This window comes from Narcine bancroftii, chromosome 9, assembly GCF_036971445.1.
Source record: "Narcine bancroftii isolate sNarBan1 chromosome 9, sNarBan1.hap1, whole genome shotgun sequence".
NCBI classification, from domain to species: domain Eukaryota; kingdom Metazoa; phylum Chordata; class Chondrichthyes; order Torpediniformes; family Narcinidae; genus Narcine; species Narcine bancroftii.
Window position 1 is genome coordinate 57,228,563 of NC_091477.1, and position 144,179 is coordinate 57,372,741.

At 44.2% G+C, this 144,179-nt stretch overlaps 2 protein-coding genes across 3 annotated transcripts; one reads left to right on the plus strand and one right to left on the minus strand.

Moving 5' to 3' along the window:
- Window positions 1-5,530: 5,530 nt before the first annotated feature.
- Window positions 5,531-47,710, minus strand: rmnd5b (required for meiotic nuclear division 5 homolog B). 2 transcript variants are annotated; one of them, XM_069899251.1, is made up of 9 exons: window positions 46,859-47,710; window positions 34,179-34,324; window positions 32,347-32,484; window positions 20,844-20,944; window positions 16,527-16,693; window positions 14,913-15,078; window positions 10,401-10,503; window positions 10,082-10,236; window positions 5,531-8,746 (listed from the first exon to the last, which is right to left on the minus strand). In XM_069899251.1, exons 1-9 carry the CDS (start codon window positions 46,995-46,997, stop codon window positions 8,683-8,685), a joined length of 1,179 nt encoding a protein of 392 aa, XP_069755352.1. In that variant the 5' UTR covers window positions 46,998-47,710; the 3' UTR covers window positions 5,531-8,682. The 2 variants fall into 2 exon arrangements, with proteins under 2 accessions (XP_069755352.1, XP_069755353.1); XM_069899252.1 differs by lacking the exon at window positions 32,347-32,484.
- Window positions 47,711-85,807: 38,097 nt separating this feature from the next.
- LOC138743552 (homeobox protein Hox-B2-like) lies at window positions 85,808-87,675 on the plus strand. The gene is made up of 4 exons (XM_069899048.1): window positions 85,808-85,811; window positions 86,080-86,411; window positions 86,959-87,153; window positions 87,298-87,675. The coding sequence occupies exons 1-4, from the start codon at window positions 85,808-85,810 to the stop codon at window positions 87,487-87,489; spliced, it is 723 nt and encodes a 240-aa protein (XP_069755149.1). The 3' UTR covers window positions 87,490-87,675.
- Window positions 87,676-144,179: the final 56,504 nt, after the last annotated feature.

Consider the following 144,179-nt stretch of genomic DNA (forward strand, 5'->3'; position numbering starts at 1 on the left):
AAAGCATGCTTCCATGTAAGTTTATTTAATGCTACCCGTGGTAGTTTACCTTTTCATAAAAATTCTCTCGTAACTTTATTTAAATCCTGAAAGGAACAATTTGAAAGAGAACACGGTATTGATTGAAATAAATATTGAATATGAGGAAAAATATTCATCTAAATACAATTAATTATCAATTAAAGTTAACAGAAGATCTTTCCACTTAATTAAATCTTCTTTAATCTTTTTTAATAATGGAACATAATTTAACTTGTATAAAGATTGATACTCAGAATTTACAATTATTCCTAAATATATAATTTTATCAGACCATTTCAATTTTATATTTTTATACTCTGAATAATCTCCTTCTCCAACTAGTAAAATTTCACTCTTATCCCAGTTAACTTTATATCCAGATAATGTTCCATATTGTAATAAACATTCTCATAAATGTGGCAATGATTGTTCTGGGTTTGTTAAATATATCAAAACATCTGCAAACAAATTAATCTTATACTCTTCATCCATAACTCTCATCCCTCTTATCTGTTCATTCTGCTTTATTGTTTGAGCTTATGGTTTAATAGCCAATGCAAACAGAGCTGGTGACAATGGACAGCCTTTTCGAGTTGAACGCGTCAATGTAAATGATGATGAAACTTGACCATTTGTCACCACCCTAGCAGTCGGGTTTGTATATAAAGCTTTAACCCAACCAATAAAAAAAGGGTCAAATTTATACTTCTCCAATACTTTAAATAAAAAATCCCATTCGACCCTATCAAAGGCTTTTCCTGCATCAAGCGAAACCATGTGTGGTTGGGTTGCTGCTGTCGATATGCATTGACCAAAATAATCAATCGAAGAATATTATCTGAAGCATTTCTATTTTTACTAAAACCTGTTTGATCAACATGTAGCAATTTAGGTAAATACTTAGAAGTCGATTTGCTAACATTTTTGCTATTATTTTATAATCAACATTCAATAAAAAAAAAAGGTCTATACGAAGACACTTTCAATGGGTCTCTATCTTTTTTGGGATTACAGTAATTAAAGCACTAGAGCAAGATTCTGGTAACTCATACTGTTCAGACACTTGTTGTAATACCTCCCCAAACACCAAAGATAAATCTTCATAAAAGGTTATATAAAATTCCACCGAAAACCCATCATCGCGTGGTGATTTCCCATTGGGAATTTCCAACATAGCCGCCTTAATCTCTAATTCTGTAAACGGAGCTTCCAAATCTATAACATCCTCCTCTTCTAATGCTGATAACAATAACTTAGATACATAAAAATCAATAGAACCATTATCCTATTTCCCCTCAGAAGTATATATTTTTTTATAAAATGAATAAAACTGGTCATTAATTTCCTGAGGTTTATAGGTAACTGTTGAATTATTTTTTTACAGAATTAATAATCCATGAAACCTATTCCTTCTTTAACTGCGATGAAAGTACCTTATGTGCCCTCTCACCCAACTCATAATAATGCTGCTTAGATCGATTAATTAAACATTCAATTGATAAGTCTGTAACGTATTATAACACAATTTCAATTTAGTCAAAGCTACTTTTTTTTAATCTTCTGTCACTTCCTTCTGAAATTCCTTCTCCAATTCATCAATTTGCTTTTCTAATTCAAAGCTTTCAGCCATATACTGTTTCTTAACTTTAGTGATATAACTAATAATCTGTCCTCTTAAATAAGCTTTTAACGCATCCCATAACACAAAATGACTTTTTACTGAATTAGCATTTTCAGACAAAAAAAAGTAATCTGCCCTTTAATAAAAATAACAAACTCTGGTTTTTTCAACAACATTGTATTAAATCTCCATCTATAAGATGAACGTACCATTTCTGAAATTACATAAGAAAAAAAAAGAATGATTTGATATAACCCTACTTTTATATTCTGCCTGTGATACCCTTCCTTGTAAATGTGCCAATACTAAAAAAAAATCTATTCTAGAAAATGAATCATGTCAAGACGAATAACAAGAAAAATCCTTCTCTGTAGGATTAACCCTTCTCCAAATATCCATCAAATTTAAATCCTTCATCAAGGCCCGAATTTGTATCGCCATCTTTGATTTCTTTATACTTTTTGGGGGTCTATCCAACAAAGGATCCAAGACACAATTAAAATCTCCCCCAACTAAAATATTTTCATTAGCTTGATTTAATAACAAAAAAGCATCTGAAATAAAACACTCATCATCCACGTTAGGTGCATAAATATTAAGCAAAGTCCAAGATTCAGTAAAAATTTTACAATTCACCTTTAAAACCCTTCCAGCATTCCCTTTCACAGTTTGCAACTCAAAAGATAAATTCTTATGAATTAGAATTGCTACACGCCTTGCCTTAGACTTAAATTTAAAAAAAAATCACATGCCCAACCCAATTTCTCTTCAAATTCAAATGTTCTTTTTCAGTCAAATGTGTTTCTTGTAAAAAGGCAATGTCAATTTTCAGTTTCTTGATATAAGCCAAAACTCACTTTTGCTGAATTGGATTATTTAACCCCTGAACATTAAAAGTTGCTAATTTCAAATTAGACATCTCTACAAACTAACAATATAATCATTTACTACAAAATATTGCTCCCCCTTCTAATAAATGAAAACCACTCTCCCTCCCCTAAATATTTTTTTTAATGAAAATGTATATAAGAAAAATTTTAATTATTCCCCCCCCAAAAAAAAACTACCCAAAAGTAGTAACGCCCTAAAAAACTGGGTGTGGTAAACCCCACTAGTGGCAGATGACTATCAAAGATTTCAGTGCTATCCACCACCCCCCCACCAGAAATACATCATTCACATTAATACAATTCAATACTGTAAATATATTCAACCCAATGACTCCATTCCCAATGATTGTTCCAGATCTTCAATGTCAATAAGACTTTGTGTTAAAACCTCTTTCTTTCCATTTTTCCCATTCTGCCCATTTCCATTTGCCCTCTTTTTGGGCAACAACAATGAAACTCTTCCATGTCCTCGTAAATCCGGTAATGAATTAGCAAAAACTAATGCATCATGATCATTCTCAAAAAATTGAGATTGAAAGTTACCATAAAAGACCTTTAACACAGCAGGATATCGAAAAGCAAATTTATAACCCTTTTGCCATAATACTTCTTTAGCCGAATTAAATTCCCATCATCACCTAATAATTTCTTGACTCAAATCTGCTGACTTTGTCGTGTTTTTTGTCCCGCCCACCGTAATATAATTTGTCTGTCTTGATAGTTCAGGCACGGAACTAAGACCGCTCGTGGTGGTTGTCCCGGTAACGATTTCTTTCGTAACGCTCTATGTGCCCTCTCCAATAATAAACCTCTCGAGAAAAACTCTTTGCCCAACACCTCAGGAATCCAACTCTTGAAAAATTTTATTGGTTCAGACCCTTCAATGTCTTCTGGAAGACCCACAATTTTCACATTGTTTCTCCGACTTTGAATTTCCAATGAATCAATTTTTTTTCAGTAAGTCTTTCTTTTGGATTCCCCAATCCACAAACGAATCTTCCTCTTTCTCTATTTTTTCCTTATTACGTACAACTTGAATTTTACATTCTGAAAAAGCTGTTTCAATTTTTAAAAAATTTCTTGCACTGTATCCACTGATTTAATACATTTACTGACATCCCTCTTAAGTGTAGATATATCTTCAGACATATTAGATATTTTAGTTGACACATCCAAAAATCCTTGTCATTTTGTTTAGACATATTGTCCATATGATAGGCAATCCCTTCCAAAACTGTACAAACAGACTCCATTCCAGGTTCCAGTTCCAGATCTTGAGGCCTACCTTCTCTAGACTCCACCTCCTGTGAATTGCTCATTAAAAGTAAGTCTTCTTCCAATGTTGTCGGGCCCTTCCCGGTGTGCTAATAGTTCATGACACTATAGACACAGGCCTTTTGGCCCTTCCATTCAGTGCAGACTGTAATTCTGCCCAGTCCCACTGACCTGCATCCAATTAATATCCCTCCATACCTCTCCCATCCATGCACCTGTCCAAATTTTTCTTAAACGTTAAAATTGAAACCGCATTCACCACTTCAGCTGGCAACTCGTTCCACACCCCCACCACACTGGCTTATTATTATTGACTAAATTGATCACAACCTAAGGAAACAACAAGACGTTTGTGCTTGAAGTGGGTTTTTTTGTAAGCAGTACCAGACCACCATTGGTCATGAGCAAAGCTATCACAGAAATGAAGTGCGGCCACAAAACTTCATAGGTGGAGTTTTCTATCATTGCGTTTGAGGTCGAATAGACAGATTTTGGCAAAAAACTAAAGATATATCAATCTGTCAAATAAAAATGTAAAGAGAACTTCCCTTCACTTCTATAATAATGTACTTAGTCTAAGGCAAGTATGACCAGTTGCTATTTGATGCAAAATACATACTCATTTTAAATCCTTGGTGTTCCAGTGATATGTTAAGAATTTGTCTATCTACTCATTAAAACCTCAAGTCAGTGTTCATTTAGTTGAGGGACAAAGGAGAGAGGGAGGGGAGAGAAAAAAATGGTCACATGGGCTGGGTGGCCTTGCTCATGAACAGTTTCTTTTTAATTCTTGTTTCCAAGGTACCTGTTCAGCTGCAGCAAATGATCATTTCAGTGCATACGTACTTTGGTCAGATCTGTGATCAGGACACTACATTGGGCTCATTGCTGCAGATGTGCTGCAGGCGGAGAGTGGAGAGTGCGAACACATTGCTCATTGTGGCAGGCCAGACTGATGCAGCTTGCCCACTGGATGTAGCCTGTGTTGGACACTACAGTTGAGAAGCCAGGAAAGGCATAAATGTTTGGAAAAAGCAATTGGACTCATTGAAGCCTTTAGTTTGGTCATAATGGAGCAAATCTCTGGTCAGAACACAAAAGAGTGACCCCAAATTTGTTCCCACTGCCAGTTAAACTCGGTTCAACATTTGTCACTCCCTGCAACAGTCAGCATCATTGTATGAGAGAATATCATTATTTTGTAGACCAAGACCATGCTCTATGTTTTATACCTTTTCTGACAATTCCTCTTGGCAATGCTCAGATGTGCTGGAGAAACTCAGCAGGTCAATGTTTTGCCAGACGAAGGGTCCAGGCCCAAAATGTTAGTGACCCTTGACTTCCTAAGGATGCTGCATGACCTGCTGAGTTTCTCCAGCACATTTATGCATTGCACTCAACCCCAGCGTGGGCAGATTTTCCATTTTAATTCCTCCAGGCATATAACTGGACACTGAGGTTTTGTTTCACCTCAAGCTGAGGCAGCATAATAAATGCCATCACAAGGGTGTCCCAAGAAGAATCATGCAGCTGTCCCATAAAACAAGACGCCAGGACCATTGTCTCATTTGATATCGTGAATTGCCTGGAAGGAGTGCGTTGTGAAAAGATCATGACAAACCTCGAGTGTCCCACAACATAGTGAGAAACTAAAATGTTCCTGCCAATCCAACCTACTTAACCACGTTTTTCCAATGTTTATGCCATGAATAAAAAAAATAAATTATTCAAGCACTTCAACATATTTATTAAACATTTGTTATACATCATAAATTATATTATGGGTAACAAAATTAAAAGTCACATAATGGTCTAAAATTATCAGGGCACGATGCTCCCCAAACTGCTCATTGCAGGGTATTCCATCACCTTTTCTTTGTATCCTTCCAGTTTCGTGGGACGACTTGTGACAAGGGCATTAAAAGGGACAGCTTGCAAATGGCGCTTTACTTCCAGGCTATTTCCTATCTACAAACCATCCAAACTATCAAAAACAAAGTAAGAATGTATGGTGAAGGTTTGTCAGAAATGCATCAGGAAAATTGACCCAGTTAGAGCATGGTTTAAGAACCACATTCCCCACACCTTTTAGGCACATTCACCTTAAATTATTTGTTTATTAAAGTCATCTTACAAACTCTGCATACGATGAATCAATTCTCATCCTCCCCTGCTTAAGGACACTATGATGCTCACTGTAGCCCTGGTTATAAACAGGAGCACATCTAAAATTTGGGGTTTACTGCAGAGTTTGACCAATATGTTCACGAGGAGATTCAGATCAAAAATTTCCATTTCAAATTAATTGCAATGGCTCAACTCCATCACATGTTACATTCTGATGATGAAAACAACAGGAATGGAGAGACAAAGACTGGGTTGCAAATCATGATCATTCACAACTGACTTTGATAACCAAAAGTAACAGTTTTGTAGGGTTTAATTACCTTACATTCACGTTACATTTCAGACCTTGTTCCCTGGAACTTCCCATCTAACACCATTTGTTCTAGTCTCGTCATTCATTTCCATCTCTGCTTTCCATCTTTATAGTATCTCTATTGTAGGGTTGGGAGCAGATGCCACTTTATTGAGAGGGATTGTCATTGCAAGGAAGGAAGCCTTCTGGAACTGATATTTGTCTTAATTTATGGGTGTTTATGACAGTTGTATCACACAGGGTGCAAGGGATCAAAATCTTGACAAAGAATAATGCCAGCCAATTAGAAAGTTAACATCTGATAAAAATATTCAGAGGACAAAAAAAATGCAGAAGATTCCTTCAGATTCTTATGAGACTGGTTAGAGGGTCAAAGGTTTTTGTCCAGCAGAATTAAGCAGGAATGGGGATGGAGCGGAGTGCAACCTTTACTTGATCCTTTTAGTCAAATTGATTGTCTTCACTGTCGTTCCAGGAAACTGCCAATCAAACTAATCCATGGTGATCAATTAACTGGGATTTAATGTATGGATCATGAAGACCTGTGTAATATACAAATGTGCTGGAGAAACTCAGCAGGTCATACAGCATCCATACAAAGTAAAGGGTAACCAACCTTTCAGGCCTGTGCACTTTGTCAAGGGCTCATACCTTGACGAAGGCCTCAAGCCCGAAACATTGGTTACCTGTTAGTTCCTATGGAAGCTGCGTGACCTGCTGAGTTTCTCCAGCACATTTGTGTATTACACTGGACCCCAGCATTTCTTGTTTAACGCATGAAGAACAGTTAGTATGGTGGTTTATGGATAATTTGGTAATAATTGTCTAGTAACTTGATTTTACAAATGATTTTTAAAAATGTATCACTTTTCTTCCCCTTTAATTATCAGCAAATGTTCTTAGATGCACAATATTGTGGGTACCATGCATTCAAAACCAGTGCAAGTGACAGTTGTGGTGATAGGTCATGGAAAACCAGCATCTGTAATGGAACAGTTAATAGGGTCATACAACAACTAAATCAGGAATAGTTATTTTTTATAAAGTAGTAATATAAATAAAACATTAATTTTCGAATTCGGAGAATCATTGAATAGCCATCTCAACTAAAGCCACTCCCCATTCTCCACCGTACCTTACCCTTCTCTCTCCTTGGGGAGATTCACACCCAGCATCAATACAATTACAATGCACTCACCCCTCTGAGCCAGGATGTCATTGACAGATCTCACGCATGTGTATAAACTGCTTGTCTGCTACAGACATTAAGTAACTCAATGGACAAAGTGAATAACTAGAACAAGGGTTGCAGACATTCTCAGACGACGTCCTGGCCAACAGGCACATCTCAAGGTGGATAAAAAATGAGAATACCAGCAACATCCCCCAGCTCAAGGCTACCAGAGTGCTCCTGTGCTCCCATTTTAGCCTTGGTTATAAACAGGAAAACATCCAAAACTGCAGAGTTTGACTAATATGTTCAGTCCAATGCAGTCAGAGATTCAGAGCAAAATATTCCATTTTGAATTAATTCTACGGACTCGTGAGGAAAGTAACCGACGTGGGAGGGAAACCACTTTTCCCCCAAGATTTAGGATTGAGAATCTCCTGCAGGAGATGCCATCACCCAATCCCATAGAGAGCTGGGAAGGAACTAGATTGGTGGACTCAATCTCGCTTGCATAGGTTGAGCTCATTTCTGCGCATGTAAGAGCTGGATCAGAGGTCATTCTCAGTTCCTGCTCCATTACCTGGCCAAAACACTCCTAAATATCAAAGATCTGCATAAGACTTCCCCATTGTACAAGCTTGTAATACTCATTACCTTTTAATAGTACTATAATACCAACCTCCCAAAATCAGGGCAAGTGAGAGAGGAGATGGGGAAAAGGGGGTGAAGGGAAGACAAAGAATTCTGTGATCAACGTTCCCAAACTGAGCAAAATGGAATGAGGGGAACCAAAAATGTGCATACCTTTCAACTTTCAAAGAGTGAACAGGGTCAATGCATGTACAGTGGTTAATTAACTAATTGGAGTGCCTCTGACAGGGAACTAGTCCACCATAAACTATTTATTGTAGATGCTGCCAATATCAGATGGCAACAGAGGAGTACTGTAATGGTACTTCAGCTACCTGATGGTTGCCAAGCTTTTGCAAGTGGGACAAAAGAAAAGTTTGATGGGACTTGATGGCTAATCCTGGTTCTATACTAGTGCAAATGAAGTGGAGGTCCCTTCATCAGCTGGGTGAGAGGGAACCATCAAAAACATCTGCTGCAGTCCCTTTAGTTTGATCCAGGGCCAATTACATCCACCATCCTCAGCTGGTCACCATTCCACAGACACACCCCAGTAATAGCTCTTCTCCAACAAGATAAGGTAAGGTGGGGTGGTGGGAGGGGGGATGCAACGTCCAGAGCTCAAACCTGCTCTTCAGAAATAAATCTGCTTAGCGTCAGAAGGAGCTTGCTCCATTGGACAATAGGGGCACTTCAATCTGTACAAAAAGAAACGCACAGGGAATGATATAGACACCAATCACACTGCTCGAAATAAAGACTTTTTAAATCTAAGTTTCCTGTGCCATCAGGCAAACATCATACTATCAGCATGGTTCTCATGCGAAGCACAATCTACACTTTTTCATGATCAATCATTTATGAGACATTTTTCCTGCTACTTTGTTGAATATCTCCTCTCGTTACCCTGCTCAGACACTGCCTGCATTATTCCACAGTTATCTTTTCTCCTGCCCTAGGATCCCTGGGAATATTCATTATCTTTTGTATTTAAAATTCAGCTCACGATGTTGTACCAACTTATGGAGACATGAAATGACCCATCAATGTTTAGGGTTGGGAGCCTTCATTGAGACAAGATGATACTACATATATGAAGGGAGAGGGGCTGAGAGATGACAGGGGATAGGACAGAATGTGCAAGAGGTAGAGGAGAGACTAATAGAAGGTTGTGGGGCAGGGGGAGGGGTTAGAGAGAAAATAAAGTACTGGAGTAGGCAAAGAGTAGTTGGAAATAGTGGAATAAGACCTGGGTTTCAGCACCTATGTTTTGCAGAAAGGTTAAACAAGTTAGGTCTTTATTCCCTGGTTCCCTGTAGCATAGAGGCTGGGGGGGGGGGGGGGGGGGGGGGTAGATTTGATAGAGTCTTTAAAATTTTGAGGGGGATACATAGAGTATATGTGGATAGACTTTTTCCACCGAGGATAGGGGAGATTCAAACTAAGGACACAAGCTGAGAGAGGGGGAAAAAGTTTAGGGGCACCATAAGGGGAAGCTTCTTTACTCAGAGAGTGGGGTCTGTGTGGAACGAGCTTCCGGAGGAGGGGGTGGAGGCAGGTACAATGTTGTCTTTAAGAAACGTTTGGATAGGTATATGGATGTAAAAGGTATTGGGAGAATGCAGGTCAGTGGGACTAGGAGAGTACAAGTATTTTTGGCACGGATGGGGGGGGTTACTTAGAAAATATTTGCTGTACGTGCTATTAGGTTTAAGGCTGTCAAGGAGGAATGCGATGCATTGTTCCACAAGTTTATGAATAGCCTGACAATGGAGGAGGCTGAGGTCAGACATATCTGTGTGGGAAATCATTGGGGGAGTTGAAATGGGTGGCTACAGGAAGATCGAGCTCAGACCCACAAATAGTAGGTGCTTGATGTTATACATTTTTTAAAAATTGTTTCTCTTCATCTCCTTCAAAATCATCTTCAGCCACGCTTTGAAACTCTCTACCCCTACTACCCGCACATGCAACAGGCAGCAATCAGCTAATGCAAGATGTCGCACTGAATGTTCTTCCACAGGGGTACTTACTTCCCACCGTTTATTAGTTTGTTCAATGCATCTCTGGAGATAACGTGACCACAGATCAGTTTCATTGGAGGGTTGGACTGAGTAGCTTGCTGTCGGAGGATGGGGCAGGCAAATACAGAGTGGTACCAGCATTTCTTCCCCAACTCAATCTCAATCTGAAAGAAAGACAAGGACAGTTTTAGATTTGTATTTTCGATTGGTTCTGTTATAACAGTAAATCTGCACGCAATGCAAGTGGCTGGTTCAATACAAGATGGCGGAACAGTATTTTGCTTGATTGTGCTGATGCACCATTAATGGCCAAGCAGTCAACACTCACCGGGAGCTCGTCCTTTTGGCTCCATATCCCTGTGCACTGTCGCTGTTCAATTACGGCTTTAATATTCAACAGAACTGGTAATGCCAAACATCCAGCAGAAAAACTGCAGTGGAAAAAAGACATGGTGAACAAGCGAGGCTGGGAGAGATACACGTCTTCAGACAAGGATTATGATCAGTTGAGGACTGGAAACATACTCTTGTTCAACAGAAAACCAGTAGTCAAGTAGTGACTTCAACTGAAATATATTTTTTAAATTCTCTGTAGGCCAGGGAGGGTAAAAATTCCGAGGAACTACTGGCAGGCGAAGAGATAAGACCAGTTGTTTTGGTTTCAGTGTGTGTCACGCTGCTGTTAAGTGGTTAGGTTTTCGCCCCAGGCCATTTTCCTTGTCATACTAATGGCATTCAGGGGTTACAAAACAAGATTTATATTTCTTTTGGACCAAATTTTGACTTCACTCAGAGGTTCCCACCTGCTTCAAAAAGACATCAATTATCCCACTGTCCTAGAAGAGCAAAGTGAGCAACGTCAACGCCTATTGCCCAGGGGCGCTCACATCTACTGGCTGGTCATGGCCAGAATTAACACGAACCTCAGCAAATGTCTGGACCCACTGCAATTCACCTATCGTCACAATTGCTCCACGACAGACGCAATATCACTGGCTCTCCACTCGGCTCTGGATCACCTCAAAAGGAGCAAACAGGAAGGGCTCATGAGAAGAACACGGCAGCCAGGAAGGATCTTAAGAAAGGACTTAGAAGAGCTCAAAGGTGGCATGAGAAGGCCTTGGCATGTAGGATTAAGGAGAACCCATGGGGCTCTATGCGCATGTGAAGAACAGAAGGATGATGAGACTGAAGGTGGGGCCACTAAAGGAGGCAACATGTGCCTAAAGGTGGATGAGGTTGGGGAGGTCCTAAATAAATACTTGGCGTCAGTATTCACAAGAGAAAAGGACCTTGATCAGGGTGAGGTGAAAATTGAACAGGCCTGTGCGCTGGACAATGCTGAGATTGGGGTAGAGGAAGTGTTGGATCTTCTTAAATATATCAAGATTGAAAAGTTCCCGGGGCCAGACGCGATATACCCCAGGCTGCTGTGGGAAGCAAGAGGAGAGAGAGCTGGGGCAGTAGCTATGATCTTTGAATCCTCTTTGGCCGCAGGGGAGGTGCCAGAGAATTAGACAATGGCAAATGTAGGCCCTGTGGCGGCGCACATCTCTCGTGGCGAACCGGCCCCACTTGTATCACCATGCTGGCAGGGCAGCCGCGGGAAGATGGCGCCATTGGGGGAATCTCAGTGCCTTGTGGCAATCTCAGTGCCTTGTGGCTCAGGCCAAAGCGCGCGCCTCAGGCGAACATGATGACATCACCACCAGCACAGGGTGGAGCTCACGCCACCCTTAAAGGGCACACACGAATTTTGAATAAACAGTTCAACTGAAACCCCCTCAGCATCCTGCGGTGTGTTTCAGAATTAGTAGCTGCCACTACAGCCCCTTGTTTAAAAAAGGTAATAGGGAGAATCATGGAAATTATAGACTGGTGAGTCTTACGTCATGTAGCACGTCGAATGACTCAAAGACTTGTTGACTCAAACCAAGGCTTTTATTAGCAAAAGACATCGAGGTCGACCAGTCCAGACTGACCTGGGTCTGGTTAGGAGCAACACTTTATGACCTGCCAGTAGGCGTGGCTACGGCTCTCAGCCAATCACAACTACTATATGTAAATATATACAAATATATTTATTGGTGATAGAATCCTGTACTATCACACGTCAGTGGTGTGCAAACTAATGGAGGGGAATCGCAAGGATAGGTTCTATGAGCATTTGGAGAAGTGCAGTCCACATGGTTTTGTGAAGGGAAGGTCGTGCCTCACAAATCTAATTTTTTTTGAGGTGGTAACAAAAGAAATTGATGAGGGTAGGGCATTAGATGTGGTCTACATAGATTTTAGCAAGGCATTTGACAAGGTCTCTCACGAGACACTTTCGGAAGGTCACGAGGCATGAAATCTGAAACCTTGGCTGTGTGGATAGAAAATTGGCTTGTAGGAAGAAAGCAGAGAGTAGTAGTGAAAGGAAACTTTTCTGCCTGGAGGTCGGTGACTAGTGGATCTGTTCTGGGACCTCTTCTCTGTGATTTTTATAAATGACCTGGATGAAGAGGTGGAAGGATGGGTCAGTAAGTTTGTGGATGACACAAAGGTTGGAGGAGTAGTGGATGGAGCTGAAGGTTGTCGAGAGGATCTTGACAGGATCCAGAGTTGGGCAGAAAAGTGTCAGACAGAGTTCAATCCGGATAAGTGTGAGGTGGTGCATTTTGGAAGTACAAACCAGAGGCTCAATACAGAGTTAATGGTCGGTTACAAGAGTGTAGATGAACCAAGGGACCTTGGGGTGCAAATCCATACATCCCTCAAGGTCACTGCACAGGTTGATAGGATGGTTAAGAAGGCCCATGTGATGCTGGTCTACATTAATAAGGGGATTGAGTTCAAGCGTAGCGAGGTCATGTTGCAACTCTACAAATCTCTGGTGAGACCACACTTTTGTCTTCAGTTCTAGTCACTTCATTATAGGAAGGATGTGGAAGCCATGGAGAGGGTGCAGAGGAGATTTACCAGAATGTTGCCTGGATTGGGAAATCAGTCTTATGAGGCAAAGTTATCAGAGCTGGGACTTCTTTTTCTTTGAAGCGTAGAAGGATGAAAGGAGACTTAATAGAGGTCTACAAGATTATGAGAGGGTGGACAGCCAGCACCGGTTTCCCAGGGCAAGGATATCAAACACCAAGAATATGTGTACAAAGTGAAGGGAGGGGAGACATTAGGGGTAAGTTGTCTTTTTTTCCCCTTCACAGAGAGTTGTGGGTGCCTGAAAAGCCTTGCAATGGATGGTGGTGGGGGCTGAAACATTAGGGGCATTTAAAAGACTCTTAAGACAGGGACATGGATGGAGGAAAAGTGGAGAGTTACAGGGTAGGGAGGGTTTAGTACCTTTTTTTTTTAAAAAAGGAATATATGGGACAGCACAACATCGAGGGCCGAAGAGCCTGTATGGTAGTGCTCTATGTTCTGATCTGTAAATGTGGCCCTGAACTGTCACTCTCAAGCTCCATTCCATTCCCACTCTGACCTCTCTGCCTTTGTCTTCTGACAATGATCCAATGGAGCCAAAGGCAATCTTGAGAAACAACTTCCTTTCATACATTTAAGCAAGCTATTGCCCTTGGTTTCAGAAAACCATCCTGTCCCAACACAACAGTCTCTGTCCCAACAAATCACTTCCTGGGAGTGCTCAGCCCGTTCAGTAACATCTCTTGGCCTGGGAAGTGGGAGGTAAGAGAATAATGAGCATTTTCACCTCAAAGGGAGCTAGAGCGACCACCAACCTGGGCTGTTCCTGCCTCTACAGATGCTGTCTGGCCTATTGATGATTTCCAGCATTTTGTATTTTGGCTTCAGTTTCCATCCAATAGAGATGTTTGCTTTCAATCCCTGGTTAGTTTTGTGTAACCCAGAGTTTGCTCTCATCACAGATTTGATTTGGCCCGCTGGGCTTTTGCTGAACGTTCCTTTTATTTTCAGATTTCTGGCCACAGCTGTGCTCAGAGAGTGAAGGTAAATAAAAAAAAAGCAATGATGCAACTTTGGTCTCCCTCTACTTGCACCCCCTCCAGATAGATTAGCTGCCATTAACAAGCCTTCACTGCCCTATCTGTTGACACCAATCTGAGTTGTCCGTTAGTATCCACTTAATCACAGACGATTTCCCCAAACCCATCTCTGCAATATGAAATGTGGCCGGGTGCTGTCGTTTCTCCATTCTGATGCAAGGCCATTGACTAAAATATCAACTGTTTCCTCTCTCTCCACACCAGTATATCCAGCATCTTCTGTTTTCATTTCAGGTGCGCTATAATTAAAGTTTATTTTTTTTATTTGCTTCATTGAGATAATTAAATCAATCCAATGAATCCTTGTTCTGCAATTTAAACATTTCATTCCATAGGGAAATTAACTCAAGATCATCAATCCCAAAGATAGTAATTGTGAAACTGCCTGACATCTTCAGATGGAAGTCAATCTCTCTCTACATTTAAACAATAAACTGATCCACCACATGATGCTCAGGATTTCTGTGAATGAAACAGCAAATTGCATCGACTCCAAGAGGAATTACTACACGCAGTATTCTCATTGGCTGATCCCCAACATGGTAATGTGCTCTCATTGGCCAAGGGAACGTAAACCAATTGGTTACATTTGATAAGCTGTTCATTTAAGAATTTTTTTTTGTTTTCAAGTTTTTTTAAATTCAGTGAAATTATTTTTCCTCTACACCATATGTACCATCAGCACTGCTTGGGATAGTGGTAAACGGGGTACTGTGATAAATTAGGCAAAATAACTGATTTATAAAAGGTTGATACAATGCCAAAAACTGTATCAATTAGACTATTAAAAAACAAGCAACTCAACTTTGTAACACTAATCTTACCTGACACTGAGAGGGGACTCGACTGAAAGACCAAGGAGGGCACAGGCATCCCTGGTGAAGATGTCACATATGTCTGCCCACTGATTTGAATCCAGCAGATGAAGGTAAGGAGAGTTTGCAATGCCATGCCGCAGGTAAACCAAGCTTCCCATCAACACTTGGATATCTGGAACAACACATGCATCATCAGTGAGGAGAAATCTGTGGCCATGGGAATTTGTCCAAGGAGGCTTCTGTCAGTGCAGCTTTGCACAGCAACCAAGCCTCAGGCCTCATGCTAGGCTGCTGGCGACCCACATCTGGAACCGGGTCATGGATTCGTAAATGTGCGATGACGAGGGGGCTTTCTGAGATGTCTTGGGTGCCAGTGGCTTTCTAACACTTTGGGGACAGAACCAGGAGTGGAGGAGGTGCAATGTGGATACAGGGCCTTGAATTCGGGTTCACCACTGAACAACGGGGCATGTGGCTACTCTTTCTTGTTTTAACAACCCCACTGGATTAGTTGCCATTAGGTGCCTTTCTCTCTTTCTTTGGCTTGGCTTCGTGGACGAAGATTTATGGAGGGGGTAAAAGTCCACGTCAGCTGCAGGCTCGTTTGTGGCTGACAAGTCCGATGCGGGACAGGCAGACACGGTTGCAGCGGCTGCAGGGGAAAAATGGTTGGTCGGGGTTGGGTTTTGGGTTTTTCCTCCTTTGCCTTTTGTCAGTGAGGTGGGCTCTGCGGTCTTCTTCAAAGGAGGTTGCTGCCCACAGAACTGTGAGGCGCCAAGATGCACGGTTTGAGGCGATATCAGCCCACTGGCGGTGGTCAATGTGGCAGGCACCAAGAGATTTCTTTAGGCAGTCCTTGATGTTGGTGCACCTCTGTCACGATGGCCAGTGGAGAGCTCGTCATATAACACGATCTTGGGAAGGCGATGTGCCTTTACAGCACACACAATGGAAATATTTTTGTGTACACAATAAATTGGATCTTAAATTTGAAGCAAAAAGGTTTTGCCACCAGAACTGGGGTTTACCAGCCCCCATCTACCTCCTCTCCATTCCATCCACTGGCCGTCAGTGGATTTGTTATAGGTGGGCTGTGGTAAGCAAAGGAATATGCAAGATGGTCTATGGATGATAAAAGGTTGTGAATTGGTGATCTAATTTACTTTTATTATGCTTTCCTACATTGGGTTAAAGGCCATCGTTTACGTTAGTGACATTTAAGGCACCAAGAAGCCTTTAAGCATATGGGTGCTGGATACTCCTGAACCTTCTGGAAGTCTCGCCAGGGGATGCTCAAGGCAAACAGACAGATCCACAGGCAGGATACAAGGACCCATTCCAGAGAATTATCTGTGCACAACCAAGGGTAGGAGACCTTGTTCTGCTCCATTATTGGATCTCAGTCAAGTACATCCAAAAGCCTGCATTTTCTTTAAACTGCTAAAAAGCCCATAATAGTAGTGCTCTGGGAGAGAAGGAGACAGGAGGTATAGAAAGGAAACAGAATTACCAAAAAGCATTGAGTTACTGTTTGACTGCCTTCTTTATGCAAATATAACCACTGAAAGTTTGCTACCTAAGTAGCTCCCATTTTGTCCATTAAATAACCATTTGGCTGACCTCTTTGATGTTGGTGTGCAAAGGGCTGAAAGTTCTTGGCATATTCCAGGGCCTCGATTTGGTTGATGACACCTCCAGTCAGCAGACTGATGAAATATAACCTGTGCAGTTTGAACTCCAATGTGCTGTTCAAAGCCAACAGCCTCTCCCGCTTTGCCATTGCCCATCTGAACAAGAAAAACAGAGCATTAAAACCAGGTTCAAACAGCCCATTAAATTAACTACTGTTCACAAGCATGCCAAAGAAATTGGAATTAAGGGCCAACATATGGGTTGAGAAAGGGACAAGTCCCCAGGGTCTGGTGGGAAAGAGGCAAGAAATGACATCATTAGGGCCTTAATGACGATCTTTGGGTCCTCATGAGCAACAGACGAAGTCCCAGAGGACTGGAGTGGAGCGGATATTCTTTTGTTTGAATTAGTTGCCAGCTAAAATGATGAATGTAGGCTTCATTTACATATTTAACCATATAACAATTACAGCACAAAAACAGGCCAGTTCGACCCTTCTAGTCCATGCCAAACACCTTCTTCTCCCACCTAGTCCCATTGACCTGCACCTAGCCAACAACCTTCCACACCTCTCTTGTCTATGTACCTATTCAACTTTTCCTTAAATATTAAAATCGAGCCCACATCTACCACTTTGGACGGAAACTGATTCCACACTCCCATCGCCCTCTGAGTGAAGAAATTCCTTCTCATGTTTCCCCTATACTTTCCCCCCTTCAATCTCAATCCATGCCCTCTTGTTTGAATCTCCCCCACTCTCAATGGAAAAAGCCTATCCACATTGACTCTATCTGAACCCCTCATAATTATAAATACCTCTATCAAATAACACCTTTATCTTCTACACTCCAGGGAATAAAGTCCCAGCTTGCTCAACCTTTCCCTGTAACTCAAACCCTGAATCCCCCAGCAACAAAATTCCAAATTTGGCCTTATACAACTTCAACAAGACATCCCAACTCCTGTACTCAATACTCTGATTTATGAAGGCCAACATAACGAAAGCTTTCTTTATCACCCTATCTACATGTGACTCCACTTTCAAGGAATTACGTACCAGAATTCCTAAATCCCTTTGTTCTACTGCACTCCTCAATTGTCTACCATTTAACATGCATGAGCTTTGTTGATTATTTCTACCAAAATGTAGCACCTCACATTTATCAGTATTAAACTCCATCTGCCATCTTTCAGCCCGCTCTTCTAACCGTCCTATATCCCACTGCAAGCTTTGAAAACCTTCCACCACTAATCTTAGTATAATCTGCATATTTACTAATCCAATTTACCACCATATCATCTGATCATTAATATATATGACAAACAAACAAGGACCCAGTACTGATCCCTGAGGCACTCCACTAGTCACCAGCCTCCAATTTGACAAACAATTTTCCACCACTACTTTCTGGCATCTCCCATCCAACCATTGTTGAACCCATTTCACTACTTCAACATTAATACCTAATGCTTGAACCTTCCTAACTAACCTCTTATGCAGAACCTTGTCAAAGGCCTTACTGAAGTCCATATAGACAACATCCACAGCCTTCCCCTCATCAACCCTAGTAACCTCCTCGAAAAACTCTAAGATTTGTTAAACATGATCTACCACATTCAAAGTCATGTTGACGACTCCTAATCAATCCCTGTCTTAACAAATAATTGTATATTCCATCTCTAAAGAACATTCTCCATTAATTTACCAACCGACATCAGACTCACAGGCCTATAATAACCCGGTTTACTTTTAGAGCCTCATGATCCAAAGCATTAAGCTCCACTCCTTCACGAGGCCACTCACTCCCTGGGTGGGCCCCTCCTCTTTCTGAACCCAGCCAATTAACTCAATCACCAAATTAATCAACAGTCAATACAAATCAAAACTCACCTTAACCCTTTGACCTCCACGCCCTTTTTAAACTGTCCTCCATACACTTGTTATTCATTAAGCACTCGCAGCACCTCCAACTGCAAATGGCTGAGCATGAATTTGGATATGTACATGGGTGAGAGGGGTTATGGAGGGTTATACTCTGCAGGTCATTGGGACAAAGCAGAATGACTAGACCCTTTCAAACTGCCATGTAAAATGGGGTTAACTGGGCAATTTGCATGGTTAGCATCCCAGTTACATGGTGATTTGAAAGGGTCCAACTGGATCAACCCAGTCAGAACTCAACTGGGTCCCTGACCTACCTCAGAGGTGGTCAGGAAACCCTGTAAAACTTACCTGGACATCCTGATCCTGAGGTTTGAAAGGGGAAATGGCCAACCCAGTTACTCTGGTGATGTCAGCCCTTGCATGCGAGACAGGGAAACCCCTGGCTGAGGTGCTGCTGCTGCGATCAAGGGAAGAGAGGTCGCTGCCGTGGGGGAGGGGGGGAGGAAGAGAGAGGTCGCTGCCACAAGGGGTGGGGAAGGGGGGCCGCGATTGGGGGGGAGAGATCTCACTGCCACAGGGGGAGAGGGGGGGGGTGCCACGATGTTCCACTACTGCAAGCACCATTCCGGTTCGCGGCGATGGCTCAATGCGGGAGTGCAGGAGCAATGGCCGTCTTCTTAACCCATAATCCCCCATGCTGTTCAACTGCTTTGGTGGTGGCAGAACGTTTCCAGCGGTGAGGGAGATTATGGGTAAGGAAGACAGCCATTGCCAGAGCAGCACTCCATGGCAGCAACCACCCTCCCCCACCCCATTCGTGGCAGCGGCACGTCGCTGAGGAATGGGGTGGTGACTAAAGGCCAGTGGGGGGGACTGACAGCCGATAGATCCCATGTGTGCGTGATGCGTCACTTAACATGTCATCGCGGGGGTGGGATGGCCTTAAATCGCTGGGTTGGCGATTTAATGGGTCAATCCCTCTGCAATTTGAAAGATACTTCCAGCACCTTTTCCCTAGTAATTGCCCCCAGGTCCCAGGAGGGCTACCCGGGTGGTGCAAGTTGAAAGGGGCTACTGTTCAGCACACACTAGTGTTCTCTGGTTCTAAGGAGGGAAATAGGGATAAACAAGGTCCTCAGGTCGGTAATTGGGAAATTTTGGAGAAGGGACAGGATTTATGTACATTTGGAAAGTCTTGGTCAAATTAGAGACAGTCAGCTTGGCTTTTTCTGGGCGTGACCACAAATTACAAATTTAATGGAATGTTTTGAGGAGGTGGCAAAAGTTGTGATGAGGGTAGGGGTTTGACTACATGGACTTCAATAATGCATTTGACCAGGTCCCTCATGGCAGGCTGATCCAGAAGGTACAGATGCATGGGGTCCGCTGGGATTTGACAGTTTGGATTTGGAACCAATTTTCCCAGAGGGCAGTGATTAGTGGTGGAGGATGTTATATTGGTTGGAGGTCCATGATCAGTGGTGTTGCACAGGGATAAGTGTTGGGACCCTGGTTGTTTGAGAGACAACAAATTACTTGGATGCACAAAGGAGGCAGCCTGTGGTGCTCCAGTGCTGATGGAGGAGGAGATGTTCACTGATTGTGGTCTGGAGGTGAGGAAATCCAGGATCCAATTACACAGTGGGGTGTTGAGTCACAAGCCTTGGAGTTTGCTGATTAGTTTTGAGGGGATGATGGTGTTGAATACCGAACTGTAGTCGATAAAAAGCACCATGATGTACCTGTCTTTGCTGTCCAGGGGTTTGTGTAGAGTCAATGAGCAGTAATCATTTAGGATTCCCAGAACCCAGATTAAAATTATGTCAACATGTCAGCAATTACAGAGGTATATTCCCAAAAGAAAGGAATATCAAAGAGACCAATGGAGAATTGGGAATAAAACTGGCTTATCCACATCAAATCCAAACCCTTCTTTTCCTATTCTTCAGATGTATAGAAAACATTGTTAAATCAACCTCAAAGAACAGTTGCAAATAGATCCTGAACTAGCTCCATTTTACACAATCTGACAGGGAAACATACTTGATTCCTTGATCATTGCTGGGGCCACATCCTTATGATATTGTTCGAGAACACTTGCAATGAACGCTGAGGTTCCACCCTCATCCTCTGCGGTCAGGGAAAGGCATTACCTGCTGGTCTTGCCAGCACATCAATAAACAATCGTGCCAGTTATAGACATGCTTCTTAAAATCTCTGACACCAATAACTTATTTACTTGCAGGCTGCTGATCAGTTTTCACCTTGAAAGAAAAGGCCCCAGTAAACCTATTCTTCATTCAGCGCCCCAGTGTGGCTGCACCACACCTGGAGAGTTACAGATTCTCAGCAACTGGGAGGCCCACCTGAAATGGGCTCAGAAGTGGGAAGGGAAAGGGGAAATTTACATTGAGACTTACTCCAGTGCTGGCCTCAAATCTCGCACTCGCAGTGCCTCCAGAATTCTGTTCAACTCTAGAAAGGGTTCCTTCTGACAGAGGTCAATGCATATTCCAGATTCCTAGGAAAAGATGGTAAGTGGGATTTAGATCATAGAACATTTCAGCACAGTACAGTCCCTTCAGCCCATGATGTTGTGCTGACAAATGTAAACCTACACCACAATAATCTAATCCTTGCCTGCTTCACAATCATAGCCCTCTAATTATTTTTTAAAATTGATGTGCTTGTCTGAGTCTTTTGAATGTCCCTATTTTACCAGCCTCCACCACCATCCCCAGCAATGTATTCCAGGCACCTATCACTCTGTGTATATTAAAAAAAAATCTACCTCTGACATCTCCCGAAACTTTCCTCCACTTGCCTCAAACCAATGGTTTTCGAATTTCCCCCCCCAAATCACATTCCACCTTAAGTAATCCCTATGCCATAGGTGCTCTGTGATTTAAAAGGGATTGCTTAAGGTGGGAATTGAAGGTTGAGAATCATTGTTACTGAAATATTTTGCATGAGAAAACTTGTCATTGGCCCATTTCCTTTGAAGTTATGAAACCGTGCACATAACAAGTCAATTAGGTACAATTAAAACAGTGGTTTTCAAACTTTTTCTTTCATCTTGAAACAGAAGGCCCCAGTCCACATCCCTCCATACATGTCCCATCCACGAACCTGTCCAAATTCTTCTTAAATGCTAAAATTGAACCCACATTGACCACCTCAATTGGCAGCTCGTTCCACACTCCCACCAGTCTCTGTGTGAAAAAGTTCCCCCTTATGTTCCCCCTACATTTTTTCCCTTTCATTCTCAACCCATGTCCTCTGGTTTCTATCTCACCTACCCTCAGTGGAAAAAGCTCAACTACATTTACTGTCTTTAAGCTTTGAAAACTTTCTTTGTTGGCCACAATGCCTCCAATCTTAGTACCATCTGCAAACTTACTCATCCAATTTAACACATTATCATTCAGATCATTGATATAGATGTCAAACAACAATGATCTGAGCACTGATCCCTGAGGTACACTACTAGCCACAGGCCTCCAATCTGTGAAGCAATCATTCACCATTATTCTCTGCCTTCTTCCATCCAGTCACTGTCGAATCCAGTTCACTACTTCACGATGAATACCTAGCATCTGAACCTTCCTGACTAACCTCCCATCCAGGACTTTGTCAAAAGCTTTCCTAAAGTCCATGTAGACCAGTGGTTTACCTTTTTCTTTTCATTCACATACCACTTTAAGTATCCCCTATGCCACAGGTGCTCTGTGACTAGTAAGGGATTCCTTAAGGTGGTATGTGGGTGGAAAGAAAAAGTTTGAAAGCCACTGTTTCAATCGTCCCTAATTGACTCGTTATGTGCATGGTTTCATAACTCCAAGGGAAATGGGTCAATGACATTTTTTTAAAAATCAAGCAAAATATTTCAGTAACAATAGGGTCTAGTGGAGTGATTCTCAAACTTCCCTTCCCACTCACATCCCACCTTAAGCAATCCCTTACTAATCACAGAGCACTGATGGCATAGGGAATACTTAAAATGATAAGTGAGTGGAAAGTAAAAGGTTGAGAACCACTGACATAGAAAAATTCCACATCCTTTTCTTTTTCAACTTTCTTGGTAACCGCCTTGAAAATCTCTTTCTTTCTTCTTTGGCTTGGCTTCGCGGACGAAGATTTATGGAGGGGTATGTCCACATCTGCTGCAGGCTCGTTGGTGACTGACAAATCCGATGCGGGACAGGCAGGCACGGTTGCAGCGGTTGCAAGGGAAAATTGGTTGGTTGGGGTTGGGTGTTGGGTTTTCCCTCCTTTGTCTTTTGTCAGTGAGGTGGGCTCTGCAGTCTTCTTCAAAGGAGGTTGCTGCCTGTCGAACTGTGAGGCGCCAAGATGCACGGTTGGAGGCGATATCAGCCTACTGGCTGTGGTCAATGTGGCAGGCACCAAGAGATTTCTTGGTGGGCCAATGGGTCTCCAAAGGAAATGGGCCAATGACAAGTTTTCTTAACAAGACAATCTCTACAAGATTGGTTAAACACGACCTACCATGCACAAAGCCATGTTGACTATCCCTCATCAGTTTCTGGCTATCCAAATAATTATATATCTGTTCTCATAGAACACCTTCCAATAATTTACCTACTACTGACGTCAGGCTCACTGGCCTTTAATTTCTAGGGAAATTTTGGAGGCTTTTTTAAACAATGGAACAATATGAGCTAACCTCCAATCTTCCAACCCCACACCAGTGACTAAGGACATTTTAATTATTTCTGCCAGAGCTCCTGCAATTTCTACGCTGGCCTCCCTTAAGGTCCAAGGGAATATCTTGTCAGGCCCTGGGGATTTATCCACCCTTAGTTGCTTTAACATACCAGCATTTCCTCCTCTTTAATTTGTATCGGTTCCATGACCTCACTGCTTTTTTTCTTCCCACAATTCTGTGCCCATTTCCTGAGTATAGACTGACGAAAAGAAATTAAGACCTCCCCCATCTCTTTTGGCTTCATGCAGAGCTGACTATTCTGATCTTCAAAGGGACCAATTTTGTCCCTTACTGTCCTTTAGGTCTTAATACACCTGTAGTAACCCTCAGGTTTTTCCTTCACATTTTCTGCCAAAGCAACCTCATGTCTTCTTTTAGCCTTCCTGATTTCTCTCTTGAGGAATTTCTTGTATTTTTTATACTAAAGTACCTCATTTGCTCCAGGTTGCCTCTAACTGTTACACACCTCTCTCTTCTTCTGAATCAGATCCCTCAAAAACCAAGGTTCCCTTTGCCTGTTAACCTTGTCTTTAAATCCTGACAGGCACATACAAACTCTGTACTTTCAAAATTTCACTTTTGAGGGTTATCCACTTACTTCAAACATCCTTGCCCAAAACAACCTATTCCAATCCACACATTCTAGATCCTTTCTCTTTCTTTTTCAATCTTTTTATTATTATTATAATTTATAAACACATACAGTTCAAAGAGATATAAAAAAAATACATAGTAAGTAATGAATTAATACAGAGATATTAAACAATAATATTACAGGATAAAAATATATCATAAAAAAAAAATTTTGATCAGTTTAGGGTGTGAACTATCTCTAAAAAAAAGATATAATTAATAACAATATATGAAAAAAGAGAGAAAAAAAACCCCAAAAAAGAAGAAAAAACAAATCTGAATTAAAAAAACTTAAAAAAAAACCTACAGATATAGCTAAACCACGCCGATCACTCCGATCTCATCTTACAGCCCAATTATCATACATAATCATAGAAAGAAAACAGAGCCAGATCAACTCACCACAAATGAAAATATTGAATAAATGGTCGCCAGGTTAACTCAAACTTAGAAGGGGATTCATAGACAGAGTTTCTAATTTTCTCTAAATTTAAACATAGTATAGTTTGGGTAAACCATTGGAAAACAGTGGGAGGATTTACCTCTTTCCAATTTAATAGTATAGATCTTCTAGCCATTAGTGTAAGAAAAGCAATCATACGATCCGCAGGAAGAGATAAATAAGTCAAATCTATCATAGGTAATCCATGCTTTTCGGATTTATTCTTGGATAACTCTTTCATGTCATTTGAACAATTATCCATGAAATATGATTTACCTCGATCTCATTTCTTTCGATATTTGCAGATTAGGAGTTTCTTAGTTTCGACTTTACCCTCTTTTCCCAATCGGGAGACTACGACTGTTTTAGAGGATATACTATATTCAAAATTCCCTCCAAAAGGTGTGATATCTAAATTATATAATATAATTACAAAAATAAATTCTGGGACTTTTGAAAAGTTTAAAAATGATTGGGAAAGAGAACTCAACCTTCATATTTCTAATGAAAATTGGAATAAAATTCTGCGACTGGTAAACTCTTCTTCTCTATGTGCAAAACATTCACTAATACAGTTTAAAGTTGTTCATAGAGCTCATATGTCTAAAGATAAACTCCATCGCTTTTATTCTCATATCGATCCTATATGTGATAAATGTCAATTGGAAATAGCTTCCCTTACACATATGTTTTGGTCCTGTCCCTCTTTACAGAATTATTGGAAGGAAATTTTTTCCATTATATCTGTTTTGAATATTGATTTACAACCACATCCCATTACTGCAATTTTTGGATTACCTATGATAGATCCTTTCTCATTTCCTCAAAATTAGCCTTTCTCCAGTTTAGAATCTCAACCTGAGACCCAGAACTATCCTTTTCCATAATTAACTTGAAACTAATGGTATCATGATCACTGGACCCAAAATGTTCCCCTGGACATACTTCTGTCACCTGTCCTGTCTTGTTCCCCAATTGGAGATTCCGTATGGCATTCTCTCTAGTTGGTACCTCTATATATTGATTTAGAAAATGTCCTTGAACACATTTGACAAACTCCAAACCGACTATCCCTTTTATAGCCTGGGGGTTCCAGCCAATATGTGGAAAGTTAAAATCTCCTACTATCACAACCTTATGTTTCCTGCATCTACCTGCTGTCTCTCTACAGATTTGATCCTCCAATTCTTGCTGACTATTGGGTAGTTTATAATACAACCCCGAGTATGGTCATACCTTTTCCATTCCTCAGCTTCACTCACATGCCTCAGTAGACAAGGCCTCTGGTCTGTCCTGCCTGAACATAGCTGTGATATTTTCCCTGATGAACAATGCCACTCCTCCCACTTTCATCCCACCCCCGTTCTATTGCATCTAAAGCAACGGAAGTCCAGAACATTGAGCTGCCAGTTCTCCCCCTCCTGCAACCAAGTTTTACTAATGGCCCCAATGTTATAATTCCACTTGCCAATCCACCCTCTGAGCTGGTCTGCCTTTCCTATAATACTCCTTGCGTTGAAATAGATGCACCTGAGAACATTTCAACCATGTACAATCCGTTCACTTCTAATGATACATGCGATTTTCACATCATTTTTTCCCTCCTCCACTTCTCTGGTTCCCCTCGCCCTGCAAATCTAGTTTAAATTCATTGCAACAGTGCTAGCAAACCTTCCCGCAAGGATATTAGTCTCCCTTCCAGTTCAGATACAAACTAACCCATCGAAACATGTCCCACCTTCCCTGAAAGAGAGCCCATTGATCCAGAAACTTGAAGCCCTCCCTTCTGCACCATGTGGCATTATTTCTAACCTCACCAGCACGTGATACAGATAGCAATCCTAAGATCACTACCCTGGAGGTCTTGTCCTTCAACCTAGCACCTAACTCCCTGAACTTTCCTTGCAGGACCTCCTCACCCTTCCTACCCACATCATTGGTCCCTATATGAACCACGACATCTGGCTGCTTCTCCACCCCCCACCCCCACCCCCCCGAGAATGTTGTGAACTCAATCTGAGATCTCTTGGACCCTGGCACCAATTAGGCAACATACCATCTAGGATACTCGATCTTTTCTGCAGAACCTCTTATGTGTCCCCCTGACTATGGAATTCCCTATCACTACAGCTCATCTCTTCCTCTCTCTTCCCTTCTTAGCCACAGGACCAGACTCCCTCCGTGCCAGAGACCTGATCGCTGTGGCTTTTCCCTGGTAGGTCGTTCCCCCAACAATATCTAAAATCATATATGTTTTTAAGGGAAATGGCCACAAGGATGCTTTCACTGTCTGTTCCCTTTTTCCTCTCCTGACTGTCACCCATCTACCCTCCTCCTGCCTCCCAGGTGTGATGGCGTCCCTGTAACTCTGGTCTATTACCTATTTTGCCTCCTGAATGATCCGGAGTTCATCCAACTCCAGTTCCAATTACTTAACTCGGTTTGTCAAGAGCTGCAGCTGGATGCATTTCTCGCTGATGAAGTTGTGAGGGATACTGCTGGCTTCCCTGACAACCAACATTCTGGAGAATATAGTCAAACAATGTCCTTTATATAGCAAAGTTGAAAATACATAACCGATGTTTTGGGCTTGACCCCTTCATCAAAGTACAGAAAAATGTGGGCAGGCAACCAAACAAATGATAGGTGGAGGAGCACAGTCCTAAAGGCAGGAGATAATAGGTGGATATGGGAGGGATGACTCTGGGAATAGAGAGGGAAGGGGTGGAGAGCTAGGGGAATGAAGACAAAGGGAAAGGGAAGGGAGGGAGGATGGAGAGTCCGTTAGCAGAAACCAAAGATGTCGTTGTTAATGTTAATTGTTAATCGATATGTTAATCGACATGTTAATGTCGATGTTGGAGAGTGTCCAGATGAAAAATCAAGAGTTGTTCCTCCAATTTATGGGTGGTCTTGCTGGGATAGTACACTGGGACAGACATTGTGAGCTTGGGAGTGAGGTGCAGGATTCAAATGGTTGACCACTGGGAGATCCCTGTCATTGATGTAGATAGGGTAAAGGTTCTCAGTGATCTCCCAATCTATGCCCAGTCTCTCCAATGTAGAGATGGCCACAAAGGGAGCACCAGATGGAATAAATCAATCCTGCGGATACACGTGAAGTGTTGCTTCACTTGAAAGGTTGGTTTGGGGCCATGGACCGTGGTGAGGGAGGAGGTGTGGGCGCATGTGGCACTTTCTGTGGCCCCAGGGGAAGGTGCGGGGCAGTGGGATGGGGAGCTCGATTGGTGGGGAAGGATGAATGCACAAGGGAGTCATGGAGGGGAGAGGTCTCTACAGAAGGCAGAGAGGGGAGGAGAGGGGAAGATGTATCTGGTAGTGGGATCCTGTTGTAATTGGTGGAAATTCCAGAGGATAATGTGTTGGATGCAGAGGTAGGTGGGGGGTAGGTGCCCAAGATGAGGTCTTCCAGTCCAGATCTTCTGAAATGCCTGCCTTCTTCCACAAACATGGCTTCCCCATCACAATCATCAACTCAGCCCTCACCCGCATCTCCTCCATTTCCCATGCATCTGCTCTGGCCCCCTCTGTCCCCAGATGCAACAAACACAGGATTCCCCTCATCCTCACTTACCTCTCCACCAGCCACTGCATCCAACACATTATCCTCCGGAATTTCCTGCACACAATAGGATCCCACTAACAGATACATTTTCCCCTCTCCTCCCCCCTCTGTCTTTTGTGAGGACCGCTTCCTCCATGACTCCCTCGTGCACTCATCCCTCCCCACCAATCGCCCCATCAATCGCCCCCCCTCCCCCCTCCACCTTGCCCTGTGGCCACAGGAGGTGCCACACTTGCATCCACACCTCCCTCACCACAGACCGGGTCCCCTGCAATGGATCTGTGTTAATATTAATCCTTAGTTTAATATTAAAACTATATTTTATCTAGATATGGTTTAATATGTTAGTTTTGGGTGGACAAGGCCCATTTACATTCTACAGACACATGGTTCTTTGCAGCTGTTAGTTGGCTTCAGCACAGACAATACGATAGCATTTTAAACACACATGGTTCTTTGAGATGGAAGATAAAAGTCAGTTTGAGATGGAATAGCTGCTGATTGAAATTGAAGTCAAAAGATGAAAGGATTTATGATGGTTTTTGAGATACTAAAACAGATGTTATATCAGAAGCACCTGTGTAAACACACAGCCATTTTGTTAGTAAATTCCAGACCCAGAAACAGAAGAAACATAAAACAAAGTTAATGACTTTGATTCTATGAGTAAATGGATAGAGATGTTTCAGCACAAAAGTGTCAAGAGACGTTATGAACTTTAAAGACAGAAATTATGTCACATACCATGTGACATGAGAGATTTGCCAGAAATATATTATTGAAATCCAAGACAATGAAGTCAGTTGAAGAAAACCTGCCATTCTGTTAAGATGCCAATCTGACCAGCAGCAATATTTCCTGTGGTGGTGGGGGTGGGAGGGAAATAGGGGAACACAGAATAAGTGGCTTTGAAATAAGTAAATCCACTTCTAACTTTAAGATAAAGAAGGCAATTTCAATGTTTGGAGTCCAAAAGTCATTCAAGAGAAGTAAACAGACTCCAGAACTCTTAGGTAAGTTAAGAGGGAGTTTGTGAAATCACTCATATGAAGGAAATTCTCTCTAAAGGACAACTCATTGAAAGAATTGTGAGTTTAAAGAGGCTTGAAGATATGACGTTTAAAAGTGCTTTATAATTACTTCTGAACTGAAAATATAAGACCTGAAGCAAGACTAAAATTATGCTGAACTTTTAAAAATTGACTTTACAGAGTTTAGTACACCCACACCACACACCCACACCACACACCCACACCACACACCCACACCACACACCCACACCACACACCCACACCACACACCCACACCACACACCCACACCACACACCCACACCACACACCCACACCACACACCCACACCACACACCCACACCACACACCCACACCACACACCCACACCACACACCCACACCACACACCCACACCACACACCCACACCACACACCCACACCACACACCCACACCACACACCCACACCACACACCCACACCACACACCCACACCACACACCCACACCACACACCCACACCACACACCCACACCACACACCCACACCACACACCCACACCACACACCCACACCACACACCCACACCACACACCCACACCACACACCCACACCACACACCCACACCACACACCCACACCACACACCCACACCACACACCCACACCACACACCCACACCACACACCCACACCACACACCCACACCACACACCCACACCACACACCCACACCACACACCCACACCACACACCCACACCACACACCCACACCACACACCCACACCACACACCCACACCACACACCCACACCACACACCCACACCACACACCCACACCACACACCCACACCACACACCCACACCACACACCCACACCACACACCCACACCACACACACACACCACACACACACACACACACACACACACACACACACACACACACACACACACACACACACACACACACACACACACACACACACACACACACACACACACACACACACACACTTGCATATAGTGGGGTTAAATGTAGAGTTTAAATTACAGATAAGTAAGAAATGTCATGTTATTATAGTTTAATAAAAACTATTATTTTGAATTTACCATTGTCTGGCGAATTTTTGCCACTGCTGTTCCTTTGTTGATGCTAACAAATTCTCTTTAGTCCCTAACAAAATTAAGAGGGATGTTAGTTTGTGGCACCCCAAACAGGTCTTTCAAGTGAAGCAACACTTTACTTGTGTATCCGCATGACTGATTTACTACATTCAGTACTCTTTTTGTGGCCTTCTCTACATCAGAGACACAGGGCTCAGACTGGGAGATCACTTCGCTAAGCGCTTTCACTCTGTCCGCACCAGTGACAGAGACCTCCCAGTGGCCAACCATTTCAGATCTGTATCACATTCCCATAGTCACATGTCTGTCCATGTGGCTATCCCACCAAGACCACCCATAAGTTGGAGGAACAACATCTGATTTTCCATCTAGGCCCTCTCCAGCTGGATGGCATTAAATTCGACTTCTTCGGTTTCTACTAATCTACACTCCATACCACCTCCCTTCCCTTCCTCCTTCCAGCTCTCCACCCCTTCCCTCTCTATTCACCCAGCCATCCCTCCTCCCCTTGCTCGCTGGTGTACCCTCCTTCCCTTCTCCACCTATTACCTCCTGCCTTTGCAACCACCCCTCCCACCTAATCTTTTGTTCTGATGGCCGCTGACATTTTTCCATACGTGGATGAAACGTTGGATCTGTATCTTTATCTTTGCTGTATAAAGGACACTGTTTGACCTGCTGAGTTTCTCCAGCATCGTGGGGTTTTTTGGTAAATTTTATTTTTGAATTTCCAAAGACTCACGTAAATCCAATAAACAGAATTTTACATTCTCTTTCCACGTAATATGATTTACAGAGTCCTTATATTCCCCTCTGTACACCCTCCCCTCACTGCCCCTTAAGTTATACAAATACAAAAATAGAGACATCCAAAAACCACCTAAATACCAACAAAGACAACGATCCTCCTCAAGGCTGGAGGACCTCGGATATTAAATAAAAACAGGTTGAGGCAAAAACACATGTCGTCTGCACCACATTCCCCATTTCATACTCTTAATCCTTCGTCTGCTGGGATGGATTGTTTCTTATTTAGGGAGGGGGTGGGGTCTATAATCTCCTTTTGACAAAGGCATGATTTTGCTTTTACCCAGATTAACCTTATACCTGGAGACCCTCCCGTAATCTTTCACTGTGGCCCTCAGTCTGGCCAATGAACCCTTCCCAGGTTCTATCAAATACACTAACACATCGTCAGAAAACAGGTTGATTTTGTGTTCCACTTGGCCCACTTCACGTCTGGATCCCACCAAATGGTTTCCGCCAGCGGTTCAATAGCTAGTATGGACAGAGCTGGGGACAGTGGGCAGCCCTGCCTCCATCATTGCGTTTTTACTGTTGTTGTTGTTGAACTTGCTCTCCACTTCAGTGTGGTATTCAGTTCTGGGCTTGTCTGGGAAGGTGTTGTTAGTCTTACCCCAACTAAATACTCCCACCACCCCAGAGATCCAGTCAGCCTTATCCATAAAGTTTTCAGATAGTTATCTCACTGAAATTCTGATCACCTGGCCAGGCTTGTCCTCGTCATACAAGGTAGGACAACTTCCCTACAGTCATTGGCACATTTGCAGCAGGAATGTTACTTGCCACATGGCCCGAATGTTGTTCCACATGCTTGCACCACACAAGCTCACTCCAACGTTAGAAGATTCACTTCCCATCACTGCTCCTGAGAATGTAATGGCCTGACACATTTTATGAACAGTTCAAAATGGAACATTTCCCAATTACAATTTGCGAACCTCAGGCCTCCCAGAGAGTAGCTTCGAGATTTTGATTAGTTTCCCCAGCAGCGATATTTATTTAAAATAGCACAAAGGCTTTGTTGATTCTTCCTGCTACTATTACTTCAAAATATCAATTTATATGGGATGTGAGCAAGCTTGGCAAGTCTCTTGTAAATGCCCTCAAATCGTGTAGTATAGTATAGATACTGTCCAGCAGAATATGACTCAATCTATGTTCCAAAGAAAGAGGAGTAATTTGGAGATGATGACATTTTCAAGCACGTTGTTGTTGTCCTTGCTCTCTAGGGCAGTTCTGTTGGCCAGATGTGAGTCCTGCGAACAGTACACTCAGCACCTGTGTTCCACCAGTTTGAGGGAACAGATACACAAGAGGTGTTAAGTGCTCGAATATGTTATATACTTGCACTAAGAAACAAGCTGTTTTCCATCACCTTCCAGACTTGTGACTAATCCATGCTGAGGAAGTTTCAGTGCAGCGGGAGGTGCTTCACTTTCAACAGAATATTACCACTCACCTGAACCAACATTTAGAAGAAGACAAATCAAGGAAGGCGATGTTAGTGGGGCAGCCTCAGCTGGACTATGTTCTCCTGACACAGACCATCTGATCTCTGTACCTCTCTTCCCACGTGCTTCACCCACTGGTCAACCAGTCTCTTACCTGACACAGTTCTTCTGCAACGTTCTGCAACCCTTGTCTGTACAAGTGCTCCACCACAGCCTCGCTAAGGAACTGCTGCTTTTCGTGCAAATCCCAGACGCCTTCCACCCCAACTCCACTCACATCTGTGTCAAAATTCTGCACAAAAGAGTGAACAACTCAGGGAAGCGATTCCTTTGTTAAGGCATTCCCTGGCCAAACTATATGTGAAAGCCAGAGAGAGTGGACTAGCACAGATGGCAGAGCTTGCAATTTATGTTCTGCACTAGCAGAGGGTACAGTACAACTCAATATGAAAATGCAGCAACATTTTAGCTGTCATCAAAGTAAATCATTTACCGGCAGGGACATTGTGAAGAGTTTACTCTGGAGAATGAATGGCCTCCTCCATTTACTATTTTAAATGTATCCAGCACAGTCATGGGCTCCTTGGCTCACTGACCATCAGCCACCCTCTATTCCCACATTAGCCTTGTTATTTTTTAAAAATATTCTCATGGCTCCCCCTGAGATTCTACCACTCTCTTAGTAACTTACGCAACCAATTAACATACTAATTTTCACAATGTGGGGCTGAGAGAGAAAATCGGAATACACATAGGGAGAACATGCAAACTTCACACAGACAGTGGAGAAGGGAAGAATTGAACCCACATCTTTGGCATTGTGAGGCAGTGGCTTTGCTATCTTTGCCAGTGTGCCATCCCAACTTCTAAATCAGTAGTTTCTAATATTAATTCATTTGAACGTTGTTGTATCTGAACAATTGTTGCAGATTAATTCTCATTTCTCTCTCCCTCCACTTGCCGTCTCTACATGGTTTTACTGGTGAATCCTGTGCCCGAGTAAACGGTTTCTACTCAGGTGGTCAGAATACGCTAAGCAACAGCAGCCTGGGGTCCAATTTCATTTTAATCTGCATATTTGTATTTTGCCCGCTCCTTTCTTAGATTTTCCCCAAGAATTGGGAATTTCCCTGTGGAACCAGCCTACACAGTGCCAGGGGCTTCACCACACAGTAACGTGTAGGTTAGGGCTTGTTCAAATTTCCACTTGGAAGCCTCAGTTTCCAGCACTGGTGATCGTTTGAATGGCCTCACATGTGGCCAGCTGTTTTTTTATCATGGAATCCCACTGGGCAGTGTGGTCTTCCAGGGACATCCCAGCTTCTGGGCTGGAAAACCTAACCAAACCAGATCAAACCTGGTTCAAGCATAGGTAGTCTCCATTCAGATGAAAGGGAAATATTGGTTCCCAGGAGAAAGGAAGCCATACATCTTTATAATTTTTACTATTTTAATTTATTTTAACTTTTAAATGGGCTTTTTAAAATCTTTTTTAATGTAAATAAAAAGTTTTAAATTCTTTTAAAATTTTAAATAAAGATGATTTTGAAATGTTGCGAAGGTCAAAGATGGTCACAAATATTAAATGGCCTCACTATCAGCTTTAACAGTCTGTGAGTGCTCAGCACCAACTGGCAAAGCCATTGCCTGTCCTGCTTAGTGCAGAAGTGCTGGAGATTGTCTCCTCACAGTGGGCTGTGCCGGGTGGGGGAAACCATACCAGGTCAAATAGCCTGCCACAGGGGCTGGTACACAGCAATTCTGCAGTAAGGGAAGATTTGTCTCAAGGTTCTGAACTGGAAAAAGTGGTTTCCAATTCTTGACCTTGAAATAAAGGTGCTAATAACATAGGAATTCTGTCATGATTGGAATAAACAACCGGTAACTGTTTGTTACCTTTGGGAGGTCAGGAATAACTGACCATCAGGATCGAAGTGACAAGGAAGCACAATCTAAAATCAAAATCCCTTAAAACTTTGTACTTACCCTGTCGATGGCCTTTCCCACTTTGGAGACACTTCCATGAATATCTTTGTGATCCAGTGCAAGTTTCTGAACGGTATCCTTTATCTTCTTACAACATTGTGACATAACCAGCGACAGTGTTGCCGATAACTGCGAATCAAGGTGGCCTTCAAAACAACAGAAGCTAATGATCACATGCACTTGATTCAAATGTACGGTTATACAATGTTTTCTAGTAATGAAAACTACTGACATATTAACAGATCCTCTAATGGGAAAGCTCACAGATACTCAAGAGCAATGCTGTGAAATGAGTGGATAAAATTAATGAAAGTTACCTCCTCAAGGTCACTGTAGTTAAACAAGGGACCTGTCAATATATCTAAATGCTCAAAGTTAAAGCAAATTAAATTTCTGATTTTCTATCAGGGGCCCTCAGGAAGAAGCAATTTAACTTTTCAAAGGATTGCTTTACATCAGTATGAGGACTATTTTGAAGCTTAATAAAGGTGCTCCTTGAAATTTAGATGATAAACCATTATCATAGCAACAGGAGTATTGTAGCAAGCAGCAAACAATCCATTCATCCAGTTTAATGAGGCTGAGGTATGAGGTCATATTCACTTGCTGAAGTTATGCCTTTTGAGGGTTTGTGGAAAGATAAATTTTCAGTCCATACCAGAAAAACAATCTAATGGCTGGCTGTCTGTCCTGACACACATTTGCATTTTAATATTATGAATTGAGTTATGGCTTCTTGAACTTTTACTTTTATAGATACAGGTAGTTGTCGACTTCTGGCCTACGCGAGTTATGTCCCCCTGCACATACTTTTAAAAAAAATCTTTATTAAAACTAAAAGTACATATTTTGTATTAAAAGGCCCAAGGTCCCCTCTCCCCGCAGCAGCCCGAAGTGCCCATTCCAGGCCAAGGTCCCCACTCCCCGTGGCAGCTCAAAGTCCCCGCTACAGGCCAAGGTCCCCATTCCCCACGGCAGGCCAAGGTCTCCGCTCCCCAAGACAGCCCAAAGTCCCTATTAAAGGTTCATTTGAATGTTGCTTGACCTCGGGCATGTGCAGTGGAGTGAATCCGACTTACAACCAACCCGAGTTACAATCAATCCTTCGATCCCCATTACGGTTGTAAGTCAGGGACTACCTGTAGGTAGAAGGCATACGAGCAATGGTTGGAGATTTGCATTGAAATATTGTAAAGGCCAACCTTTGTTTACAATAAATACAAGAACGATATGGGACAACTGAAGTATTATGCATTATATTATAAGAACATAAGAAATAGGAGCAGGAGTCGGCCATCCAGCCTGTCGAGTCTGCTCTGCCATTCAATGAGATCATGGTTGATCCCATTTATGCGGGACTTTATCGAAGGCCTTTTGGAAGTCCAGGAACACCACACATCCGATGGGGGAGAGCCAGTGGATGTGGTGTACCTGGACTTCCAAAAGGCCTTCGATAAGGTCCCGCATAAACGACTGGCTTCCAAAATCAAGGCTCATGGGATTGGGGGGAAAGTATTGATGTGGATTGAGAACTGGCTGGCAGGTAGAAGACAGAGAGTTGGGATAAATGGCACGTTTTCTGAGTGGCAGGCGGTGACCAGTGGGGTGCCACAGGGATCTGTACTGGGACCCCAGCTGTTCACAATTTACATTAATGATCTGGATGAGGGGATTGGATGTAATATCTCCAAATTTGTAGATGACACTAAGCTGGGAGGGGTTGTGTGCACGGAAGAGGGGGTCAGGAAGCTCCAATGTGATTTGGATAAATTGAGGGACTGGGCAGATACACGGCAAATGCACTATAATGTGGATAAATGTGAGGTTATCCACTTTGGTAATACAAACCGGAGGGCAGATTACTATTTGAATGGCAATAGATTAAGAGATGGGGAAGTGCTGAGAGACCTAGGGGTACTTGTACATCAGTCTCTGAAGGCGAGCATGCAGGTACAGCAGGCGGTTAAAAAGGCAAATGGTATGTTGGCCTTCATATCAAGAGGGTTTGAGTCTAGGAACAAGGATACCTTACTGCAGTTGTACAGGGCCTTGGTGAGACCACACCTGGAGTATTGTGTGCAGTTTTGGTCACCTTATCTAAGGAAGGATGTTCTTGCAATGGAGGGAGTGCAGAGGCGATACACCAGGCTGATACCTGGAATGGTAGGAATGACTTATGAGGAAAGATTGCGCAAATTGGGATTGTACTTGCTGGAGTTTAGAAGATTGAGAGGGGATCTCATAGAGACATATAAAATTCTGGCAGGACTGGACAGAGTGGATGCAGATGGGATGTTTCTAATGATGGGAAAATCCAGAACCCGGGGCCATGGTTTGAGGATAATAGGCAAACCATTTAGGACCGAGCTGAGGAGGAATTTCTATACCCAGAGGGTGGTGAATCTGTGGAATTCATTGCCATAGAGGGCAGTAGAGGCAGGTTCATTAAATATATTTAAGAGGGAATTAGATATATTTCTTCAGTATAAGGGTATTAAAGGTTACGGAGAGAAGGCAGGGACGGGGTACTGAACTTTAAGATCAGCCATGATCTCGATGAATGGCGGAGCAGGCTCAAAGGGTCGAATGACCTACTCCTGCTCCTATCTTCTATGTTTCTATAAATATATTTATTCCTTAAATAAGTATATTTAAGACACGGTTGGATATATTGTACATAGTAAGGGGATTAAGGGATGCAGGGAAAAGGCAGGTAGGTGGCGATGAGCTGATCATCAGATCAGCCATGATCACATTGAATGACAGGAGCAGACTCGACAGGCCAGATGGCCGACTCCTGCTCCTATTTCTTATGTTCTTATGGCTGATCTGATGATCGGCTCATCTCCACCTGCCTGCCCTTTTCCCCATATCCCTCAATTTCCTGACTATGTAAAAATCTATCCAACCTTGTCTTTAAAATATTTACTGAGGTCGCTTCCACTGCTTCAATGGGCAGTGAATTCCACAGATTCATCACCCTCTGGGAAAAGCAGTCCCTCCTCATCTCGGTCCTCAATTTACTACCCTGGATTTAAGGCTCTGTTCCCTAGTTCTGGTCTCCCCCACCATTGGAAACAACTTACCTGGTTCTTTCATAATTACCTGGCTCTTTCATAATTTTATGTTTCTATACGATCCCTTCTCATTCTTCTCAATTCATTCAAATACAGTCCTGGATGACTCAATTTCTCCTCATAGGCCAACCCCTTTGTCCCTGGAATAAATCTGGTGAACCTCCTCTGCACCACCTCCAAAGCCAATACATCATTCCTCAAGTAAGGAGGCCAGAACTGCACGCAGTTCTGCAGATGCGGCCTCACCAGTACCTTGTTCAGTTGCAGCACAGTTTCCCTGCTCTTAAATTCAATCCTTTTAGCAAAGAAGGCCAACATTCCATTTACTTTCTTGACAGCCTGCTGCACCTGCAAACCAACCTTCTGCGTTTCATGCACAAGCACTCCCAAGTCCTTCTGTACGGCAGCTTACTGCAATCACCATCCATTTAAATAATAATCTGATCTTCCATTTTCCCTTCCAAAGTGGATAACCTCATTTACCAACATTATACTCCATCTGCCAGACCCTTGCCCACACACTTAACCCATCTATATTTCTCATCAGACACCCTGTATCCTCTGCACAATTTGCTTTCCACTCCATTTTGTGTCATCAGCAAACCTACTACACCCTATCCCCACCTCCAGATCGTTGATGTACATTGTGAATAGCTTCAGTCCCAGCACCGACCCTTGTTACTCCCCAATCACCACTGACTCCCAAACAGAAAAACACCCCTGTACCCCAACACTCTGCTTTCTATTGGTTAACCAATCCTCAACCCATGCTAATACATCACCCCCCCCCAACTCTATGCATCCTTATCTTCTGCACATCTTTTATGCAGCACCTTATCAAGCACCTCCTGGAAATCCAGGTAAACAATATCCACCTGCTCCACTCGACCGACTGCACTCGTTATATCCTCAAAGATCTCCAGTGAATTTGTCAAACGGGACCTGCCTTTGCTGAGTCCCTGCTGCATCTGCCTGATGGATTCATTTTGCTCCAGATGCCTCACTATTTCTTCGTTAAAGATAGCTTCAAGAATTTTTAATTTTTAAAATTTAGACTTACAGCATGGCAACAGGCCACTTTGGCCCACAAACCCATGCTGCCCAATTTCATCCAATTAACCCACACCCCCTAGTACGTATTGAACGGTGGGAGGAAACTGGAGCCCCCAGAGGAAATCCCACGCAAACAAGGGGAGAACGTACGAACTCCTTACAGACAGCACGAGATTCAAACCCAGATCACTGGTGCTGTAAAGGTGTTACATTAACTGTTATACTAACCCTGCCGCCCCTTTCCCAACCACAGATGTTAAACTAACAGGCCTATAGTTCCCTGCCTTTTGCCATCATCCTTTTTGAATCGTAGTGTGATGTTCACCGCTTTCTAATCTGCTGGAAACTTCCTAGGGTCCAGAGAATTTTGATAAATTATCACCAAAGCCTCAACTATAACTTCTGCCGTTTCTTTCAGTACCCTGGGATGCATCCATCAGGTCCAAGGGACTTATCTATATTTAGACCATCAAGTTTTCTAACCATGACCTCTTTAGTGAAAACAATTACATCCAGATCCTCACCTCCCATCACGTCTTTGGTATGTTCGATGTGTCCTTCATCATGAAGAGTGGCACAAAACAGTCATTCAAAGCCTCATTTTCCAGTATCATTTCCCCCATTTCATCTCATCTTTTTGCGCTTTATATAATTATAAAAACTTTAACTGTCTGTTTTTATATTTTGAGCTAATCTTTTCCCATAGTCAACCTTCACTCTCTTTATGGCTCTCTTCGTGGTTCTTATTAAAGTTTTCCCTGTCTTCTGGTTTCCCACTGCTCTTGGTGACGTATGAGCTTTTCATTTGATGCCTTCGTTGATTTCCTTAGTTATCCAGGGTGGCCTGTCCCTACCCTCACTGTCCTTGCTTTTAACTGGAATATACTTTTGTTGAGCACTGTGAAAAATCTCTGAAATTCCCAGTCTACCCTGGCCAACTCCTCCCTCATCCTCTTGTTTAGGAACAACACACTGGTTTTAGACCAAACTACTGTACCCTTCATTTGTATGAAACTCAGTCAATGTGATGACTCTTTCCAAGAGGATCCCTAACTACAAGATTGCTAATTTTACCTGTCTCGTTGCACAGGACCAGATCCAGGATCTGATCATAATCCGAAGAGATTTATTGAAACTACATTTCCTCCCCGATCCATTATTGCTGATGGAGACACACTCGCTTCGAATACAGGAAACATCGCACATTATTGCCTCTCCACCTTCCGCACCCCTAATAGAATAGATGACTAATTATAGCATTCTAACAAAAGCTACCCACCCCAAAGCTACTCGGGAGTAGCAAGGGTTAACTCTCAACCTCAAACTCTTAACTTTTTTTTCCCCTCAAATTTGGATTCTAACAATCCAAAGCCGATAAGGAGTAATTAGCTGGACTAATGAGACATTATTCATTAAAGTACTTACAAACCTTCCACAATTCACTGTTCAGCCCCACTTTGCAGTTTAGTAAAGTGTAAGTTATTAACAGAAGGGGGAAACATTTTGCTCTGTCAGACAAGGAGGGTTTAAACAGACTGGTCCTTGAGTTGAGGAGAATGGAGAGGGATTAGATAGAAACACACAAAATTCTTATGGGGCATGACAGGGTAAACAGGGCATTTCCCTGGCTGGATATTGAGAATGAGTACGGGGTCAAAATTAATGGGTGGCGATTAGAGACAGAAACAAGAATCATTGGAATTCCTTGTCCAAGACGGCTGTGCAAACTGAGTAGCTAAATGTATTCAAAAGAGCGATCAGAGTTTTAGATATTGAGAGAATCAAGGTGAAATTTTGAGAGTACAGAATCGGTATGTTCCTGTCAGAATCAAAGGCATGGTTAGAAGGTATAGGGAACGTTGGTTTCAAGGGATATCGGGGCCTGGTTCAGAAGAAGAGAGAGAGGTGTATAGCAGGTATAGGCAGCATGGAGAAAATGAGGTACTTGAGGAGTATTAAATAATGCAAGAAAAATCTCAAGAAAGAAATCAGGAGGCTAAAAGAAGATACAAGGTTGCTTTGGCAGATAATGTGAAGGAAAATCCTAAGGGTTTCTACAGGTATATTAAGAGCAAAAGGATAGTAAGGGACAAAATTGGTCCCCTTGAAGATCAGAGTGGTCGGCTTTGTATGCAGCTAAAAGAGATGGGGAGGTCTTCAATAGGTTTTTCCCATTAGTAATCACTAAGGAAACGGGCACAGAGTTGTGGAAAGTGAGGGAAACAAGCAGTGAGGTCATGGAATCTGTATAGATTAAAGAGGAGGAAATACTTGCTGTGTTAAAGCAAATAAGGGGGGATAAATCCCCAGGGCCTGACAAGAATTTGCAGAGTTATTTAAAATAGCCATGGATGAAGTGCCAGAGGATTGGAGGGCAACACACACCTTGGAAATTATAGGCCGGTGACCCTGACGTGTTGTGCATGGTAGGTTGTGTTTAAGAAAGAGGAGGTTACTAGGAAAGTGTTGACTACATGTACCTTTGACAAGGTCCCACATGGGATGTTAGTCAGGAAGGTTCAAACACTAGGTATTCATGGTGAAGTAGTAAACTGAATTCAATGATGGCTGGACGGGAGAAGCCAGAAGAAAGTAGTGGTGGATGATGCTTCTCAGACTGGAGGCCTGTGACTAGTGGTGTGTCTCAGGGATTGGTGCTGGGACCATTGTTGTTTGTCATTTTATATAAATGATCTGGATGATAATCTGGTAAATGGGATTAATAAATTTGCAGATGTCACGAAGGTTGAAGGTGTTGTGGACAACGAAGAAGGTTTTTGAAGCTTGCAGAGGGGTCTGGACCAGCTGATGAAGTAGGTTGAAAAATGGTAGATGAAATTTAATGCAGACAAGTGTGAGGTGTTGCATTTTGGAAGGACAAACCAAGAAAGGACATACACAGTGAATGGTAGAGTACTGAACAGAGGGATCTGAGAATACAGATACATAATTTCCTGAATGTGGCATCACAGGTGGCCAGGGTTGTAAATAAAGCATTTGGCATATGGGCCTTCATAAATCAAACTATTGAGTACAGGAGTTGGAATGTGATGTTAAAGTTGTACAAGATACTACTGCCAATTTTGGAATACGGTGTGCAGTTTCAGTCATCTAACTAAAAGAAGGATATCAGTAAGATTGAGAGAGCGTAGAGAAGATTTATTAGGATGTTGCCCAGACTTCAGGAATTGAGATACAGGGAAAGGTTAAACACGTTAGGACTTTGTTTCCTGAAGCATAGAATAATCAAAGCCAGTCAGGGAGATGGGTGACTGTAGGGAAAAGGGGAGAGAGGCAGTGCAGAGTACCCCTGTGGCCATTCCCCTCAACAAGTATACTGCTTTGGATACTGTTGGGGAGGATGATTGACAGGAGACATCATGGAGATTGGGTATCTGGCACAGGAGCTGGACCCTTGGCTCAGAAGGAAGGGGGAGGGGGGAAAAAAACTAGGGCTCTTGTAGTTGGGGAAATCGCTGGCTAGGGGAGCAGATATGAGGTTTGCTGGATGAGATTGGGGCTCCTGGTTGGCATGTTGCCTCCCAGGAGCCAGGGTCAGGGATGTCTCTGATCAAGTCCACAGCATTCTGGAGGGAGAGGGCGAGCAGCCAGAAGTCATGGTCCACATGAGGACCAATGACAAAGAAGTTGGGATGAGGTCCTGAAAAGGGATTAGAGAGAGTTAGGGAAGAAGATGAATAGCAGGACCTCAAGGGTGGCGATCTCGGGATTGCTGACTGTGCCATGCACTAGTGAGGGTAGAAATAGTAAGTTGTGGAGGATGAATGTGTTGCTCAGGAGCTGGGGCAGGGATTTAGATTTCTGGATCATTGGGATCTCTTCTGGGGCAAGTCAGTCCTGTACAAAAGGGGTGGGCTGCACTTGAACTGGGGGGGGGGGGGGGATAACCAATATCTTGGTGGGAATGTTGGCTAGAGCTGTTGAGGGGGGGTTTAAACTAGTTTGACAGGGGAGGTTGGGACCAGAGTGAGTGTAGGGAGGAACAACACCTAAATTGGAAGGAATGGAGGGAACAGAATGTAAAAAATAAATGAAGAAGATAAAGATAGTTGGTAACAAAAGGAGTTCATGAGGAGGACAGTCTCTCAAATGCATATATTTTAATGCAAGAAGCATTGTAAATACGGAGGATGAGCTTAAGGCATGGATGGTCACGTGGAAATATTGTGGCCATCAGTGAAACTTGGCTGCAGGAAGGGCATGTTTGGCAGTTAAATATTCCAGGATTCTGTTGTTTTAGGCATGACAGAACAGGGAAGGGGATAAAAGGTGGAGGAGTTACATTGCTTATTAGAGAGAACATTACAGCAGTACTGTGGCAGGATGGTTTGTTGGGATCGTCCAGTGAGGCCATTTGGGTAGAATTGAGGAATAGCAGAGGCATGAATATATTAATGGGAGTGTATTATAGACCACCAAATGGGCTGAGGGAATTAGAGGAGCAAATTTGTAAGGCAATTGCATATATGTGTAATTAAACACAAGGTGGTAGTTATGGGAGATGTCAACTTTCCAAACATTAACTGGGATGCCCATACAGTAAGAGGGCTGGATGGGGTAGAGTTTGTTAACTGTCCTCAGGAAAGTTTTCTAAATCGATATGTAGAAGAATTAACTCGAGAAGGGGCAGTATTGGATTGAGATGGGTCAGGTGACAGAGGTTTGTGTTGGGGAACACTTTGGGTCTAGTGATCACAATACTATTAGATTTAGGCTAGTAATGGAAAAGAATAGAGGTGGGCAAAAGGTTGAGATTCTTGATTGGAATAAAGCAAATTTCGAGGGGATGAGAAGATTTGGAGGGTGTGAATTGGGATAAGATATTTTCAGGGAAGAATGCAGCAGATAAATGGAGTATATTCAAAGGAGAAGTTCTGAGAGCGCAGAGTTGGTCTGTCCCCATGAGGATTAAAGGAAAGGTTAGAAACTGTAGGGAGCCTTGGTTTTCAAAAGATATTGGGAACTTGGTTCAGAGGAAGAGGGATGTGTACAACAACAGAGAATGGATGAACTGCTTGAGGAATATAAGGAGAGTAAAAAAAAATCTTAAGAAGGAAATTAGAAAGGCTAAAAGGAGATTTGGCAAGAAAATTAAAAATAAATCCAAAGGGTTTCTATATATACATTAAAATTAAAAGAATAGTGAGGGATAAAATTGGACTTGAAGATGAGTTGGGGGGGGGGGTGGGGTAGATTCTATGAGAAGCCAGAGGAGATGGAAATTTTAAAGGATTTTTTTTCTTCAGTTTTCACTAAGGAATGGAATATTGAGCTAGATGAAGTGAAGAAATATGGTAGGGAGCTCATGGATAATATAAAAATTAATGAGAAGATAGTGTTGGCTATATTGAAAAAGATCAAGATGGATAAATCTCCAGGTCCTGACAAAATATTCCCTTGGACCCTGAAGGAGGTTAGTGAACAAATAGTGGGGGAGTTAACAGAAATATTTTAAATGTCACTGGCCACGGGGGGAGTGCCGGAGGACTGGAGGGTGGCTCATGTTGTTCCTCTGTTCAAAAAGGATCCAAAAGTAAACCTGCTAATTATAGGTCTGTAAGTCTGACATCAGTGGTGGGTAAATTATGGAAAAATGTTCTTAGAGATGGTATATACAACTATTTGGAAAGACAGGGATTGATTGGAGTAGTCAGTATGGTTTAGTACATGGTAGATTGTGTCTAACAAATCATAGAGTTTCTCGAGGTGGTTACTAAAAAGGTTGATGAGGGGAAGGCGGTGGATGTTGTCTATTTGAACTTTAGTAAGGCTTTTGATAAGGTTCTCCATAAGTGGTTAGTAAGGAAGATGAAAACATTAGGTATTAATGATGAAGTAGTAAAATGGAATCAGCAATGGTTGGATGGGAGATGCCAGAGAGTAGTGGTGGAAAATTGTTTGTTGAATTGGAGGCCGGTGACAAGTGGAGTGCCTCAGGGATCGGTACTGGGTCCACTGCTGTTTTGTCATATATATTAACGATCTAGATGATAGGGTGACAAATTGGATTAGTAAATTTGCAGATGATACAAAGGTTGGCACTGTTGTGGACAGTGAGGAAGATTATCAAAGCTTATAGGGTGATATAGGACAGTTAGAAGAGTGGGCTGGAAGATGGCAAATAGTGTTTAATACTGATAAATGTGAGGTGCCACATTTTGGTAGGACTAATCAAAATAGGACATACACATTAAATGGTAGACAATTGAGGATTGCAGTAAAACAAATGGATTTAGGAGTCATGGTACACAATTCTCTGAAAGTTGTGGCTAGGGTGATGAAGAAGGCATTTAGTATGTTGGCTTTTATAAATCAGAGTGTACAACATAGGAGTTGGGATGTTATGTTGAAACTGTATAAGGCATTGGTGAGGCCAAATTTGGAATATTGTGTGCAGTTTTGGTCGCCAAACTACAGGAAGGATATAAACAGAGTGCAGAAGAGGTTTACGAGAATGTTGCCAGGGTTTGAGTTACAGGGAACGGTTGAGCAGGCTGGGTCTTTATTCCCTGGACCGTAGAAGATTGAGGGGTGATTTGATGGAGGTATTCAAATTATAAGGGGGACAAATAGTAAATGTGGACAAGCTTTTTCCACTGAGAGTGTGGGAGATTCAAACAAGGTGGCATAGATTGAGAGTAAAAAAGGAAAAGTTTAAGGGAAACATAAGGAGGAATTTCTTCATGCAGAGGGTGGTGGGGGTATGGAATGAACTTCCGGCAGTGGTAGTAGAAGCGAGATCGATTTTAATATTCAAGGAAAGCTTGGATAGGTATATGAATGGGAGAGTTATGGAGGGTTATGGCCCAAATGTGGGTCAGTGGGACTAGGTAGAAGATGTTCGGCACGGACGAGTAGGGCCAAACTGGCCTGTTTCTGTGCTGTAAATGGTTATATGGTTATAAAAGATCAGCTCCAATGTTTTCTGTGGTGCACAAGAGTAAAGGATTAAGCTTATTTCACTTTATATTCTTATATCCTTACACATTATTCAGAACTATATTAAAGGCACAGACAAAATATCAGCAATCAAGTTCCAAAGTCAATTATGATCTTTGTCAGTTTCAAATATTAATGTTTACCATCCAATTTCATTTTCAGTTCAACATTCTAAAAGGGCATCAAAAACAAAAATACCTAATTGAATGAATGGCATGCACCAGTGTTGACCGTAATGCTCCTGTGGGATGTATGGTACCTAAAAGCCAGTAGCAAACAAGTCTCCACATAGTAGACAGATGTTCAATTTTCAGTGCCATAAGTGTTTTTGTAAGATTTTATGAGTATTTCCCATAGCAATCTTAATGATTATTTTCAGAAAATATTGTACTTTATTGAAATCAAAACAGTGCAAAATTTGTGTTGTAGAGGTGAAAAAGCAAAGGCTAATTATTTATAGTTATGTGGTCAGATCAGAAACATGGGGTGCACAAGACCTTGAATGATTGCAGTGTGTAGTCATGGCATACTATAATCATTAACGTCCAAAATATGTCCAGAATTCCTCCAACTTTACTGTTATTTGGAATAACAAAATGTGATGGTTACACAGTACATCAACCACTGCCACTGTTGGGGACCAATTTGAGAAGTATATGCAAAGAGGGATCAACACCTGGGCAGCATGAATACTGCATGAAAAGACAATCATGCTTGGTTTTGAGTTCCATAACCAATAAGATCATAAGGCAAAGGAGCAGAAATAGGCCATTCAGCCCATCGAGTCTGCCCTGTCATTTAATCATGACCTGATCCATTTCCCCACTCAGCCACACTGCCCGGTCTTCCCCCATTACCTCTGATGTCCTGGCTAATCAAGAATCTATCAATCTCTGCCTGAGATACACTCAATGCCTCCACAAATGCCTGTGGCAACAAATTCCACAGATTTACCACCCTCTGGCTGAAGAAATTCCTCCACATCTCTGTTCCAAATGGACATCATTCAATCCTGAAGTTGTGCCCTCTTGTCCTAGACTCTCCCACCATGGGGAACAACCTTTCTACATCTACTCTGTCTATACCTTTCAACCTTTGAAAGGTTTCAATAAGATCTGCCCTCGTTCTCCTCAATTCAAACGAGTGCAGGCCAAGAGCTGCCAATGAGGTCATCAAGGCTTGAGATCAAATGGAATGAGATATTTGATGGGATAAGAGCAGGGAAACGGATCATTCGCTCCCTTAAAACTACAGCATAGCTGGGCAGGACCTGGAGGAGAAGCCAACAAGATATGTGATTGAACAAATTCCACAAATGAACAGGATCTAAATCCAGGTTACATTAGGTATAACAAGACAAGAACTCAGCAATACGATATAATGCCATCTGCTTAAAAAAAGTTGCAGAATATCTAAACCACCACCTTTCCTCTTTCTGCAATTCTATTCTACTTCAGATTGTCATTTCACATTAAAATTTATGCGATGATCAGTTTAACTGCAGGTCTTCAAACAATACTATTGGAACAAGCACTTACTGCAGTTGTCAATCAGTGTTGTCAGCGTACACAGATGCCATAGTGTCCTCACCTGTATTGGAAAGCTCTTGTCGGAGGCCACTGACATAGTGGAGCAACTCCTCCAGGCTGCGGTCACAATGCTGTCCATACATCAGGAACTTGTGCAGCACTTTTTCCAGCTCCCGCTCCACGCACACACACTGGTCCATGGGGCAGAGACACGGGGAGACAGACACACACAGGCACGACTGGAATAACTTGGAGTCAGCACAATTAAATCCACACCGGGTGCAGAAAACGCACTGAACACAAATACAGGGTCAGGGCAGGAGACCCTCGAGATAAACAAACAGTAAGAGGGACTTGGGAGACAAAGCGATACTACATTCAAGGGAACAGAATGCAATACAGGAGAAGGCAGAGAGAGAGAGAAAGGATGAGCGCCGAGGGCTTGGACGCAGCGAGGAGTTGAGATTAAAAGTTTAACACCATGCCACAGTCACACACCCCGGCACTCCGACCACACAGGAAGCCTGGCAACACCATGCAGAGCCCGCTGGCTGCTTATTCACCCACCGCCGCAGCCCACGGCAGAGACATGGCCGCAGCGCCGGCGACGCTGGTGGGACGGCAGGGTGGGCACTCGGCCGCCGCAGCCAGCGATGCCCAAGCCTGCACAGCTGTGGGTGGGAGGGGGGAGGTTGGCACCGCTGTCACCGCGGCGGGGCCCGGCCGCCACTCCCCACGCAGGGCGATGCGGAAGCGCGGCTCCCGGCTGCTGCCTGCCCATTCACTCGGCGCCCGCGCGCCCTGCTCCCACATGCTGCGCCGCCAACCGATACATTGTCCATGGATCCATGTTGCCAGCCCGTCGCTGCCTCGCGCCCACCGACTGCCGCCACCGCCGACGTGCACGCCCCCCTCCCTCCCCGGCAAGTGGGACAGTCCACCAGGAAGTAGCAGGCGGAGGGCTGCACCACTCGGCGGCAGGAGGAGAAGCGAGACCGGGCCGTGTTTGTACCCAGTAACTCGGTGTAAATCCCGAGTGAACGCAGCTCCAGTCGTGCATCTCGCTTTCTGTCCGTAGCTTACTCAAAAATAGTTGAAAAGGTGCAGAATTGCGAGGAACTGTGTACCTAGAGGTGGCAGAACCCCTGAGTGAGCACAATGAACGCAGTTAGTGGGGGGGTGAGAGGTCAGAGGGACCCTCCTCCTCTTTACCTTCCCTCTGGGCATTTGGTCTCTGGCTCTCGAAGGTGAGGGGCATCTTGCAGGGGAAGGGCTTCCTTCCTGTGCTAGGGCCCAGAAATAGCTTGCCAACGTAGCCAACTTCTGACCTGGCAGCTAAGCCCTCACCACTTCGATCCCATCCCCCTCAGTGCTGTCGGTACACTCCACCTGTTGAGACTTTTCTGCAGAAACTAGTGCATTCGTTTGAGTGGAATGAGTGAATTTCAGGGAAGGGGAGAGGTACCTGGACAGGAGGCAGACACACCCATTAGAATAGCTGCCTGAAATTCGGCCTGTGGTCAGGGTCAAGAGGGTGTGATTGCAGCCTCAGCCTTTGATCGTGTCTCAGAAGCCCCTTTTCCACTGGCACCTTGTTTCAGGAATTGACGGGCAATTAACTTGTTAAGGGTCCAGTGGAAAACGGCATCAGCTGACACCAGTGTGCCGAATAACCAGTGGAAAAAGGACAAGTTGCATCCCTGGACCATTGTTGAAGTTACTCTCCTATCCCTGAGGATGAATGTGTTCAGTGGAAAAGCAGTTTATGTCCCGATAAAAGGTGGCTCAGTGGAAACAGCAAAAATGGCTCTTTTACCGGGTCACTGCACGGCCAATTAACTGGGATGCCAGTGAAAAAAATGGCTAGAGATTTTTACTCATTAGCCCCTTTTCCACTGGCATCCCAGTTAATTGGCCGTGCAGTGTCCCAGGATAGGAAGCCCTTGTGTCATTTCCACTGGGCCACCCATTGCTTTTCTACTCCAGGGATGTTCTACTTGCAACTGGAAATGGGTGACTTTCTGCTGTCCCTTTTCCACTGGTTTTATCAGCACGCCGGCCAGCATCAGCAAACGCCAGGGATATAAATAGGGGTTGAGGCGGTTAATCCCCAGTGTGAAATGACGTCAATTGACGCCAGTGTTCGGACGGTGTTTCTTTTCCACTGGACCCTGTCCAAGTAAATTCCCAAATAATTCCAGGGACAGGGTGCCAGTGGAAAAGGGGCTATTGTATCGATAAGAGGGGGTCTGTTGGAAGGATGAGTAACCTAACCATGGCACTGTGGTTCCGGAAGCCATTTAAGAGTGGGAGAGAAGAGAAATGTAGTGGTAATTGAGGATAGATAAAGTTATCTGTCACAGGGATAGAGTATCCCAAGGGCTGTATTGCCTGCCTGGGTTTGGGATGTCTTGTCTGATCTACAGACAAGAGGAATTTTCAGTGGGAGGGGAAAGATCCAGTTGTCATGGCCCATGTGTAGAAAATAGGTTCTGCCAAGGGAATTTGAAGAACTAGGGACCAAATTAAAAAGCAGAAAGGTGGTAATCTCTGGATTGCTCCCTGATCCACATGCAAATTGGCGCAGGGTCCCGAAGATTGGGAGTTAAATACGTGGCTCAAGGATTGGTGTGGGGGAAGTGGGTTCCAATTCATGGGAAATTGGCACCAGTATTGGGGATGGAAGGAACTGTTCAAGGGGACAGGCTCTATAGGAACCATGATGGGACCTGGCGAATTGCATAACTAGGACTGTGGACAGGCTTTAAACTAAATAGTAGGGGGGGGGGGTTGGGTTCAATAGATTGGAGAAATATTGATAAAATAAAAGAGAAGAGTGTGGATAAAGTAAAAGCAAAAGTTAAAAAAAGAGAAAAGTTAGAGTAGAGGGGATAAAAGTCCAAGTGCAAAAGAAGCAAAGGTCACCAGATTTTCAAAGCACAATGCGCTTTATCTGAATGCACATAGTATTTGAAACAAGGTCAGTGAACTTGTGGCACAAATCAGTACAAAGGGGTATGATTTAGTGACCATTACAGAAAATGGCTACAGGGAGGAGAGGATTGGAAATTAAATATCCAAGGATATCAGGTAATATGGAAGGACAGGCAGGGAAGTGGGTAGCGCTTTCAGATCAGGGTAATAGTGAGAGATGTAAGATATAATGAATGAAATGTTAAGTCCATTTGGGTCGAGATTAGAACTAATAAAGGGGAAAACAGATCACTGCTGGGTGTTGTCTATAGACCACCCAATAATAACATTACAGTGACACAGGCAATAAACCAAGGAATATCGGAGGATGTAAGGATGGAGCAGCAGTTATTGTGGGAACTTTGACATGCACATAGACACAGTGAATCAGGTCGGTCGAGGCAACCTTGAGGAGGACAGCATGTTATGGATCCAGCAAGGGAGCATGCTTTCCTGTGCAATGAGACAGGTAAAATTAGTGTAGTTAGGAATCCTCTTGGAAAGAGTGATCACAGTATGATTGAGTTTCTCATACAACTGGAGAGTACAATAGTTTTTTTTAAAAACAATAATCATGGCTTTTATTAGCAGAAACTAATGGTACAATAATGAAAGACAATGGGTGCATACACAGTTATACCCAAGGGGAGTGTCTTAAGTGGTAGAGATAATACACATCCAATGTCAGTAAAGCAGGGCTAAGCACAGTGGGAGACTGACTGCATGATACACTTACCCAAGAAGAAGAGGCCACTGATGTCAATAGAGAAACTCAGCAAGATGACACATATTGTGTATATTGTGTTTGATTCTTTCAGAGTCTGACATTTCTTGTGGGGGTATTCCATCCCTTCTGTGTGATGGGGTTGGTAAAAAAAACCCCACAGGACAGTATATTCTGTTGGTTAAAGAAACAGATTATCCACGGTGATTCCAAGACCGAGATTGTTGGGCATGCAAAAAAGTACACAGTGAAGCAAACCTTTCAGAATTATTTCAGAAGAAATGTGCGCACAAGAGTGATTGTCAACCTCTTTTGAAATAATTGCGAACATAAAACATAGCAGCAGTCGGCCATCTGGCCCACCAAGCCTGCTCTGACAACTGATCTGATGATAGGCTTATCATCACTTACCTGCCTTTTCCCCATATCCCTTAATTCCCCTATGTAAAAATCTATCCAACCTTGTCTTAAATATATTCACTGAGGTCATATCAATGGGCAGCGAATTCCAAAGATTCACCACCCTCTGGGAAAAGCAGTTCCTCCTCATCTCTACCTTAAATCTATTACTCTGAATCTCAAGGCTATGTCTCCTATGTCAGGCCTCCCCCACCAATGGAAACAACTTGCTGATCTCTATCTTCTCTATGCCCTTCATAAGTTTATACATTTCTATAAGAGAGGGTATCATAGTTCAGTCTAAAACCAGTGTGTTGTGCCTGAACAAGGGAACCTACAAGAGGATGAGGGAGAAGTTGGCCATGGTAGACTGGGAACACAGGGACAGTTTTTTTTTATTTTTTTTTATTTAAATTTTTTATTTTTCACACCATAAATCACGTTAGCCATGATATACACTTTTTCTTTTTCACACATATACAGTGACTTTTTCTCCCCCCCTCCCCCTCCTCCCAAGCCACCCCCCCACCCCCCCCTCTCATCCATTTTAGGTATACAATCTAGGTTGCATTAAGCCAGTCAGACAATGTTGTCATTCAACAAAAATACACCAGAAATTCTACTGAGTCCATTCTTTTCTTTTCTTCTCCTTCCATCAACTTAGGTAATGTTTGTTCCCGGTAGGTTTTCGCTATTGTATTTAATGTAAGGCTCCCATACTTGTTCGAATATTTCAATATTATTTCTTAAACTATATGTTATTTTTTCTAATGGAATACATTTATTCATTTCTATATACCATTGTTGTATTTTCAAATTATCTTCCAATTTCCAGGTTGACATTTTTTTGCTACGGCTAGGGCTATCTTAACAAATCTTTTTTGTGCATCTTCCAAGTCAATTCCAAATTCTTTATTTTTTATGTTACTTAGGAGAAAGATCTCTGGATTCTTTGGTATATTGTTTTCTGTTATTTTATTTAATATCTGATTGAGATCATCCCAAAATTTTTCTACTCTCTCACATGTCCAGATTGCATGAATTGTTGTTCCCCTTTCTTTTTTACATCGAAAACATCTATCAGATACTGTTGGGTCCCATTTATTTAACTTTTGCGGTGTAATGTATAGTCTGTGTAACCAATTATATTGTATCATACGCAGCCTCGTATTTATTGTATTTCTCATCGTTCCAGAACATAATTTCTCCCATGTTTCCTTTTTTATCTTTATATTTAAATCTTGTTCCCATTTTTGTTTAGTTTTACCATTTGTTTCCTCATTCTCCTTTCCTTGCAGTTTAATATACATATTTGTTATAAATCTTTTGATTAACATTGTATCTGTAATCACATATTCAAGGTTACTTCCCTCTGGTAAACTCAAATTGCTTCCTAATTTATCTTTCAAGTAGGATCTCAGTTGGTAATATGCCAGCGCTGTATCTCCAGTTATATTGTACTTATCTCTCATTTGTTCAAAGGATAAGAATCTACTTCCTGAAAAACAATTTTCTATTCTTTTAATCCCTTTTTTTTCCCATTTTCTAAAGGAAAGGTTGTCTATTGTAAAAGGGAGTAGCTTATTTTGCGTCAATATTAGTTTTGGTAATTGATAATTTATTTTATTTCTTTCTACATGAATCTTCTTCCAAATATTGAGGAGATGATGTAATACTGGAGAAGTTCTATGTTGTACCAATTTTTCGTCCCATTTATATAATATGTGTTCAGGTATCTTTTCCCCTATTTTATCTAATTCTAATCTCGTCCAGTCTGGTTTTTCCCTTGTTTGATAAAAATCTGATAGGTATCTTAATTGTGCGGCTCTATAATAATTTTTGAAGTTTGGCAATTGTAAGCCTCCTTGTTTATACCATTCTGTTAATTTATCTAGTTCTATCCTCGGTTTCCCCCCTCTCCATAAAAATTTCCTTATTATTTTCTTTAACTCTTTGAAGAATTTTTCTGTCAGTTGTATTGGCAATGCCTGAAATAAGTATAGTATCCTTGGAAAAATGTTCATTTTAATACAGTTTATCCTTCCTATCAGTGTTAGTGGTAGCTCTTTCCAATGCTCTAAATCGTCCTGTAATTTTTTCATTAGTGGATTGTAATTGAGTTTATATAATTGGCCTAGATTTTTGTTTATTTGTACACCTAGGTATCTTATTGCCTGCATTTGCCATCTGAATGGGGATTCCTTCTTAAATTTTGAGAAATCCGCGTTATTCATAGGCATTGCTTCACTTTTATTTACGTTTATCTTGTATCCCGACACTTCTCCATATTCCTTCAATTTCTTATATAGTTCTTTTATTGATAGTTCTGGTTCTGTTAAGTACACTATCACATCATCCGCAAATAGACTGATTTTATATTCCCTGTCTTTTATTTTTATTCCTTTTATATTATTATCTATTCTTATCGATTCTGCTAGTGGTTCTATAGCTAGCGCAAACAATAATGGTGATAGTGGGCATCCCTGCCGCGTTGACCTGCTTAAGTTAAATTGCTTTGATACATGTCCATTTACTGTCACTTTCGCTAACGGTCCCTTATATAATGCTTTAATCCAATTAATATACTTCTCCGGTAAACTGAATTTTTGCAATACTTTGAACAAATAATTCCATTCTACTCTGTCGAAGGCCTTCTCTGCGTCTAAGGCAACTGCTACTGCAGGTGCTTTATTTCCTTCTACTGCATGAATTAAGTTAATAAATTTACAAATATTGTCTGTTGTGCGTCTTTTTTTGATAAATCCAGTTTGGTCTAAATTTACCATTTTCGGTACCTGTTCTGCTAATCTGTTTGCTAATAGTTTAGCTATTATCTTATAATCTGTGTTTAGCAAAGATATTGGTCTATATGATGCTGGTGAGAGTGGATCTTTCCCTTGTTTTAGTATCACTGTAATTATTGCTGTTTTACATGAATCTGGTAAGTTTTGTGTCTCATCAATCTGGTTGATTACATCCAGGAGGGGCGGTATTAATAGGTCTTTAAATGTTTTGTAGAATTCTATTGGGAGTCCATCCTCTCCTGGTGTCTTATTATTTGGTAATTTTTTTATTATCTCTTGTATTTCTACTGTTCCAAATGGTTCTGTTAATTTATTTTGTTCCTCTATTTGTAGTTTTGGTAGTTCAATTTTAGTCAAAAATTCATCTATTTTCCCTTCTTTCCCTTCGTTTTCAGTTCGGTATAATTGTTCATAGAATTCTCTGAAGTTTTCCTTAATTTCTTTTGGATTATATGTAATTTGTTTGTCTTTTTTCCTTGTTGCCAATACCATTTTCTTAGTTTGCTCTGTCTTAAGCTGCCATGCTAAGATTTTGTGTGTTTTTTCACCTAGTTCATAATATTTCTGTTTTGTCTTCATTATATTCTTCTCCACCTTATATGTTTGTAATGTTTCATATTTTATTTTTTTATCCGCCAATTCTCTTCTTTTGGTTGTATCTTCCTTTATTGCTAATTTTTTTTCTATGTTTACTATTTCCCTTTCCAACTGCTCTGTTTCCTGATTGTAGTCCTTCTTCATCTTGGTTACATAACTTATTATTTGCCCTCTAATGAATGCTTTCATTGCGTCCCATAGCATAAACTTATCTTCCACTGATTCCGTATTTACTTCAAAATACATTTTTAATTGTTTTTCAATAAATTCTCTAAAATCCTGTCTTTTAAGTAGCATGGGGTTTAATCTCCATCTATACATTCTTGGAGGGATGTCCTCTAGCATTACTGTCAGTATTAAGGGTGAATGGTCCGATAGCATTCTCGCTTTATATTCTATTTTTCTTACTCTATCCTGCATACTAGCTGATAACAAAAATAGGTCTATTCTTGAGTATGTTTTATGTCTAGTCGAGTAGTATGAGTATTCCTTTTCTTTTGGGTTTTGTTTCCTCCATATGTCCACCAGTTTCATTTCTTGCATTGATTTAATTATAAATTTGGTTACTTTGTTCTTCCTGTTAATTTTTTTCCCCGTTTTATCCATATTTGGATCCAAATTCAGATTGAAATCCCCTCCTATTAGTATGTTCCCTTGCGTATTAGCTACCTTCAAAAAGATATCTTGCATAAACTTTTGATCTTCTTCGTTAGGTGAATGTATATTAAGTAGATTCCAAAGCTCCGAATATATCTGACATTTTATCATAACATATCTCCCTGCTGGATCTATTATTTCCTCTTCTATTTTAAATGGCACATTTTTGCTAATTAATATAGCCACTCCTCTTGCTTTTGAATTATACAATGCTGCTGTTACATGTCCTACCCAATCTCTCTTTAATTTCTTGTGCTCCAATTCAGTTAAGTGTGTTTCTTGGACAAATGCTATATCAATTTTTTCCTTTTTCAGTAAATTTAGTAGTTTCTTCCTTTTAATTTGGTTATGTATTCCATTAATATTTAAAGTCATATAGTTCAGCGTAGCCATTTTATATTTTGTTTATCTTCTCTTTCCGTTTTTCCATTACCTTTCCTCCTTTTCCATTTCTGTTTTCTTATTTTCAACTCTTTACAAGACAACATTCCTACAACATCCAACATTTTCCTTATTCTCCTATTTCTATCTTCTTTATCCCCAATCTCCCCTTCCCCTCCTGAGTTGTCCTTTATCCCTTGTCGGACAACCACATCTCCCCTCTCCATTTGGATTTGCGAATCCAATCGCAAGCGTCAACTGATTTTGCAGTGACCACTCTTTTCCCCCACCCAGCCCCCCCCAGAAAAGATTTCACTTTTCATATGTCACAAAGGTCACTCTTTTAATTCCCTCCTTATTCTCTCTATTCCATTACCTTCCCTTATTAATTCTTGTCTATACTATCTATATTTTCCTCTAATTACAGATACTTTCACGTATGCACATTGTCTCTATTCACTCTTATACCTCTTTACCCGCATACATATCAATCGTGGTCATTTTTACCCTCATTACCCGTCTTCATCCCTCAGTCTATTTTTGTCTTTACCCACATACATATCAATCGTGATCATTTTTACTCTCATTACCCGTCTTCATCCCTCAGTCTATTTTTGTAATTGTTCTGCAAATTTTCGTGCTTCTTCTGGATCCGAGAACAGTCTGTTTTGTTGTCCTGGAATAAATATTTTCAATACCGCAGGATGCTTCAGTATAAATTTATACCCTTTCTTCCATAAAATCGCCTTTGCTGTATTGAACTCTTTTCTCTTCTTTAGGAGTTCAAAACTTATATCTGGATAAATGAAGATTTTTTGCCCTTTATTTTGTGCCCTCTCTTACTTTTTCCATTGTCTTCTCCAGTACCTTTTCTCTTGTAGTATATCTTAGGAATTTTACGACAATAGATCTTGGTTTTTGTTGTGGTTGTGGTTTAGAGGCCAATGCTCTATGTGCCCTTTCTATTTCCATTTCTTGTTGTAGTTCTGGACATCCTAGGGTCTTAGGGATCCACTCTTTTATAAACTCCCTCATATTCTTGCCTTCTTCATCTTCCTTAAGGCCCACTATCTTTATGTTATTTCTTCTGTTATAATTTTCCATTATATCTATTTTTTGAGCTAGTAGTTCTTGTGTCTCTTTAGTTTTTTTATTAGATTCCTCCAATTTCTTTTTTAAGTCTTCTACCTCCATTTCTGCTGCTACTGCCCGTTCTTCCATCTTGTCCATTTTTTTCCCCATTTCTGTTAAGGTCATATCTATTTTATTCACTTTCTCTTCTGTGTTGTTTATTCTTCTTCTTAAATCATTGAATTCCTGTGTTTGCCATTCTTTAAATGACTCCATGTATCCTCTAACAAGAGCAAGTATATCCTTTACCTTGCCTTTCCCTTCATCTATTTCACTGTATTCTTCCTCTTCTTCTTCCTCTGGGTTGGCCATCTGTTGTTTCTTTGTTGCCCTTTCCTTCTCTTCTTTCTTGTTTCTATTGTCTTCTGTGGTCTCTTCTTGCTGCAGGTGTTCTGCAGCTGTCGTTGCCGGCTGGTCCCCCCTCCCGTCGGTGTGTTTTTTTTCATGCGCGGTTGCGCACTTTTACTCGGCTCTGTGAGCCATTGTTGTAGTTCTTTTTCTACCGACCTGAGGTAGCGGGCTCCTCTCTCCACAGCGGGCCTCTTCGGACAGGTAAGGCCTTCACCTTTTTCCTCCGTTGTCTTCTCTTCCTCTCTTCTTACCGTTGATTTTGATTTTTCTTCTTTTGTCTCCAACTTCTTTCCACCTTTATACTCACTTTTCTTTAACTTTTATTTCTGTGCCTTTGTATTTTCTCTTGTTTTTCTAGACTTTTCTGGAGAGGGCTGGAGTTCTCCGTCCGGCCACTACTCCATCACGTGACTCCAATTCGGAACACAGGGACAGTTGGACCTGTTTTTGAAAGGTGGAAGACTTTCAAAGAGATTCTTCACTGTTGCTACCAATCAACTACAGTCAGACAGAGAATCGTGATTAACGGGCTTTAATCACCTTAAAGTGTCAGCACAGCTTGCATGTTGCTGGCCCGGTTCCAAGACAGGTACTGAGGGAGGGGTTTGGGCGTAACAACCTTTATGGGGATATCTGGGAGGAGGAGTCACAGGTTCCAAGGGCGGGCCAGCCCACACAGCACATACATACATACATACATAGTGGTAATACCACATTCACCCCACCTTTTTAAACAAAGTCCAACGGAGTGGACTGGTTTAGTGCTCATTGCAGTTCCAAATTCCCTTACAGGTTCAGCCTGTCCGCTGGTCTCTTCTGTTGCTGTGATCATCGCAGGGACTGCTGTGGGACAGTTATTGGTTCAAGAGCGGTGTCTTGTGCAAATGGCGATGGCTGAGGGGGTGTTGGTACCATAGAGCTGTTCGGGTTGGTTGGAGTTTGGGGTGCAAAATCAGGTGCCGATAGTGTGGCCAGTTGGTCTGGATTAGCGGGGGAAGGGATTGGCCAGTTGGTCTAGGGGTCTCCTGCATGCGCCAGATCCCAGATGGAGACGGTGTCCTGTCGACCATCCTGATACTCCACATAGGATTATTGGATGTTGGGTGTAGAGGAGGTGGACCTTCTTGGCCAGAGGGTCAGTTTTATGGTATCTGATCTACCTTATGAGCAGCACAGGCCCAGGGTTTGTCAGCCAGGACGGTAGTATAGTTCTGGATGCTGACTTTCTGGGGAAGGAAAAGAGCCTTTCATCTGCTGTTGCATTCATGGCCATGCAGAGAAGGGACCTGGTAGCATGGAGCACGTCACGGAGGGTGTCTTGCCACTGGGAGGTGGGGAGTCCTTTCGATTTAATGGCTAGGAGAACCGCCCTCCAAATGGTGGTGTTTTCCCTCTTGACCTGCCCGTTCCCCCAGGGGTTAAAGACCATGATCCTGCTCATGACTATGCCCTTGGCCAACAGGTTCTGGCACAACTCCTCGCTCATAAAGGAAGACCCCCGGTCACTATGGATATAGCAGGGGTACCCGAACAGAGCAAAGATACTGCATAGCACCTTTATGACTATGGCTGTGGTCATATCCGGGCAAGGGATGGTAAAGGGGAAGTGAAAGTATTTGTCCACAATGTTCTGGAAGTATATATTCCTGTTCGTGGACAGGAAGGGTCCCTTAAAGATCATGCTCAGCTGCTTGAAGGGCAGGTGGCCTTGACAAGGTGGGTTTTGTCTGGCTGGTAGAACTGGAGTTTGCATTTGACGCAGACCTGGCAATTGCGTGTCAAGTCCCTGATGTCCTTGACCAAGTTGGGGAGGTTGTGGGCTCTCCAGTTAAAAGCAAGGACAGTAAGGGCAGGAGAAGCCAGCCTTGGATAACTAAGGAAATAAAGAAAGGCATCAAACTAAAAGCTTCGGCATACAAAGTCGCCAAGAATAGTGGGAAAGTGGAAGATTGGGAAAACTTTAAGAAGCAACAGGGCAACATGGTTCGTGCCACTCCTTTACAGTGCCAGCGATTGGGACCGGACCGGGGTTTGAGTCCCACAATCTCTGTAAGGAGTTTGTATGTTCTCCCCATGTCTGCATGGGTTTCCTCTCCAGTTTCTTCCCACCCTTCAACCCTGTTAATTGGGTGTAAATTGGGCGGCATGGATTTGTGGGCCAAAACGGCCTGTATGTCTAAATTTAAATCTGAAAAAATGACCATGAAGCAAGTAATAAGGAGAAGTAAGATAGTTTATGAGAAAAATTAGCACAAAATATAAAATGGTCAGTAAAAAATTTTATAATTATGTAAAGTGCAAGAAGGTTGTACCCTTGGAAGATGAGATAGGGGAATTGATATTGGGTCATGAGGAAATGGCTGAGGCTTTGAATTACTATTTTGTGTCATTCTTCACAGTGTAGAGCACATCAAACATGCTAAAGACAGATGTTATGGATGTGATGGGAGGTGAGGACTGGAAAGAAATGGCAGAAGTTATAGTCGAGGCTTTGGTGATAATTCACCTAAATTGTCTGGGCTCTGGGCAGGTTCTGGTGGATTGAAAGAAGGAAAATATCACGTCACTGTTCAAAAAAGGTTGTAGGCAAAAGGCAGGGAACTAACCAGTTAGTTTAACATATATATGTACTTGGTAAAATTCTTGAAGCTATCTTTAACAAAGAAATAGCGAGGCATCTGGAGTGAAATGGATCTATCAGACAGATACAGCCTGGACTCAGCAAAGGCAGGTCCTGTTTGACAAATTCACTGGAGAGCTTTGAGGATATAACGAGTGAGGTAGATAGGGAGCAGTTGGACGTTGTTTACCTGGATTTTCAGAAGGCGTTCGATAAAGTGCCATATAAAAGACTTGTACATAAGGATGCATGGAGTTGGGGGTGATGTATTGGGATGGATAGAAGATTAATTAACCAATAAAAAGCAGAGAGTTGGGGTACAGGGGTGTTTTTCTGTTGGCAGTTGGTGGTGAGTGGGGTGCCACAGGGATTGGTGCTGGGCCCGCAACTGTTTACGATATACACCAACAATCTGGAAGAGAGGACAGAGTGTAGTGTATCTAACTTCGCTGATGGACACTAAATTGAGTGGAAAAGCAAATTGTGCAGAGGAAACAGAGAGACTGCAGTGAAATAAGAGATAGGTTAAGTGATGGGCAAGGGTCTGGCAGATGGAGAACAATGTTGGTAAATGTGATGTTAATCCACTTAGGAAAGAAAAATAAAAGATAATAATATTATTTTAATGGCAAGTGATTGCAGCATATTGCCATGCAGAAGGACTTGGGAGTGCTTGTGCACGAATTGCAAAAGGTTGCTTTGCAGGTGCAGCAGGTTATCAAGATGGAAAATGGAATGTTGGCCGTCATTGCTAGAGGGATTGAATTTAAGAGTGGGAAGGTTATGCTGCAAATCTACAAGGTATTGGTGAGGCCTCATCTACTTAAGGAAGGATGTACTCACTTTGGAGATGGTGCAGAGGAGGTTGACTAGGTTGATTCCAGAGATGAGGGGATTAGCCAATGTGGAGAGATTGAGTCATCTGGGACTGTACTCAATTGACTTGAGAAGAATAAGAGAGGATCTTATAGAAACATTAAATTATGAAAGGCAGTGATAAGATGAGGTAGGTAAGTTGTTTCCATGATCCAAGGTAGTAGATTTGGGACAGAGATGAGGAGGAACTGCTTTTCCCAGAGTTTGGTGAATCTTTGGTATTTTCTGCCCATTTAAGCAATGGCGGTGACCTCTGAATAGATTCAAGACATAGCCAGGGAATTAAAGGCTATGGAGAAAAGGCAGGTAGATGAGTTCATCTTCAGATCAGCCATGTTCACATTGATTGGTAGAGCAGGCTCGACAGGGTGGATGGCCAACTCCTGCTCTTTCTCATAATATTCTCTTCCCAACAGAGGCTTCACAGACTGCGACTCTCAATCAATCCATCAAGGTCAAAGCTGATTTACTCTGCCCTATTTTCCTGCACTAACTCCACATCCATTGACTAATTTCAATAAATCCACTGATTTTGCTTTTGCTCACTCTGACTAAGCCTACAGGGTCCTCTAGATTGGAGAATTCCAAAGATTCATCAGCGTCTGCGTGTCTCAATTCCAAATTCTGAGTCAGAAAATGCTGCTTTTAGACTTCTCCATCAGGGAGACAGCTTCCCTACATCCATCCTCTTCATCCTACCCTGGCACACTCATTTCGTACCCTCCAATCAGGGGGAAGATTCATGTGTGAGATCACACATCACCACATTCAAGGACATTTTCTTTCTTGTTGTGACCAAGCTCCTAAATGAACTTCACATTAGAAAGCCATGTTGCCTTTGCTCCCCTTCTTCTCAATGCACAAATGTATTGGATCGCACTGAAGTTTGGCAGCTTTCTCCTTTACTCAGCCGAATGCAGCAGTCACACTACCATTTCAGCATTGATCAGCTTACTCAGCATAGACTGAAACATTAACCTTTTAAATTAGTTCCAGCAACAGATAGCGCACTGTACCATCAAGAGGAATCTTAAATTAAGGTACTCGATCATTGTAACAGTAGATCCTTATCTTCGAAAAGTAACATTCATAGCATCCTGGACTGGATAAGGATCCACAAAGCAGAAAGGAGGGAGGGCTTTATGTTTCTAGACAACTGGGCTCTGTTCCAGGGAGGTGGGACCTGTTCCAAAGGACGGTTTGCATCTGAACTGAAAGGGTCTAACCTCTTTGTGGGCAGCTTTGCTTGTACTGCTCTGGGGGGTTGAAACTAGATTGGCATGGTGATGGGGACCAGAATGGTAGAGCAGTTAGTGAGGTGGAGGAGGATAAAGGTCATGCAAGGACTGCAGGTATAGACAGAAAACAAAGGTTTGTAAGTGATAGAAATATTCTCAGGTATATTTATTTCAATGCAAGGAGTATTGTTAGACAGGCTGACGAGCTTAGGCCATAGATTGACATGTGGGAATATACATTATTGCTTTTAGTGAGACTTGGATACAGGAGGGGCAGGACTGGCAGCTCAATGTTCCGGGATTCCGTTGTTTCACACGTGGTAGAGGGGGAGAGATGAAAGGGGGAGGAATGGCATTGCTAGTCAGGAAAATATCACAGCTGTACTTAGACAGGACAGCCCAGAGGGCATATGGGTGGAGATGAGGAATGAGAAAGGTGTGACCACACTGATGTGGTTGTATTATAGACCACCCAATAGTCAGTGAGAATTGGAGGAGCAAATCTGTAGAGAAATAACAGACTGATCAGTTGGGGTAGGGGTGCAGATTCTAGAATCTTGAACAAGCGATGAGAAGCTGGAGGGATTCAGTCGGTCAGGTAGAATCAATGGAGAGAAGTGTTTGACTGGTCACGGGTAGCGATGTATTGTCAAGGTTGTTGGCTTGAGGAGCTGAGTTTATGCAGTGCGTGGAAGGTCTCAGGTTTGTTTGAGTCACCAGAGATTGCAGATGCTGGAATCGGAGCAAAAATTAAAAGAATTAGTAGCTGGAGGAACTCAGAGGGTCAGGCACCATCTACTGAGGGAAAGAGATGGTGGGTGTTGTGGGTGGAGACCCACACCAGGGCATTGGGGAAGCAAAATGAGCAAATCTCTTTTGTCTTAGGCAAATGGTACAAGAGCTTGAAAAGACTCAAGGGCAGTTTCTTTCTTTCTGTTGAATAAGATGATTCCTTGCACTATTGAAGCTACTTTTCTCCTCGTACCTGCACCTTTGTTTTTGTTTGTAATGCTATATTTTTATTCTTGCGCTGCCTAAAGTCCTATGTCGAGGTTGACTGGCCTGGTAGCACCCAAATCAAAGATTTTCATGGCATCTTGGTACAGTGAACCGGTGCGGATTCGAAAGGCCAACATGGCCTGTTTCCGCTCCGTAAATGGTTATATGGTTATATTTATAAAACAGAAAGTTGTGATCGTAGGGGATTTTAACTTCCCACATATTGATTGGGACTCCTATATTGTAAAAGGACTGGATGGCTTAGAGTTTGTCAAATGTGGTCAGGAAAGTTTTCTAAATTAATATATAGAGGTGCCAACGAGAGAGGATGCAATACTTGATCTCCTATTGGGGAACCAGACAAGTCAGGTGACAGATACATGTATAGTTGAACATTTTGAGACCAGTGACCATAATGTCATTAGTTTCAAGTTAATTATGGAGAAGGATAAGTCTGGTTTTTGAATTGAGATTCTAAATTGGAGAAAGGCCAATTTTGTGGAAATGAGAAAGGATCTAGGAAGAGTGGATTGGAGTAAGTTGTTTTCTGGCAAGGGTGTGTTCAGTAAGTGGAAGGCCTTCAAAGGGGAAATTTTAAGAGTGCAGAGTTTGCATGTTCCAGTCAGGATTAAAGGCAAAGTTACCAGGCACAGGGAACCCTGGTTTTAAAGGGATATTGGCAATATGGTAAACAGGAAGAGGGAGGTGTACAGCAGGTCGAGGCAACAAGGAGCAAATGAGGTACTAGAAGATTACAGAAAATGTTAAAAAATACTCAAGAAAGAAATCAGGAAGGGAAAAATAGGACGTGAAGTTGTTCTGGCAGATAATGTGAAGGAAACCCCAAAGGGTTTCTATATGTGTGTTGAGTAAAGGATAGTAAGGGACAAAATTGGTCACCTGGAAGATCAGAGTGGTCGTCTATGTGTGGAGCCTCACAAGTTGGGGAAGATCTTAGACAGTTTTTTTTGCATCAGTATTTACTCAGGAAACTGGCAGAGGGCATAAGGAAGGGAAACAACCAGTAGTAGCTTGGAACATATAGAGATTAAAGAGGAGGAGGTGCTTGATGCCTTACAGTGAATAAAGGTAGATAAATCCTCCAGACCTGACATGATATTCCCTCGAACCTTGAGGGAGACTAGTGTAGAAATTGCAGGGGGCCTGGCAGGAATATTTTAAATGTCCGGAGCCATGGATGAGGTGCTATAGGCTGGGAGGGTATCTCATGTGGTTCTGTGGTTTAAAAAAGGCTCCAAAAGTAAACCAGGAAACTACAGATCGGTGAACATGACATCAGTAGTAGGTGAATTATTGGCAGGTGTTCTGATACAAGTATTTGGACAGCCAAGAGCTGATTAAGGATAGTCAGCATGTCTTTGTGCATGGTAGATCATGCTTAACACATCTTACCGTGTTTTTCAAGGAGATTACAAAGAAAATAAATGAAGGAAAGGCTGTGGACGTTGTCTACATGGATTTTAGTAAGGCTCCACATGGGAGGTTAGTTCAGAAGGTTCAGACACTAGGTATCCATGGAGAGATTGTAAACTAAATTTGTAATTGGCTGAATGGGAGAGTGGTAGTGGATGATTGCTTCTCATACTGGAGGCCTGTGACTAGTGGTGTGCCTCAAGGATCGGTGCTGGGACCATTGTTGTTTGTTGTCTATATCAATGATCTGGATGATAATGTGGAAAATTGGATCAGCAAGTTTGCTGATGACACTAAGATTGGAGACGTTGTGGATAGCGAGGAAAGTTTTCAAAGCTTGCAGAGGGATCTGGACCAACTGGAAAAATGGGTCAGAAAATGGCAGATGGAATTCAATGCAGACATGTCTGAGGTATTGCATTTTGGAAGGACAAACCAAGGAAGAAGATACTGTAGTCAACCTAGTCATGCAGTGAGTGAAGGAACCAACCAGAACCGAAAGTGAGTTGAACCAATTTGACTTTTATAGAACTCTCGCATGTGTTTAAATCCCTTGGAACCCGATGACGCTTGTGACTTCCAGAATCTTTATGACATCAGCCACAAGGCTATGGGCTTGTCCTGCACCCGGAGCTTTCACAGTCAGATCTGCCACAGATTTGCCCACGACGCCATGAGCCGATTGGCCTGTTGCATGGGTGAGCATCACATGATTCCCACACTCCCCCAGAACTGGCGTTAGGAGGTGTGGAGTCCACGGCCAAAACTTCTTTAGTCTGTTTGGGTGGCTGACCTCGTCAGTGTGGGGATGGCACAGTCACAGGATGTTCATGTCCAGGTGTGCTAGCTTGAGGCGGTCAATGGTAAAGGTCTCCTCATGGATGCTCACATTGAGGACACACGTGGTTCCGTTCTGATGCATCACCTTGTACAGGCCCTCATACAGCCACTGGAGTGGAGTCTGTTGCATGCCCCTGTGGATGAAGATGTAGTCACAGTCCTGGAGGTCCTTGGGGACAAAGGAAGGTGTTGGGCCACAGCACGAGGTTGGGACAAGAGCTAGTGTTCCTCACTTCTCTCGGAGTCTTGCGAGCACCCCTATGGAGTCTCCTCTGTGCCATGGGTTGCTGGCACAAACTCACCTGGAACTCTGCTGAAGACATAGCTCAGTCTTCTTTGGGAGTCATATGGATGCCAAGAAGCACCCATGGGAGCTCGACCACCCAGTCTGGACCTCAGAGCTATTCCATCAGGGCCGATTTCAGGTGCTGGTGGAAACACACTACCAAACTGTCAGACTGCAGATATTAGGCCGTGCTGTGGTGTGGATGGGTTCCAAGTAGCTATGCCAGCGCTGCCATAGGCTGGACGATAACTGCAGCCCCTTGTCTGAGATGATGTTGGCAGGCAGGCCGAAACATGAACCCAGCTTGCAATGAGGGCACTGGTGCAGGACTCCGTGGACATGTCGGCGAGTGGTATGGCTTCCGGCTGCCTGCTGAACCTGTCAACCATGGTGAACATGTACCTTGCCCCTTGGGAGACAGGCAGCAGACCAACAATGTCCACATGGACATGCTCAAACCTCCTCTGCATCAGCTGGAAGGGTTGAAGAAGAGCCTTCACATGTGTTTGGACTTTGGAAGTCTGACAGTGTTTGCATGTCTTGGTCCAGTCCCCAACCTGCTTGTGTAGGCAGTGCCAGCAAATCTATCCACCACCTGTTGGATGGTTGCCTAAATGGATGGCTGGGCCAAACTTTGTAGTGCGTCAAAAACATGACACCTCCAAGCGGCTGGAACAATGGGCCGGGGTTGGTCGGTGGACACGTCACAGGGAACCTGCTGCCTGTGGAGCTGATGGGGATGTTGTCAGTTTGCAGGCCTGAGAATGTGGTACAGTAGGCCGACATTTCTTCATCCAGCTGCTGTGCCTCAGTGAGTGCCACATAGTCCAACCTTGGGGACAGGGAATGAACTGAGCGGATGGAGCTGCGAGACAGTGCGTTGGCCACGACCTTGTTTTTCCTGGAGATGTGTTAACGGTGGTGTTTTACTCCGAGATGTACAACAGGTGGTGTTGCTGCTGTGCTGACCAAGGACTTTGGTGAAAGTGAGGGGTTTGTGGTCCATGATGCCTGTAAACTTCCACCCCTCCAAGAAATGCCGAAAGTGCCGGATGGCGAGGTAGAGGGTGAGCAGCTCCCTGTCGAAGGTGCTTTATTTCAGCTCTGGGAGTCGTGGGTGCCAGCTGAAGAGCACAAGTGGTTTCCACTGACCCTCAATTAGTTATTCCAGCACACCGCCAACTGCTGAGGTGGAAATGTCAATTGTGAAGGCTGTGGGCACATCCACTCAAGGGTGTACCAGGAGGGTGACGTTTGCAAGGATGTCCATGGCCTGCTCGAAAGCTGCTGCTGACTCCATGTCCCAGGTGATTTCCTTGGCCTTGCCGGACATCAGGCCTAACAGGGGTCACATGATTTAGACCACTGACAGTAGGAATCAGTGGTAAAAGTTGATCATGCCCATGAACCCCTGTAGGTCTTTGGCTGTACTGGGCCTGACAAACTGGTGAATGGCCTTGACTTTCGCCGGCAAGGGAATAGTTCCATGCCAGTCAATGCAGTGCCCAAGGAAATCAATGTCTGACAGACCAAACAGGCACTTTGCAGGGTTGATGACCAGGGCGTATTCACTCAGGCGGTGGTAGAGTTGGCACAGGTGCGTTAAATGCTCTTGATGTGAGCGGCTGGCGATCAGGATATCATCTAAGTAGGTGAAGATAAAATCAAAGCCGCACACCACCAAGTCCACGAGCCACTGGAACATCTGTGCCGCGTTCTTGAGTTTGAAAGGCATCCGCTGGAACTCAAATAGGCCGAATGGGGTGATGAAGGCCATGTTGGGTATATCGCTGGGGTGGACAGGAATCTGGTCGACCTTGGAGAAGATGTGTGACCCATGAAAATGGGCTATAAAGCCCTGAATATGGGGCACTGGGTGGCAGTTGGCCGTGGTGGCATCATTGAGCTTTCTGTAGTTGCTGCATGGCCTCCATCCTCCAGCCAACTTAGGCACCATGTGCAGCAGAGAGGGCCATGGGCTGTCAGACGATCCCCATCTCCTCCATTTTCCTGAATACCATCTTGGTGAAATGGAGTTTGTTGGGCGAGAGCCTGTGTGCCCGGGCGTGTAGCGGTAGTCCCTAAGTGGGAATATGGTGCTGTAAGCCATGCTTCGGGGCATCTGTGGAGAACTATGGAAAAATAATGGTCAGGAACTCTGCTAGTAATCTGGCAAATTTGTTGCCTGACAAAGTCACAGAGTCCAGGTGTGGGGCTGGTAACTTGGCTTCACCGAGTGAGAAGGTCTGGAAGGTCTTGGCATTCACTAGCCGCCGTTCCTTGAGGTCCACAAGGAGGCAGTGTGCCCAGAGGAAATCTGCACCCAATAAAGGCTGCAACAGTACTACCAGTGTAAACGACCAGGTGAAATGGCTGGAACCGAACTGTAGTGGGATCGTTCACGTGCCGTATGTCGGAATACTGCTGGCAGTGGTGAGCATCGGTCCTGACTCCCCAGCACAGGTGTCGTGGCTCGAGGGAGCACAAGATGCTAACCTTCACCCTGTGTCTATGAGGAACTTTTGCATGGACTGTCAGTCCAATAAGTAAAGGAGGCTATCACAGTGGCCAGCCACCATAGCCATTAGCGACGGCTGACCCCAGTGTTTCCCAGAAAAGAAAAAGGTGGGTGGCAATAGTGGGCTCCTGAACCCGACTTTGGTGGTAAAAACACCAACAGACCAAACTGGAGTCACTCCCTGCTATGGGCATCACCGGCTTCAGTGGTGGCGTGGGGAAGGCCCGGGCCTTGGGTCGATGGAGGCCCTGCCATGCTGCTTGGTTTGACACAGGATATCTGCACAGGCTGCTACTTTGTGTGGGTCACTGAAATTATCGTCAGCGAATAGGAGGTGGATATCTTTTTGCATCTACTCTAGAAAGACTTGTTTGAACAGTAAACATGGCTTATGGCTGTTTGCTAGTGCCAGCATCTAATTCACTAAGGCCGATGGCACACAACCACCTAGGCCGTCATGGCCAAAGGGGTCAAAAGTACGGATCAGGAGTGCCTTGATTATTTCACACCTGTCCACAGCTGGTAGCAAGCGTAGGAAGTCGATGATGCGGGCTGCTGTTTCTTGGTCGAGTGAACCCACCACATAGTAGTACTTTGTGGTGTCTGAGATGATTTGCCTGACCTGGAATTAGGCTTCAGCCTGTTCAAACCAGACCTGCGGCTGCAAGGTCCAGAAAGTTGGCAGTTTCAGTGAAACTGCAATCTGTTTGCTTGGGTCGATCATCGTTGGGCCCAAATGCCATTTGGACTGTCGGGGTCACCAAAGTAGTTGCACAAGGCATGCAGTGATCGAAGGAACCACAGAGTCGAAAGTGAGTTGAACCACCTGACTTTAATAGAACCCTTGGAACCCGATGACGCTTGCAACTCCCAGCACCTTTATGACATCAGCCGCTAGGTTGTGGGCTTGCTCTGCACCCAGAGCTCTCACAGTCAGATCTGCTGTGGGTTTGCCCATGACTCCGTCAGCCAGTTTGCCTGGTGCATGGATGAGCCGCCACAATATACAGTAAATGGTCGGGCACTGAGGAGGATGGAGGAGCAGAGAGATCTGGGAATACAGATACATTGTTCCTTGAAGGTGGCACCGCTAGTGGGCAGGGTTGAAAAGAAAGCTTTTGGCATCTTAGCCTTTATAAATCAAACTATTGAGTATAGGAGTTGGGATGTTATGTTGAAGTTGTTTAAGACATTGATGAGACCAAATATTGTGTGCAGTTCTGGGTGCCTAACTACAGGAAGGATATCAGGAGGATGGAAAGAGTGCAGGATTTACTAGGATGTTGCTGAGTCTTCAGGAGTTGAGTTACAGGGACTTTATTTCTTGGAGCCTAGAAGAATGAGGGGAGATTTTATAGAGGTTTACAAAATTATGAGGGGTATAGTCAGAGTGGATGCAAGTAGTCTCTATTTAGATTAGGGGAGATAAATATGAGAGGATATGGGCTATGAGTGAAAGAGGAAAGGTTTCGGGGGAACATTACAGGGAACTTTACTGAGAGAGTGGTGGGAGTGTGGAATGAGCTGCCATCTGATGTAAATGCAGGCTTGTAGCGGCTGCTACACACACAGAAACACACCACAGGACACGGTGGAGGTTTCAGTTGAATTTCACACACACTCTTTTAAGCACAACGGGAGTTCCACCCTGTGCGGCAGTGATGTCATCATGTTGCCTGGGACACAAACTGTGGCCAAAGCCATGAGGTAATCAGCAAGTCCCGACAGTGCCATCTTCCTGCAGCTGCCCTTCCAGTGTGGCGATACAGGCACTGTATCGCCAGTTTACTACAAGAGATGTGTGCTGCCACACAAACCCCCCTCCCCCCCCAGAACCGGCTTATGCATCTTGCCGCTTGGGCAGCCGACCTCTTCCCTTAGGTTGGGACATCCCCGTGGGTTGATCTAAGTCCACGTGCACCGGTTTCAGTCTGTCAATCATGAATAACTCCTCCCTGCTCCCAATGTCCAGGGTTAAAAGCCCCTTCGGTGAATCTTTTTTCTGCCTAGTCCCACTGACCTGCACTTAGTCCAGAGACCTCCATACCTCTCCCATCCATGTACCTGTCCAAATTCTTCTTAAATGTTAAAATTGAGCCCACATTCACCACTTCAGGTGGCAGCTCGTTCCACACCCCCACCACCCTCTGTGTGAAGAAGTTCCCCCTAAACTTTTCCCCTTTCACTTTTAACCCATGTCCTCTGGTTTGTATTTCACCTATCCTCAGTGGTTAATATATAGGACGAGGTATTACAATCCCTGACATTTCAGTATTGGTTATATTGATCTCTCATCGAGTTAGTACGGTCAATTACCTCATTTACAATAGTGGAGGATAACAACTAGACACATCTTCAGTTGTCTTCCCTGGTATCCTTAGGTGTTTCAGCCTTTTCAATACAAGACACCCTCTGCCAAGTCAAGCCCACCACAGACTGATCAGACCTGGGAGTGTAGTCCCATATCCAGCCCACCACAGACTGATCAAACCTGGGAGTGTAGTCCCATATCCAGCCCACCACAGACTGATCAGACCTGGGAGTGCAGTCCCATATCCAGCTCTCCTCGTGGTCATTTGGATCCCAGATAGGATCCCTCTTTTTCAGACAGAGCCAGTGACTGGGATTTAATTGCCTTTTTGAGGGCCTGCCCTGAGATTCCTACTTCCCTCAGAAGCTTGGGAACAAATTCTCTACAACCGACTTCAACCGGGCGCACCCTCCCTCTCCAGCCTTGCTCTTCTGCGGCACAATTAGTGTATGTAGTGTCTTCAGTTCTTGCACCTCATCCATGGTGCCCTCCCAAGGAATCATCAGCTCAATAATGAAGACAATGTGCTGAGAGCTGGACCAGAGGACCAGATCTGGTCTCAGTTTGGTGCTGGCAATATCCAGTGGAAAGATGAGCCTACAAGCAATTTCCAGTCTCTGGCTGTGTTCAGTTGACCTATGTTTCAGAGTGAGGAGGAATGGGTCCTGTGACTTACTCCCCCCCAGATGAAAGGGAGGGTGTCTGGGTTCTGGGGGTTCAACAGCAGGGCATTCAAAGTTCTTTTTTCTTTGAGTTCAACTGCTATACATTTCAGCACTTGATTCTGTTGCCAGGTATATCAGCCTTGGGTCAGACTGTCATTGCACCCAAACAGAATGTGCTTGAGGATAGCAGGAACTGCGCAGAGTGGACATGTGGGTCCTCTCCCAACCACAGATGTAGGTTTGTGGGAGAGGACAGGACATTCAATATGGCTCTGATGATAACATAGGAAGTAGGAACAGGAGAAGGCCAAAAATGGCCCATCGAGCCTGCTCCGCCATTCAGTACGATCATGGCTGATCTCATTTATGACCTAACTCCACCTACCTGCCTTCTCCCCATATCACACTCCCCTAATTCTCTATCATGTAAAAATTTATCTAACCAAATTTTAAATATGTTTAATGAAGCAACCTCAACCACTTCCCTGGTTAAAGAATTCCAAACATTCACTACTCTCTGGGAAAAACTATTTTTCCTCATCTCTGTCCTAAATCTACTCCCCTGAATCTTGAGACTGTGTCCTCTCGTTTTAGTTTCCCTGGCCAGCTCAAAAAACCTTCCTACATCTATCCTATCCATACCCTTCATAATCCTATATGTTTCTATAAGATCTCCTCTCATTCTTCTGAACTCGAGCGAATACAATCCTAGACGATTTAATCTTTCATCATAAGTCAACCCCTTCATCCCAGAGATCAACCTAGTAAACCTCCTCTGGACCATCTCCAAAGCCAGTACATCCCTCCTCAAATATGGAGACCAGAACTGGACACAGTACTCCAGGTGCGGTCTCACCAGTACCTTGTAAAGTTGCAACATTAGCTCCCTACTCCTGAATTCAATTCCTCTCCCGATGAAGGCCAACATTCCATTTGCCTTCTTAATAACCTGCTGCACCTGCAATTCACGCACAAGCACTCCCAAGTCCCTCTGCACAACAGCATGCTGTAGTTTTTCACCCTTTATATAATATTCAGCTCTTTTTTTTCTTGCCAAAGTGGATAATCTCACACTTACTAACATTGTACTCCATCTGCCAGACCTTTGCCCACTCATCCAGCTTAACTATATCCCTCTGCAGACTCTCCACATCCTCATTACAATTTGCTCTTCCACTCAATTTGGTGTCATCCGCAAACTTGGCTGCACCACATTTTGTCCCCTCCTCCAAGTCATCAATGTAAATGATGAACAGTTGTGGGCCTAACACCGACCCCTGCGGCACCCCATTTACCACTCTCTGCCAACCTGAAAAACTCCCATTTATCCCGACTCTCTGCCTCCTGTCAGGGAACCAATTTTAAATCCAGGCCAATAGACTTCCCGGGACTCCACTTTGCTGTAACTTACTGATAAGTCTCTTGTGCGGCACCTTATCAAACGCTTTCTGGAAATCCAAGTATACAACATCAACCTGTTCCCCTCTATCCAACGCACCCATTATATCCTCATTAAAACTTGTTCTATTTGACTCTTTATTCCACAGGTCCTTCCAGGTCAGTCTCCTCCTTTCAATCCCCTCCTTTCCTGTCCATTGCCCTTGTTTTGGTTGCTTTGAAAAACCTGGTTGCTTCTTCTTGTCGGTGCACTTCCTTCACCACCAGTTTCTGATGGTCAGATAGATTTGTTTTCTTCCAGGTGGGTTTCTTTGTTTCTAAGCCAAAGCCCCCTCGACCTTGTTGCCCACTATATCTCAGTGTGGGAGTGCTGATTTTGCATTCCTTTCCGCAGCAGCCAGAGCTCTTTTCCTTCCTGATGACATTTATTCCGTCTATTCCCCTCATCATTTTAAACACCTCTATCAAATCTCCCCTCATTCTTCTATGCTCCAGGGAAATAAAGTCCTAACCTGTTTAACCTTCCCTGTATCTCAGTTCCTGAAGACCTGGCAACATCCTTGTAAATCTTCTCTGCACTCTTTCTATCTAATTCTTTCCTGTAGTTAGATGACTAGAACTTCACAAAATACTGCAAATTTGGCCTCACCAACGTCTGAAACAACTTCATCATAACATCCCAACTCCTGTACTCAAAACTTTGATTGATGAAAATTGAGCAGACAAGGCAGGGGTTCCGGTGAGTGGACGAGGCGGAGTCGAGTGGTCTATGTAAGGAGAATGGCGCGGAGCCCAGGCCGCGGTGGCAGCCGCGGAGAGAAGTCCAGGCCAGTGAGACCCGGAGGGAGAAGGGGCAAAGGGAAGATAAATTTTCTTATTGTTATTGGTCTAACCATTATATAATATTAGAAATAGTCTTGCTGGTCGTGCATCCCAATTTTCAGTGATCTCCTGGAGCTTTGCTCAATTGCCACTAGGGAGTCGGGGAGAAATATTCCAAAGTTTTTTCCTGAATTTGGCCACAGGTTTTTTCTTTGGTTTTTTGCCTCCCCCAGGAGCCTCGTGATCAGTATAGTAGCAGAGTGATAGTGTACCAGTCATAGAGAGAAGGATAAAGAGAGTGAAATAGAGATAGAGAAAGCAGCATAGAGAGAGTGAGAGGGGATAAAGAGAGTGGGATAGAGAGAGAGGGAAAGAGATAAAGAGAGTGGGATATATAGAGTGAGAATAGGATCGAGAGTGGGATAAAGTGTGGGATAGAGAGAGGAAAAGAGATAGAACGGGATAGAAAGAGAGTGGGATAGGGAGAGCAGGATCAAGAAAGTGGGATAGAGAGAGAGGTGGATATATAGGGAGAGTGTGGGTATGGAGCCCAGGGCAGGGGAATGCTCCTCTGGTAGGATGTGAATTGTTAGGGATTGTCCCTGATGACTACAAATGCGAGAAGTGCATCCAGCTGACACTCCTGACAAGCTGTGTTGTGGCTTTAGAACAGGAGGTGGATAAACTCCGGAGCAGTCAGGAGGCAGAAGGTGTAATAGGTAGGAGTTACAGGAATATTGTTATACCTAGGAGACAGGAAGAGGGTAGATACAGTTAGAAGAGGGAGAGGGAGAGGGAGCAGGTAGGCAGAGCAGGGCCCCCCACACTGGGCGTCCCCTGAAAAACATTTACCATTGAGGGGTTGAACTACTGGGTAAAAGTCATGGTAATGAGGTCTCTGGCATGGAGTCTGGTGCTGTGGCTAAGAAGGGAAGGGGGAAAAAATGAGGCGAGTTGTAGTGATGGGAATTCCACAGTTAAAAAGACAGATGAGAGGTTCTGTGGAGAAGATGGCGAATCCCGAATGGGCTGTTGTCTCCCTGGTGCCAGGTTCATGTGGAGCCTGGGTGTGACACAGCACTAACTTCTGTGGGCCTTGTGTCTTGCTGTTCACACGCCACAGAATGTCTATATGGGTGGTCACTGTTCAAGGGTTATCAAAGTCCTCATCAGCCAATGTGAGGCGGATGTCTTCTGGCATATGCTCTAAAAATAACTGCTCGAAGAGCAAGCAAGACCTATGGCCATATGCCAGTGCTAGCATATCATTCTTTAATTACTGAGAGCTGGTGGGTCCCGAAGGAAATCCACTACTCGACCTGCCGTGTCCTGGTCAAAAGCGCTTACCACATGATAGTACTTAGTGGCGTCCACTTCTATCTTGCGAATGTGGAACTGTGCCTCAGCCTGCCCAAACCAAACTTCAGGTTGAGTGGTCCAAAAGACAGGCAGTTTGAGCGTGATCCACGTTGGGTCCAAAATCTGTTTGGGGTCACCTGTGTCACAGTGCAAAAGAAGAACAAGAAAATGATCAGACGTAGTTGAGTCGAAGTTTAGTAAATGCCATTTACTCAAACAGTCACGCGCAGCTTTTTTAAACCTCGCACGTTCCAAAATGACATCATCTCATCATGATGACGTCACTCGGAACCTCCTGAGCCAGTTCGTTTAAACCTCCAGTGAGCCGCCATAACCCTAACTTATTTTCTTTCTATACCTTTCTTATTTTTGATCTCTACTCTACCCATTCTTCTTCGGTGCATGAGCCCTGCATTCTTTGTTCTTTGGCTTGGCTTCGCGGACGAAGATTTATGGAGAGAGTAAAAGTCCATGTCAGCTGCAGGCTCGTTTGTGGCTGACAAGTCCGATGCGGGACAGGCAGACACGGTTGCAGCGGCTGCAGGGGAAAATTGGTTGGTTGGGGTTGGGTGTTGGGTTTTTCCTCCTTTGCCTTTTGTCAGTGAGGTGGGCTCTGCGGTCTTCTTCAAAGGAGGTTGATGCCCGCCAAACTGTGAGGTGCCAAGATGCACGGTTTGAGGCAATATCAGCCCACTGGCGGTGGTCAATGTGGCAGGCACCAAGAGATTTCTTTAGGCAGTCCTTGTACCTTTTCTTTGGTGCACCTCTGTCACGGTGGCCAGTGGAGAGCTCGCCATATAACACGATCTTGGGAAGGCGATGGTCCTCCATTCTGGAGATGTGACCCACCCAGCGCAGCTGGATCTTCAGCAGCGTGGACTCAATCCTGTCGACCTCTGCCATCTTGAGTACTTCGACGTTAGGGATGAAAGCGCTCCAATGGATGTTGAAGATGGAGCGGAGACAACGCTGGTGGAAGCGTTCTAGGAGCCGTAGGTGATGCCGGTAGAGGACCCATGATTCGGAGCCGAACAGGTGTGTGGGTATGACAACGGCTCTGTATACGCTTATCTTTGTGAGGTTTTTCAGTTGGTTGTTTTTCCAGACTCTTTTGTGCAGTCTTCCAAAGGCGCCATTTGCCTTGGCGAGTCTGTTGTCTATCTCATTGTCGATCCTTGCATCTGATGAAATGATGCAGCCGAGATAGGTAAACTGGTTGACCGTTTTGAGTTTTGTGTGCCCGATGGAGATGTGGGGGGGCTGGTAGTCATGGTGGGGAGCTGGCTGATGGAGGACCTCAGTTTTCTTCAGGCTGACTTCCAGGCCAAACATTTTGGCAGTTTCCGCAAAGCAGGCCGTCAAGCGCTGAAGAGCTGGCTCTGAATGGGCAACTAAAGCGGCATCGTCTGCAAAGAGTAGTTCACGGACAAGTTTCTCTTGTGTCTTGGTGTGAGCTTGCAGGCGCCTCAGATTGAAGAGACTGCCATCCGTGCGGTACCGGATGTAAACAGCGTCTTCATTGTTGGGGTCTTTCATGGCTTGGTTCAGCATCATGCTGAAGAAGATTGAAAAGAGGGTTGGTGCGAGAACACAGCCTTGCTTCACGCCATTGTTAATGGAGAAGGGTTCAGAGAGCTCATTGCTGTATCTGACCCGACCTTGTTGGTTTTCGTGCCCTGCATTACATCCTCTCTAAGTGCAGGCGAGAAACTCTCTTTGCAAGCCCACCATCTCCTTTATTTTCCTCTCTACGCTGTCCAAAACACTTAAATCCATGCATCCTTCCATGCTGAGCCAGTAAACAAACAAGTGCTGCTTTCCCTCCCAACAGTACCCAAAGCTTTAAATCTGTTAATTATATTAACGATCTGGAAGAAGGGGTGGTGAATTGGATAAGTAAGTTTGCAGATGTATCAAAGATTGGTGGTATTGTGGACAGTGAGGAAGATTACTGTAGCTTAAAAAGAGATATAGGAAAGCTAGAGGAGTGGGCTGAGAAATGGCTAATGGAATTTAATACAGATAAATGTGAAGTGTTGCATTTTGGAAAGGCAAATCTAAATAGGTCATATACATTGAATGGTAGACAATTGAGGAGTGCAGAGCAACAAAGGGATTTAGGAGTTATGGTAAATAGTACCCTCAAAGTTGATACTCAGGTAGATAGAGTGGTGAAAAAGGCATTTGGAATGTTGGCCTTCATAAATCGGAGTATTGAATTCAAGAGTTGGGATGTTATGATGAAATTGTACAAATTTGGGTGAGGCCAAATTTGGAATACTGTGTGCAGTTTTGGTCACCAAATTATAGGAAGGATATAAACAAAATAGAGAGAGTGCAGAGAAGGTTCACGAGAATGTTCACAGGATGTCAGGGTTTAAGTTACAGAGAAAGGTTAAGCAGCCTGGGGCTTTTTTCTCTGGAGCATAGAAGATTGAAGGGGGTGTTCAAGATTTTAAAAGGGACAGAGAGAGTCAACATGGATAGGCTTTTTCAATTAAGAGTGGGGGGATATTCAAACCAGAGGCCATGGCTTGAGATTGAAGGGGAAAAATTATAAGGGGAACATGAGGGGAAATTTCTTCATGCAAAGGGTGTTTGGAATGTGGAATAAGCTTCCCACGGAGGTGGTTGAAGCAGGAACGTTATTTACATTTAAGAAAAGACTGGATAATTACATGGAGGGGAGAGGATTAGAGAGGTATGGACAAGGTGCTGGTCAGTGGGACTAGAAGGGTGGGGATTTGTTCCGGCATGGACTAGTAGGGCCAAACTGGCCTGTTCTGTGCTGTATATGGTTATAATGAGGAGAATGGCCACAGGGGAACTCCACACTGTCCTTTACCTTCATCCAGGACAATCACCTTTATGGTGGAATGTGCAATCTAGACAAGCTAAAAGATTGCAGTAGAAATGCAATGAAATTGATACGAAAAAAACTTGTGTGTGTGTGTGTGTGTGTGTGTGTGTGTGTGTGTGTGTGTGTGTGTGTGTGTTTGCTGCAGTGAAATGCAATGAAATTGATACGAAATAAAACTTTTGTGTGTGTGTGTGTGTGTATGTGTGTGTTTTGCTGCAGTGAATCTAATCAGCCATATGATGGCAGTACAGCCATTGGCTGAAGAGCCAAGCCGCTGTAATTAAATTTCAAATGAAAAAAGAACTGAAGAACTGGGAGGTTGAAATTAAACTGGGAATGTACAACGAACTAGGCAATGTCTGCAGTGAGAGGGGAAAACATAGTTTTACTATCTTCACAGATGATGCTTCACCTGCTCCTTACAAAATGTTAGGTTTCTATTTTAAGGCAATATGATATAATGTAGTTGCTTATTGAAGTCTCACCCTGGGCATACTGTACATTCTGGGCAAATATCTCACAGCCACAGAATTGAATGCAATCCCACACCTTTCTATGCAGAACAGATCCAACTTCATTCCAACATGCCGTTTCTGGAAAATGTCACACATCAGCTTTGTAATTGAATTATAATTAAAGTATGGTTTTGAAAGTGCACAATTTGTTAATCAGAGGTTGGACAGCTTGAGGGTAAAATTTGTTCTGGGAAAATAGATGCAAATTGTATTAGAATTTTGCTGATTTTGGAATTGAGGACACATTTCAAATGTCCATATAAATCATTTAAATAATCACAAAATACAAAATGCTCATTGTGCTACTACAGTCAAGCATCGACGGCTCTGTCGTTGCTTTGGAGTGCACTTGGCTGAAAATCTTAACACCAGCTCTGTAACCAAGAAAGCCCAGCAGTGCCCCTACTTCCAGCGAAGGCTGAGGAAAGTTAATCTCCCACCCTCCATCCTCACTACATTCTACAGAGGATGTATCAAGAGCATCCTGTGCAACTGGATCACTGCTTGGTTTGGTAGCTGTACCTCCTGGAAGACCCTGCAGAGGATAGTGAAGTCAGTGGAAAAGACCATCGGGGAACCTCTTCCTAGCATGAAGGACACTCGATGTAGGCAGAAAGCAATAAACATTGTGAAAGACTCCACACACCCCTCACATAACTGTTCTCCCTTCTGCCATCTGGTAGGAGGTACCTTAGCACTCAGGCCATTATGTCCAGAGTGGGAAACAGCTTTATTCCCCAAGCCACCAGGCTCCTGAACTCCCAGTACAGACGTGGATAGTGCACCATGGACTTTCAGTGTATACGTCTCAATATTTTAATGCGTTAATGGCTTTCATTACATATCTATGTAAATATGCTCCGTGGTCCTGAAGAAATACCATCTCTTCCGACTGTGTGAACTTGATAAGAAGGATATGTAACATTGACAGTGTTTAAAATTGTAATTAAAAATTATTGTTTCACTTCAGAGTGGTCATGGTGCTGTTTTATACAACAAATGTAGAGTATGGTTGTAGAGTATTAATTCAGTAATAAGAAAAACCAATGTTGAATATTCTGTTATCAGTCAATGAATAACTAAATTATGATGTGAAAATACGATGTAAAACCATTCACTAATTTCATTGGTTTTGAGCCGTTAAGTACGATTGACTAACTAATTTTTTACATATTTCATGCGTCATGATGTTGGATGAGTTTCATTTTTTTTCTGAGCAATTTTGATGTTTGTAGTAGACAAAAAGATTAAGTGATTTCTCATTCCTGCCCCTTCCACTAAAGATTAAAAAAGTGGATGCTGCTTTTTACAGTGAAGGGTTGAGAGCAAAAGGACACAGGTAGAAAACAGAAGGGAGAGTGATTTAATAGTGACACATGCAGAACCCTATTTTATGCAGTTATTTCACCAAGTTAACATGAATAATCCCAACAGAAACCTGTCCCTGCAAAATAAAGATTTCTTGGTGGGTGATAGTTGGCAAATGCACCCGTATAGATATAAATTCCCCACCCACTGCTGGTTGAAAAAACGTGCACAAATTGCATCCTTGACCCAAATACTTCACACCTACAAATGCCATTGCATCATTACTAGCCTCCAATTGATCGCGTAAACAAGTTTTTACACATGCAAGGACAAGCTTATTCAGGTTCAGTTAATGTGGCTCGGGATTAATGGATCACAGGTTTATAAACACCTTCCTGCCATCTTTTTTTCTCTTTGACAAAATTCCTCCATCCTTTTGTCTGGCAGGGTGGTACCCTAGTGGGAAGCATGCAAATTTGAGGAGATTATTTTCTGATTGTTCAGCCAGAGAATGGTTTAGCACCTGCCTCAATCATATCTATATTCACCGCCATTTGTGCTCAATCTTAGTGGTCAATATGAATTCTGAGCTGGGGGCAATTAGAATAAAAACACAGAAATGCTGGAGGAACCCAGTGGATCTTGCAGTGTCCATAGAGGTAAAGATACATAACTGACAATTCAGCCCTTCTTCAATTATATGTAAATTATCTGATAGAGCAAAAAAGGGAAGTGTATATCTCCATCCATTGCAAATCTCTCTTGTATTACCAAGTGTTTATTTCTGGTGTTGTTTCATTCCCTCCAGGAAATGCTGGCTGAATACGGTCTGGAAGGTCTGTTTGATTGTAAAAGATCTGCAGTCATGTGAGTGATATCATCTCCAGCCAGTGAATTAGCATCTGAACTGCTGGGTGATAGCTCACTTAACGCAGCCTTGGAGAACTGAATGTGGCAACAATATAAAACTCGTGGCTAATTCTCCATTACTCCCACATCATTCTGGCTATTCAAATGTTAAGTTGTTGATTCAGTGAAGTGCAGACTAAAGGAGTTTTGATGCTGGGTCTCCACTTCAAGATCAGCTGCAGAGGCAGATAATTTTTTAAAATTTAGCTGATCATGGAGCAACTCTAAAAGGCTGCTCCAGTGCTGCTTTTACGCAGAGCGGAACCTCGGCGCGTCGTCTGGTACTGCTGTAGGTGGGGTGACTGTTACCATAGCGCCATCCGTCATAAATACGTGACAGAGCAATAGCTGTCTTCCCTATCCATAATCTCCCATACAGCTGGAACCACTGTTTCCCAGAACGGTTCCAGCTGCATGGGAGATTATGGGTCAGGAAGATGGCCATGTTTTGAGCTGCTGGCACTGACAAGTGACCCCAAAGGCCAAAGTGCCCCAGCTCACATCGGTCGCCCCCTGACTGCCCCTGCCCTGATGGGCCCAGCCAACTACCCCTGTCCTGACATCACCCACTGGCTGCCCCTGCCCTGAGGGGTCCATGGAGGGAGAGGGGTTACCCTAGCCAGCCACTTGCAATGGCATACATTCATGCAGGGTGGTGGAGCACAGTGCTCCACCGCTGACCCTTCCCCGGAGAGGGATTGCAGTTGGTGCCTTGGAGCCGGCCAGGGCACATTCAAGCAGATAAATCTCCTGACGCAAGGACGGAGAATCTCCACCTTTATACTCGGGCCTTTTGACTGTATGAAAAGGCCTTTGGACAGGCCTGAACAAGCCCACTCCTGCAAAGAAAGGAGCTCTGAGAGGCAAAAGAATATCTGAGTGGTCGGACACATGGGTTGTTTTCTCTGCAGCATTGGAGGCTGAGGGGAGACCTGATAGATTTATAAAATTATGAGAGGTGAATAATAGGGTAGACAGTTAGAGCCTTTTTCCGAGGGAAAATATGTCAAATGCCAGAAGGCATGAGTTTAGGTGAGGGTAGAAAAAGTTTAAAGATGTGTGGGACAATCCTCTTTTTTTAAATGTTGTCAAAAAAAGGAAAAATGACCCCCCCCCCATTAATCAACCCCTCCCTCTAAACAAAGTAAATTTGCATATATGATATATACAGGAAATTAAAGACGACATTCGGAAACCAGACATGGTTTTTAGGCACATCCAAACACCCTCATTCCTTAAATTATGGTATTCTTTAAATTCTTTTGCATAGGCACTTTCAGGTGGCCAAAATCCCTCCAATTGTAAAGCAGCATATTATGCCCATATGCAGCTGTCGGGAAGCCACTTGAAAGCGCAGGAGGCGCCTGCGAGGTGAACTTTGTAACCCTCCTCCAGGAGGGATAAATCGCCAGAGTACTGAGGTCCCCCCCAACACCTGAATGCAGCCATCTGAAAGCGGCTGATAAGGGGATGACAATCAGCTGGAGAGCACCTGACAGCCCCCCTCCCCGCTGCCCCTGCTCCCCGGTGCGGGACATCAGGGCTGGGGCGGCCAGAGCGGGATGCTGGGCAGCTGGCGCGGCCTGAATCCGCTTCTGCAGTTGCATTCTTGGCGGAGAATGCACCTGAAAGCAGCTACAGAGAGGTGGGGGGGGGGGGTGTTGTGTGCTGCAATGGGCTTCCTGGGATAGTGGTGGAAGCAGATACAATTGTAGTGTTTAAGAGGCTTTGAGATATACATATACAAAGAATAATGTGGATCATGCGCAAGCAGCAGAATTTAGTTTAATTTAGGCATCATATTCGTAGAGATATGTGGGCCAAAAGGCAACACCTATCACTGCACCTTGGTACATGTGGCCATAAACCTGATCCTGTGCTGCAGTGTCTATGCTCTATCATGCAAATACAGGATGGACGTGCTCTCCAAAACAGACTTTTGGGGTGGGAATCTGGAATTGGATGCAACTGGTCTACACAGACATCATTAGAACATCCAAATTCCTGGGTGGGATTCAGATATGGAGTCAGGAAAGCTTGACCACTCTCCTCTGGCTTTTGTACACTGCAATTTGCTACTTCCCTCAGCTAGGATGTGGGTATAAGGTGGGCAACAATGACAGGGAGAATCTCTCAATGAGGTCCCTCTACAGGGAAGAAAACCCACAAATAATCAGCATCTGCGACCATTCTGAGCTGTCCTTGAGACCAGGGCCAACTGAAAGGACATAAAACTTGAGAGCAGACCCAACTGATCCTCTGTCCCCTTTACTGTCAAGTCTGACCATCTGAAGGTGCTGAGGTGCTGCTTCAGAAGATTCCAGGCATGCTGCAAGATAAAGAAAAATTCTGACTTTGGAAGCGGTGTTTCCTTCGATGGCTGACAAGAAGTGTGAGATACTCTCGATGTTGCTGAACACGGTGCAGGTTTGACCTATATGCACTCCTGCATCACGCATGCTTCCTTCCATCTCATCTGGGGATCCAAGATAGAGTGTGTCCGATTGCAATGTAGAAATCTGTGGAGAAGGAGGGAAGTGTTGCCCTTTTCTGGATGGTTGCCATTTTATGTGGCTGCATTAAGCTGTGTGCTAACAACTGCATACTGAGTTTCCACCTGTTTCCCAGTGTTGTGAAGGATGTACCTGCCTTCATTGCCACATAATATAACAACCAATTTGACCATGCCACACTACCTGTACTCTTGTGGTCAGTATAGAATGCCCTGCTTCCTCTGCAGGGAAGGAGACAGGGCATCCTGTGGGATGATGTCTGGAGCAGACTGTTGCCATCTGGTAGAATGTCCCATAACCAGAACACCAACAAGGTCCAAGAACTCATTTGCTGGACCCTCCCTGTCTGATCCTTCCTGCAGGGCTGGAGTCCTGCTCTCAAAGCACACTGCAGTTGTTTCTGATTGCTGTGATACCGATAGGACAACCATCCACCTCTTTGTGGACTCCGCATTTCCCAAGATAATCGGGAGAAGGATGCAATTGTCCTTGTTGAGGTACATCCCAAACAATTGCATTACCCAGGACTCCCAACGACATCTCCAGAGAGAGAGATAGAGAGATAGATAGATAGATAGAGAGAGAGAGAGAGAGAGAGAGAGAGAGAGAGAGAGAGTGCAAAAGTATTCAGAAATTAAGTTTGTTCTTTGATTCTTTTGAACTTCCTGACAAACTCCTCATCTTTCTCCATAAATGAGTTTGTTTATTGTCACATGAACCAAGAAGCAAAGATAATGTTTATTTTGCAAGCAGTCGAGCTGGACATCTTACACAGAACAGAGAGAGAGTTAGTCAGTGAGAGAGACAGAGACAGAGGCCCTTTTATAGAGAAAAAAAAAGTGAATGTGGAGAGATTCTCTGCCTTTACAACACTGCATAAAATGTCCAAAGGCAGAGTAACTGCTGGAACTTGCTCCAGCTTCCATCCACCTGGGGGGTACACTTAGAAGTGAAGTCTACACTCCACCTCCTCCATAAAAGGAATACTGCTGAAAGCAGCTGCAAAGGGGAGATGATGATGTTGCGATGATGCCGTCAGTCCGCAACTCAGGAGCCCGATTTTTTAAAAGCCTACTATCACAATCACTCTCTTTCTTTGGCTTGGCTTCGCGGTCGAAGATTTATAGAGGGGGGTAAATGTCCACGTCAGCTGCAGGCTCGTTTGTGGCTGACAAGTCTAATGCAGAACAGGCAGACACGGTTGCAGCGGTTGCAGGGGAAAATTGGTTGGTTGGGGTTGGGTGTTGGGTTTTTCCTCCTTTGTCTTTTGTCAGTGAGGTGGGCTCTGCGGTCTTCTTCAAAGGAGGTTGCTGCCCGCCGAACTGTGAGGCGCCAAGATGCACGGTTTGAGGTGATATCAGCCCACTGGCGGTGGTCAATGTGGCAGGCACCAAGAGATTTCTTTAGGCAGTCCTTGTACCTCTTCTTTGGTGCACCTCTGTCACGGTGGCCAGTGGAGAGCTCACCATATAACACGATCTTGGGAAGGCGATGGTCCTCCATTCTGGAGACGTGACCCACCCAACGCAGCTGGATCTTCAGCAGCGTGGACTCGATGCTGTCGGCCTCTGCCATCTCGAGTACTTCGATGTTAGGGATGAGGGCGCTCCAATGAATGTTGAGGATGGAGCGGAGACAACGCTGGTGGAAGCGTTCTAGGAGCCGTAGGTGATGCCGGTAGAGGACCCATGATTCGGAGCTGAATAGGAGTGTGGGTATGACAACGGCTCTGTATACGCTTATCTTAGTAAGGTTTTTCAGTTGGTTGATTTTCCAGACTCTTTTGTGTAGTCTTCTAAAGGTGCTATTTGCCTTGGCGAGTCTGTTGTCTATCTCGTTGTCGATCCTTACATCTGATGAAATGGTGCAGCCGAGATAGGTAAACTGGTTGACCGCTTTGAGTTTTGTGTGCCCGATGGAGATGTGGGGGGGCTGGTAGTCATGGTGGGGAGCTGGCTGATGGAGGACCTCTGTTTTCTTCAGGCTGACTTCCAGGCCAGACATTTTGGCAGTTTCCGCAATCACTCCACGGCAGATATAATATCACTGGCTCTCCACGCAGCTCTGGATCACCTAGATAATGGCAACATGGACATCAGGCTACTCTTCATCAGCTCCAGCTCAGCTTTTGACACCATCACACCCTCAGCGCTGATCAACAATTGGATCCTTGACTTCCTCATCAGAAGACTAGTTAGTATGAATTGGAAACAACATCCCCTCCTCACTCACGATCAACACATTCACACCCCAAGGATGTGCTTAGCCCACTTCTCTACTCACTCTACACCTGGCTACACTTTGCATATCACAGGTCAGGGCGGGGTCGGGGCAGTATAAAATTGTGGCCAGGCACAATTCCAATGTAATTGACAAAGTTGCTGATGGCAACAATCACAGACAGAGATGAGGAAGCAGACAGGAGGGAGATTGATCAGTTTGTTGAGAGAGGTGTCACACCAACACTCAACATTAGCAAAACAGCAGGCCACTTTGGCCTGTTGTGACGACAGCACAATGGGGGATGAATGGCTGTCCTCGTTAACCATAATCCCTCACGCAGCTGGATTTCCCAGAGCGGATCCAGCTGCGTGAGGGACTATGGGAAACCAAATCAGCCATTCATCAAACATTCTGCTGCCGGTGGGGGTGAGCTGGCCGGTGGGGAGGGAGGAAGCTAGCAAACAGACAGGCAAGCGACTGACAGACAGACAGGTGGGGGGGGGGGGGGGGGGAGGGGTGTGAACTTACTCCTCTGAGTGTGTAATGCATCATCAGTTGGAGGTGGAACCCTAAATTCCCGAGGAGGGCAAATTCCCAGGAATTTGGACTGCAATGTGAAAGGCTTCCCAGGAATGTCACTGGGACAAAGTAGGATCACTGCTCACCTGCGGTGTGAAAACAGCTACTGTCTGGCATGGAGGATGCCAATGCACAGGACAGGAACAACTTCAAAGAGCTGTGAACTCAGCCAACCACATCATGGCTATCAGTAGGTGTCTTAAGAAAGCAGCCTCTATCCTGAAGGACCCCACAACCCTGGCCAAGGCCTCTTCACTCTGCTACCATAGGGCAGGAGCCTGAGACCAGCACCCAGTGGCACAAGGACAGCTTCTCCCCCTCCACCTTCAGATTCCTGAACAGAAACCACAGACACTGACTCACCATCTCTTCTTTTTGCACGAATTTATTTATGTAACTTACAGCAACATTTGCTCGGTAAATCTGCCGCAAAACAACGAATTTCCTGGCAATGTTCATGGCAATAAATCGGATTCTAACTGTTCCTCTCTCCACAGATGCTAATTTTCCCTCGGTGTTTTCTGTGTTCTTGGTGAAGGAGTACAAGCAGAACACGTGGCAAATACTCAGCAGCTCCCGCCAGACCTGCGGGAAGAGGATGAAGGTGTCGCCCACAATTCAGGCTTGCACGTTGATGTTCCTAAATAATGCGGTTTTGCGATCACCACTCTTGATGCTAACTTGTTAATTGACTCGACTGAACTCAAAAGCAACAGCACGATGGGTGGGTTTACTGGCTCTATAGCAGAGCACGGTGATGATGGGGGGGGGGGGGGGGGTCACTGCAATTGAACAACGGGTTGCATTAAGAGTAGGGTCTGCAGAAACCAGTCGCAACAAGTTATTCTTAGTCAATTGGTCTTCGATGATCCAGACAAAAATCCCCTGGCTACACTTTGCATATCACAGGTCATGGCGGGGTCGGGGCAGTATAAAACTCATGTCCATCAGATCGGCTCTCATTCACGTCTTGCCACGACATTAAAAGAAAGTCCATCTCTGTGATTCAAAATGCAGCCGGGCTTCTTGGACGGGTCACTTCGCCCGGTATTTATCCCCGAAGCTTGGGCGCTTTACCCGGCCCTGGCTTCCACCCCGGAGACCGTGCCCCAGGCCGACACTCCAGCCAAGAAGCGAACCTTCAGTGTCGACTTTCTGCTTTCCAAGACTCCCTCGGAGGTCCGGCGCGTCCAGCAGCCGGGGTCCCGCGTCCCTTCCTACCCCCGGGCTGCCTGCGCCCTCCTGCCTCCGGGTCATCCCCTTCTCTGCCAGACGACAGGATACAGTTGTCCGTGTTACCGCGCCTGGAGCCCCTTCTGTGCAGGTAAGGGGTTTTTCGTCTCAACCGTGAGCGCGTTCGGGGACTGTGACTTTCCTGTTCACGTTGCCCCCACTCCGGGTTCCATTCGGTTACTCTGGGATATTGTAAGGTCAGCTGTTCAACCTGTGAGAGAAGGCATGCTCGACATTTCTCGTGGTTAGTCGCGCCGCTTGAAGTAAGTTGAGAAAGGGCGGAGACGCCCAGTGGCGTTGGCAGCCCCCCCCCTCACCCCCCCCCCCCCCCGTCGTGAGACGCAGTTACCGACCCGCTAAGTGCGGGGTCCCCGGCTGACCCGTCTGCTGAGCGCTTGCAGTGGTTTTGTTTTCATGTCTCCAACATCCACGACTTAGTTTTGCCAATCGGTGACTTTTTTAAGCACACGACATTGCAGGCGCAGGAACCCAACCCGAAAACGCGACCACTCACTCTCTCTCCTGCTTTCTCTCTCTCTCTCTCTTCACCACCGCTCCCTCCCTCTCTCCCCCACTGGTGCTGCTCGACCCGTTGACTAATTTCCGAGTGTTGATGACCCTCTCCCTTTCCCTCTCAGCCGAAGGAAGCCGCCAGCCTGCCCGGACCCTCCCGAACCCCGCCAGAGAGCGCAAGTGGAAGCGTTTCAGGGCGATCTTCAGTCAGGAGCAGGCGTTACATCGCTGTGTTGGAGGGCGAGTTTGGGAAGCAGCGTTACATCGTTGGCCCCCAGCGGGTGGCCTTGGCAGTGGCTCTCGGCTTGACAGTCCTCCAGGTAACGCCTTCCAGCATGTAGCCGCTGACGGACAGAGCAGAGCGTCTGGTCCCTCGCACGCTGTCGTTTCAAAGCAAAGCGCGCACCCCCCACCCCCGCCTTCCCTGGATCGGTTTCAACCCGATGTTGCTCTTTATTTTGCAGGTGAAGGTCTGGTTCCAGAAACGGCGGATCAAATGGAGGAAAGACGCCGAGAAAAGTCAGCGGATACCAAAGGGGGAGATGGCGAGTAGAGAGGCGCCGCGGCAGCCGGCGGAGGATCGGCTACTGCGGGAGGGCTCGCCGGAAAACTCACGCAGCACTGCCTGTCTAATCCCGCCCTCAGGGCTCGTGTGAAAATGTTTTTGTACCAGTATTGGCAAAAAGCAGAGACTTGTTAAAGAAGAACCTTTCCCTCCGTTTTATGGAGCAATCCATTGATTTAATGTCGAAATCACGGTTGAGCTCACCTGCAAACCTGGTGAAGGCGGGTTTCCAACCAGTGTATAAGTGACAGTAAATATTCTTGATTAAGCTTCTCGACCTGAATCGTCCTCTGTTCATTTTTTCCCCCACCGATGCTCAGCCCGTGGGGTTTTTGTTGCAGTAAATATCCCAAACAGGCTGGTAGAAACCGGGGGGGGGGGGGGGGGGGGGGGGGAGAAGAATTTAAACTGGAGGTGGGCGAGGGTGTGCTTAAGGAGGAGATTTTTGAGAAAGACCTGTCTTAAACGTAATGGGTCTGGTTGTGTGAATGTGGTAGAGTCAAGCTTATTCCATGGTTTAATTGTGCGGGGGAAGAATGAATTGCTGTACACATTTGTCTTGGAAGATGGCCCTACAAATTGGTTTGCTTGCCCTCTCTGCACCTAGCGGGCTTGGGTTCAGAGTAGGATTGATTGTCTATATTTGAGCTGGCAATTTAGCATTTTGTAAAAACTGGTCAGGCCACAACCGTCTTGGAGAGAGCTCCACCTAAATAAATCGGGCTGCCTATCTCTGGACTCGTTCAATGGAAGTTGTGTCTGGGTCCCATGCACCTACTTGTGCATTCCAGATGGGGTCTGATGAGGGCGAGGGACAACCTCTCTGACAGAAGTTGAACAAAGATGAAAGTTTCGTCTCAGAAACCTTTGGACTCCTGTTGCAGGTGAACACGGGTCATTCTGGATTTTGATGCCAGAGTATGTGGTCTGTTTAGTTTCATCAAGGGTGACACCCAGGATTTTGTATTATGTTTTACCCTGGTTTTCTGTTCCTGGTGACACGTATGATTTGGAAGCGTATGCACGCTGTGAAGTGTGGAGTAAGAACGACACACATAGTATGAGTCAAGGTTGAAGCTTGATTTATTGCACGACCAGCTCTGTTGATATTCACTTCCTGTCTCTGATGATGGGAGTAACATCATTGCAGCACCGGCCTCTGACTGGCTGGCATTCCTGCTATTTCCTGCCATGTGGGAGGTCACACGGGATGATGGCTGTTGGCCCCCATAGTGCCCTCGCGATTGCTATGTTCATAGGTCATTTTGTGAGCTGGGTCGTGACTCAGTTCCCGGGCCACTACGATTTCACATTTGGAAGGATGGAACTGCGTGCCCCTTTTTTGTGACCATTCTACATGTTATCAAGATATTTTTGGAGAGCGTCCTCCTCATCAGCTGACTTAATTGGATGGTATACCAAACAGACGTCTAGTGGTGCTTGTAACTTTTCCGTGAATAACGTTGAGGTAGAGTAAAAACAAATGTGAGCCTAATACTGTGCCCTGGGGTATACCACTTAACACTGGACGCCATGCAGAGCTTTTTCCATTCACACACACCCACTGGAGAAATCTTGTCAAGAAACTTGAAATCCATCTTTTAGCGTTGGAGTGAATATTATGTCAAGCTTCTTAAGTAATCTATGGTGGGAAATGACATCAAATGCTTTGGAGAAATTGAGCGTCACTAAATCAATGGTGACATTGTTATTGACATTTTTGGCCTGGTCAAAAACTGGAGTTATCACTGTTTTAATCAGGAGTCCAGAGGTATCCATTCTCCTCGCAGCAAGTCCAAGGGATATTGTCCGGCCTCTCCTCGGTGAAGCTGAACGTTGCAGGGCAGGTGGGGTGGGACGAGGCTTTCCCCTCTGCCTCTCCTTGACTCCGTGGCATTCGGAGCCGGACCCTCACCTCCCGAAACTAATTTTGCAATTCAATCTGGGCAGACGTTTAGACCAACTTTTCCATGCCCCTCATTAAACTGTCTCGCAACAAGGACTCCAGCTTCTCAGCGACACACAGGAAGCTGCAGGTGCCGGAACCCAATGCCAAACAATCCACTGGAGGATGCCAGCAGGTGGAGCAGTGATGAAGTTTCCACTGGAAATGCCGACCGTTTTTTTTCTGACGCTGCTTGACCTGCTGAGTTCCACCAGCACATTGCTTTTTTTCTCTCTCATTGTTTACAAGATTCCAACACCTGCAGTTCTTGTGTTGCTATGGTTTAATACTAATCCACCCCTCACCTGAAAACACAATCTTCTTCAAAAGGCAGTCAAGTATTGGGTTCTATCTTCGTTCCCTGACTGGCTCCTGGCCGATTCAGCACCAGACATGAATCTTTCATCTGGTCTGTGTCAGAACTGGTGCAAGTTAGAGGTGATAAGACTTGTGGTCATTGAAATAACTTCTGTTTAGAGGTTAGATGGTTTGGATTAATACAGCCATGTCGAATTAATGTAATATTAAATTGGAGCAGAACGTGCTGGAACTGTTCACCATAGAGAGAGACACATGAAATGAATAATCACACATCTTTTATTCCTCATTCCATGGACGACAGGGCATCAGTTAGAATAGCTCTCCACTGAACTGTTAAGAAGTGTCAAACCTCTCATGAGATTGTAAACCCAGAACAAGTCACTCTCTCAGATCAACATAGAGGGTCCCATGGCATGACTTTGTAGGTCAGAGCTAATATTTGTGTCTTCTTTATTTATAAAATATTTTTATTGAGTTTAACAAAAACCCTTTACACAAGGTAAACTAATAATAACAAAAACATATATGCATATCACATATCAATTGTAAATTAGAAGCAGAACCATTATTACATGACAATTCATTCAGGACATAAAATTCAACAATTATAATAATTAAACAATTAAATCATAACTCTTACATGTCCAAAAATAATATTGAAAACAATTTATACAAATAATACTCATAAAATTCCCTTATGTAAGATATGTTTCATGTCAAAAATTAGATGTAATATTAAAGCTGTAAAGTGTGAATTTGATAAGATTCATGGATTATTATCATCTGCGGAGTTAAGTGGTGTGGTTGCTCCGGGGACTCCCTGTCTGGGAGCCATTATTCGATTCATACAATGTGGACAGATAACCTTGTTTAGATGTTAGGAGAATTTCTTTTTCCTTTTTATTATTAAGACAAATAGGTAAAGGGGGTGGGGTTTAACTATAGATCACAGATCATATCCCAGAACAACATGATATTTACTTCTTCACATCAGGAAAGTAACTTTAAACAATATTGTCATATGTGGTTTGAGGAACCATTTTCTGAGCATTGGATTAGCTCAACATGTTTTCAAAATTAAAATTTATTCACTAAATTATTTACAAAAAAACCAGTTCAAAGTCTTTTCACATCTTTATTGTCATATTCATACATTTTTATCAATTTTCTATTCAGCACCTCTTTGGCACTTTGTCATGACTCCTTTTGTTTGAGGGGTTCTCCTCCAGTTTCAGGCCCTCGATGACTGGTAATGGAAGGACTAGACTGGTCCTTCCCCACAGTGCCCATACATGGGCTGCACCAGGCCTCCGAGCATCCATCAATATGTATTCATCAAGCCTGGAATGTGCCAGTCAGCAGCATTCCCTCAACGTACTGAAAGACCAACAAGTTTCAGGCAGAGTAAAGGTCAGCTCTGCATCCCTGGGAACAACCCGTAAATCAGATTCAGAATTTATTGTCATGAACAAGTCACAAAATTTGGTGACTTGAAGCAGCATCAGAATGAAAATAGTTATGTTGTTCTTATTCTGTTCCAACTGATCTCTCTCTTTTCAGCATCTTGGATAGACCACAGTTCTGGTCGCCTCATTACAAGAATGTTGGCAAAGGAGATTTACCAGGATGTTGCCTGGATTGGAGAATGTATCTTATGAAGTAAGGTTGACAGAGCTGGGGCTTTTCCCTCTGGAATGATGAAGGATGAGAGGTGACTTAAAGATGTATAATATGGCAAGGGGCATAGATAGGGTAGACAGACATCACCTTTAACAATAGCAAATACTAAGATGAGTGGAAGAAAGTTTAGGGGAGATATCAGAGGTGGTTTTTTTGTGCAAAGAGTGGTGGGTGCAAAACATTCTTATAAACCACCTTGCAACATTAAAAAAAAATTGCACAAAAAGTAAAGCAGTGTCTTTGGATTCAAGAATCTGATGGCAGCGGGGAAGAAGCTGTCCTTGTGCCGTTGAGTGCTTACCTTAATGTTCCTGTACCTTTTCCCCCAATGGTAGTAGAGTGAAGTGGGCGTAACCTGGGTGGTGGGGGTCTTTGAGTATAGAGGCTGCTTTCATCAGACACCACATCTTGCAGATGTCATCAGTGGAGTGAAGTCAGGTGCCTGTGATGTTGCAGGCTGAGTTAATAACCCTCGAGTTTTTTCTTGTATTGAGCATTGGCTCCTCTGTACCAGACAGTGATACAACCAGCCAGAATGCTCTCCATGGTACACCTGTAGAAGTTTTTGAGAGTCTTCAGTGACATACCGAATCTCCTCAGACACCTCACAAAGTATAGCCACCAGTGAGCCTTCTTTGTGATTTCATCAACATGGAGGCCCCAGGACAGATCCTCAGAGATGTTGACACCCAGATATTTGAGGTTCTTCACCCTCTCCACTACTGAGCCCTCAAGGACTGGGTCATGTCCGCCTGACTTCCTCCTGAAGTCCACAATCATCTCCTTGGTTTTTCTAATGTTGAGGGCAATGAACTGATCTATCTCCCTCCTGTACACTTACTCATTGCCATTTGTGATTCTGCAAATTTATAGACAGCATTGGAATTGTATCTGGCCACACAGTCATGGGTGTATAATGAGTAGAGCAGTGGGCTAAGCTCACATCCTTGGGGTGCGCCTGTGTTGATAATCAGTAACAGGAGGTTTCCAATTCAAACTGAGTCAGGATCCAGTTGCAGAGGTGGGGGTGGGGTGGGGTTCAGAGGCCCAGAGTTTGTAGCTTCTTGACCAGCACTGTGGGAATGATGGTATTGAAGGTTGAGCTGTAGTCCATGACGACCAGCCGTATGTATGAATTGCTGTTTTCGAAGTGATCCAGATATGAGTGGAGAGACAGTGATATTACATCTGCTGTGGAGTGAATGTGATGATGGGTGAATTTCAGTAGGTCCAGATATTTGCTTAGATCCATGTTAATTCTGGCCAAGACCAGCATCAGAAAGTTCTACTATTAGTGGATGTTAGTGCGATAGTCGTTGAGACATCTCACAATACTCTTCTTGGGTACTGGGATTATCGATGCCCTTTTGAAGCAGGTGGGAACCTCTGATTGCAGCAGTGAGAAGTTGAAAATGTCTGACCACTCCGGCTAGTTGGTTGGCACAGATTTTCAGTACCTTTCCAGGTACGCCATCAAGGCCTGACAACTTGCAAGGGTTCACCCTCTTGAATAATGCCTCAGAGACAGATATCACAGGGTCCTCAGTCTTTTCAGGGATTCTAGTTGGCACTGTTGGGTTCTCCTTCTCAAACCAGGGAAATAGGGTGTTCAGCTCATCGGGTAATGAAGCATCACAGCCATCTACAATGTTCACCCTCGCTTTGTAGGCTGTAATGGCCTGCACACCCTGCCATAGCTGTCTCTGTCCTCTGGAATTGCCACTTTGCTTCGGAGATGGCCTCCCGCAGGTCATACCTGGACTTGTAGAGATCTAGATCCCTGGCCTTAAATGCCCTTGCAAGTAGCGAATCCTCTGATTCATCCAAGACTTTGGTTGGGGAACACACGATATGTGCACACACTTGTCCATGCCGGTCTTAACGTATCCTATGATACATGTGCATTTACATTCAAGTCTATGGATGAGTTCTTGAATATGTTCCAGTCCACCAATTCAAGGCAATCCTGTAGATGCTCCTCTGCCTCTCTCAACCTTACTTTTGCTACTTGGACCATCTGTTAGGGAACCATCCCACAGTATCCATCAAGTCCTCATCTCTCAGTGTCTGCAGGACATTCTAGGATGACCACTGCCTGATGGACCTGTGATCAAATGTGTTTGGTAGTGTGTCAATATCCATCTGACTGGGACAATGAGCTGCAAAGGGCCAGTTCTATCCTTACCAACACCTGGAACCTGGTGCCTCTTACTTTGGTTCCACACACAGCCTGATGCAGCCACTCTCAAAGGTGATCATCAGGATGTGGGGTCTGTTGGGCCAATACTCCCATTATCTTGTGATATGTTCATGTGACCCTTCAGATCCTTTCTATTTTGGAACCCGACATGAACTGGAAAACGGCTCTGGTGACTGCCAAGGTGGAGTTGAGGGGGACAGGCCACAGATGTACAGCAGTACCATGCACCTAATGATCAGGTTTTTCCCTGTTACTGAGAGGAGCGCCGTGTATCTCAATGAAATCCAGAACCTGCTGAGAGCCAGATCACAGGCATTTAAGTCCAGAGATCCACATCAGTACAGAAGGAGCAGATACAACCTATAAAAGGTCTTCTGAGCAAAGTGAAGAATCTGGATGAGAATAGAAACAGCAAAGGGTACTGGGACAGCTGTGGTAGGGCCTAAATGATATAACCTGCTACAAAACCCAAATCTGGTGCAATAGGAGACAGCAAAGGTTCACATGAACTCATTCCCTTCTATGCTCTATTTGACAGTCGGATCAAGGAGGAATCTTGATGCAGTATTTGACGTCGACGTAAGGGATGAAGAGTGAATCCAGGGAAAGCATCTTGTCATGATGGAATACCCTACCGAGTACCGGAAACCTGTGCTGACTGACTGGGCTATGTTCTACAAGACCTCACTCTGACAGGGTATGGAACACACCCATTTCGAACAGGCCACAATTGTACTGGCATCCAAGAAGAGCAGCCAAAACACTACCGACTATTGGCACTTACATCCACGGTGATGGAGATTTGAGAGGATGGTGTTGAGGCATATCAACTATGTGACAACATGGATCCATTGCAATTTGCCTACAGTAGCAACAGGTCTATGGCAGATGCCACCTCGACACAAATCCCTGGCACCTGGATAGCAAAGATGCATATATCGGGATGCTCTTTATCGACTACAGTTTGACATTCATCACCATCTTCCTCCTCAAAACTAATCACCAAACTCCAAGACAAAGTCTTCACTACTCCATTGTGCATTTGGATCCTGAATTTCCTCACCTCAGGTAGAGTGGATTAGGAAAACATCTCCTCCACAATCTCCATCAGCACCAGAGCTCCACAGGGCTGTGTTTTTTAATTAAATTTAGACAAACAGCATGGTAACAGGGCTTTTTGGCCCCCGAGTCCAAGCACAATTATCTACATCCCCAGTATGTTTCAAACAGTGGGATGAAACAGGAACCCCCTGGGAAAACCCAAGCAGACATGGGGAGAACGTACCAACTGCTTACAGACAGCATGGGATTCAAACCCAAGTTCCAATGGTTGGCATTGCTTCACTTGCTTTCCACCTTTGTGTGGCTCAGTGCCGCAGCAGCACCATCTACAAATTTTCTGATGATAGTGGGCTGTATAAAGAGGGGCAATGTGTTAGCATACAGGAAACATGGCTGAATGGGGCACCAACAACAACCTCGCACTCACTTATGGTTTTTACACAGCTACTGTGAAATGGGAAATTTTCGCAAAATTCCCACAATGCAGGCTGTTTAAAAAGTTTGGAACAGAAATGTGTGACATTCCCATTCCAAAACTTTCCCACAGCAGCCCTAGACAATTTTGTGGACTGCCTGCAGTCTAAACTGAACTGCAGGGAGTCTGCAACAATGTGCTAATGCCTATGACTTGCCTGACAACTGGGGATGACATGTTCAGCTTGCGCCACTTTTTCCACAGCAGCTGGCATTCCTTCCCACCGACTGATAGTCACGTTCTCATTTGCCCACTTTGGTAAAAAAGATCAGCGGCACAAGGACAGCGTTTTCTCCACTGCCATCAGATTCCTGAATGATCAATGAACCAAAGACACTGCCTCACTTTTCATGCCCCATTATTGTTATAGTAATGTATAGTAATTAATACCATTGGATTGACAGATTTAGCAAATACAATGATCCGTTGCATTTTGGTGAGGTTTGGTGTGGGATACAGCAACCTGCACACAGTTATCGCCCCTTTATTTAGCATGATTGTCTCTCTTCTTAACCTGTTTCACTTCTCCTGCACTTTTGTGTAATGCAGGATCCACTGTGGTTATAATTTGACAAGATTTTTGCTCAGTCGCTGAGGAAATGGTTTCAAACCAAGGACCTTCCAACGCGAACATACGTGAACGTAAATCCAGCAGGTTCACCCGCACCTTCACTTCCAGAGAGATGTGAGGTCACTTTCACAGAAATGCCAGGGGAACTCAGCTGGTCTCGCAGTGTCCATTTGAGGTAAAGATATATTACCGATATATCTTCGGAAGGGCTCAGGCCTGAAACGTATCCTGTGGATACTGCTGAGATCCTCCAGCATTTCTGTGTTTTTTCTGCCATGTATATGGACCGAGTCCCAGCCTAGTGTGGGGATTGCCAGCCTCTCCTTCCACTCCTCTCTTTCACTGTCATTACCACATCACTCTCCCTGGCTCCCTGCTGTCCAATGTCGACGCAGTGATGCTGCACATTGCACACAGGGTCTATGTATCGATCGACAGCAACTGACATCCAGCCTTTGAAATCACAGTGACTCAGGTATTTTAGTGTAAACGTCATTCCTGTGTGAATGGCCACTATGGAGGGTAAGTGTAAAAATTATCATCGGGAAATTATTGTGATAGCTGTGTAAAAACCATAAATGACACCAAATCCAAGGAGCTGATAGTAGACTTGAAGAAAGGAAAACCAGAGGTTTACAATCATTGGGTGATCAGGGTTAGGACGGGGTGAGAAAATTCAAATTCTTGGGAGTCACTTTCTCAGAGGAACTTCCTGGACCCAACATACTAATGTCATCATGAAGAAAACCTCTAATTTCTCCAGACTTTGCTGAGAATTGGTATGACATGGGAAACTTTTGCAAACTTCTCCAGATGAATGTGTGCTGTCTGGCTGCATCACAGCCTGGCATGGAAGCACTAATACCCTGCAAAAGCTAGTGGACACAGCCCAGTACAGCACCGGCAAAACTCTACTCATCATTGAGAAAATTTCTATGGAGTGGTGCTGTCAGAGAGCAGCAGCTAGGATCCACACAACCCAGCACTCACTCTGCTCTCACTGCTGCCATCAGGAAAGAGGTTTAGGCACCACAAAAATTGCACCGGACTCCTAGATAACAGATTCAGAGACTTATTTAAGGACACTTTTTCTGTATTTGCAGTCAGATTGTTTAGATTTCTTTCTTTTGTATGTATTCTTTTTTCTTGGGGAGAGGGCAGGGGAATGGGGCTGAGTGGCAGAGTAAATTCAGTGGGCCAAACAGCTGATTTCTGCTCCTATATCTTTTGGTCTTATAAAGTAGACTGCCAATAAGTAGAAATTCTACCTACCCCGCAGGAAAAGTATCTCAGGGTTGTGTGATGTCATGTTATGTTGAACTTGAAAATGTTATGCTGCAGTTAAACATTGGGAAGATAAATCCATTCCATTTGATTCCCAGCACATATTCTGTTCCTTGGCCACCCTTTCCATAGGATATTAAATTATATATAGCACAGAACCAGGTCATTTGGTCCAATCATCCCAGCGTTAGCATTGCTATCAAGTCTCCTGACTCAGTATAAGATTCTGTGGCCTTCTCTTTCAAATGCTTGCCCACCCTCTGCTCTTAAATGTTTTGGTTTAATTTGTCTCAAGTGCACCCTGTGGCATCAAACTCCATATTATCACCACTCTTTGTAAAAGTTTATTCTAAATTCCTAACTGAATTTCTAGTCTCCATTTATTCGCTTCTCCACAAACAGAAATATTCTTTCTAGTCTTTCACAATTTTAAAGACCTGTCCTGTATCAGTCTGCCTTTCTTTCTCAAAAGAAAATACCCAGCCTACTCATAATTTCCTGACATACGTGCCCTTGCATTGATGATGTTGCTTATGCCAATCTCTACATCTCCTCCAGTGTTTAAACTGTAATAGGAGGAACATAGACAGTCCTTTCACGGCTCAATACAGGTTTAACATAACTTTGCCTTCTCCCTGGCAACCTTCTGAGGTTGAACCAGACTTCAGTGTTGCATTTATCTTTTTGATTTCAAAATTAAACATTATTCATAACAATCAACATAGACCAAAGAAAGCATAGTGCACATCTCTAATTTGGAGATACAGCATGGTAACAGGACCTCCTGGCCCATGGAGTCGCACCACCCAAATACACCCATGCAGTCAATTAACCCATCAACCCCGCAGGTCTTTGGAACCTGGGAGGAAACTGGAACAGCAGGAGGAAACCCAAACAATGGGCATTTTTACACAGAAACTTTGGAATTATTCCGAAAAATATTAGCATACTTCCCTCCAGTGTGTCCAGATGAGGTCGTTTACACATGGGCAATTTTTAGGGCACTCTTGCCCAGCCTTCCTGTGTGGTGGAGCTTGTCGGGGAAGGCGGGGGAAAACATTGCATTCATTAGGCCTTTTTCTTCTGGAGTGGCTGTGGTCATTTACACAGCAGCCGCCCCGTAAAAATGTGTAGGGTGTATGAGAAGAAAAATTATGGGATTGAATTTGCATAAAAAATTTCATCCTGACATTTTTACACTGTCACCCGGAGCAGAAATTTTCTGCTGTTCAGTGGCTGTGTAAAAGTGCCTAATGAGAACGTACAAAGTCTGAATCAAACTGGGGCCACTAGCTAACTCCTTGTTCATTCTACACATTCAGTGTGACTGAATAGCGTTGGCACACCTCTTCTGTACATAGCACTATTGCCATTCATGTTGTCCCTGGGGGTGATAAATCCTGCTGTTTGAGGGGCTTCCTCACTTGATCCAGCCTTGGTGATATATTTCATTTCCTTGGTTTTATATTTAACCTCAATCTGAATTCCTAACAGCTTGCATTTGTGGTAATTAAGGTTGCTATTCGGCGGGCTGCAACCTCCTTTGAAGAAGACCGCAGAGCCCACCTCACTGACAAAAGACAAAGGAGGAAAAACCCAACACCCAACCCCAACCAACCAATTTTCCCATGCAACCGTGTCTGCCTGTCCCGCATCGGACTTGTCAGCCACAATCGAGCCTGCAGCTGACGTGGACTTTTACCCCCCTCCATAAATCTTCGTCCGTGAAGCCAAGCCAAAGAAAGAAGAAGAATTCCACTCATGCCTTGGGTAATTTGTTCTGAATGTTTCAAATCAGCTCACAGGCTGACTTGATCCTCCTTGAAGACAGGCAAAAAAATGTTGCCCCCTGTCTTAACTTGTGTCAACTCCTGTTTACCAATCTCGCCTGCATTTGCTGCTCTTCATTAGCTCCCTTTAAGCAACACCTTAATTTTGACCTCCCATACCTTCAGTCCTATCCTCTATCATTTCTGAGCCCATCTCCCAGCTTCTTCTCCCTTTATCTGCTCTCAGGACTATCTTCGACTTGTTTAAGGTTCAGACCTGAAACGTTGACTGACCGTTTCTATCCATGGAAGCTGTCTGACCTGCTAAATTCCTTCAGCATCTCTTTATCTGCCCTTAATTTTAACATTCTTAACCTTTTTTTTTACAAAGAGGAATTTCTCTATCTCTAAAGCTGTCCATTTATGGCCTCTTTAAGGCTTTTGTGTTAATTTATCCCATCGTTGGTAGAATTGAACCAACCTTTGGAATCCCCTCTGTCAGTCTCTCTACCTCTCTTTACTTAAATTCATGAAACCCTTTATCACATCAGGAAATTAGAGAAAATAATTCGAATATTCCACAGGTCCGGTAACGTCGAAGAGTGAAGCAATTTTTCTGTTTCTCTTTCCACTGATGACCCCTAACCAGCTGATGTTTCTGTCAGTTTAATTCCCATGTCCAGTTTCCAACATACATTAAAATTCCTTTGTTGCTGGTTTTCTTGCCCCCTGTTGAATATTGATTGATGTTGATCTATGAAATGCTTTGTAGCGTTTTACTGTGTTATGCATGTTATATAAATACAAGCTGTTGTTCTTAATCCCCCCTTGGAAAAGCAACAATTTTTCACTCATACGTGTCCAAGTGGTGAGAATTTAAGCTTACACTTTGCACGGATTGTTTAGCTATCTGTTCCCAGGTTTGGCTGGGTCCCATCATAGAATCATGACATGAAGAGAATGGAAGCATATTTATCACGTGTCAGGAGCAGAATTTCAGTTTGATTTGGACATCAGGTTTAGCACAGACATGTGGGATGAAGGGTCCGGTCCTGGACTTTGCTGTACTACATTCCAGAGGATTGATGGATATCATTCACCTCATATAATGCACCTTGCCTGACTAATCTTGCCATTGAAGAGTTTGTCACAAGCTCCATCCTTTCCCCATTGTCGTACAATGTTTCACCATGCATGAACCGGGTACCGAGACCAGGAATTGTGAGGGTGCAGGCAGTGAACAGGGCTCCTGGAGGGTCACGGTGTTGACAACTTCTTAATCGCACCGGGGGTTTGAGCCAGGGGTTAAGGAGGGTGACTTGAATGTCTGAGCTCAGTTTCACCACAGAAATGGACGGAAGGCCATGCAGCTCCGGAGCACAAGAGGCGGTGACATCAGAGGAGGTGGCAGGATCCACAGACACTTGATATCTCTGAAATGAAGAGGCATTTTTGCTTCTCTTTCTTGTCCTGACAGTGCCATTGCACTAGGGAGACATCTTTGTGTGCCTTCACTGGGCAAACAATAGAAAACAAATGTGTACTCTATGTGCATGACAATAAATGGAATCTTGAATCTTGAGTTTCCTTTTTAAAGGGTTTATTGTATAGACTCCCACACTTCTACATTTAAATTTACCCACTCAGGAAATATATTCTGGACCACCATGATTTGCTTTGTCAATTGAATAAACCGATAACAGCTGATTCTGAAAATAAAGCAGAAAATGTTACAGATCAGGTAGAATCTTTGACCTGAAATGCTTTTAAAATCCTTTTATGTAATTGAAGTCAAATATTACCATATATCCTGCATTAACAGTAAGACTTCTTGGCATTCACTTGGCTTTGATTCCATCCCAGATGTAAAGTGCCAAAATGTGACATAATGTGCCCACTGTCTAACATAATTATAACTGGTCAGCATACCTCACAGGGCATCCATTCTAATTGTATGGTGACCGTTTGTTTACCTTAATGGCAGGCAAAAGTTGAATTAAATCATGTATATTACTGTTCTGTATTTTTAAAACCTACAATGGACTTGATTCACGATAAATTATTTACAATAAGAAAACGTTCAAAGTCTCTTCCCTCCCTTTGTTTTGTATCCATATATTTCCATGGCTGTCCATTATTACAATAATTTATTTTTGCAACATTATTACCACTGCGGCATCTTGTTACTGCCCCCTTTGTTGTTTGAGGACTTCCCTCTGGTCTCAGTCCCTCTGCACAGTCCTTGGTCTGCCCTTCCTGCCTGGAGTTCTTGCAGATGACTGCACTGCATTGGGGTCCCACATGCCCAGGTTTGTGGCAGATTTGGGACAGCCTGAGCTGTTCGGGGTAGATCAAGTACCCATGATTCCCTCCAATGGTGAACACCGATGGGGGTGGATGGTGTCCCCTTCACTGTCCTCTCTCAGCCTCACATACACTTATTTGCTGGTCCAGTTTCTAAACATCTTTGATGTCCACACAAGTTCCTGTCCCCTCAACATAACGGACCAGGAAGGTGAGAATATCGACAACTAACATATGCGGGTTAAACATGTATAGAGATATCACTGTTCCTTCTGCGTTTGAAAGGTGAAGAGTGGCTGTTCCTTGAATAGAGAGAGTGGAGCCACATTCCCCTTCTCCTGGAAGTCCAGGAGTATCCTCTCCATCCCACTGGGGCCTTAAATGTAACATCAAAATGATTGTTATCTACGACTTCCTGGATGCAGTAGATGTCCTTCGCCTCAAATTTTCAGCATTCCACCAACACGTTCCTAATAAGAGGTCTTGGGCAAATAGGGCCTTGACTGCCACCACATCAGTGTCTCGCATTCCTTTTTCTCTCGAGAGGCCTTCCTCTTGAGACTCATGTTTCAGGTCCAAGACCTTTGTTGAGGTAAAGATATAATGGACATTTCAGGCCAGAGCCCTTCGATAAGGTATATATATAACAAACTTATCGGGCCTGAGCACCTTACCAAAGTTTTGTACCTGAGACCTTCAGATATATAACCAATGTTTTGGACCTGAGCCCTTCCTTCTGCTGTTGCACCTTGAATCAATGTCACAGGAGCACGAGTTTGTCCTTAATTTGTAATATGCACCCACAAATTTTTCTTTTACAGTATCCATTTTAAATTTGTACTAAAGTCTGTCATACCTTGATGACTGTTGTTAAGGTTACCCAGTATTCCATGATTCCAGCAAATCCCCTCTTCTGGTCTTCTGTCCACTCTGTATCTTTTCATCTCCAATTTGCTGATGGGATATCAACTGGCTTGACTTTACCACTCACCTCCCCATTCAAATTTCACTGACTCTGAGCGCTTTGCCCTCCACTCTCTCCACACCAATCTCACCATCAGTTAAAAAAAATGAAGCATGAAAATCTGCAGACACCATGGTTGAAGTAAAACCTTGCCTTGATACATTGATGAAGGGATCAAGCCTGAAACATCAGTTATGTACCTTAGGTACTTTATCTTAGGTATATAAAGGACACTGCTTGACCTCCTGAGTTTCTCCAGCATTTTGTGTTTTAACCTTATCTCCAAATCCTCTGAGACAGGGTAGTGCTGTTGCGGTCAGATGCACTGACTTCCTCCTTGCCAAAGGCAGCTCTCAGACTTCTCTTCCTGATCTCAAATTCACTTGGCCCACCTCCGGTACCTCTCTCTACTTTCTCAATCTTGCTGTCTCCATCTCGGGAGACAGACTGTCTATCTTGCAAACCATCTCCAATGGTTACATAGGCTACACCTCTTAAATACATAGGAACATAGGAAGTAGGAACAGGAGTAGGCCAAAAATGGCCCATCGAGCCTGCTCCGCCATTCAATACAATCATGGCTGATCTCATTTATGACCTAACTCCACCTACCTGCCTTCTCCCCATATCCCCTAATTCCTCTATCATGTAAAAATTTATCTAACCGAATTTTAAATATGTTTAATGAGGCAGCCTCAACCACTTCCCTGGTTAGAGAATTCCAAACATTCACTACTCTCTGGGAAAAACTATATTTCCTCATCTCTGTCCTAAATCTACTCCCCCGAATCTTGAGACTGTATCCTCTCGTTTTAGTTTCCCCAGACAGCTCAAAAAACATCTATCCTATCCATACCCTTCATAATCCTATGTGTTTCTATAAGATCTCCTCTCATTCTTTTGAACTCGAGTGAATACAATCCTAGACGATTTAATCTTTCATCATAAGTCAACCCCTTCATCCCAGGGATCAACCTAGTAAACCTCCTCTGGACCTTCTCCAAAGCCAGTATATCCTTCCTCAAATATGGAGACCAGAACTGGACACAGTACTCCAGGTGCGGACTCACCAGTATCTTGTACAGTTGCAACATTACCTCCCTACTCCTGAATTCAATTCCTCTCGCGATGAAGGCCAACATTCCATTTGCCTTCCTAATAACCTGCTGCACCTGCAACCTAACTTTTTGCAATTCATGCACAAGCACTCCCAAGTTCCTCTGCACAACAGCATGCTGTAGTTTTTCACCCTTTATATAATATTCAGCTCTTTTATTTTTCTTGCCAAAGTGGATAACCTCACACTTACTAACATTGTACTCCATCTGCCAGACCTTTGCCCACTCATCCAGCTTAACTATATCCCTCTGCAGACTCTCCACATCCTCATTACAATTTGCTCTTCCACTCAATTTGGTGTCATCCGCAAACTTGGCTACACCACATTTTTCCCCCTCCTCCAAGTCATCAATGTAAATGATGAACAGTTGTGGGCCTAACACCGACCCCTGCGGCACCCCACTTACCACTCTCTGCCAACCTGAAAAACTCCCATTATCCCGACTCTCTGCCTCCTGTCAGACAACCAATTTTAAATCCAGGCCAATAGACTTCCCGGGACTCCACTTTGCTGTAACTTACTGATAAGTCTCTTGTGTGGCATCTTATCAAACGCTTTCTGGAAATCCAAATATACAACATCAACCTGTTCCCCTCTATCCACCACACCCATTATTATCCTCAAAGAATCCTAACAAGTTTGTCAAACAAGATCTTCCCTTTCTAAAACCATGCTGCGTCTGCCTGATTGAACCCTTACGTTCCAAAAGTTTCATTATTTCATCTTTAATGACGGCTTCAAGCATTTTTCCAACTACAGACGTCAAGCTAATTGGCCGATAATTTCCAGTCTTCTGCCTATATCCCTTCTTAAAAAGTGGCGTGACATTTGTTGTCTTCCAGTCTGCCGGGACCTGCCTAGAATCCAAGGAATTTTGGTATATGACCACCAATGCATCAACGATAACTTCTGCCATTTCCTTCAGAACCCTTGGATGCATATCACCAGGACCAGGTGATTTGTCTGGCTTTAGTCCCATTAGTTTCTCCATCACTACTTCCTTTGTAACAACTATTTTATCAAGGCCCCCCCCAACATTCGCATCCTTAACTCCGCACTTGGGCATGCTGGACGTGTCTTCCACCGTGAAGACTGACACAAAATATTTGTTTAATGCCTCGGCCATTTCCTCATTTTTTCCTACCAGTTTTCCTTTCTCATCCTCCAAGGGTCCTATGTTAACTCTGGCCACCCTCTTCCATTTTATATATTTATAAAATTTTTTGCATTCTGTTTTTATATTTTGTGCCAATTTACTTTCATAATCCTTTTTCCCATTTCTTATTACCAGCTTTGTAACCCCTTGTTGTCTCTTAAAGTTTTCCCAATCTTCCAGTTTCCCACTGCTCTTTGCAGCTTTGTACACCTGCGCCTTCAATTTTATACTCTCCTTTATTTCCTTTGTTAACCACGGTTGATTTTTCCCTCTCTTGCTGCCCTTTTTCCTGACCAGAATATATTTTTGTTGAGCATTACAAAATATTTCTTTGAAAATCTTCCACTGTTCCTCAACTGTTTCATCAATTAGCCTGTGCTCCCAGTCCACTCTGCCCAATTCTTCCCTCATCCTATGGTAGTCACCCCTATTTAAGCATAATATATTAGTTTTAGATCTAACTATTTCCCCTTCCATCTGAATGAGAAATTCAATCATACTATGATCACTATTTCCCAGATGGTCTCTGACTATTACATCATTTACTCTACCTATCTCATTGCACAACACTAGATCCAGGAGAGCATTTTCTCTTGTGGGTTCCTTAACATGCTGCTCAAGAAAGCTATCGCAGATGCATTCTATGAAGTCCTCTTCCAGACTCCCACGACCAACTTGATTTTCCTAATCTATGTGGAAGTTAAAGTCCCCCATGACTACTGCCGTATCATTATTACATGCCTCACTTATCTCTCTATTTATTTCCTGTGCCACTAAACTATTGTTATTTGGTGGGTGATAGATAACACCCACCAATAATTTTTTCCTTTTGTTATTCTTTATCTCTACCCAAATGGACTCAACATTATGCTCTTTAGATCTTATATCATTCCTCACTACTGCCTGGAGCTCATCTTTGATTAAGAGTGCAACTCCATCCTGTCTATCTCTTTGCACCACCTGATACCCTTGAAAGTTTAATTCCCATTTAAGGTCACCTTGTAGCCATGTTTCCGTGATGGCTACCAAATCATAGGCATGGGTACCGATTTGTGCCTCAAGTTCACTAACCTTATATCTAATACTGCAGGCATTCAGATAAAGTGCCCTTATGCTCTTTGTCCTTTTAATATCTAGTGACTTCTGTAACCTTTTCTTTTGATTTTTCTGCCCACTATTTTTCTTTGTAATTTTGACCCGAAAACTCACTGCACTATCTGATTTTTTACTTTCTCCTCCCAACATTACTTTTCCTATTTTACTTTTCCTGGCCATTGCTTTATCTTCGCTACCCTTTTCCCTATCACTCTGGTTCCCATACCCCTGCCAAATTAGTTTAAACCTTGCCCCACTGCTGTACCAAACATACATGCCAAAATGTTGACACCTTTTGGATTTAGGTGCAACCCGTCCCTCTTGTAAAGATCGTGCCTTCCCCAAAAGAGATCCCAATGATTCAAGAAGCCAAATCCTTGCCTTGTACACCAGCACCTCAGCCACACGTTCATTTTCCTTATCCTTACATTCTTTTCATCACTTGCATTTGGAACAGGTAGTAATCCCAAGATCACCACCTTAGCGTTCCTGTCTTTCAGATTTCGTCTCAGCTGACTGTAATCCCTTTTCATTACCTCCTCCCTTTTCTTGTCAATGTCGTTTGAACCCACATGTACCAAGACATCAGGCTGCTCTCCCTCTCATCTCAGAATATTTTGGACCCGATTTGTGATATCTTATACCCTTGCACCAGGGAGGCAGCACACCATGCGGGTATACTTATCTGGCTCACAGAACCTCCTGTCTGTACCCCTGACAATGGACTCCCCAATAACTACTGCATTTCTCCTTTTCCTTTTCTTTTGCACCACTCTGCCAGGCTCATTGCCATTGACCTGGTGCCTGTGGCCATCTTCTGTCTGGTCATCTCCCTGAACAGAATCCAACACAACATAACTGTTGCTGAGTGGGATAGTCACTGGTGTGCTCTCCGTTTTTCTCGCTTTTTTCTTTCCCCCCCTGACGGTTTCCCACTTACCTGACACGGGTTCTGGAGTATTTATCGCCCTGAAAGTTGAGTCGATTAACTCCTCACTCTCCCTTACAAGCCGCAGGTCATCAATCTGCAACTCCATATCACTAATTCTCTCCCTTAGTAACTGCATCTCGGTACACCTGGTGCAGATGTGGCCATTTGAGAGGGTGGAGGTCACCCATTGATCCCACATCTGACACCCAGTACAGAGCACTAACCCTATTGGCATGACTCTGAATACGAAGGCAAATAACTCAGCTTACCTTTTCTCCTTGCCTGCTTTCGCCGAAGCCTGATAAGCCAAAGCCAGGAAGTCTCACTCCTTCACTGCTCCACTCATTCACTGAGCCACTCCTTGCTGGCCGTTCCCTCCCCCTTTCACTCCTTTTATTGGCCCCTTGACCAATTAACCCTGTCACTTTCAGCAAGCTCCTCCTCCTCTGATTCACAGCCCGACTCTCTCCAAGCTCCTCCTCCGACTCCCAGCCGAACCATCCTATCTCCCTTCTTTCAGTTCCTCTGTCCCCATTGGATCTGTTCCCGTGACAAGGCTTTCCATTCCAAACATCTGAGATCTTCTTTGGAAAATCTGGCTTCCCCTACACTATTTCCTCAACTTTGCCTAACATTCCATCTGCCATTGCATCTAACATATTTCTGTCTCTTCCACTGGGATCCCTCTACTAGACACCTAGAACCAGAGACACTACAGCACAGAAACAGACTCCTTCAGCCCTTCTAGTCTGTGCTAAACCATTTTTTTTTGCCTAGCCCCACTGTCCTGCACCCAGTCCATAGTCCTCCATATCTCTCCCATCCATGAACCTGTCAAAATTCTTCTTAAATGTTAAAATTGATCCTATATTTACTACTTCAGCTGGAAGCTCATTCCACACTCTCTTCATTCTCTGTGTGAAGAAGTTCCCTCTCAGGTTCCCCCTTCACCACATTCAACACCTCAAACAGTCATTCTAAGTGAGGCAACACTTCACCTGCGAATCTGCAGGGGTCATCCCAGTGGCCAGCCATTTTAATTACTCTCCCCATTCCCATACTGATATGTCTGAAAACGGATTACTTGCTGCCAAGTTGAGCTCACATGCAAGTAAGAAGAACAACACCTTATCTTTTGTTATGAGAGTTCCCCAGCAGACGACATCAATATAGACCTCCAATTTCCATTAACCAACCCCCTAGTTTGCTACCCCACCTTGCTTTCCCTGATTCTTTAACCCATTCCTCCTTCTTTTCCCCCTTCCCCTACCTCTGCATTTGCCTGCCACCTACATTCCCCAATTCCTTCCCTTTTTATATCCCCTCCTCTCAGAGAGGATCAGCCCTCTGTCTCTTCCTCCAATCAACTCTAGCTTCATACTTTTACCCCATTATTTCCCTGCACCCCCACCCTTTTATTCTGACCAGCCCTCTTTCTTCCCATTCCTGATGAAGGGCTTTTCTTCTTCCATGGATGCTGTTACACCTGCTGAGTTCCTCCACCATCCTGTAGGTTGATAACATAGGTATCATTCTTTGTACACAAAATCTTCCCTGAGTGCTCACCTCCAACAATATATCTCAAAAAGTCATGTTATTTATTTACAGGTAAAACATGAAAGTCTGCAGACCCCATGGTTGAAGTAAAACTACATTGATGGAGAAACGCAGCAGGTCAAACAGTGTCCTTTATATAGCAAAGATAAAGATAGAAACCTTGATGAAGGCTTCAAACCCGAAACATTGAATATGTATCTGAGTTTCTCCAGCATTGTGTTTTTATTAATTTTTAATTACTTTTCCAATGAAAAGTCATCAACCTGAAACAACAATGATGTTCGTTTCTCCACAGATGCTGCTTGGCCAGCTGAGTGTTACCACCATTTTGTTTGTTCCCATTGGAGTCAATCTATGTGAATCCTTATAATCCAACCCCCAACCGATGGTACACGCACCACCTTAGTCCCCATGTAATCCACTCTGCAACCCGTGGTACACACATCACCCCAGTCCCCTTGTAATCCACTCCCCAACACGTGGTACACTCACCACTCCAGTCCCCATGTAATACACTCCTCAACCCGTGGTACACACACCACCCAAGTCCCCGTGTAATCCACTCCCCAACCCCTCTACAAACACCACCCCAATCAGTATTCCATGACCCCCTGATTCATTGCCACTGCTGAACCTCAGCTCATCTACCCACCTCCATGCCAGGGCTCGGTTAAGTGAGAACCTAGTGATTTTTGAAGAATGACTGTTCTAATTTTTGTTTTGATTATAGATCTCAATTATCTCAGTGTCTTTTCACTTCCTTGTTATTCAAGACTTCTAATGTCATGTCACTTCCAGGAACACAGACAGTCAATAAACAAACTGACTGCATCAGACAGTACGTTGATCTTAATGTGAGGTGAGGGGTTTTTTTACACACTAAAACACACGAAAACCAACAAGGTCGGGTCAGATACAGCAATGAGCTCTCTGAACCCTTCTCCATTAACAATGGCGTGAAGCAAGGCTGTGTTCTCGCACCAACCCTCTTTTCAATCTTCTTCAGCATGATGCTGAACCAAGCCATGAAAGACCTCAACAATGAAGACGCTGTTTACATCCGGTACCGCACGGATGGCAGTCTCTTCAATCTGAGACGCCTGCAAGCTCACACCAAGACACAAGAGAAACTTTTCCATGAACTACTCTTTGCAGACGATGCCACTTTAGTTGCCCATTCAGAGCCAGCTCTTCAGCGCTTCACGTCCTGCTTTGCGGAAACTGCCAAAATGTTTGGCCTGGAAGTCAGCCTGAAGAAAACTGAGGTCCTCCATCAGCCAGCTCCCCACCATGACTACCAGCCCCCCCACATCTCCATCGGGCACACAAAACTCAAAACGGTCAACCAGTTTACCTATCTCGGCTGCACCATTTCATCAGATGCAAGGATCGACAATGAGATAGACAACAGACTCGCCAAGGCAAATGGCGCCTTTGGAAGACTACACAAAAGAGTCTGGAAAAACAACCAACTGAAAAACTTCACAAAGGTAAGCGTATACAGAGCCGTTGTCATTCCCACACTCCTGTTCGCCTCCGAATCATGGGTCCTCTACCGGCATCACCTACGGCTCCTAGAACGCTTCCACCAGCGTTGTCTCCGCTCCATCCTCAACATCCATTGGAGCGCTTTCATCCCTAACGTCGAAGTACTCGAGATGGCAGAGGTTGACAGCATCGAGTCCACGCTGCTGAAGATCCAGCTGCGTTGGGTGGGTCACGTCTCCAGAATGGAGGACCATCGCCTTCTCAAGATCGTGTTATATGGCGAGCTCTCCACTGGCCACCGTGACAGAGGTGCACCAAAGAAAAGGTACAAGGACTGCCTAAAGAAATCTCTTGGTGCCTGCCTCATTGACCACCCAGTGGGCTGATATCACCTCAAACCGTGCATCTTGGCGCCTCACAGTTTGGCGGGCAGCAACCTCCTTTGAAGAAGACGGCAGAGCCCACCTCACTGACAAAAGGCAAAGGAGGAAAAACCCAACACCCAACCCCAACCAACCAATTTTCCCCTGCAGCCGCTGCAACCGTGTCTGCCTGTCCCGCATGGGTTGTCAGCCACAAACGAGCCTGCAGCTGACGTGGACTTTTACCCCTTCCATAAATCTTCCTCCACAAAGCCAAGCCAAAGAAATGTCTTAATGATTGAATTGCATCTAATATCCAGGGAGATAATCATTTACAAGTAATTGTGTTCGATCACCTGTGGAACCAAGTTTTCAGTAGAATGTCGAAATCGGCGCTTCTTCCCCCGGGGATTTTCTGAATATGAATCGCCCCATTCAACTGCTGCTCAGAAATAACAAAGGGAATTAGACAGGGTTGGATGTAAACTGACTTATTATCGGAGCAAAGTCATTTGGAGGGTCGAGCAAGTAGATGGCAGGCTTATGCAAGAAGGTTGCAAGACCCTCGAGCAGTCGTGAAATCCAAATCGGACGCTGCAGAAACTCAGCAGGTGGGATCTGAATGATCAATCTGAACTCTTCTTCAGGTCTGTGGAGCGGGGCAACTGCTGCAGTCTTGCTTTGGAAAGCTGTCAACCCTCTCCAAAGTTCAGATAAAAATATCCGAAACACTAAAAAAAAAACCCTCAGATTTATTTAAAATCAGATCTCGTTAAATCCCACCTTGACCTGGACAATGGGCTCCCACTGTGGAAGAACGGACTGGGCACCAGCGCTCGCGTCCCCTTGGACCATGCGAAGGAAGTTGGGCGCTGCCAGCTGGGGACTGCTTGGTTGGCTGGTTGCCTGCAATGCGGGCAGGAGACTTCAGCTGCTGGGAGCCGAGGGCGAACACAGTCTTGTGGAGGAGCTCAGCGAGATCGGTGGGGGTGACTGCAGCCCTAAACATAATTTTCCCCTCCGGATTGCTTCTCGACCCGCTGATCTCCTCCTCCAGCAGATCGTGTTGGGAATCATGGAGACATGTATTTGTTGCTCTTTCAGGTGGCCAGAATACCCCGATGAAAAGCCGCATATTCTACCCCTGAAAGAGGAGGAGGTGCCTCCAAGGCGCACTTTCTAACCCTCCTCCCCAGAGGGATAATCGCCGGAGCACTGAAGCCCACCCCCCCCCCCCCCCCCACCCATGGCACCTGAATGCAGCCGTCTGAAAGTGGCAGGCTGACAATCAGCTGGCGACCCGCCTGACACAGCCCCTGACCCGAAGTTCCCCCGCCAGCCACCCCTACCCTGACGTCCCGCGCCAGATGCTCCTGCCCCGACGTCCCGAAGGGACAGTCGCCGGAGTGCGCTCCGAGGCGCCTCTCCTGCAACTGTCAAAGGGCTGCCACCGGAACGACCGTTCCACAGGTCTGAATCCACTTCTGCAGGCACATTCTGGGAGGAGAATGCACCTGAAAGCGATTAATAATGACTCTTCATTTGCAGCCGGCTAACGGGTATTTCCAGTTGGGCTTTTGATGGGACCAGGAAATTCTAAGCAACAACACACGCAAATCAGACCGAGGCACCTTAAAGCAACTTTCAAGGAAGGAAAACACCCGTCTGTAAAGGCGGAGAGTCTTCACCCTTATGCCTAAAGACGTACCTTCCTGAATGCGCCGATTCCAACCCTTCTCGGGGAAGGGTAATATGCAGAGCTGAATGTACTGTCGCTGCAAGCAGCTGGAGATCTTGTCGCTGAGGAGGACTTCGCCATCTGAGCTGCGCAGAGGGCTTTGGACTTGGGGTGAGGGGCCGTACACCCCCTTTAGTGTCTCATAAAAACCCCTGAAGTCGCCAATGTCAGCGCAAAGCTGGGTTCGTTTGGCGAAGCTAGTCCACCACTCATTTTGGATCTCCGGAGTTTGTGCTGAAGGTGGCTGCATGCGAGACGGAAGGCTCTTTCTTCTCTAGCCAGGACAGCTTTGCAAGGTGAGCCTGGTGGGCAGATGTTTCTTTGCCAGCAGCTCCTGGATTTCCTGGTTGTTTTCGTCAAACCAGTCCTTGTTTTTCCTGGAAGAGAAGCCCAGTCCCTCTTCAGTGGATTGCAGTGTGGCCGTTTTCAGCTGATCCCAGAGGGTTTCAGGAGACATGTCCCTGAGGCAGTTTGCATCCGAGCTTTGCTTGGAGGTTTGCCTGGAAGTTTCCTCTCACTAGTCTGATTGCAAGTTTCCAACATTGAACCTCTTTCTGGGGGCTCCACTGTTCTTGAAATTTGGCTTGGTGAAGGTTGAGCTTGCAGCGAACAAGCCGGTGGTCAGTATGGCATTCCGCGCTGGGCATGGCCCTGGTGTGGAGCACATCTCGTTTGTCTCTTCCTCAGCGACAAGATCTCCATCCTCAATCGATGGTCAGAACACTTCCAATGCCTTTTCAGTGCCAACCGCTCAGTCCAAGAATCCGCCCTGCTCCAGCTCCCTCAACAACCCTGAGGCTAGAGCTGGATGAGGTTCTTACCTGGGAAGAGAGATATAAGGCAATTGAACAATTGAAAAGTGGCAAAGCAGCAGGTATGGATGGAATCTCCCCCCCACCCCCAGAGGTCTGGAAGGCTGGCGGCAAAACTCTGCATGAGTTTTTCATGCTCTGCTGGGACCAAGGAAAACAGCCTCAGGACCTTCGTGATGCCATCATTATCACCCTGTACAAAAACAAAGGTGAGAAATCAGAATGCTCAAACTACAGGGGAATCACGCTGCTCTCCATTGCAGGCAAAATATTCGCTCGGATTCTCCTAAATAGACTAATACTTAGTTTCGCCGAAAATGTCCTCCCAGAATCACAGTGTGGCTTTTGCGCAAACAGAGGAACTACTGACATGGTCTTTGCCCTCAGACAGCTCCAAGAAAAGTGCAGAGAACAAAACAAAGGATTCCTCATCACCTTTGTTGACTTCACCAAAGCCTTTGACACCGTGAGCAGGAAAGAGCTTTGGCAAATACTAGAGCGCCTCGGATGCCCCCCAAGTTCCTCAACATGATTATCCAACTGCACGAAAACCAACAAGGTTGGGTCAGATACAACAATGAGCTCTCCGAACCCTTCTCCACTGACAACGGCGTGAAGCAAGGCTGCGTCCTCACACCAACCCTCTTTACAATCTTCTTCACCATGATGCTGAAGCAAGCCAATAAAGAGCTCAACAATGAAGACGCTGTTTACATCCGGTACCGCACGGATGGCAGTCTCTTCAATCTGAGGTGCCTGCAAGCTCACACCAAGACACAAGAGAAACTTGTCCGTGAACTACTCTTTGCAGACGATGCCGCTTTAGTTGCCCATTGAGAGCCAGCTCTCCAGCGCATGAGGTCCTGTTTTGCGGAAACTGCCAAAATGTTTGGCCTGGAAGTTAGCCTGAAGAAAACTGAGGTCCTCCATCAGCCAGCTCCCCACCATGACCACCAGCCCCCCCACATCTCCATTGGGCACACTGAACTCAAAACGGTCAACCAGTTTACCTACCTTGGCTGCACCATTTCATCAGATGCAAGGATCGACAAAGAGATAGACAATAGACTTGCCAAGGCAAATAGCGCCTTTGGAAGACTACACGTCTCTAGAATGGAGAACCATCGCCTTCCCAAAATTGTGTTTTATGGTGAGCTCTCCACTGGCCACCGAGACAGAGGTACACCAAAGAAGAGGTACAAGGACTGCTTAAAGAAATCTCTTGGTGCCTGCCACATTGACCACCGCCAGTGGGCTGATATTGCCTCCAACCGTGCATCTTGGCGCCTCACAGTTTGGCGGGCAGCAACCTCCTTTGAAGAAGACCACAGAGCCCACCTCACTGACAAAAGACAAAGGAGGAAAAGCCCAACACCCAACCCCAACCAACCAATTTTCCCTTGCAACCGCTGCCACCGTGCCTGCCTGTCCCGCATCGGACTTGTCAGTCACCAACGAGCCTGCAGCAGACGAGGACATACTCCTCCATAAATCTTCGTCCGCGAAGCCAAGCCAAAGAAAAGAAGAAAGAAGCAGCTGGTTAGGGGTGGGCTGATGATACCAGGCCATTTCAGATGAGTAAAAACTCAGGATGTAAAGGCAGAGAAACTCCGCCAAAACGCATAAAGACCTACCTCTCTGAATGTGCGGAGGCGGTCTCCAAGCCACACCAGGCCGCTCTCTGCAACTCAAAATGCAGCAGAGCAATGGGCGTCTTCCCTACCCATAATCCTCCATGCAACTGGAACTGTTCTGGGAACAATCAATTTCAGCTGCGTGGGGGATTAGGGGTAAGGAATACGGCCTTTGCTCTGCCGCGTATTGATGACGGGTGGCACTACAACACCAATTGGCCCACCTTCACGGTGATGCGGAGGGCACTTCGAGGCACCTCTCCTTTGAAAGGGATGCTGGAGCAGCCTTTCTGGGCTGCAGTCTGAAGATGCGGATCCGCCCCATAGCCGGTCTCAGGGCGGAGGCCCGATCTGAAATTACCTACTGTCAGCCCGTGACCCATCTCCTCACTCACTCCCCTCCCTCCATGGCCCTCTCAAGGCAGGGGCAGTGAGTGGGAGCCGTCGGGGCAGCGAGAACCGTCAGCAGGGGCCAGTGGGGCAGCGGGAACCATCAGTGGGGGGCAGCGGGAGCCGGCAGGAGCCGTCGGGGTAGCGAGAGCCCTTGGGGCAGCGGGTTCAATCAGTGGGGGTGGGAGGCAGGAGCCATCAGCGGGAGCTGGTGAGGCAGTGGGAGCCTTCAGAGCTGGTGAGAGCCATTAGGGAGCAGCTGATGCAGACTGTGACAGCCTCACCGGGTCAATTCAGCCTTCAGGGCCACTCTCTGCGGCTCAAAACAAGGCAGAGCAATGGCCGCCTTCCCTACCCATAATCCCCTACACAGTTGGAACTGCTCTGGGAACCATAGAGCGGCTCCAGGTATGTGAGGGACTATGGGTAGGGAAGATGGCTATTGTTCTGCTACATATTTATGACGGGTGGTGCTATGGCACCAGTTGCCCCGGCTCCTGAGGGCGCTACAAGGCATCTGTGATATGAATGGGACACTGAAGAAGCCCTTTAGGTCTGAAAGGTAAGTTTTAAGTTTTCAATCTGCTCTTGTAGCCAGCCTCCAGGCAGAGGCCTAACATGAAATAGCCTAACGAAACAGAAGCAGGCCACTCAGACCTGCACGTTGCCCTACCTTTCCACACAATCAAAGTGGATTTCTTCCTTCAATAGCATGTCTCCTGTTATCCACAGATGGGACCACCTCCGCTTGGAATATATTCTCGGACCAGGCCTTGTTGGAAATAAAATTCCAAAGATTCATTATACATTTTTCCCACCACCTGCTCCATATCTCCCTTGCCTCAGGTTCCTACTCCCTGAACTGGTTCCTGACTGCCTGTGACCCTTGTTATGACTTCAACACTCTGACCTTGCTTCAGAGGAGTAAGAATGTAAGAACTAGGAGCAGAAGTAGGCCATCCACCACAGGGAGGCTGCTCCACTATTCAAAGATCATGGCTGATCTGATGATAGGCTCGTGTCCACCTACCTGCCTTTTCCCCATATACCTTAATTGTAAAATTCTATCCAACCTATGCCCCTTAGTGAATACATTCACTGAGTTCCCTTCCATTGCATCAAAGGGCAGCGAATTCCATAGATTCACCACCCTCTAGGAAAAGCAATTCCTCGTCATCTCCATCCAAATTCTACTACCCTGAATCTTGAGGCTATGTTCCCTAGTTCTAGTCTCCCCCAGCAATGGAATCAACATACCTACCTCTATCTTATCTCTGCCTTTCATAATTTATACATTTCTATAAGGTCCCCTCTCATTCTTCTAAATTCCAGTGAGTACAGTCCCAGACAACTTAATTTCTCCTCATAGACTAAGCCCCTCATCTCTGGAATCAATCTGGTGAACATTCTCCGCAAGTATGCTCTTTCTTCTTAATGATGTTCCAGACTGTTAATTTTTGTAATCCTAAGGTTTGGGTGATGTCTCTTACTGTTTTATTCTTGTTTTTCATCCTCATAATGCATTCTTTAACTTTCACTGGCACAACTCTGGTCCTCATGTAGAAAAATGGCAACTGCAGAGTCAAAGATTATTAAAAGCTTCGAAGCAAGCCAAGCTCTCTTATACCTGCACCAATGAAGCAATTAAACACACCTGAGTACTTTGGGGGAGTTACCGCATTAGGCGGTTTAAACAGGAGGAGGTAATTGTGACCTCCGACCTGTTTTTTTTTCTTTTTAATTCTTGGGTTAGGGAGTGAAGCTTTTTTTAAATCTTTTTTAAATAATTAAAAAAAATTTTACATATAACTTTTTTTTATAGTTAACCTGGCGACCATTTATTCAAAATTTTCATTTGTGGTGAGTTGATCTGGCTCTGTTTTCTTTCTATGATTATGTATGATAATTGGGCTGTAAGATGAGATCAGAGTGATCGGCGTGGTTTAGCTATATCTGTAGGTTTTTTTTTTAAGTTTTTTTAAATTCAGATTTGTTTTTTCTTCTTTTTTGGGGTTTTTTTTCCTCTTTTTTCATATATTGTTATTAATTATATCTTTTTTTTTAGAGATAGTTCACACCCTAAACTGATCAAAAAATTTTTTTTATGATATATTTTTATTCTGTAGTATTATTGTTTAATATCTCTGTATTAATTCATTACTTACTATGTATTTTTTTATATCTCTTTGAACTGTATGTGTTTATAAATTATAATAATAATAAAAAGATTGAAAAAGAAAAGAAAGAACTTTTTTATTTATTTTAGTTTTTGGTTGTAATTTCAAAGGGGAATTAAGGGTTTTTTTTTCCTTTTTTCTTTTTTTGGGGGTTTCTTTTTTTTTCTTCTTTTTTTCTCTCTTTTTTCCTTTTTTTTGTTTGTTTCTTGTTGTGTTTTATTGAGTGTAAGAAATGTCTAAATTGAAGTTTGTTTCTCTTAATGTTCAGGGTTTAAATAATCCTATTAAGCGTAAGAAAGTACTTGCTTATTTAAAAAAATTAAAAGTTGATGATGCTTTTTTACAGGAAACTCATTTAACAGATAAGGAACATTTGAAACTCAAAAGTGAATGGGTTGGGCAAGTTTTTTATTCTTCGTTTAATTCTAAGGCAAAAGGTGTGGCAATTTTGGTACATAAGAATCTACCATTTCAGTTACAGAATGAAGAGAAAAATGGTGGAAGATTATTAAATTAAATTGTACAATCTTTAATGAGGCATGGACTTTGCTTGATGTTTATGCTCCTAATGTTAGGATACAGCTTTTGTTGTGGATATGTCTTTATTACTTGGACAATCGAACTCTAATGTGATGATTGGGGGAGATTTGAATGTGGTGTTGGAGCCTTTATTGGATAAGTACCCAAGAGTAATTAAGAAGTCTAAGATGGCAATCCAAGTGATTAATATGATGGCAGATTTGAATTTAATTGATATTTGGCGAAGAGTTAATCCTACAGAGAAAGATTTTTCTTTTTATTCCTCGCGACATAATTCTTTTTCTAGAATTGATTATTTTTTAATATCAGCACATTTGCAGGATATGGTTACATCTGTGGAGTATAAGGCTAGATTGGTTTCGGATCATTCACTATTATTATGAGAATATTTGAGTTCACAAGATGTTCAGAAAGCTTCAAGATGGAGATTTAATACTATGCTATTGCAAAAACCAGAATTTATTAGTTTTTTAAAACAGCAAATTGAAATTTTTATTGGTATTAACTGTAATTCTGTTTCTAGTCATTTTGTTTTATGGGATGCAATGAAAGCTTTTTTGTGAGGCCAAATTATCAGTTATGCCTCTAAAGTAAAGAAGGAGAGAATTAAAGAGATTGAAGACTTAGAGGAAATGATAACTGCTACTGAAAAAGAATTTCAAAAACATGCTACCGAAACGCAAAAGAATCAGTTAACTAATTTAAAATTTAAATATAATGAATTACAAACATATCGGTTTGAATGTTTAATGAATCGAACTAAGTATAAGTTTTATGAATGGGGTGAGAAAGCTCATAAAGTTTTGTCATGGCAATTAAAAAAGGAACAATTATCTAGGATTATACCAGCGATTAGAAAGAAATCAGGTATTACTTTTAATCAAAAGGAGATTAATGAGGAATTTTGTAATTTCTATAAACAATTGTATACTTCGGAATGTAGATGTAACTGGAGACGCAATAGATTCTTTCTTGGAAAATATTAACTTGCCACAATTGAATCAAGAAGACAGACAAGAGTTAGATAAACCTTTTACAGAAGATGAAATAGAAAGGGCAATAAGAGACATGCCGAATGGAAAGGCACCTGGTGAAGATGGGTTTTCTATAGAGTTTTATAAAGTTTTTTATGCTGATGTATCTTCTATTTATAAGGATGTATTACAACAAACTTACAATACGTTTCAATTACCTGAGTCTTGTTCTAACGCAATAATTACGGTTATACCAAAAAAAGATAAAGACCCTTTACAGGTTTCTTCTTATAGACCAATTTCGTTGTTAAATGTAGATTATAAAATTGTAGCTAAAATTATGGCTAATAGATTAGCTCAATATCTGCCTAAAATTATACATGGTGATCAAACGGGATTTATAAAAAACAGGTATGTGTCAGATAATATTTTATGGTTAATAACCTTGATAAATAAATCTAAATTTCAGTTGAATTATCCAATAGTGGTTTCATTGGATGCAGAAAAGGCTTTTGATAGAGTGGAATGGAAGTTTCTGTTCAAAGTACTTGAGAAATTTTGTTTTGGTTCTTCATTTATTGGGTTGATAAAGGCTTTATATAATAGCCCGAAGGCTAGCATTGCTGTTAATGGCCAAATTTCAGAATCTTTTAGTTTGACAAGATCTACTAGACAAGGATGTCCGTTGTCACCTGCTTTATTTGCTATAGTTATTGAACCTTTACAACAATTAATACGTCAAAATGAAAATGTTAAAGGTATGAGAGTTCTGAATGAGGAATATAAGATTAATTTATTTGCTGATGATGTTTTATTATATTTGGTGGATCCGGATATTTCTTTACCTGCAATTCAAGAATGTTTAGAAATTTATGGCCAATTATCTGGTTATAAAGTAAATTGGGCTAAAAGTAAAATTTTACCAGTTTGTAAAGGTGATTATTCAGTATATAAAAATATTACAAATTTGTAGTGGACTACACAAATTAAATATTTAGGAATTAATGTTAATACGGAATTTCAAGAATTATATTTAATTAATTATTTTCCTTTAATAAAAAGGATTAAATTAGATTTGATTAGGTGGAGGGATCTACCTTTGGGTTTACTAGGGTGGATTAATACCATAAAAATGAATATTTTTCCTAGAATACAATATTTGTTTCAATCAATTCCTTATTTCTTTTGAAAAAAGTTTTTTTTAAGGATTTATATAAAGCGATTAGAGAATTCTTATGGAAGGGGAAATTTTCGAGAGTAGCAATGAGAAAATTGATGTGGGATTTTCAATTTGGAGGTTTAAGATTACTGAATTTTCAGAATTATTATGAAGCAGCTCAATTCAATTTTCTTAGTGCATTAATGAATATGGACGACCCACCTAGTTGGGTAAAGATAGAAATGGCGGTTATTTTAGAAAAATTTCCTCATGTGTTTTTGTTTCGATGGAATAAAAATTTATTATGAACTTATGATGTGCCAATATTGAAACATTTATTGAATTTATGGACAAGTAAACTTAAAAAATTGGGACTTAAAAATATATATTCTGGAAGATTGCCATTATATAATAATCAACCTGTTCCTTTTACGGTCTCCAATGCCACTTTGAAACAATGGGAAAAGAAGGGAATAAAAAATTTATCTGATTGTTTTTCTGAGGGTTGTTTTTGTTCCTTTGACGAATTACAAAGGAAATATGGTATTAGTCCAAATTCTATATTTGTATATTATCAATTAAGATCTTTTGTAAAACAGTTATGTGGTCGACATATGATTTTATTGCCTGAATCTAGTTTTGAAGAACATGTAGTTTCAATACCATAAAAGGGATATATATCTGATTTGTATTGTATTTTACAAGAAATTGATAGTAAAAATGACTGGGATAAAGATAAGTTGAAATGGGAAAAAGATTTAGGACATAAAATAGCTGAAGAAGCTTGGATGGAAATTTGTCAGAATAGTATTCAGAAATTAATTAATGCTAGACTAGCGATGATTAATTATAATTTTATTCATCAGCTATATTTAACACGGGAGAAATTAAAAAAAATTTGGTTTTAGTAAGTTGGATTCTTGTTTTCAATGTGATCAGACGGCCAATACTTTTTTGCATACTGTTTGGCTTTGTGATCGATTGCAACAGTTTTGGAAAGGTATTCAATCTGTTTTTAACAGTTTATATAATATCCATCTTGTATTAGATCCCGATATATTTTTATTAGGGAACATGCAATCATTAATCGATTTAGGTTTAGAGGATTATCAGATTTCATTTATTTATTTAGCTTTAGTTGTGGCTAAGAAATGTATAGCACTTACTTGGAAAGATAGAAATATACTAACTTTAGATAAGTGGTATTTGGAAATGAAGTTTTGTTTGACTATGGAAAGGATATCTTTTTCAATTCAGGATAAGATGTCTTTTTATAAGTTAAAGTGGACTCCGTTTGCTAATTATATGCATTTAAGTTTGATTTAAATATATGTTTAAGTGTGATATTTTAGTATTGACAATTTTTTGTTGTTGTTGTTAGAATTTTTTTAGGTTAAGTTTTATCTCTTTTTTTTGTAAGTGGGTATTTTTTTTTCATGTATAATTTGTCAATTTTATTAACTCTTCACTCTTTATTTTGAGGGGGGAGGGTTGGACTAATTTTAAGTTAGACTATTAATATTGTGTTACAATTAATGGGGGGGTTATTTTGTGTAGTTTTCTGATGTAAAATTGTAATGATACCTTTTTAAATTTTTTTTTCTATTTTTCTTTAAATGTAATTCTTTATTGTATTCAGGTTATAAAATTTTAAATAAAGTCTTCAAAAAAAAAAACCATCTGAGACTGTAATTTGTATAAAACAATATTTGTTTTTTATTTGTAAAGGTTTAATACTTGCCTTGCATACATACTATTTGTTTGTATGTGTGTCATGTCTGGTGTGTGTCTGCATGTTCTTGCACCGAGGACCGGAGAACGCTGTTTGTCATGTTGTTCTTGTACAATTAGATGCCAATAAACTTGAACTTGAATAATGAGGCCAATTACTGTTGTATCATCTGCAAACTTGAATAAACAATGACTTCAACCTGGGAGAATTTCAGCCAAGCATTCTGACTTAGAAATTCCAGAGGCCCTAAACTCTTGTCTGAGATGGCAGTCCTCACAATCATTTCATTGATGAACCTATAACTATACGTTGCAGACCCATTTGGGGTATAAAGTTGTGAGCACTACTGAGGGGGTTTGGACAATTTATCAACAAGAATTTGGTGTTTTGGTCCAAAGCTATTGGGAGAGGAGTCTGGTTGACAGATCACTGACATGGCAAAAGTCACATTATTGGCCAGGGGTTTGGGGAGGAGGGGTTTGGTATTTTCTACTATCTGCCTCCAAATCTATAACTTCCTATCCTGCTCTCTGATCTCCCAGTGAACATTCCATCTCTCTCATCCCCATCACCTCTTCTATGATCATCTATCCAGACCCTTGTGCTGCATAAAAGACTTCTACATAAGATATAACAAGTGCAGAAGATAGAGGTGAGCAGGGGGACATTGTTTACTTGGAATTCCAGAAGGCGTTCAATAAGGTGCAGCATAAAAGACTTGAAGAGAAGAATTGGATGCATGGATTTAGGGGTGATATATTAGCATGGATAGAGGATTGATTAAATAATAGAAAGTAGAGAATTAGGATACAAAGTGTTTTCCTGGTTGGCAATCGGTGATGAGCGGGACACTGCAGGGGTAGGTGCTGTGTCCACAACTTCATGATATGCATTAACAGTCTGAAAGAGTGAATAGAGTGTAGTGTGTCTAAAGTTTACTGATGTCATTAAATTGAATGGAAAAGCAAATTGTGCAGAGAGATACTGTATAGTGAGTGGGCAAGGGTCTGGCAGATGGAGTACAATGTTGATAAATGTGAGGTTATCCACTTTGGAAGGACAAATGGAAGGTTGGATCGTTATTTAAATGGCAAATGATTGCAGGATGATGCTGTGCAGAAGGACTTGGGAGTGCTTGTGCATGAATTGCAAAGCGTTGGTTTGCAGGTGAAATCAAGAAGGCAAATGGAATGTTGGCCTTCATTGCTAGAGGGATTGCAGGAAGGTTATGCTGCAACTGTACAAAGTACTGGTGAGGCCATATCTGGAGCAATGCATGCAGTTCTGGTCTCCTTACTAAGAGGGTGAGCACATTTAACTCCTTGGGAGGGTTGGACTAATTTTAAGTTAGACTATTAATATTTTGTTACAATTACCGGGGGGGGGGGGTTATTTTGTGTAGTTTTCTGATGTAATATTGTAATCATACCTTTTTAAATTTTTTTTTCTATTTTTCTTTAAATGTAGTCCTTTATTGTATTCATGTTATAAAAATTTTAAATAAAGTCTTTAAAAAAAAAAGAAAGACTTACAGATTCAGAGCGGAGCTCCAAGGCCAAATTCTTCGCTTCTTTTCCTGGATCCATTTCACGCTGAGTCGTGGCTTTTTGTAAACAAGCAGGCTCAGATAATTTCAGAAAATATAATTTTTTAACAATCTGTTGATGTTTCCTTTTACTTTTTTTTAACAAATGTACCATTAGGTATTAATTCAACACCTCATATTATTTATAAACTTTTAAAAAAAGTTTTAACGGGCACTTAAAGACAAAACAATAAGTTAGAGTAAGGAGAGGACTGGAAGGCACGTCTGTTCCTTATGCCATCTTGCCATGCCCCCCGAGTCTCAGATGGTTAATGTGAGCAGTTCCTTTGGGCGTAGAGAATCCTCACTGCCCATGTGAAGAAGCTGTTCCTCAGCCTGGTGGTGCTGGCTCTAATACTCCTGTATCTCTTCCCTGATGGGAACAGCTGAAAGGGTGGAAGGGGTCCTTAATGATTTTGCACATCCTCTTTATACAATGATCCGTGTAGATCATGTCGATCGGGGCGGGGGGGGGGGGGGAATACTCCAGTGATCCTCTCTGCCACTCTTATGGTCCTGTGGAGTAACCTCTGATCCACTTCTCTGTGAATGTGGCCAACCAGGACACTCTCGATAGAGCTCTTATAGAAGGTTGACATAATGGAGGTCGGTAGCCTTGCCCACTTCAGTCTTCTCAGGAAGTGCAGTTGCTGTTGTGCCTTCCTGACAAGTGAGGAGATGTTGAATGTCTGTGATAGGACACTAGTTAAGTGAACTCCAAGGACCTTGGTGACCTCCATTCTCTCTTCTCCAGAGTTGTTGATGTGTATTGGAGGGTGGTCATTCCTGGTCCTCCTGAAGTCCACGATCATCTCCTTTGTCATGTCCACATTGAGACTCAGGTTGTTACTCTTGCACTATTTCACAAAATTTTCCACCTTTTCTCTGCAGTGCTGATGAAGCCAACGACTGTTGTATCATCCGCTAACTTGATGTCACTGTTGGAGCTGGATCTGGTGATGCAGTCATGGGTCAGTAGCATGAACAGGAGCGGGCTGAGCACACAGCCCTGAGGTGCGGCAGTGCTCAACAAGATGGTGCTTGAAATTCTGCTCCCGTCGTGGACAGACTGTGGTCTTTTCAATAGGAAGTCCAGGATCCAGTTACAGAGAGGGGGGTTGTGTTCCATTGAAGACAGCTTCTCCACCAGCCTCTGGTGAATTGTCATATTAAAGCAGCCTGATGTATTAAGTGTGGGCCAAGATGGAGTGAAGTGAATTGTGTGAGGAAGTGTATCTACACCCACAGAAAGAAGATGATCATTGATTTCAGGAGAGGGGGCAGGATCGACATCCTTGTCCACATTGATGGTTCTGAAGTCAATAGAACAAATAGCTTTTTCATAGGAATAAATATCTCAGACAGGCATGTCAATTTGACTTCCAAGAAAGTGCACCAATGTCTCTACTTGTTAGAAGACTAAGGAAGTTTGCCTTGTATTTCCAGTTCATCAACAATTTCTACAGGTGCACCCTTGCCGCTCAAGATGGGAAAAAGTTACAGAAGGTGTTGAATGCCACTCAGGACATCGCACAAGCCACCCTCCTCCCCATACACTCCATCTAGATCTACACCTAGACAAGGCAGCCAATCTACTGAAATATTCACCACACCCTGCTCACATTCTCTTCTCCCTTTTCTCATTGTGGAGAGGTTTCTAGAGTATGCATGCACACATCAATAGGCTTAAAGACAGTTTCTTCTCCACACCTCATTGCAGCTCTGTAATCGTGCTTGTCTATGAGGTACAATGAGATAAATAAACAAGCGACTGAAAAGCCTATAGTGGAGCCTTATTGAAGTGATTACCATTTGCCTATTCCTAAATTTTACCTCGATGACTTCCAGAATATCCTCTGTAGGTACATTTCCTTCATCGGTAGTCCAAATCTGCCTCCCTCCTCTGTCACATCTGAAACTTTTCTACCCTAGAACACTAAGCTGCAAGTCCTGCCCTTCCTTCAACCATGTTTCTATGATGCCATCACATCATAATTCCAAGCACAGCTCCACTAACTACATCTGATATTTGTGAGGCTTCCTGCAATCAAATGCATAAATTTGAGCCTGCTAACCCTCTCATGCTCCTAACCAGCTTCTGTCTGCTCTGCCCACTGGACTTTGCTGGATTTCTCCTCAACATTTTTCTCCCAAACTGTTACAAATGCTTCCTGCTATTTTGCTCAATTAGTTTAAACCCTAGCAGGTGTGAGCACACCTTCCTGCAAGGATATTGATCCCCACCAGTTGAGTTGAGTTGCAACTTGTCTTTCTTGTACAAATCCCACCGACCTGAGGTGTGATCTGAATGATTTAAGTTTCTGAAGCTCTGCCTCCTCCATCAGCTATTAAGCCATCCATATATTTTTTTAAATAGGTTCTTTCTACACTTGTAGCTGTGCCCCTTCTTCTTCTTTGGCTTGGCTTCGCGGACGAAGATTTATGGAGGGGGTAAAAAGTCCACGTCAGCTGCAGGCTCGTTTGTGGCTGACAAGTCCGATGCGGGACAGGCAGACACGATTGCAGCGGTTGCAAGGGAAAATTGGTTGGTTGGGGTTGGGTGTTGGGTTTTTCCTCCTTTGCCTTTTGTCAGTGAGGTGGGCTCTGCGGTCTTCTTCAAAGGAGGTTGCTGCCCGCCAAACTGTGAGGCGCCAAGATGCACGGTTTGAGGCGTTATCAGCCCACTGGCGGTGGTCAATGTGGCAGGCACCAAGAGATTTCTTTAGGCAGTCCTTGTACCTTTTCTTTGGTGCACCTCTGTCACGGTGGCCAGTGGAGAGCTCGCCATATAACACGATCTTGGGAAGGCGATGGTCCTCCATTCTGGAGACGTGACCCATCCAGCGCAGCTGGATCTTCAGCAGCGTGGACTCGATGCTGTCGACCTCTGCCATCTCGAGTACTTCGACGTTAGGGGTGTAAGCGCTCCAATGGATGTTGAGGATGGAGCGGAGACAACGCTGGTGGAAGCGTTCTAGGAGCCGTAGGTGGTGCCGGTAGAGGACCCATGATTCGGAGCCGAAAAGGAGTGTGGGTATGACAACGGCTCTGTATACGCTCACAATTTACCCTGCCCAAATCAGTCATAATATCAGACAGTTGTTGCTTTGAGCAATGCAACACAGATTCAGCCCAACTCATCTCGGCCAACTGTTACTTGTCTATGCTGTTCTCTTTTGCCTGCACTTGGTCCATATCCATGTACCTGTCCAAATGTCCCTTAAATCCCATAATTGTACCTTTCCCGCCACTTCCTCTGACTGTTCACTTCATAGAAGCATCACCTTCTGGGTGCAACAGTTGCCCCACGGGGTCCTTTTAAAACCTTCCCCCTTCATTTTAACCCTTTCCACTCTACTCAGAGGAAAACACTGTGACTATTCCCCTTATCTATTCCCCTCATGATTTTATATTCCTCCTTATAGCCTTCAGCACTCCAGGGGATAAAAGTCTCAGCCTATCCAACTTTTCAAGCCCACAACTCCTGGTAATGTTTCACGAGTCTTTCTAACTTAATTACATAATTCGTATAACAGAGTGAAAAAAAATTACACGTGGCAGCGCACTTTGCTCGTGGCAAACCGGCCCCGCTTGTGAGAAAATGGCTCCGTTGGGGGACCTCCGTGCCTCGTGGCTTAGGTCAAAGCGCACACCTCTGGCAAATGTGATGACGTCACTGCTGGCATGGGGGCAGAGCTCGCGTCGCTCTTAAAGGGCACGTGCGAAGTTTGAATAACAATTTCATTTGAAACCCCCAACATGTTAGCGATGTGTTTCATTCTGTGTAGCAGCTGCTACATTGGTGACCCCAGTGAGCCCAGATGGTTTTCTGGCCTCCCAATATGGATGCAACAGGAGTCAACGCGGTCGCAGTGAAACAATCTCATCCACAACCCACTGGAGGAAGGTAAATACCTCACTTTCAGAAGCCTCCTCCTTGGAACCTTCGGCCTCTCCCGTCAGCAGCGTGCCGTCAGGCTCCTACATCTGGACGGTCTGGGCGACAGAACCCCATCTGCCCTCACGGATGAGATGCTGGCACTGTCAGAGGGCCACAGATCCTACTTGTTCGAACAGGCTTTCCTTGAGTAGATGCTGGAGGACATCCAACTCCTGCTGGATTTCTCAGATCCACACAGAGTTGCAGCCCACGCAGACCTGCCTTGAGAAAACGAGGCTGCCCTCAGCCAGGTCACCTGCCCAGGACCCAGTCGGCTGCAGGCCCTCCAAGTACAAACCGGAAGAACACCACCTCACCTGGTGTTTCTACCATCAACACTGGGGGTAGTACAGGCAGCCCTGTTCATTTCAGGGAAACGACCCAGCCAACCACCGTTAATGGCTGCGACAGCTGGCCACACTAACAGCCTCCTGCATGTGATCGATAAGTCCAGTGTGCTTCCCCCGACCGTCCTCGAGACCCATACCCGTGCACGAGGCCCAAGCCTATGGGCAGCCAGTGGTTCCTCCAGCAAGACTTCTGGCACATGCAGTGCACAGATCCAGTTCGGCAAGGACAAGTTCCACTAGAAGTTCGTATTGGCCTCTGTGGGCACAGTGCTGCTGGAAGCCAATTTTCTCCGTGCACACAGCCTTTTGGAGGACATCAAAGGCAAGCAGTTTGTACATGCTTGCACCTTCCAATCCATCTGCCTCGATTCCAGACACGTGCGACCCGGAAATAGCTTTCATTAGTGAACCCAAGGACGAGTATTCTCGCATGATCTATGAATTCCCATCCATCCTGCAGCCGCAGTTCACTTCTGACATGCCCCAACATGGACCACGATGAATACAAGGTCCATCTCCATGCACTATTCACCTGCCTGGTAGAGTTCGGCCTCACTGTCAACATGATCAAGTGCCAGTTCGGCAAGGAATCCCTGCAGTTCCTGCGCCATACCATCTCTGGGGATGGGACCGCCCCAGCACCTGAAAATGTCACTTCCATACACCAGTTCCCGAAGCCCGACACCCTGAAAGGTCTACAGGAATTCACCAGGATGGTCACCTTCTACCACCGCTTCATCCTGGGATCGGCTCAGCTCATGTGGCCGTTGTTCGCACTGATCGCCGACAAAAATAAGACCCTGGAGTGGATCAAAGAGGCCAAGAACACTTTCACCGTGATGAAGGATGCCCTGGTGAGCACCACCTACTGGCCCACCTGCAGCCTGATGCCCGCACTGCACTCTCAGTAGATACTTCAGCCACGGCCATCGGGGGCATCCTAGAGCAATCAGTCAATGGCCAGTGGCGCCTACTTGCATTCTTCAGCAAGCACCTCCGCCCCCCTGGAACTGAAATACAGCACCTTTGACAGGGAGCTTCTGGCCCTGTACCTGGCCATCAGATACCTCCGGTATTTCCTGGAAGGCAAGACATTCACCGTTTCACCGACCACAAACCACTCACCCAGGCCCTCGCCATGTCAAAGGATCCCTGGTCGGCGCACCAGCAGCGGCATCTGTCCTATGTATTACTGACATCTGACACTGAGTGGGTAAGGACAATGTTGTTGCAGACACCATCTCAAGGCTCACCATCCACAGCCTATCCCCCGGCCTGAACTACATGCAGCTAGCACAGGCGTAGAAGGCAGAAACATGTTTTCTGCACCGCCATCACGGGCCTCCGACTCGAGGACCTCAAATTGTCAGGCAGCCCCAACACACCCAGTAGTCACACTTCAATGGAGACCGCAGGCCTTCAGCATGGTCCACGACTTGGCTCACCCCTCGGTCAAGACCTCAGTTCATATGATGGCGGAATGGTTCGTGTGGCACAGCCTCAAGAAACAGGTATCCCAGATGGCGAGAAACTGCATGCAGTACCAGGCCTCCAAAATCCAGCACCATGTAAAGGCCCCAGTACAGCAGTCTGACTCCCCAGCCAAGATTATCAAACACATAAACATCGACATTGTGGACCTCCAGGGACGCCCGCTATTGTTGACTGTGGTCGACTGCACAATGAGGTGGCCGGAAGCCATCCCGCTGAGAGACACTTCAGTCGAGTCCTGCGCCAGAAACTTACTTGCCCACTGGATCACCAGGTTCGGAGTCCTGGCACACATGATGAACGACAGGGGAGCCCAGTTCACATCCACCCTCTGGTCACAGCTGGCAAACCTCTTGGGGATCAAGCCCCATCATACCTCCACATACTATCCCCAAGCCAACGGTCGAGTGGAGCACTTCCACCAGCACCTCAAGTCAGCTCTCGTGGCTCACCTCACCGGCCCCAATTGGACGGATGAATTGCCCTGGATCCTGCCCGGCATCAGAATGGCTCCGAAAAAAGACCTACAGGTATCGTCCGTGGAGTTGGTCTGTGGTGCACCATTGTCGCTACCCGAGGAGTTCTTCGGCCCGAGCATTGGTTCCGTGACTGAGAATCAGACCTTGCTGGCAGACTTGGGGGGTAAGCTTGCCTCACTAGCGCCCCCCACCACTGACTCACCACGGCAGCTACATCCCCAAAGAACTGGCCACGACTGACTTCATTTTCATCTGGCAAGGCCCACGCCCTGCGCCCCTGCAGCGCCCTACTAGGGCCCCTACAATGTCCTGAAATGCTCAGGCAAGACATTCACTTTGGACATTGGGGGCAGGGATGAGATATTCACAGTTGACAGACTCAAGGCAGCACTCCTGGACCTTAACTAACCAGTACTGACAGCCCGACCGAAATGATGAGGTCGGCCGCCCAAGCAGTGAGACACATAAACCGGTTCTGGGGGGGGGGGCAGTGTTGTGTGGCGCCGCACATCCTTATGGCGAACTGGCCCCGCTTGTATCGCCACACCAGTGGGGCAGCCACGAGAAGATGGCACCGTCGAGGGAAACCTCCGTGCCTCATAGCTTAGGCCAAAGCGCGCGCCTCAGGCAAGCATGATGACGTCACCGCCAGCGCAGGGGCGGAGCTCGCGCCACCCTTAAAGGGCGCGCATGAAGTTTGAAACCCCCATCGTGTTAGTGGTGTGTTTCATTCTGTGTAGCTTCCGCTACATACACACAGTTTTCAAATGTCTGATAGAACTGTAACATAACGTTCCAAATTAATGATGCAGGCAAAGATGCCTTCATTATCACGTTATCCAACTGTGTTGATCATGACCAGTTCCCAAGGAGAACAATTTTTGCTGGTTTTGTGCAACCTCAGAGTCCAACTCCATCATCTCAGGAACCATTCTAGTAAATAAAACATCAAATTCCACAATACTCATCTTTCATATAGGATTGCATTCACAGAAGTCTGTAGAAATCTGGAATTCTTTTTCCCTTGATGCTGTTGAAGTCACAGAAAGTAAAAATTTAGGTTGATTCAATGATGTGAGCGAGAAGTGTTAAGGAACATGAAGTGGATGTGCCAAGTTTTAACTGTTTCTGAACGGGAAGCGAGAGAATGGCCGCAATGGGACCAAGTCTAGTGGAGAAATATTTTGAGTATCTTTTTAAAGGTTCAGTGGATATTTTTTACTCATGGTGCCATCACACAAGGGCATCATGGTTAGCGAAGTGGTTAGTGCAACACCTTTACAGCGCCAACGATCAGAACTGGGGTTCAAATCCCGCGCCGTCTGTAAGGAGTTTGTACATTCTCACCATGTCTGTGTGGGTTACCTTGGGGGGCTCCAGTTTTCTCCCACCTTTTAAAACGTACAGGGGGTGTAGGTTTATTGGATATAAATTGAGCACATAGGCCAAAATGGCTGAAATTGCTGAATATCTAAATTTAAAAATTGGCATATTTACCAAGGAAGGACCTTATTCAGCAAATAATCTTATTTGGGGAAAAAGTGATTTAATAATTTTACACAAACAATGGAGAAAATCAACTTTCAGAGTGGAACTGAGTGACAAATTTAGGTGCCAAATTTAGAATCAGTTGCAATGTGCTGATAATCAAGTTGGCTGCCAAATCTTGCTAATCCGTCTTGTGCATATAGTTAGAAAAGCTCGTGGTTTTTGCAGAGACTGGAAATGTATTTGGAATGCAGTGACAAGTGAGGCATATTCTAAATGTATGGCAGGAGGAACCAATTCATTACGTGTCCTTGGATTGAAATAGATCTAAAATGATGTCAAGGCCGCACAGAATGAAAATGCTTTTTGAGAACTGGAAGATTTCAGAAAGTTCAGGTTTGCCAGATAGTAATCAAATCAGACCTGCCTTTGTTACTTAGTAATCTTTTCATAAATGCAGTTTAAGTGTTGTTTATATTAACAACATTAAATGCTAATTTACCAGCCATTAGCTTGACTGGTGACTTCACTGATTTATGAGCTGTTCGCACACACTTTGCATCCTGAAGTGTTTTGTCATGAAATGTAAAATTTGCTCTTTGAATTATCATGTCTAGATTGTTTGTGGAAATTAATTGAAGCCATGAGGTCATATATTCTCAGGAAGTTGTTCTAATCTCTTCTATTTACACAATTCCACAATTTGCACATCATTACTTTTCAGTAAAAGCCTTTACTTTTGGTGTAATTATTCTCTTACTAATTTAATCAAGCCCCCTTTTCTTCCAGTCTCTTATCTCAACACAGTCATCCAACCCATGGTACCTGAGCTAGCTCTTTGAAAGAGCTATCACTCCCCTCCTACTCCCTTTCTCTTCACCCATGGCCCTCAGGGTATTTTATTTTCAAATTATGTATGTTATTATTGAATCTGCTAACAAAAGTCATGGAGCTCAGGACACTGCTGTTAATCTGAGCCTTGTGGTCACCAACAATCTCATTGGAGGAACATTTTCCCTTTCTGCTTCTGAATGGAGTAATCACAGGATGTGTCCATCTGTCTGCTAAAAGTCCACCTTAAATATCACTGTATGGATTCCAAACATTTAGATATGGTCTTCATTGCTGATCAATTCCATGTCAACATCGTCCACTGTACTTGACCTTTTTTAGATGTCACAAAGGCCTTAATCTCTGTCCGTTGGGAGGTACTATGAAGCATATGCAAACCATGATCCTAACCAATGGGTCCAACTCTGATTTCAGTACAGATTCCAATCGAAGTCAGCTACAACATTGTCCCACCAATTTTCTTGATCTTCCAGCCTCAGTCATTGAGATAGGCCCTTTGGTCCACAATGTTGTGCCAACCTATATAATAAACAGAACCTTCCTTACCTCACACCCATAACCCTCTATTTTTCTTGCATCCATGTGTCTTTTAAATGCCCCAATTGTACCAGCTTCCTCCACCATCCCTAGCAATGCACTTCAGGCACCCACTACTCTCTGTGTAAAACAAAACTTACTCCTGATGTTTCCCCAAAATATTCTTCCCCTCACCTTATACTCATGTCCTCTGGCTGTCTACCCTCTCATAATCCTGAGGGCCTCTATTAAGTCACCACTCAATCTTTCACCATGCACTACAATGATAAGGGAAAGAGAGTTTGAGGGTCAAGACATCAAACACAAGGCTTATGTGATTCCACCCTCCAATGTGTTTCTGAGATTATCTATAGCCAGCAACTCAAGGCACTGAAATGAGACCACAAACACTGTCTCAGCAAAATCCAATGTCAGCATCCTCTCATGAGCCAACATCCTCGGCTCAAACTATATTTGGCTGACTACAATGAGTAGGCCATGTGCCTGGCCCTTTTAGGCCTCAATAAAGGTTTCTGACCTGCTGAATTCCTCCAGCCACTCATTGTTTACTTAACTTTCCAACATCTCCAGTCTTTGTCTTTCTCCTGAATCAAAGATTCTTTTCCAAACTCCACTTACGGAAAAGGGTTAGCAAGAAAAAGGTTCAGACATTCTCAGAGCCTCCTTGTAAAAATGAAACATTCCCACCTTCTTCAGGATTTCCCTGGTCCATGACCACTGTTACAGAGTTCTGTGTTGTGTATTGGCCTATGTGTTGTGTGGTTTTATGTTAAAAAGTGACAGTTTGCCTTAGAGAGCCAAGGTGAAGGTGGATTGCTGAGAGAGTGGGAGACAGACTGAGCATGTGCAGAAAATGATCTAAAAATTTCTGGACTTGGATGATAAACCAGCACTGGGTGGTGCTGTGGAATGGATGGTGGCCCAGAGCATGAGTCATAGTCTGGAGGACAGTTTAGAATGTTGGGATTTCAAAAAGGGATTAACATTCCGAAGGCAGCCAGAAGGATCCGGACCAAGCCAGTTGTTCCTCTCTCTGCAAGCAACACAAGACAATTTCGAATTTAGTGCTCTCTCTCTCTCAAAGATCTTTTGCCTTCAGTTTACCAAACAAACTGAATTTTGTTTATGATCTTTGCTTCGGTTGAGATCAAAGTTTTGTTAGTCTTGTGTGTTTTTGTGTTTGTTTTGTGTCTAAGTTTTTCTGTGGGCTGGTTGGAAATATAACTTAGACTTTAATTACATATATTATATTTAGGCTGGGGTATTTATTAGTTTTACACCGTTATAGAAATTTGCATAGTAACCAGTGGGCATTGTTATAAAAGGGGGGGGGGGGGATTTTGAATTAAAGTTTGAAGGTGAATTTTTGTTAATAAAGTAATTGTTCATCTTTACCCCTGTGTGATTTGCTTTCTTTGTGGTTGCTGGTTTGATCTTGTAATACCCCTCAAGGTAGAAAAAACACTCCGAAAATTGAGAAACTTGAGTCTATTCATTGAGCCTATTGGAACTCTAGGGATATAGGATAGTGGAACTGGCAATGGAGGTCAGCCATACGCATATGAAAGAGCAAGGCTGGCATGAGCAGCAGTTCCATTGTTGGCACCCGTCTAGGCTCTTGTCTTCCAGTACTATCTGACCAGATAGCAGTGTATAAAATGATGAGAGGCATTGATTGTGTGGATGGCTGGAGGCTTTTCCCTAGGGCTGAAATGGCCAACACAATGGGGCATAGTTTTAAGGTTCTTGGGAGTAAATAAAGGGGGGATGTGAGAGATAGGTTTCCCACACAGAGAGTGGCTGGCAGAGTACATGGAATGTGCTGCCGGCAACAGTGGTAGAGGCAGGAACAATAGGATCTTTTAAGAGACCATTAGATAGGTATCTGGAACTGAGAAAAATGGAGGGTTATGCAATGGGGAAGTTCTAGGCGGTAGGTTATTAAGATGGCACAACATTATGGACAGAAGAGCCTGTACTGTGGTGTCGATTTCTATATTCAATGTAGATTTCAAACATGGTCACCATCTGGTGTCTTCAGCTCCACCTTTCAGTCAGGAGGGCTTAAACGGAGGCAGGACAAGGGAGTGGAGGAGCAGGCACAGCAGGAGGGAGGAGGCCCTCTCTTCATATATATGTCACTGACCTGCGTCCGTTCTGCAAGTTCGATACAGATCCATGAATAAAACATGCAGGGAGAGTGGAAGCAAACTTCTGTGATTAAAGTCTTGGTATTTTTTCAGGAAGGAGGTTTACTGAATTTATTAAGTTTCCCTTGCATTGATGGTGACCAGAAGGGAGGGTAAAATGCCTTGCATAGATGGTTATTTGTGGGGGGTTGGGGTCTTGCATTGATGGTGACTGTTGGGGGGGGCTTGCATTGATGGTTATTTGTGGGGGACGGTCTTGCATTGATGGTGACCTTTGGAGGAGGAGTCGGATTATCTGAAGTCCTTCCAAATATATAAATTCTTTGCTGCTTTGCGTAAGATGTTCTGACTGAAGGAGTTCTGATTGCAGTTGTTATATGGATCATTTACCATACTTCTTCTTTGGCTTGGCTTCACGGATGAAGATTAATGGAGGGGTAATGTCCACGTCAGCTGCAGGCTTGTTTGTGGCTGACAAGTCCAATGCAGGACAGGCAGACATGGTTGCAGCGGTTGCAAGGGAAAATTGGTTGGTTGGGGTTGGGTGTTGGGTTTTTTCTCCTTTGTCTTTTGTCAGTGAGGTGGGCTCTGCGGTCTTCTTCAAAGGAGGTTGCTGCCCGCCGAACTGTGAGGCACAAGATGCACAGTTTGAGGTGATATCAGCCCACTGGTGGTGGTCAATGTGGCAGGCACCAAGAGATTTCTTTAGGCAGTCCTTGTACCTCTTCTTTGGTGCACCTCTGTCTCGGTGGCCAATGGAGAGCTTGCGATATAACACGATTTTGGGAAGGTGATGGTCCTCCATTCTGGAGACGTGACCTACCCAGTTGGATCTTCAGCAGCGTGGATTCGATGCTGTCGGCCTCTGCCATCTTGAGTACTTCAATGTTGGTGATGAAGTCGCTCCAGTGAATGTTGAGGATGGAGCGGAGACAACGCTGGTGGAAGTGTTCTAGGAGCCGTAGGTGATGCCGGTAGAGGACCCATGATTTGGATTATTTTGTTAAAACTACAGGGTATCACACCAGTTACATTGGCTCATAATGTTCACATTGGTAACCTTGGTTTGTCCTTTGGTGTTTACTCAGGAACCTGGTGTAGTGCATAAGGAAGGAAGGAAGTGTCATGGAACAAATAGAGATTAAAGTGGTGGAGGTCCTTGCTGCCTTACAGAGAATAAAGGTAGATAAATTTCCCAGGCCAGGTATGATATTCCCTCAGACCTTAAAGAGACTAGTGTAGAAATTGCAGGTGCCCTGGCAGATATATTCAAAATGTCCTTAGCCGTGGGTGAGGTGCCAGAGGATTGGAGGATAGTTCATGTTGTCCCATTGTTTAAAAAAGGCTCCAAAGATAAACCAGGTAATTATAGGCCGGTAAGCCTGAGTCATAGATGAATTATTGGAAAGAGTTCTGAGAGTTAGAGTATATAGGTATTTGGACAGTCATGGGCTGATAAAGGAGAGTCAGCATGACTTGTGTGTGGTAGGTCGTGTTTAACTAATCTTGCAGAGTTTTTTGAGGAGGTTACCAGAAAGGTAGATGAAGGGAAGGCTGTGGATGTTGTCTACATGGACTTTGACAAGGTCCCACCTGAGAGGTTAGTTCAGGTTAAGACACTAAGTTGTAAACTGGATGGTAATGTGGGAAATTGGATCAGCAAGTTTGCTGATGACACAAAGATAGGAGGTGTTGTGGACAGTGAGGAAGATTTTCAAAGCTTTCAGAGGAATCTGAACCAAATGGGAGAATGGGCCAAAATATGGCAGATGGAGTTTAATGCAGACAAATGTGAGGTGATGCATTTTGGAAGGGCAAACCAAGATAGGACATACACAGTAAATAGTCGGGCACTGAGGAGTGTAGAGGAGCAGAGAGATCTGGGAATGCAGATGCATTGTCCCCTGAAGGTGCCATCACAGGTGGACAAGGTTGTAAAGAAAATTTTTGGCATCTTAACCTTTATAAATCAAAGTATTGAGTATAGGAGTTGGGCTGCAGCAACGAACATGGCAATGATCAGAATACATTCAGCTCTTACCTTGTCTTGAAACTGGGGAAATAACTGTGGTGCTACCACTGTATGTATGTATGTGCTCTATGGGCTGGCCCACCCCCTGACCCTGTGACTCCTCCCTCCCAGAAATCCCCATAGATGCTGTTATGCCCAAACCCCTCTCTCAGTACCTGCCTTGGAACCCGACCAACAACATGTGAGATGTGTTGATGTCTTAAGGTGATTAAAGCCTATTAATCACAACTCTGTCTAATGTGATTGATTGATAGTGCTACAATTTAATCACCTTAAACTTTTGGGCCATGGACGAGGCAATAAGGGCAGATAAACTGTACACTGACCCTAAAGATCTGGAGGCCTCAGTCAAATTCGATCAATGGCTGCACTGCCTCAACACTTTCATGAGACACAACGATTTGCAGTGTAAGGAAGACAAATGAGATCTTCTCTTTGCTCAGATCGACCACCAAGTCTTCCAGATGATAAGGAAGGAATCACAGGTTCAGGGGGTGGGCCACCTCATACAGTACATACATTCACCCCTTCTTTTGAAACAAAGTCCGACGGGGTGAAGTGATTCAATGTTCATTACAGGTTCAGCCTGTCTGGTGGTCTCGCTTCAGCTGTCGTAAGGTTTGCTGTGGTTTAGCTGATTGTTCCTGGGCAGTGTTTTGCATGACAGGCTGTGTTTCTGGTGACTGAGGGAGGTTAGTAGGACCGTGGAGTTGCTTGGTCTCGGGTTGGAGTGCTGTGTCGGATGCAGTTAGTGGGGCTGTTTGGCCAGGGTTACCGTGAGGGGATGTTGATTGGTTGGTCGAGGGGTCCCCTGCATGAGCCAGGTCTTGGATGGAAACCGTGTCCTGCCGCCCATCCTAGACTCAATGTAAGCATATTGAGGCTTTGCATGGAGAAGGTGGACTTTCTCAACCAGAGGGTCTGTCTTGTGACAGTATGGGTCTAGGGGTTGTCAACCAGGATGGTAGTGTTCCTGATGCCAACTTCTTGGGGAAGGAAAAGAGCCTTTCATACAGAGTTGCATTAGTTGTGGTGCAGAGGAGGGACCTGGGGGTGTGGGGTGCCTCAGGGAGGACGTCTTGCCATGGGAGATGGGCAGGCCTTTCGACCTGAGGGCTAGAAGGACTGTCTTCCAGAGGGAGATGGACTGAATAGTGGATGACTACAGGCTAAAGGCCACATTTCCTTACCTGGACAATGTGACTATCTGTGGCCATGACCAACAGGATCATGATGATATCCTGCAGAAATTTCTCCCGATGGCCAAAAGCCTCAAACTAACATATAATCAAAAGAAGTGCATGTTCAGAACTTCATAGCTGGCCATCCTGGGCTGTGTGGTGGGGAATGGCATCATTAGGCCTGACCCTGACCGCATGTGCCCCCTGTGGGAACTCCCATTACCCCAGATCCACAAGGCCCTGAAAAGGAGCTTGGGTTTTTTTTCTTTTTACATGCAATGGATCCCAAATTACCCGGAAAAAGCCCACCCCCTGTCACCGGAAGCCCAAGCGGCATTCACACGCATCAAGGGTGACATTGCCAAGGTGGCGATGCATGCTGTGAAGGAATCTATCCCCATCCAGGTGGAGAATGATGTGTCTGATTTTGCCCTGGCTGCCACGCTCAACCAGCTGGGCAGGCTAGTAACTTTTTTTTCCAGAACCTTCCAGGGCCCCAAACTTCAGCATTCAGCCTTTGTGAAAGAGGCTGTGTGCCACTAGAGGCATTACCTGGCTGGAAAACCTTTCACCCTGTTGACTGACCATTGTGCAGTTGCCTTTATGTTCAATAACAAACAGTGGGGGAAAATTAAGAATGGCAAGATCCTGAGGTGGAAAATTGAACTGTCCACCTACAACATGAGTTCTTGTACTGGCCTGGGAAGCTCTGACACAGGGGACATGTGCCAATACACTGTTGGACAGCCTCCAAGTCCTCACAACAATCTCTGCTATCCTGGGGTCACCAGGCTCTATTCTCCCAGAGCTGTCTGGTCTCTGCTGTGTCTACCCCAATTCTATTGGCCAGGCAAAACCCACCTCATCAAAGCCACCCACCCCTTCAAAGCAGCTGAGTATGGACTTCAAGAACCCCCTCCTATCCACCAACAGGAACATATACTTCCTGAATATCATTGACGAATACTCCTGCTTCCCTTTTGCCATCCCCTGTCTGGGTATGACCATGGCCACCACCCCTTCAAAGCAGCTAAGTATGGACTTCAAGGGTCCCCTCCCATCTACCAACAGGAATGTATACTTCCTGAATATCATTGACGAATACTCCTGCTTCCCTTTTGCCATCCTGTCTGGATATGACCATGGCCACAGTCGTAAAGGCACTGTGTAGCATATTCACTCTGTTCAGATACCACTGCTGTATCCATAGCGACTGGGGTCCTCATTTATGAGTGAGGAGTTGCCCCAGTACTTGCTGGCCAAGGGCAAAGCTATGAGCAGGACCATGGATTATAACCCTCTGGGGAACAGCCACTGTCTGGAAGGCAGTCCTCCTAGCCCTCAGGTCAAAAGGCCTAGCCATCTCCAGTTGGCAAGACGTCCTCTCTGAGGGGGTCCATGCCACCAAGTCCCTCCTCTGTACCGCTACTAATGCATAAAAGGCTCTTTTTCTTCCCTAGGAAGTCGACATTGGGAACCATGCTGCCGTCCTGGCTGACAACTCCTTGGCCCGTCCTGGTCCGCAACTGCCTGGGAACCAGCAGCTGAACCACAGCAAACCTTACGATGGTCGCAGCGACAGATGAGACCACCAGACAGACTGAACCTGTAACGAACATTCACCCTGCTGGACTTTGTTTCAGGGGTGAATGGTGCAACCACGGTATGTATGTATGTATGTGCTGTATGGGCTAGCCCACCCCATGAACCTGTGACTCCTCCCTCTCGGAAATCCCCTTAATGACTGTTATGCCCAAACTCCTCCCTCAGTACCTGCTTTGGAACCAGGCCAACAACATATGAGATGTGTTGATGTCTTAAGGTGATTAAAGCCTATTAATGACAACACTCTGTCTAATGTGGTTGATCGATAGCACTACAATAATGATTTCATGAGCTCCTAACCCCCAGGGCACAGGATGAAGTAAATTGATAGGTAACAGTCAATTTTTAAGGTTGACCTCTCAACTCAGGGACTGTGACTTTGAACGGAGCAAAGCCCAGGCAATAACAAAATTGAAAAGCCTCCGTAAGAAATTTCATCGGGTCATGGATAATAATGGCAGAGGGCATCGAGACTGGCCCTGTTTTGACCTGTGCCATTTGATCTGGGGGACAAGCTGCTCTGCCAACCAGTTGCTTGTCAGAGCATCATGGAGGATCCAGCTTCCCCCAAGACCATTCCTGCTGAACCTCCTGCCACCAGCAGCAGTGCAGATGCAGGCGATGTTAGTGGCCTGAAGACGGACGCCACCAGTAGAACTGATCGAGCTGAGACTCACCATCCGCCAGGTGAAAAATTATTCTGGTTTGTGATGACCATCATTCCACGTGTCTTTGTGGGTGCGCCTTCCCATAAAGACCCATCTGACTAACGTTACTTGTGTTGTTATGCTCTAGGAAGCCAGCCACTGCCAAAAAAGCAGAAACCAACTAAGGTGCAGGTCATCACTAAGGAGATAAGGGATCGGCTGGTTTCAACACAAGGAGAGGATGTGGAGTGAAGCGCAGGAGGCAGAGAATGCGGCACGGCCAACGCAGCAGATGAATGGTTTCGGCTCGAAGGCACGAAGGCCTCACTTCTGCAAGAGCTGATTTCACTCATGGCTCCTCCAGTACAACGGTGCCCTGCGCCCTCTCCACAACGCCAAACTCCCGCACTCCAGTGCAGCACTCCTCCATTCCAGAGGTGCCGTTACTATTCCCTGCCATATGACAACATCAGCTTCATCCAGACAGACTAAGCATCTAGTCCACATTCCTTCTCCTCCTTCCTCCAGCTGCTGGAGTGATGTAAAATTAATCTGCTCTGATTTGTGCCTCAATACCTTTGAACATCCTAATAGGTGTCTTCTTACTTTGCACAGTTGTAATTAGTCATTTTCAGTTGTTACTGATATTGTTCTTTACAAGTTTTAAGTGCACTAAAAAATTCTGACATGTGCCATAAACATTTACTAAGATTTGTTATTTGTTGGCTTCATCAGCTTATGTTCACACAATGGACTTAATTATTGGAGAGAATATGTTTACAGAAGGGACAGAATTGCTTCACAGGTCGCCTGGTGACTGTATGCTTGTGCACCCTGATAAGCAACTCGCTCAGGCTCCTCAGGGAGATCGGGTAGATCTGTGGTCCACTCGGGCAAGACGTGTTCCTTGTTGATCTCACATATATTGTGTAGAATACAACAGGCAACAACAACGTCTAATACAAAAATGACACAAATATCAAGTCACTTGGCCAGGACCTCCAGTGACGTTTGAGATGCCGAAAGCATTTTCTCCCACCATCCTTGCTGAGCTCAAACAATAGTTAAAGCTTCACAGCCATTAATCGAGTGCGTGCTGGTAAGTGAACCCTTTCATCAGCCACTTCCTGAGGGGGTAAACTGGGTCTCCGATGAGATGCACGGCGATTTACACTCCATTAACAGTTCTGGATTTCTGTGGGCAGAGCAGTGTAGATGACAAGTACGTTACGCAACCTCTGAGATCACAAACTATCAGTTCACTGATGTTTTCTAGTGTCTGCTTCACAACAATAGGATAGTGGTAACGTCTGCTAGCAGCAGCACTGCTGAAATGAAGTACGTCCACACACACACACTCACACACACACACACACACACACACACACTCACACACACATACAAACACACACACTCACACACACACACTCACACACACACAGACATATACACACTCACACAAACATACACACACTTACACAAATATACAAACACACACACACACTCTCACACACACACAATCACACACACACTCACACACATACACACACACAGACATATACACACTCACACAAACATACACACACACAAATAAACAAACACATACACTCACTCACAGACACACACACACACACACACACACACTCACACACACACATACAAACACGCACATTCACACACACACACTCACACACACACACTCACACACACAGACATATACACACTCACACAAACATACACACACTTACACAAATATACAAACACACACACACACTCTCACACACACACACTCACACACACACTCACACACATACACACACACAGACATATACACACTCAGACAAACATACACACACAGACATATACACTCACACAAACATACACACACACAAATATACAAACACATACACTCACTCACAGACACACACACACACTCACACGCACACACTCACACAAACATACACACACACTTACACAAATATATAAACACACACACACACACTCACACGCACACACACTCACACAAACATACACACACACTTACACAAATATATAAACACACACACTCACACAAACACACACAAATATACAAACACACCCACACACCCACAAACACACGAGGGTTAATCAGTAACTGACTTTATTTGAATTTCACGCGCTGCTTTAAAGGTATGAGCAACTTCATGTCAGGGGTGCGTTGGTCTGTGGGAGTGACATTAGCGCATTGCGGAGTCACGCTATGTGACCAGGAAGTGGCAACATTACCTGGTCCCTTAGTTGCCCGGCAGTCTCTCCTGACCGCTGGTCCCTCGGCCTACTGGTCGCCTCCCCCGACCGTGGCCCCTCGGCTGTCTCCCCTGACTGCCGGTCCCTTGCTGCCCAACAGTCTCCCCCAACCACTGGTCCCTCGGCCGCCCAGCCACCTCACCCAACCGCGGCCGTCTCCCCCGACTGCCGGTGCATCTCCTGCCTTCCCCAACCGCCAGTCCCTTGGCCGCCTGGCAGGCTCCCACGACCGTCCGGCAGTCTCCCCTGACCGTCAGTCCCTCAGCCGCCTCCCCCGACTGCTGGTCCCTTGGCTGCCTCCCCCAAACGCCAGTCCCCATTTGCCGTATTTTGGAGCTTTCTGTAATTTACATGTCCGGATAAAGGATCATGTACTTGTACAACAGGCTTTATTCAGTTAAAAGTCTCTGCTACAGTGGTAGCTGTACTGGTGACTGGCTTGGGAGAGGCCTGCTCAGGAATATATCCCGGGCAGTTGATTGACAGCCGGTTGGTTGGAGTTAGGTTTACTCAGATCGGCTGATTGACAGCCGGCTAGGTGTGGTCTGTCCTCCGGTGATCTTCCTGCAGTTACAGAGGTCAACCCCTGCAGTAGACCAGTGGTGTATCACCACATTCACCCTCTTCTTTAAAATTGTCCCGGGGAGGGGGGGGGGGGTTCTTAGCAACCTTCTTAGGTGGTATATGTGTATTTACAGGTTTAGACGGTCTGGCGGCCGTCAGAGTCTCTGTGACCCTCACAGGGTTGGCTCCTGGTCAAAGGTCAGCAAGGGCATGCTGGGAGGGCTAGATGGAACAGCTAGGGTGGGCGCTGGGGCGGTTGGCATGGCACAGCGCGGTGAGATGGCCTGGATCAGCAAGCCTGTGAGGCAATGGAGGGGCGGGGGCGGGGGAAAAGGTCGTCCCCCGCAGCATGAGTGTGCAATAAGTGTTTGAGATGGGGAAGACGCATCGGGCTAACGTGGTTCTGGGGCTGCTGTGTCAAGGTGGATGCTCCAGATCCCTGGTTGAGACAGTGTTCTCCTGGCCATTAGCGTATTAGTTGTGATTGGCGTGTAGGAGGAACACCTGCTCAACCAGGGGTCAGCATTGTTGGCCCGTGAGTGTTTACGCAGGAGCACCGGTCCCGGAGATGTGAGCCATGCATGAGCTCGGAGGGGTTTCTATCGCCCAGGCCTTGCATATTCAGAATGTGGACAGCGCGCTCGTGATGGCTGAGTTCCAGGGAATTGAGGAGGAAAGCTGGAACTGTTGGGACTTGCGTTCCACTGGAGGATTTTCCATGAAGGAACTTACTTCGGTTGCGGTAGCAGCGTCCAGGGCGTTGACAACGTGCCAGAACTTGGTGTCCTCTGAGACAATACCTCTGTTCTGGAACTGGGATTCAGCCAGTTGTAACCAGTTCCTGGGCTGCTTGACCCAGAAGGGCAGCAAATGCACGCCCACATTACATGCACTGTTAGAAGTCAACATGGTGGAATTTTTCTAAAGTTCATTATTTCAATGCAAGGAGTATCGTAGGAAAGGCAGATGAGCCAAGAGTATGGATAGACATGTGGAATTATGACATTGTGGCCATTAGTGAAACTTGGTTGCAGGAGGGGCAGGACTGGAAGTTCAATGTTCTGGGGTTCTATTGCTTTAGACATGATAGAGGGGGAGGGATGAAAGGAGAAGGAGTGGCATTACTCATCAGGGAAAATATCACAGCTGAGGCAATATGATGGAGCTGAGGAATGGGAAAGATATGACAACACTGAAGGAGCATTGTTATAGACTACCCAATACTCAACAAGAATTGGGGGAATTGGTGGACTGTTGGAGGCTAGCTCGAACTGGCTGGAGGGGTACCAGGTATCGGAACCGGGATGTGAGGAGGTGCCGAGGGTGCTGAAGGGTTCCTGATTGTGTCAGAGGTTCAGATCTGGAGCTTGGGTTGCAAATGGTCTGTGCGGCTGTGGAAGTGCTGGAGGCGAATCTACAGACACTCGGTGACTCTTGGGGAGGGGGGGTGGGGGATGACTCTCTTTTGCTTCTCTCTCTGTGACTGTGTGTCTGACTGCTAATGGTACTTACAATTTCCGCTGGTGGCGAATCTGTCTGCTTTGCAGCAGGCAAAAAGGTCAGAGGTGGAGAGGGTGAGTAAATTTAAGATACTTGGAGTCACTATCTTGGAGGATCTTTCCTGGACCCAATACACAAATGGCATCATGAAGAAAGCACGTTAGCCCCTGCACTTCCTCAGGAATTTACAGGCAAATTTCCACAGATGTGTGGTGGAAAGTGTGCTGACCGGCTGCATCACCATCTGGTATGGGGACTCCAATACCCCTGAGTGGTCACAGCCCAGGACATCACAGGCAAAACCCTCCCCACTATCGAGTACTTCTACAGGGAACGCTGTCGTCAGAGAGCAGGAGCAATCATCAAGGATCCGCACCACGCAGCACACACTCTGTTCTCGCTGCTGCCATCAGGAAAGAGGTATAGGTGCCACAAGGCTCACACCACCAGGTTCAGGAACAGCTGCTCCCCCTCCACAATCAGACTCCTCAACGACAAACTCAGTCAGGGATGCATTTATTTGTGCACTTTATTGATTTTTTTCTCTCTGTATTTCACAGTCAGTTTATTTACATTTCTGTATCAGTTTACATGTGCGTGTTGAGTCAAGTTTTTTTTGCACTGCCAGTAAGTGGTAATTCTGCCTGGGCCCCA

Coding starts and splice junctions, on each gene's coding strand:
- rmnd5b (XM_069899251.1), bottom strand. CDS start 46,997: ATGGACCAGTGTGTGTGCGTGGAGCGGGAGCTGGAAAAAGTGCTGCAC. Junction 10,237..10,400: donor GCCAAAAGGACGAGCTCCCG/GTGAGTGTTGAC, acceptor TCTTTCTTTCAG/ATTGAGATTGAGTTGGGGAA. Junction 8,747..10,081: donor AAACTAATAAACGGTGGGAA/GTAAGTACCCCT, acceptor CTTTTTGTACAG/ATTGAAGTGCCCCTATTGTC.
- LOC138743552 (XM_069899048.1), top strand. Junction 86,412..86,958: donor CTGGAGCCCCTTCTGTGCAG/GTAAGGGGTTTT, acceptor TTTCCCTCTCAG/CCGAAGGAAGCCGCCAGCCT. Junction 87,154..87,297: donor TCGGCTTGACAGTCCTCCAG/GTAACGCCTTCC, acceptor TTTATTTTGCAG/GTGAAGGTCTGGTTCCAGAA.